Raw genomic sequence first — 144,179 nt, 5'->3', positions numbered from 1 at the left:
ATGAACAAGTGGAGAATGGGTGACATGAGTGTTACGGGCCCAAACAGCCAAGAAAGAAAACAGTGAAAACTCCTGCTTAGAGTTCTGCCTATTGTAGACATGGTTAAAGGTCAGCTTCTCAAAATCACTGCAGAGGTTTGTCCCAGGCACAACGCTCTCAGCTGTTTCATCAGTGATCTCTCCATCATAAGTTCAACAGTGGGCACATTTACCAATAAATAGACTGTTGAAATCACAATTCCAAATACAATATGCTCGGTATTTTAGACTTGCTGGGAATAAGGTTTGTCAATGATCATTTCCATCCAGGGAATCTAATCATGTCTCCATGACTTTCAGAGGCATTTCACGGACCTGGGGATTCTGAAATATGTATTTTCATGACCAGAGGGATAAGTGAAGCAGTAGATCTGAAGCTGGACATTTCCCCACCTATATTCCCCTTATCTAGATGAGTTGAAATATCACTTGAACTTCAACATCAACATGGTCAAAGCAACTTGCTTGACCATTGTTCCACCCACCAACATACTTTCCTTCTGTCACCTGTGTACAGTGGCTGTACAATTTGCAAGGTGCTTTAAATCTGCTCCTCAAACATGCAGACTGCATGTGTAAGCAAGCAATTGTATTGTTCCATACTGATTTGGAAATCTATTTTCATGTTCACTCTTGCTAGATTAAAATCTTGGGCATCCAAAAACCAAGGAGGAGGGGGAGCCTTAGTCACATAGTGCAGTGGTTGAGGGAGGGGCTCTGCTGAGGGCATTGTGACACATTACTTGCTGTCTGCTGTTGCAGGTTTGATTTGTCCTGTGTGGACTTGTTTGGTATCAACTAAACTTTCTTTTCCCTTTAAAAGGCCTCAAATTACGTGGGAGGGACATCGGACAACCTCTGGAGAAGGGACCTAAGAAAAAATGAGAACAAAGCCTCGAAATCAGTTCGTTTTTTGAACTGGTCTCCCCTGGCTTTTTCAAAAGTCAGATTGACATTATTGCCAAGCTGAATATGGGCTGGATTATGGGCTGCCGCAGCACAGTTACTGACCCATCTGCTGCCTTTGTACTTCACCCAAAGAAAAGCTTACTGTCTGAATCCCAGGCATGGTTCTGAATGCGATTAATCTCTCAACCAGAGATGGAAGTGTGAAAACTTTATTTGTGTTAAATCTCCATTTCCCAAACTGTGCCACCTGCAGGGAGGCCAATATGATTTCCTCTCACTTTCCCTGTAAGTTTCTGTAAAAATAAAGTTTAAGACTTTGGACTTGGTGTCTGATGGTTTTGTGTGCATTGCACTGGGGATTGCTTCAGGCCTCACTTTGACTGTCGGGACCAACCTGCTGTTCCAGTAACGTGAGTCTAGTCAGGTTTGTTATCACTGACACGTACTGTACAGCCTTCATGCCTCACCTTGATGGCAGAGCTGCTCCTCGGTGTGTCAGTCAGTAGTTAATATGTCTGTGCACCACAACGGTATGCTGGTAACTCGGGGAGGAGACCCCTCTAATGGCTGGAGACGTGAATGTTTGAGGAATCGTTTGGGGTCAGCTTGGGTCAAGGGCGATCTCGCATGGAGGTTCAATGAGATCAGCACTCAACGTGGGAGTAACATCCCAACACTGAACAGGTTCTTGCACCACCCACACTCAGCTCAAGATCCAAGCTACGTTCGTCAGGGAACACCCCAGATCCCAGCACAGTATCTCATCGACCTGCACAATGTCCCAGCTCAGTGCAGTGATCCCCTGGGGTTATATTCTAACTCATTGTGCTGTGCTGATCCGAACTCTGCCTTGGGAGTGTTTCTCAACTCACTATAGCAGCCCAGCCTGTGACTGTGGATGATGGATCTCCCTGCTCTCTGAATTCAGCCTGAGCATATACAGGTTTAGGTAAACTCGACAAACTGGAATTTTTGAAATTTTTGTTAATGATGAGTAAATTCTGCAAAGAAAGTAAGTGCAATAGACACAGTTACCTAGACTAGTACAAGAAGCCACACAAGAGTGATATCTTAACAGTGTGTGGTATTTTGCAGCTTTAACTCTCAGTTGTAGCTGTAGTTTCAGCTCTCACATTTGTGGTTATCTCGCCCTTTGAACAGATTGAACAATCCCTTATCTCCTTGAGCATTGTGCAAGTCACATATGTCTTCTCTCACTGCTTCCAGAGATCCTTTATGGGTTGTGTAATCTATAGGGACAGACTACTGTTATCCTTGCTGATATCCCACCAGCAGAGAAAAGACTCCAATCCACTTACAGAGAAATTATTTAAAAAACTAGGAAGTATTATCTCAGGTTGCATTATTTGTATCTCATTTAATATCTGTTCACTTTGAACAGCAACATCCGTAAAAGAATCTCAATACCACTCCTTGCACTGTAACATTGGGAGAATAATATATATAAGTGATAGACTGTCTGAGCTTTAATTAACCTTCATTTACACTGGCTCACACGAGAAATTTGATAGTTGATTGTGTTAAATATTCGTGACTAATCCACTCGGGTGCACTTCCCTTCTGCAATTTCACTAAATGAGGCTGGCTTTTTGTCAATAAGTTCTGTATGTTATTCTGGGCTGTCCTGGAACTGACATGTTGATCTTAATAATGATTAATCTTTCTAACAGTATTTAAGATGGGATTAGGAGGCTTTGTATAGATCTCCACATGGCTGTCACTGTGTTAAATATCTTCGTTGTGATGTATTCATTTGTTAGTTTATTATGCATTGTTATTAATGTTATTCTAAGCTGTGTTAAATCTTGTTGCTGCCATTAACCAAGCCCCTGCTCTTCTGCTGGGATGTTTAGTCCTGACCACAGTACTCAGTGTCTATATGACAGCAAATGCTTGTATCTCTCCCACAGTATCTCCATCAGTCTACTTTTCACTGTAGGATATGTTTATTGCACCCAAGTGTCAGTGTAATATGTATCACACCTGCAGTGTCGGTGTCTCATCCATTGTTCCATTGAGTTACCAGTGTCGATATTATCTAACATCAGTTCAGTGTTGTCCTTTTGGAGATGGAAGGTGAATGTTCCAATCATACACTATGTGACTCCAGACATATCATTGTGGTTGACTGTTAACTGCCCTCCAAAGTAGCCCAGAAATCCCAGTTGATCTTTCAAACTTCTGGAGATATGTATCTAGACTGGGCGAACTGTCCCTCAGACTAGAGGAGCAACAGTCTAGTATACTTACAGTTCAGACAAGGTGCCAGGCTCTCTCAATCCCTGGTTGTGTCCTGTCCTAACAGCAGGACAAACCCACCAAAGGTAGCAGACTTGAGAGTCTTCATTATCGGCTCCATGAAGTTTCATGGCATCAGATCAAATGGGCAAGGGAAGTTCCTCCTGATTTCCAACTCCTGAGCTCCCTCAGCTGCTGCATGAGTGATTCTCCGTGTTAATCAACACTCGGAAGAAGCAGCAAGGACACGGAATGGACTTCGGGTGGAGAACTTCAAAGGGCTGTTGGTATCACCACTGATCAAGCTGGCTAAACTGCTAAACTAGGTCTGCAACCAGTAGTGAGGGAAGCAACTTGAAGAAACGCACCTAGCCGGTCTCAGCACTCTGCCTGTGATAGGTGCATCTGTCTCTGGCAGGACTAATAGAAGTTACCACTGCCTTGTGGAGGAAGCCCTGTCTTCACATGGTGGACGCCCTCTGACACCGCAGTCCTGCCAAAGGCGATGGACACTACAGCTCAGAAATAGTTTTCCATGAGATGCAGTGCACCATCAGCAGCAGAAGAAATCTCCACCACCATGAGTAAGTTAATGGGTGGACACTTCACTTGGTTCACTGTCATTGTCAACCCAGGAGATCAACCCTGGTTTAAAGAGGGGTACAGCAGACTGTGTGGAAGCAGTACCAGTGGACTTAAAAGTGATGAAGTGCAGCCTGGAGGAGATGCAATCAGAGCTGGGTCCATGCTAAACGGCAGGCAATAGGGAGAGCAAAGTGATTTCAGAACCAAAAGATCAGATCAATACTCTGCCATCCTGAATAGTGGTGAACAATTGAACACGGCAGGTGAGAAGGCTCCAAGGACATCCCTGTCCTCAGTGATGGTGGGACCCATGTTAGAGTAGGAAACAAGTCTGAAGCACCATAACTGTTCAGCCAGAAGTGCCAAATGGATGCCCACCTCAACTTCCTCTTGAGGTTCACACCATCACTGAAGCCAGTCTTCACCCAATGCAATTCACTCCATATGATGTCAAGAATTGGTTGAGAGCAAAGGCTCCGGGCCAGATAACATCACAGCGAGTGAAGACCTCTCCAGATCTCACACTGGTATCTATCCAAGAATATAGAAAATTGCCTGGGTATACCTTGTTCACAAAAAGCAGGACAAATCCATCCAGTTCATTGCCACCCAGTCAGTCAACAAAGTGACGTAAGTTACTCACCAGCTCAGAATGGGTCTCACTGGGTCCACTCAGCTCCAGAGTTCCGCATAGCATTGGTCCAAATGTAGACTTTAGAGCTATGACAACTCCCACTCCCTCATAATCTCCCATTTCCTCACCCTCATTTTCAGACCACTTCCCTTTCTCTCTGACACAACCATTTGGTTTGAATGATAGTTAAACTTGATTTGAATTGATTTATTATTGTTAACTTTCTTATATTAGTTTTAGAAGTCCTTGCTTCAATTCAATAAGTTTCTTTGGGATGACCAGATACTGTAACTGTGCACTATTTATCAATGTTGCCATTTTCACTTAGAACATAGAACAGTACAGCACACATTAAAGATCGGCCACTCTGTGTAAAAAAACAAACAAACACAAAAACCTGTCTCACACATCTCTGCAATTACCCTTTTTCACCTTAAATGCATGCTCTTTAGTGGGGCTCCTTGCGCTATCACCTTTCTAAATAAATCCCACATCATGGGCCTCAGCATTAAATTCATCCTTCTCTGTAACTTCTGCTTGAGATTCCCATCACCAGCCACATCTTTCCAACCCCTCCACCCCCCACCCCCCACTTTCTGCAGGGATCACTCTCTATATGACCTCCTTGTCCACTTGACCCTCTGCACCGACCCTGACACTTATCCCCGCAACTGCGCTAAATGCTCTACACCTGCTCCCTCACCACCATTTGGAGCCCAAACCATCTTCCAGTTGAGGCTGTGCTTCACCTACAAGTCTGTTAGGATCATCTATTGTATCTAGTGCTCTACATCAGTGAGACGTAACATAGATTGAGGATCCACTTTGCTAGGCAACTTCCGCTCCATCTGCCATTACAGCCTGGATCTCCCAGTGGCCACCCATTTCATTTTCACTTCACATTCCCACATGTTTGTCCACGGCCATGATGAGGCCAGACGCAGATTGGAGAAGCAACAACTCATATTCTGTCTGGTAATCTTTAACCTGACGGTGTTTGGTAACCACTTTCCTGTTTTCCTCCACCCCCACCTTTGTTTTTCCTCATTCCTGTGGCCCTCTCACTCCATCTCTTCTACTCCCCACCCTCACAACCTGTTTATCACCTCCCTCTCCTTCCACCTATCACCTCCCAGCTTCTCACTTCGTTCCTTTTCACCCCACTCACCTACCTGCTCCCTCTCACCTGTCAGCTTGCACTGCTCCCCTTCTCCATGGCTTTTAGTTCTGGTTTCTGTCCTTTTTCTTTGCAGTCCCAAAGAAGGGCCTCAGCTTGAAATGTCAACCGTATATTCCTTTCCGTAGATGCTGCCTGACCTGCTGAGCTCCTCTGGCAGCTCATTCCGTATTCACACCACCCTCTGTATGAGAAGTCGCTTCTCAAATCCCTTTTAAATCTTTTACCTCTCACCTCTGCCCTCTGGTTATTAATGCCACACCCCTGGGCACAAGACCCTGTGTGTTCATCCTATCTATACTCCGGATTTTACTCATACCTAAAAGGTCGCCCTCATACTCCTATGTTCCAAGGAATAAAGTCCCAGCTTGTCCAACCTCTCCCTATAATTCATGTCCTCAAATTCTGGCAGCGTCCTCATAAACCATCTTGGCAGTTTAGTGACACCTGTCCTACCAAGACTTCACACAACACTCCATGTGTTCTTGACAATGTCTTATACAACTGCACCCTATGATGCCCTGACTGAAGAAGGCCAGCATGTGAAATACCCTTTCTACCTGTGTTGTCACCTACAGCGAACTGTGTACTTGTTCTCCTGGGTCCCACTGTTCCATAACACTCCTCACAGCCCAGCCACTCATTGTACATGTCAACTCTTCTAAAATGCAACATTTTGTACTAATCTGAATTGATCCACTTACCCAGCTGATCAAGACCTTCCTGTAACTTTCGATAGCCTCCTTCACTGTTTACAATGCCTTCTATTTTTGTATCATCCACAAACTTATTTACGCATGTACATCCAAATTGTTTATGTGAGTAATGAACAAAGGTCCCAGCAACGACCCCCGTGGCACATCAATGACAGGCCTCCAGTCCAAGAAACAGTCTTTGACCATCTCCCTCTGCTTCCTACCAATGAGCAAATAGCAATCTCCACATGGATCTCATATCATCTGACTTTCTAAACTATAGCAGGACCTTGTCAAAAGCAATGTTAAAATTCTCACTTTATTCCTTAAATCCTGGATTGTTGAATGCTTTATTCTCATAGAACAGGCTCTTTGACGCATTGATTTTGTATTGACTGTTGCATTTACACTAATCTTATAATAATCCCACTTTGTAAAAAAATCCTACCTTTAAAAGACTAAAGTTGTCCTAACTTTGAGGTGAATGGTGAAATCCTTGGGCTGCAGTGCTGCGTCTGGAGTGTCAGAAGTGAGCCAGGTTTCCACAAAGCAAAAGTACACAGTAATCCTCGGTAATCATTTATTGGATCTCAGCCCGAGACGTCGACTGTACTTCTTCCTATAGGTGCTGCCTGGCCTGCTGCGTTCCACCAGCACTTTGTGTGTGTTGCAACTATAGGCCAGTTAACTTAACATCTGTAGTTGGGAAAAGGCTTGAAGCTGTAATTAAGGAAGAAATAGCGAAACATTTGGAAAGGAGTAGTTCCATTAGACAAACGCAGCATGGATCCAGAAAGGGCAGGTCCTGTTTGACAAACTTACTGGAGTTCTTTGAGGACATAATGTGTGCAGTGGATAGAAGGGAACAGGTGGATGTCGTAAACTTGGATTTCCAGAAGGTGTTCGATAAGGTGCCGCACAAGAGACTGATAAATAAGATACGGATGCATGGAGTCAGAGGAAGTGTATTGGCATGGATAGTGGATTGGTCAACTGATAGAAGGCAGAGAGAGATGGTATAAATGGATCTTTCTCCAGTTGGCAGTCAGTGGTGAGTGGGGTGCCGCAGGGGTTGGTGCTGGGCCCACAGCTCTTTACCATTTACATTGATGATTTGGAAGAGGAGACAGAGTGTATCATAGCAAAATTTGTTGATGACACTAAACTGAGTGGAAAAGCAAATTGTACAGAGGATGAGGAGAGTCTGCAGAAGCATATAGATAGGTTATAAGTGAGAGGGCCAAGGTTTGGCAGATGGAATACAACGTTGGTAAATGCAAGATCATCCACTTTGGAAGGAATAATAGAAGAGCAGATTATTATTTAAATAGTGAAAGACTGCAGCATGCTGTTGTGCAGAGGGACTTGAGAGTGCTTGTTCATGAATCACAAAAAATTGGCTTGCAGGTACAATAGATTATTAAGAAGGCAAATAGAATGTTGGCCTTCATTGCTAGGGGGATTGAATTCAAGAGCAGAGAGGTCATGCTGCAGCTATACAAGGTGCTGGTGAGGCCGCACCTGGCGTACTGTGTGCAGTTCTGGTCTCCATACTTGAGGAAGGATATACTGGCTTTGGAGGCAGTGCAGAGGAGGTTCACCAGGTTGATTCCAGGGATGAAGGGGTTAACCTATAAGGAGAGACTGAGTTGCCTGGGACTATACTCTATGGAGTTCAGAAGAATGAGAGGGGATCTTATAGAAACATATAAAATTTTGAAAGGGATAGATAAGATAGAAGCAGAAAAGTTGTTTGCATTGATAGGTGAGACTAGAACTAGGGGATATTGCCTCAAGATTCAGGGGAAAGATTTAGGATGGAGATTAGGAGAAACTTTTTCCCAGAGAGTGGTGAATCTGTGGAATTCTCTGCCCAAGGAAGCAGTTAAGGCTTCTTCACTAAATATATTTAAGATACTGTTAGATAGATTTTTGCATAGTAGGGGAATTAAGGGTTATAGGGAAAAGGCAGGTAGATGGAGCTGAATTTACGGACAGATCGGCCATGATCTTATTGAATGGCTGGGCAGGCTCGATGGGCTGGATGGCCTACTCCTGCTCCTATTTCTTAAGTAATCCCAGATGTCCCTTTGGTAGGCAATCTTGCTCTGAGGTCTTCAAGTTTATCTTCCGGAGACTGTACACTCACCAGCAGGATAGCCAAGAGTCGGGACTAGGGCGTCTGTGTTTCAATCGTACCTGAGTCCCCACACACTTCCCAAGCTTCCCTTTTCTTAGAGGGGAACTGCACTTGTGATCGGATGGGGTCTGCCGATTTTGAGGATCAATAGATTTTTAAACATCTCAAAATGATGTTGCTTATTGAAGTACTTATGGCTGTGACTGTGGATTTCAGCTGTAATAGTCCTAAACAGGAATATTTGATGATTCCCTTTGAAGGTGCATGCAGAGTTGCCACTTATTAATGCATCTTAAAGGCCTCTCATTAACAAGGCACTTTTGCCCACAGAACTATTACTCACTGGATGTTTTTTTTGTTTTTTGTACCATTCTCTCTAAACTCAAGAGACTGTTGTGCATGAAAATCCCAAGAGATCAGCAGTTTCTAAGATACTCAAACCACCCAATCTGGCACCAACTATTATTACACAGCCAATGTCACTTAGATCACATTTCTTCCCAAACCTAATGTTTAGCCTGTACATCAATTGAACCTCTTGACAATGTCTGCATGCTTTTATCATTGAGTTGCTACCACATGATTGTCTGATTGGATATTTCCAGTAAAGAGCTGATGCTCCTAATAAAGTGTACTTCCATAAAAGTACCACTCTCTGAGATCAAATGATGTTGCAATTTCCCTTTCTAACTGTTCTTTAAATTGATGAATCCCACACCCACCAAACAGACGTCCTTGTAATTAAGCAAACAGAAAGATGCCAGTGAGAAATTTATTCTGGCTGCTGCTGATTTTATTGTTTCTCCTGTTGATGAGGAAGAGTCACTGTTGGCAAGAGATCATCTCCACGTCACTGCCCGGGTTCAGGCACTTTGCTGAGTATATCCATGTTAACACTCCTGAAAAATAATGAACAGAGTTTTCTTGTTACAGTCCTAACATCAGAATCAGAATCACTGGCATACGTCACGAAATTTGTTGTTCTGCGGCAGCAGCACATAATCTCGCCGCTGCCTGTGAGGAGTTTGTGCATTCTACCCGTGACCGCGTGGGTCTACTCCGGCTTCTGCCCACAGTCCAAAGACAACCCGGTCAGTATGTTGATTGAGCATTGTAAATGGACTCGTGAGTAGGCTGGGATTAAATTGAGGGACTGCTGCGTGGCGTAGCCTGAAGGGCCAGAAAGGACTGTCCTGTACTATATCTCAATCAATCAACCAATAGGAGTGTATATACATGGAATTATATTAGTTGTGTAAAAAGAGAGCTAAACATTTTAAAAAGGGGTGCAATATACAGTACACGGATTCATTGTCCATTCAGAAATCAGATGGCAGAGGAGTAGAAACTGTTCCTGAAATGTTGAGTGGGTGCCTTCTGGCTCCTGTACCCACTCCTTGATGGTAGCAATGTTTTGGTGATGGGATCGACCTTCACAGATGTTGACACCCTGGAAACTGAAACTGCTCATCCTTTCCACTGCTGATCCCTTATTGAGGACTGGTGTGTTTTCCCTCGACTTCCCCTCCCTGAAGTCCACAATCAATTCCTTGGTCTTGCTGACATTGAATGTAAGGTCATTGTTGTGACACCGCTCAACCAGATGATCTATCGTAGATCCTGGGGTGCAAAGGTCATGTCCTCAGTGCCGGGGTCAGAGATCCATCGATCACCAAAACCACAGCACTAACGAACTATACTCAATGTCTGGTGTGAACTGTCCCATAGGGAGGAGGTGCAGGGATCTTCATACCTCACACCCTCACACGCATACTCACTCAAACACACATTCAAACCTACACCACACACGCACACTCACATACATACACACACTCACACACGCTCACATACATACACACACACATTCACACCAACACCCACACACTCACACGCACACTCACATACATACACTCACACACACATTCTCACCAACACCCACACACTCACACACACACTCACATACATACACTCACACACACATTCACATACATACACTCACACACACATTCTCACCAACACCCACACACTCACACACACACTCACATACATACACTCACACACACATTCTCACCAACACCCTCACACTCACATGCACACTCACATACATACACTCACACACACATTCACACCAACACCCAAACACACACTCACATACATACATACATACATTCACACACTCACACTCACACTCACACACACACACAATAATCAATTCCGGTGCCTCAGCGATGACAGGGCCTGACACTGGGCTGAATTTATGTCTAGCCCAAAGTCCGAAGGGTGACACACTACAGACTCCTCTTACGACACTTTCCTTCCCAAGTAACTGAAGGCACTCCTCAGCCAATTCAGTTCACTGCTTGCAAGATCAAGAATTGGCTGTGGGACCAGACAACATTCGAGTCACTGTACTGAAACCTGATCTTTTGCCAAGCTGCTCCAGCACAGCTCCATCACTGGCATTTACTTGACAAAGATGGTCCTGTTCACAGAAAGCAGGACATATCTAATCCGGCTATCCAGTCTCAATCAGGAGCAAAGCAATGAAGTGATTCTCCACAATCCTGTCAAGCAGCATTCACTTACCCATAACCTGCTCAGCAACAACCACCCTGAGCTGACCAGAGCCCTCTTGACCTAGACTTCATCACATCCTTGGTCCAACATGGATCTGAGAGCTGGATTAGAGATGAGGAGAGAGGGACTGCCCTCAGCATTGGACTGGTAAATCTGAAACAGTGGGCAGTGAGGGAGCACACTGCCGTGGCTGGAGTCACAGCTCACATAGAGGAAGAGAGTTGTGTAGTCAGTCACCAATCAGCCCGGTCCCAGGACATCACTGTGGCAGTTACTGGGACCAAACACCTTCAAATACTTTGTTCTATGACAAGGTCAGAGGTGATCTGGTAGTTTTTTGTGTGCTGAGGGGTTGGGGGGGGGGGGTTGATGTTGCTGTCGCTGTTCTTTTCTGCGAGTGAGGGGGTCTGGGATTGTTTTGTGTGGGGGAATCGTTGATTGTTATCGTGGCTGCTTTTCGCTGTGGGTGAGGGGGGAGGTTTGGGGTCGGTGAGATTTGTTTCTTTTCCTTTTCGTGCTGGGGTGAGAGTTGATGTCATCTCTTTCCTCAACACCATGCTCTTTCTGTATTTCGTGGCTGTCTGGAGAAGGCGAATCTCACAGTTGTATTGCACATTCATACTTTGACCATAAAATGAACCTTTGAACCTTTGAGGTGGTGAAGTTCACTGTCAGGTGAAGCAGCCCATCCTTACACAAAACATAGAACAGTACAGCAGAGAACAGGCCATTCAGCCCACAATGTTGTGCTGAGCCAGCTAAAAAGCAAATCAAAAACACCCAAACACTAATCCCTCCGACCTACACCATGTCCATCTCCCTCCATCCTCCTCACATCCATGTGCCTATCTAAAAGTCTCTTTAAAACTTCTAATCTATTTGCCTCCATCACCATACTGGGCAGCACATTTGGCACCCACCAGTCTCTGGGTAAAAAACTTACCCCTCACATTCCCCTTGAACCCACCCCCTCTCACCTTCAATGCATGCCCTCTGGTTTTAGACATTTCAACCCTGGGAAACAGATACTCCCTGTCCACTCAATCAGTGCCTCTCATAATCTTGTAAATCTCTAGCAGATCTCCCCTCAGCCTCCGGCGCTCCAGAGAAAGTAACCCAAGTTTATCCAGCCTCTCGTGGTAGCACACACCCTCTAAACCAGGCAGCATCCTGGTAAACCTCTTCTGCTCCCTCTCCAAAGCCTCAACGTCCTTCCTATAGTGAGGTGACCAGAACTGTACGCAGTACTCCAGATGTGGCCTAACCAGAGTTTCATAAAGTTGCTGATAAAGAATAGCAAGAGTTCCAGGCACTGGTCACCTCCAAGAGAGAGTGTAACCCCTCCCTTTCCATTTAGTGGTCTGGCCATCACTGAGTTCCCCACCCGGGAGTCACTGACCAGAAACAACCTGTAACATCACCCGCAGAAATAGAATTAGAGTTAACGTTTCAGGTCATCGGCCCTTTGTTAGAACCAGGAAAGAGAGAAAAGTCATTTTTGTGTATTGGCCTAATTCACTCCATCAGTAACGCACAGTGGCTGCAGAGTGTACCATCTACAAAATGTATTGCAGTTACTCATGTAGGGTAACTTTCCAAAACTATGATCTTAACTAGCAAGGAAGACAGAGCATCAGATGCAACACTGTCTGCAGGTTCCCCCCCAAGTCTAACACCGTCCTGAATCGGATCACAGGTCTACATTCTGGAACAACCCCCACCCCCCAACCACACAGTGGGAGCTCCTTCATGAATGGGCTGCAGTGGTTAAAGAGGGCAGCTCATAGCTTCTTCTCATGGACTGAACAATAAAAACAGTGATGCCCAGAGGCTGGAAATGAATTTAAGGATAAAAGTTACCAGTGTAGAGATTCAAAGCCACAGACTGGGCAAACCAAACACATTTTTTTAGTTTATTGTTTTAGTAAAAGGTTAACTGTTCTCTTTACTCATGCAATGAAATGCTCATGGTCAAAGTTACAGGTTTCTACAGCACTGAAACAGACCCTTTGGCCCAACCGAGCACCACTGGCAGTGTAGCGGTTAGCATGACCCTATCACAGCTCAGGTCACTGGAGTTCAGAGCTCAATCCCTGTGTCCTTCGTAAGAAATTTGTACGTGCTTCCCGTGGAACGCATTGGTTTTCTCCAGGGGCCTTGTGGGGGTTTCGGCATCTTGACAGCAGCCAATCAGAGACAGCCAGCGAGAGGAGAGGTGACCCACGCAGGGCGGCGAGTGTGCGTTACAATGCAGCCCTTTGTGCGTGTTCCGGCTTTTGAGCAGTGGCCAATCTGATAATCAAGAGTATATAAAAATAAGGCAGGGGCAAGCAGAGCGGCCCTTGTTGGAGCAGACAGTGTTAGAGTGGATTTGAGGCTCTTCAAGGCTTCAGCAGCTTGAGTGAAAGAAAGAGAGAATCTGTAGGTAGATTTTTAAAAATTTTGTTTCATCGTACAGTGAGAGCAGTAGGGATGCCTGGCAGGATGGTTGAATGCCCCTCATATGGGATGTGGGAAGACAGGGAGACCTCCAGCATCCCTGATGACTTCACCCACAAGAAGTGCATCCAGCTGTCAATTCTAACACTCTGCAGTAAGGAATTGGAGCTGGAACTAGCTCATTTGAACTCTGGATCATTTGGGAGGGTGAAGGGGTGAAAGATAGGTCATATAGAGAAGGGTTTTGGCCCGAGACGTTGACTGTACTTTTTTCTACAGATGCTGCCTGGCCTGCTGAGTTCCTCCAGCATTTTGTGTGTGTTGCAACGTGTAAACCACAGCGGTCGGATCTCTGGCACTGTGTCTGCATCTGTGACTCTGAAGGGAAGTGGGGAGAAGGGGCGGACTGACATGGTAGGGGATTCGTTAGTTAGGGGAATGGAAAGGAGGTTCTGTGGACAAGAACGGTTTTCCCAAAATGTATTGTGCCTCGTGAGCAACCAGAGGTCATGGTCCTTGTGGGTACCAATGACATAGGTAGGAAGAGAGACGAGGCTCTACAAAGTGAGGTCAGGGAGCTAGGTGCTAGGTTAAAGGACAGGAGCTCCAGGTTTGCAATCTCAGGATTGCTACCTGTGCCACATGCTAGTGAGGTCAGAAACAGGAAGATCATACAGTTTAAGACGTGGCTAAGGAGGGTTCAGACTTTTGGGTAATTGGGTTCTCTTCCAAGGAAGGTGGGACCTGTACAGATGGGACTGTTTGCACCTGAACTGGAGGGGGACTAATATCCTAGCGAGAAAGTTTATTAATGCTCTATGGTGGGGTTTAAACTAGAGTTGCAGAGGGGTGGGGACCAAAGTACCAGAACTGATAGTGGAGAGCTTGTGGAGACAAATGTTATTAAGATCTTGGACAAAGTCAAGAATCAAAATGTTGAGCTTAGTGTTTAATGTCCTGAGCTGTCCTAGGAAAAGCAGATGAGCTCAGGGAATGGATCAACACATGGAAATTTGATATTGTAGCCATTACTGAGGCTGGGTTGCAGGAGGGGAAGGACTGGCAGCTCAATATTCCAGTGATCCGTTGTTTTAGACATGATATACCAGAAGGGATTGAAGGGGGAGGGGTGACATTACAACTCAGGACAGACTGGAGAGCTTGTCCAGTGAGGCTTTATGGGTAGAAATGAGGAATGAAAAAGGTATAATCACATTTCTGGGATTATATTATAGACCATGCAACAGTCTGCGGGATTTAGTGCAGACTGTTGCAAGGAACATAAGGTTGTGATAGTAGGTGATTTTAACTTTCCGCATATTGACTGGGACTCCTATTCGGAGTGCAAAAGGACTAGAAAGGATAGAGTTTGTCGAATGTGCTCAGGAAAGTTTGCTTAATCAGAAAATAGAAGTCCCAACTAGAGAGAGTGTGATACTAGATCTCTGAGACAGGGCAGGTGAAAGAAGTTTGTGCAGGGGAACACTTCGATCATAGTGCCGTTAGCTTCAAGGTAATTGTGAAAAAGGATAGATCTGGTTCTTGGGTTGGGACTCTGAATTGGAGAAAGGCCAATTTTAATGTTATCAGGAAGAACCTGGCAAAAATGGATTAGGAGAGGCTGCTTTCTGGCAAAAGTGTACTTGGTAAGTGGAGGCCCAAAGTGAAATCTTGAGAGTACAAATCTTGTATGTGCCTATCAGAACAAAAGGTAACCTTGGTTTTCAGGAGATGTTGATGCCCTGGTTAAGAAAAAGGAGGTTTGATGCAGGTACAGGCAGGTAGAAACAAATGAGGTACTTGAGGAATATAAGAAATGCAAGGGAACTCTTAAAAAAGAAATCAGGAGGACGAAAAGAAGGCATGAGGCTGCTCAGCAGACAAGGTGAAGGAGAATCCTAAGGGTCTCTACAGATATGTTAAGATCAAAAGGATAACAGAGGAGGAGGTGCTTGCTGCTTTGAGACAAATTAAGGTGGACATATCCCCAGGACCTGACAAAGAGGTGCCCCGACCCCTGTGGAAGGCAAGAGCAAAAACCACAAGAGCCCTAGCAGAGATATTTAAATCCTCTGTAGGTGAGATACTGGAGGATTGGAGGATAGCTAGTGTCGCTAAGCTGTTTAAGAAAGGCTCTAAGAATAAGCCAAGAAATTATAGGCCGATGAGCCCGAGATCAGTAGTGGGAAAGTAATTGGAAAGTATTCTAAGGGACTGGATAAATGAGTATTTGGATAGACTTAGGGATAGTCAGCATAACTTTGTGCATGTCAGGTCATGTCTAACCAGTCTTACTTTTCAAGGAAGTTATCTGGAAAGTGGATGATGGCAAGGAGGTGGATGCTGTCTATATGGACAGAATTTGGCAAGGTCCTGAATGGGAGGTTGGTCGAGAAGGTTCAGTCGCTCAGCATTCAAGATGATAGTAATTTTGATTATACATTGGCTTTGTGGGAGAAGCCAGAGAGTGGTAGTAGAGGGTTGCCTCTCTGACTGGAGGCCTGTGACTACTGGAGTGCTGCAAGAATCGGTACTGGGTCCATTGCTGTTTGTCATCTGTAACAATGATCTGGATGATAATGTGGTAAACCAGATCAGCAAATTTGTGGGGAACACCAAGATTGGGGATATAGTGGACATCAAGGAATACCATCATGACCTGTAGTGGGACCTGGAAAGATGGGCTGTAAAATGGCGATGGAATTTAATGCAGACAAGAGTAAGGCTTTGCATTTTGGTAGGACCATCCAGGGTAAGTCTTACATAGTGAGGGGTAGGGCACTGAGGAGTGCAATAGAACAAAGGGATGTGGGAATACAGGCCCATAATTCATTGAAAGTGGTGGCACAGATAGAGAAAGCTTCAGGCACATTGACCTTCATAGATCTAAGTATTGAGTACAGGGGTAGGGATGTTATATTGAAGTTGTATAAGACATTGGTGAGGCTAATTTGGAGTATTGTGTGCAGTCTTGGTCACCTACATACGGGAAAGATGTAAATTAGATTAAAAGAGTACAGAGAAAATTTACAAAGATGTTGCCTGGAGTGGAGGTCCTGTGTTAGAAGGAAAGATTGAATAAGTTAGAACTTTATTCCCTAGTATGTGTAAGATTGAGGTGTGATTTGATAGAGGTATACAAAATTATGAGGGGTAGAGATAGGCTAAATGTAAGCAGGCTTTTCCCATTGGTGGTGAGTGAGACTACAGCTAGAGATCAAGGGTTAAAGGTGAAAGGTGAAATGTTTAAGGGGAGCATGAGGGGAAACTTCTTCAAACAGAAGTTGGCGAGAGTGTGGAACAAGCTGCCAGCACAAGTGTTGCATGCAAATTCAATTTCAATGTTTAAGAGAAGTTTGGATAGGTACATGGATGAGAGGGCTATGGTCCGGGTGCAGGTCAATGGGACAAATAGTTCATCACAGACTAGATGGCCCAAAGGGCCTGTTCTGTGATGTAGTTTTCTCTAACTCTATGCTCCGGTTTCCTCCCACAGTCCAAGGACGTACTGGTCAGTAGATTAACTGGTCATTGTAAATTGTCCCGTGAGTAGGATAGAGTTCTTTGGGAGTTGCTGGGTAGCACCGCTGAAAGGGCCAGAAGGGCCTGCCCTGTGCAGAACCTCAAAATAAATAAATAAATCTCGTCCATGCCAATCAAGTTGCTCGACTGAGCCGGTCTCATTCGCTTGAGTCGCTAGGACCAGCTCCTGGATCAGTTTGCTGCTTGGCAGGGAACTGAAGAGGGAGTGGTCCAATTTCTCTGTTGGTTCAGTCTTTGCACTTACCAAGGCATTCCCGAGACCAGCTGTATTTGGATAATAGATACCCGAGGGTGTTTAGGGATCAGTTCCTGTGATCAGCCATGTGACTAACCCTCGTACCAGAGGTCCAAGCCCTGACTCCCTACACTGCTTTGACAGAGTTGGTAAGTCTGCAGATGACGTCGATGCCGTTAGTGATATAAGGTGATGTTTTGTGGGGAGTTCACAAAATCACAGACGATTCTTCTGGACTTCGATCACTGCAACCCACAGCCTGTGATTTCCTTTTAAGGAATATACGTTTGAACCGTCTAAAAAGTTAAAGTTAATAACTCCAGGGATGATTGATAAGATCGAGGCCTAAGGTAGAAGGAGATGAGTTATTAATTTCAAGCTTTCTGCATATCTGCATAATCGCTGAAAGAGTTGAACTGCACGTGCATGTAACGAGAGCTGTATAACTCATCTCCTTCTACCTTAGGCCACAAACTTATCAATAACTCCTGCTGTGGACACTTCCCGGAGGTCCAAGATCCGTATGCTCCACAACCGCTGGACTAAGTGTGTAAATGTAGGAGGGGACTATGTTGAAAAATAAATGTGCTAGGTTTTCTAAAATTGACTCCTCCTACCTTGGGCCATGAACTTATCAATCACCCTTCGTACTTTGTTAATAAATATCCTTTGGCATAAAGGTTGGTGCAGTTGTGGATAGTGTAGGAGCTTGTAGTAGGATACAACAGGACAATTATAAATACTTTATTGATCCCAAAGAAAATTACAGTGTCACAGCTGCATTATAAGTACATAGATATACAAATATTAGAAGAGAAGTAAGAAAGAATCAAAAATAATTTATCTCAAACAGTCTAACGGGAGGGGGTCATCACTTCGCCGGCTATAGGTTGACTCATTATAAGCCTAATGGCCAAGGGCAAGAACGACCAGTGGAGTGCAGTCGTCTTCGTCCTAAGATGAAGAGCTGGGCTGAGAGGCGGCAAATTGAGTTCAATCTAGAAAAGTGTGAAGTGATTCACTTTGGAAGGTTGAACTTTAAGGCAGAATTCAGGGTAAATGGCAGGATTCTTGTCAGACTGGAGGGGCACAGAACCTCAGAGTTGCTGTGCAAGTTGATAGGGTAATCAAGAAAGTGTATGGCATGTTTGCCTTTGTTAGTTGGGAGACTGAGTTCAAGAGCTGTGAGGTAATGTTGCAGCTCTGTAAAACTCGGGTTAGACCACACTTGGAACATTATGTTCCATTCTGGCCTCCTCATTATAGGAGGGATGTGGAAGCTGTAGAGAACAAAGTGGTAAGGGAACATGATGTAAAGACTGTGGAGTGTTCACTTCCATCGCTCCGAACATGTGACATCTCTGCACCTACACCACACAGCGCGACATCACAGGCAAACTTCGCTGGATGATATGGATCATAATTTGTCAGTATGGTGTCTGATGTCACCATTTCCTTTGGTTTTGGAAAGCCACTTGACTCTGCTTCGTCCATTGTCATTTCTTCCTGATCTGTAGTAATGAGTTGAAGAGGTGTTGCACAGTAGCCAGGATTGGCAGGACCCTGTTATAGCAATGAACAGATCCTTAAAAGGACCATAACTGTGACATGTCCTTTGGCCTTGGGGAGCCACCACTGTTTGAATTTGCTCAACACACTTGTGTAATCCTTGTGCATCAGTAGTGTGACCGTTCACACTTGTTGAATTGTGCTCTGAGCCCATAATCTTCCAACCTTTTTATCACAGTCCTGAGATTTGGGGGATGTTTCTTGTCATCGTCATCGGTAACAATGATGTCATCCGGGTAACACTGAGTGCCTGGGCAGCCTTGCAGCTCCCGGTCCTTAGCTTTCTGCCAGAGTGCAGGTGCTGATGCTACTCCAGAAATAGCATTAAAACTCTTTGTGAGTGCTAATGGGAAGAAACACGTTGGACTCTTCTTCCATCTCCGTCGGTAGCTAGGCCAATTTAAGTCCACTTTGCTGAAGTATTTTCCTCCAGAAAGATTTGCAAAGATATCCTTTATCCTGGGCAGTGGGTTTTGATCTACTTTTAGTACTGGGTTAATAGTGCCCTTAAAATCACCACAGATCCTGACAGACCCATTCTTCTTGGTCACTGGGACCGGTGGTATTGTCCATGGGCTTTACTCAACCTTGGAAAGAATTCCTTCAGCCTACATGTGATCTAGCTCACTGGCTACTTTATCACAGATGGTATTAAAACCAGACGGACTTTGTAAAACTTGGGTGTGGCATTTTCAGTTAGCACTATTTTAACCCTTGATACCTTTCAGTCACCATTGTTACGTTTTGAGACTCCAAGACATAAAACGAATTGAAAGAAAGCAATGGGAGCCCAGGTATAAGTGTGCCAACTTCGTTGTTACTTCCCTTTTCTTTAGTGAGGTGCACACAAACAATGTGGTGGCATAATGACATACAGCATTCATGTACTTTGCACAGGTAATCTGTAATGACATATGGCATCCATGTACTTTGTACATATAACCCATAGTGAATTATGTAAACAAAGAACACTTAATCAAACAACATACTTATAATATTATTCAAATATTAATGAAATATTAAACACACAACAACTATGTTTAGCCTCTACAACTACGGTGAATGTTTGTGAGCCTAACACAAATCCTCATGAGACATTATCCATCACATCATGCCAATTTAATTAATCTTCTTCCAGCCAGAAATACAAGTCACTTTTAACTGCCCTCTGACTGGCTTGGTGGAGTTGGTACAAGGGAAGTCAACAGTGGGTAATAAATGGAGCCACATTCTCCCCCAAGTCCCATCAACTCTGACTCCTACCACTCAACTAATATTCATCTGGTGAAGACTCCTGTTGGATCCGGGATACATTATTGCAGAAAAGTATCCTGAACACAGTCTGAGATCTAATCTACTACATTACAGACAAGAACCTGTCTGCTCTCCCCAGACTATAAAAAGAACCCAGTTAAAGCCTTGAGCTACTTGTTTGTGAGCTCCTGGATTCCCCAGATGTTTCAGAGTGTTGGCTGACATGTTGTTGTCCCATCGTGGCTGTCATCAACTGGATTAGGGATCGGCTTCCTTGTCATCAGGAGCACTGTAGATCTCACGGGCAAACTTCCCTCTAATTTGTAACAACCAGTGCGCACAAAAACGTTGAGCTGTGCAATTTTTTTGCCCAGTGACAACAACATGAATTTTTAAGTGGAAGTAAACCTGAAGCTATTCTAAGGATAATAAAATATTAAGTCCAGTTTGTTCTTCACTGTTTAAAAGAAATACGGTAACCGTCAATAAGAGCTTGGATCTCCTCTCGGTTTGATCATCTTTGCTCTCGTTCACCTGCACTCTCCAAAAACATACAAGCAGGCTTGTAGTGGGTAATGAAGGACTTCCTCACCGGAGCTTTTGCAGACTATCCATATGTGATTTGCTTGCTAAATGACACTTTAAAAAGTGAAGTTTACAAATATCACTCCACTTTTTCCCGCTTGCAAATTCTCCAGCAACTTTTGCATCGTGACAATACACACAGTTAACACCAGTTTCTGCATTGTACAGAAATCTGTCTTGTAACTGCGTATTCCTGATCTCATGAGCTTTTGGTGTAGCAGTTCTACTCTTTCGTTAAGCCGTTCCGCTTTCAATGAACTCGCGGTTATTCTGTGCTTCAAGCTCTTTGCTTCTTTGGAATTTGACGTGGTGATTCAATAATTTCTTCAATAAAAACAGTATAAATATGCCAGTTCTAAAATCTACTGACAAGTCATCACAACCTCCACTTTGTCAACACCATCCACATCAGAAACCGGAAAAAGAAATGTGATTGTGTACGATCGTGAAATATACTTCACATGCCACTGAGTTAGAGGGTGACAATCTTTGGTACACAGTTTAAATTTCTTTGTGAGCTAGTGGCAAAAGATTTGTCCATGCTCATGCGCACACTTTAGAGGGAATTGCTCACAGGTCTCCTTACCACCCTCCCAATGCTGTGTGTCCAGAGTAATTGGTCATTAAACCAAGTAGTTTCTTGATCAGATATTTGCCCAACTATACCCATCACTATATTTCCAACCAGTAGGGAGATTCCAGCGTTCAAACTCCAGGCTGCAGAGTGAACTGCTTCTCTCAGAGGCTTGAATCAGTGTTTCAGTAGCCCACTCCAGACCAGGTTAATTACACCAGGATGATATTCACCGAGGTGCGTGATGTAGACAAGAACAAAACCAGTCAAATTCAACTGACCCTCACAGAACCAGTTTCACTATGCCCATTCACCAGCTGTTGTACAAGTACTCAGCAATGTCTCAATTATTCACCCTCTGATTTTTACATCATTTTTATTACCTCTTCATATTAAGTGAAAAAAAAACTGCAGATGCTGGAAATCTAAATTTAAAACCAGAAAATGCTGGAAATGCTGCGATTTGAAACCAGAGACAGTGTGAGCCTGTATTTCCATTATGTTCCACTTGTATAACTCATTACCACTCTGAGAGTCCAGTCATTCATCCGCGTATGAAAGGAATGCTTTGTCCATAACGCAAATGGTCACTATGGATACTTTCAATACAGTGTGGACCTTGATAGTGAGAATGGCATGCTGCTTGTTACAAACAAAACAATAGCTCCCTAAGCCCAAAACCTAGTTGGAAATTCAATGGCATTGTAGCAAAAATTAGTAAACCGAATGTTTATAAATTGAGGAATTACTGTTTATCTTGTTCGAAGTGCGCTCCTGACGTTGCTTATCCATATCTGTATTGTGTAAGCGCCTTCGGGCATACATTGGATGTGCACTACAGAATGCACTGGTCAGAGCTTTGCAGGTTCCACGAGCCTGGCTGTCCCATATGCTACTACAATGCTGCATCTGACATGTTTAGCACTGGAGCGGTCCCCATCGACATCCTTGTGCCTTGTACTGGATCATGAACAACTGTCAGCCTTGAGAGAAAACTTGAATTTTCCAAAACAAATTAGTACTCACACCAACTTACGTTTTGGGTTCCTGCAGGCCACAGCCAGGCATAAGTCTACATCTGGCTAGACCACATCCTCACGTTATCATTCTAAAGGTGATGACACTGGCTTCCTACGGTCACTTACAGAGGATCAAAACTCACCAGTGTTCCAGATTCACTTTTCTCTTTGTTGTTGCCATCAGGATGAAGTGTTTCCCAGGAACTGCTCATGAGGTGACATGGTGACTGGGGTTAGGTGGCTGAAAAACAAACAGGTCATTATTGATCTTGTGGGATATTACAAGATGACATGGTATTGATATTAATCTGTGAATTGGTCAAGCAGTAATCCATCCAATGGTTCAAACTTGGACATACTACTGCGTACTTGGGATAATGGGTCAGAGGGTCATTCATTGTCCTGTCACTGGATACTTGGGTCAGTTGGTCAGTCACTGTCCTGTCACTGGATACAGGGATCAGAGGGTCAGTGGAAGGCACTGTCAGAGCAGCACATGCTCCAGTGGGACAGGTATTGTCTGTCAGGAGTGTGCGTCACTGACCAAATGCTTCAGACAGCAAGCATAGGTCAGTTGCTACTGTATCAGGTGAGTCAGAGGATCAGATGCTGCCCCTGATGTGGATGGTTGGGGTGTGGAATGGGCCTGATCTTGCACTCTTAGGTTTTTGAGTTCAGTAATGGGTCAGATTCTGACCTGTCCTTTGTGGGGGGGGGGCAGGAAAAGTGTGGGGAGGATGGAGGGTGGTTGTCAGTCATCCCCAGTTGTGGGTGGGTCAGAGGTCAGACAAGGCCTTGTCAAGAGGCCGAGAGGTTTATTGGGCCAGATAGTGTCCTGTCGTTAAAATATAAAAAGACAAGGATATAAAAAGGAGCAAGTGTCAGCCATTCAGCCCATCGACCCTGAACTAGCATTCAGTGAGGACACGGCCGTTCCGATCTTGGCCTCAATTCCAATTTCCAGTCCACTCCCAATTACCTTCCTAAACACTGAAAATCTGTCTCCTCCATCCTTAGATTTATCAACGACTTCACCTGCACAGTTCTCTGAGGTGTGAAGAGTCAAAACCAGGAGAATCAAATGATTAACTGCGTGATCCCTTATCCTGAAATGAAGCATTCTCCTTCCAGGCTCTCAAGGAGAGAGCATGTGAACATTCTGCCTGTCAAGCTCCCTCAGAGCCTTCTCTGATTCACCGAGGTCGCCTCCCATTGTTCCACAGTGAGTGGGGATGGCGCAGACGTACACAGCTTGCAGTGGCTCCGGCTCCATAGTAACCTGCCGCATTGTCCATGTGGAGACCGTACATTCTCCCTGTGACTGTGGTGAGTAAGTTACTTGGCCACTGTAAATTGGCCCATTGGGCAGGTGGTTCGCAGATCCCAAGTGAAGTTGATAGGAACCACTGGAAAATGATGCTGGAGAAGTAGCAGTAGGCGTAAAATGAACACAGATAAACTTCATAAACATTTTATATCAGTCTTCACGTAGGGAACACCAGCAACTTGCCAGAAACACGAGAGTCAGGGAGCAGAAGCGAGTGTAGTTGCTATTATTAAGGAGAAGGTGCTTGGGAAACCGAAAAGTCTTAAGCTAGATGGACTACACAGCAGCATTCTGAAGGAGGTAACTGAAGAGGCATTAGTAATGATCTTTCAATAATCAATTGATTCTGGAATGGTTCCAGAGGACTGGGAAATTGTAAATATTGCTCCATTCTTTAAGAAAAGAGGGAGGCTAAAGAGGGGTTAAAGGTAGGCCAGTTAGCCTGACTTCAGTGGTTGGGAAGATGTTGGCGTCCATTATTAAGGATGAGGTCTCAGGGTACTTGTAGGCTCATGATAAAATAGGTCAAAGTTAGCATTGTTTCCTTACAGGGAAATCTTGTCTAACACATCTGTTGAAATTCTTTGAGGAAATAACAGACAGTACAGACAAAGGAGAGTCAGTGGGTGTTGCTTTCTTGAATTTTTAGAAGGCCTTTGACAGGGTGCCATACATGAGGCTGTTAAACAAAATACAAGCCCATGGCCTTACAGGAAAGATATTACTATTACTATTGATAAAAGATAGGAGACAAAGTGTGGAAATAAAGGGAACCTTTTCTGTTTGGCCGCCAGTGACTAGTGACATTTGGCAGGATTCGATGTTGGGACCTGCTTCTTTTCATGTTATATGTCAATGATTCGGATGATAGAATTGATGGCTTTGCAGCCAAGTTTGCAGACAATACAAAGATGTCCTCCGGTTGAGGTCCTAAACTGGAAAAAGGCCAAATTTGAAGAAATGAGAAAGGATCTAAAAAGCGTGGATTGGGTCAGGTTGTTCTCTGGCAAAGATGTTGTTGGTAAGTGGGAGGCCTTCAAAGGAGAAATTTTCAGAGTGCAGAGTTTGTATGTTCCTGTCAGGATTAAAGACAAAGTGAATAAGAATAAGGAGCCTTGGTTCTCCAGGGATATTGGATCTCTGATAAAGAAGAAGAAAGAGATGTATGTCGTGCATAGGAAACAGGGAGCAAATAAGGTACTTGAGGAGTATAAAAAGTGCAAAAAAATACTTAAGAAAGAAATCAGGAGGGCTAAAAGAAGATATGATGTTGCTTTGGCAATCAAGGTGAAGGATAATCCAAAGAGCTTCTACAGGTATATTAAGAGCAAGAGGATAGTAAGGGATAAAATTGGTCCTCTTGAAGGTCAGAGTGGTCGGCTATATATGGAACCAAAAGAAATGGGGGAGATCTTAAATGTTTTTTTTGTGTCTGTATTTACTAAGGAAACTGGCATGGAGTCAATGGAAATAAGGCAAACAAGTAGTGAAATCATGGAACCTATACAGATTGAAGAGGAGGAGGTGCTTGCTACCTTGAGGCAAATCAGAGTAGATAAATCCCCAGGAGCTGACAGGGTACTCCCTCGGACATTGAAGGAGACTAGTGTTGAAACTGCAGGGGCCCTGGCAGAAATATTTAAAATGTTGGTATCTACGGGTGTGGTGCCAGAGAATTGGAGGATAGCTCATGTTGTTCCATTGTTTAAAAAAGGCTCTAAAAGTAATCTGGGAAATTAAAGTTTGACGTTAGTAGTAGGTAAATTATTGGAAGGAGTACTAAGAGGTAGGATCTACAAGTATTTGGATGGACAGGGACTTATTAGGGAGAGTTAAAATGGTTTGTGCGTGGTAGGTCATGTTTAACGAATCTATGAGTTTTTCAAGGAGGTTACAATGAAAGGAAGGCAATGGATGTTGTCTACATGGACTTCAGTAAGGCCTTTGACAAGGTCCCGCATGGAAGGTTAGTTAGGAAGATTCAGTCTCTAGGTATACACGGTGAGGTAGTAAATTGGATTAGACATTGGCTCAATGGGAGAAATCAGAGTGGTAGTGGAGGATTGCTTCTCTGAGTGATGTGCCACAGAGATCAGTGCTGGGTCCATTGTTATTTGTCATCTATATCAATGATCTGGCTGATAATGTGGTAAATTGGATCAGCAAATTTTCTGATGTAGTGGACAGTGAGAAAGGTTTTCAAAGCTTGCAGAGGGATCGGGACCTGCTGGAAAAATGGGCTGAAAAATGGCAGGTGGAGTTTAATACAGACAAGTGTGAGGTATTGCACTTTGGAAGGAAAATCCAAGGTAGAACGTACAAGGTAAATGGTAGGGCACTGTGGAGTGCAGTAGAACAGAGGGATCTGGGAGTACAGATACAAAATCCCCTAAAAGTGGCGTCACAGGTAGATAGGGTAGTAAAGAGAGCTTTTGGTACATTGTCCTTTATAAGGCATTGGTGAGGATGAATTTGGAGTATCGTGTGCAGTTTTGGTCACCAAATTACAGGAAGGATATTAATAAGGTTGAAAGAGTGCAGAGAAGGTTTACAAGGATGTTGCCGGGATTTGAGAAACTGAATTACAGAGAAAGGTTGAATAGATTAGGACTTTATTCCCTGGAGTGTAGAAAAATGAGGGGAGATTTGATAGAGGTATATAAAATTATGATGGGTATAGATAGAGTGAATGCAAGCAGGCTTTTCCACTGAGGCTAGGGGAGAAAAAAAACAGAGGACATGGGTTAGGGGTGAAGGGGGAGGTTTAAAGGGAACATTAGAGGGGGGAGCTTCTTCACACAGAATGTGGTGGGAGTGTGGAATGAGCTGCCAGATGAAGTAGTAAATGTGGGCTCACTTTTAACACTTAAGACAAACTTGGACAGGTACATGGATGAGAGGTGTATGGAGGGATATGGGCCAGGTGCAGGTCAGTGGGACTAGGCAGAAAAATGGTTCGGCACAGCCAAGAAGTGCCAAAAGGCCTATTTCTATGCTGTAATGTTCTATGGTTCTATAGGAGGAGGGGAAGGTTGTTCTGAAGCAGTAAGGTGTCTGCAGAAGGAATTAGACAGATTAGGAGAATGGGCAATGAAGTGGCAGATGGAATTCAGTGTGGGAAAGTGTCTGATCATGCACTTTGGTAGAAGGTATAAATGTGTTGACTATTTTCTAAATGGGGAGAAAATTCAGAAATCAGAGGTGCAAAGGGACTTGGTATTCCTCGTACAGGATTCCCTAGAGGTTAACTTGCAGTTGAGTCGACGTGAGGAAGGCAAATGCACTGAAAGCATTCATTTCGAGCGGACTAGAAAATAAAAGTTAGGGTGTAATGCTGAGGTCTTATTGATCAGGCCACTCTTGGACTGTTGTGAATAATTTTGGCCCCCTTATCTAGGAAAGGATATGCTGGTGTTGCAGAGGGTCCAGAGGAGGTTCACAAGAATGATTCTGGGAATGAAAGGGTGAATGTAGGAGGAGCATTTGAATGTTCAGGGCCTGTACTCAGTGAAGTTCAGAATAAAGAGAGGAGATCTCATTGAAGTCTATCAAATATTGAAAGGCCAAGAGTGGACATGGAGAGGCTATTTCATATAGTGGGGAGTCTAGGACCAAAGGGTACAGCCTCAGAATAGGACAGCTCAGTAGGACAGAGGTGAGGAGGAATTTCTTTAGCCAAAGGATGGTGGATCTGTGGAATTCTTTGCCACAGACAGATATGGAGGCTGGGTCACTGGGTATACCTAAAGCTGGGATTGATAGGTTCTTGATTAGTAAGGACGTCAAAGGTTATGGGGAGAAGGCCAGAGAGTGGGGTTGAAAGGAATACGAAATAAACCAAGATGGAACGGTGAAGAAAACTCAGCGGGCTGACTGGCCTAATTCTGCTCCCATGTATTCTGGCGTTATGGACTGCAACAAAAATAAATTGGGAAGAGTGTAAGTGGGTGGTCGATGGAGGGAACCAACACTGAGGCCTATTTCTGTGGTGTATTTCTCTGTGACTCTGGGAGTATAAGTTTACTTAGTCAACCTCTCCCCAGAAAATAACCTCTCTATCCAAGGAATCATCTCAGTGCATCTTCTCTGAATGGCCTCAAGAACAAGTATATCCCTCTGTAAAATTGGAAGCCAAAGCTACGCATTGCTTGTGTCTAGTTTTGACGATGTTGTATTGTAACAAAGCCGCCTTACTTTTATAGTCCTTCCTTTGCAAAGAAGGTCAATATTTCAGTTACCTTGCAAGGAACTTCTTGAGCTTGCATGCTAACTTTATACGTTTGGTGAATAAGTTCACCCAGTTTCACTTGTTCAACAGCATTCTGAACACTTCTCCTTATAAACTACACTTTTTCTGCCCACAGTGACCACACTGGACATCAGGATGCACAGTTCACAAAACACAAACAACTCCAGACGCTGGACATCTGAAATCAAAAGTCTGAAATGTTCAGAACACCAAGTAGCATGTGTGGAGAGAGAAACAGAGTTGACACTTCATGCACCAGAACTTAGAAAAATGGATGAGTTTTAAATTGTGAAGAGGGGACAAGGCAGAGGGACCAGGGGCTTCTTGGTGACAGGATTGAGGTGAAGGCAGGTTTTGTACTTGCTTCCAGCTCATTCTTGGGAAACAACAGGTTCTGTGAACACTGGGGTCCATTGGCACATCACAAGTGCTCAGCGCCAACCTGGGCGAGGCTCGCACATCAGGTAGCTCAGCCAAGGTGAAAAGTGAACACAAGAGCAAACTTGTTCTGGGAGTCAGTGAACTGGGGAGACAATTCTCACAGTCACAGGAATGTACAGTCGATGGGGAAACATGGAAACGGTGTTCTCACAGTCACAGGAATGTACAGTCAATGGGGAGACATGGAAACGGTGTTCTCACAGTCACAGGAATGTACAGTCGATGGGGAGACATGGAAACGGTGTTCTCACAGTCGCAGGAATGTACAGTCGATGGGGAGACATGGAAACGGTGTTCTCACAGTCACAGGAATGTACAGTCGATGGGGAGACATGGAAACAGTGTTCTCACAGTCACAGGAATGTACAGTTGATGGGGAGACACAGACATGGTGTTCTCACAGTCACAGGAATGTACAGTTGATGGGGAGACACAGACATGGTGTTCTCACAGTCACAGGAATGTACAGCTCAATGCCACAATGCCCCTTAGTCCTCTCCTACTGACTACCAGGCATGCTTAACTTGCCTCGCCTACCACTGACCACAGTCCTATGAATGTCACCAGCACCTCAGCCCTCCACGTCCACAGACAGGGGCATCAAGTTGTTCCCTATATGGATGGCCATTCTGAGAAACAGCAGCAACAGGATCATTCCATTATCCAGCTGGAAGCAATCCTGGGACTCGCGCAGTGTGGGAAAGCTCAGCTCCGAGCCCACAGTGATGCCCGCCCCAGTTTACCCTCCCATGGAGACAGTGTCTGGCTCATGGCCTACTGCTCCACAACCAGGAGACTCTGTATCCCAAAGTGTGACTGCAGCCATGAGTCCCAAACTGTGCACCACGGCACCCAATGCTGTCCACTTGGGTCTCACTTCTTCATAGCACTGGAGGAGGGTAGGAACTGTCTGGACACTGAGTGTGAAGCGTACATTATACAATGGAAAGTGATCAAACAGAGGGCCGGAGAATGTGCATTCAGTAGGTTAGGAGACAATAACGCAATCAGGAAACACAGTCACTACAACTACTAGAATAGTTTCTTGGAGGGGACTTCTCATCTGTGAGCTGGCGTGGCCTCCTCTCCCAGTTACTTTGTGATGTCAAAGCTACTTCCAAGTGATATCATTGAACAATCAACTTCATGGTGTGAGATTTCACTCGGCAGTGGTCTAACCCAATGCATGGAGAGACGTTCCCACTGGGAAATGAGCCTGTTTTTTTTCTGTCCAGTCCACCTTACAGCGGCATGTGTAAGGTGGAAGGGTATGCAAGCTCCCACTGAAGAAAGGAATTCGACTAAGATCCTGGTTGTAAAAGAACAAACACATTCTGCTGATTGAGAGAAGGTAATGTTTAAAGGCTGAGCCAGGCTGTGTGAAGTGTGTTGTGGCCAATAGTGAACTTTAGCCAGACAGGATGGACGATGGTTCTGAGTCAGGTTAGGGACTAGAACACTCAGATTCAATACAACAACAGGTTAGCACAATATCAAAACCATCAACATAAACAGACAAATAATTCTTCATTATTGTATTTTTTTTAAAGAATAAGACGTGAGTGTATTTACCTGGTGACTGTTTCAGTTCTCTTCTGGCTCATCGACAAGTGCTTAAGGTTCTTCTGCTAGTTGATCAGGTGAAGTTTTCTGGGGTTTCTGCGGGTTCTGTTGGAAATGTGTCCTCCTCCTCTGCTGGTTCTGCCGAAACTGTGTCCGCCTCCTCTGCTGGTTCTGCAGGAACTGTGTCCGCCTCCTCTGCTGGTTCTGCAGGAACTGTGTCTGCCCCTTCTGCTGGTTCTGCAGGAACTGTGTCTGCCCCTTCTGCTGGTTCTGCAGGAACTGTGTCTGCCCCTTCTGCAGGCTCAGCTGAAGCCACAGCAGCTTCCTCTGCTGGTTCAGCTGTGTTGATGGGTTCTGCTGCTTCAGTGAGATCTGTGCCAGTCTGTTCTGCTGGTTGAGCTGGGGCAGTGTTAGTATCCTCTACTGGTTCTGTGGGAGCCACTTCAGGCTGCTCTGCTGGTTCAGTGGGTTCTGTCCCCTGCTGATCTCGCCCTGGAGTTGTTGCTAATTCATCTTCCTTCAGTTTCTTACAAGGACAATAGGTCAGAGTGATCATCTCACATGGACACTGCGGCTGAAACCCTGGTACCGGGGCTGTCGTGGTATCTGGGCAGAATGATGACCCAAACGCAAACCTTCCAGATGCTTGCCCACAGTGCCTTAGATCACATGTCCCGCAGTAGTTCGGGGCCTGGTCAGTTACTGCCTTCTGGTCTTCAGGGGCCCGAGCTGTTTCCGTTCCGTGGCCATTCTGAGCTTCCTCCTCTGGGCCTCCCTGGCTGACGGGCTGCGCTTCTGGGGCCTGGTCAGCTGTCGATGAAGGTCCTGTCCCGGTTCCCTGCAGGACTTCTTGCAGGGCTCGCTGTTCAGCTGGGGATGGGATGTGTGTCCCCACACACACCAGGCCGGCCCGCGCCATCGCCTTTGCCTCGTACTGAGCAAGAAGGGTTAGAAAAGCTTGGCTGCCATGAGGGAAATACTTCTCCTTCATGAAGTGGTGGTGAGGTGGATGGATGGGAGCTTTCTTGCCACAGGCTGGCTGGTGGGACGACGGACAGCCCAAGTCATGCTGGCCCAAGTTCACTGGCTTTAATTGAAGGAAACGTCCATGGCTATCCACACATACTTTAGGCCAGTGGGACTGGAACGGGATCGAAGAGCCCATCATTATTCCCGCCCAACAGTGCTCATCGATGTTCAGCAGCAAACTGACTGGCAAAGGTGCCACTGCTGTTGACACGGACCCTGTCATCTGGTTGCTTAGTAACCACTTGACATTGACAGTAGGAAAGGGGTTGTGTCTCCTAAATATTCAAGCCAGTAACGTACCTGAATTAGCAGGATGACAACAGCGAAACAACATCTCTTCACTCCAGAACCTCATTATATACCTGGGTAAGTGACCCTCACTCAGACTATTAATAGAAGCACGTCCTTGTCTAATAAAACTAGAACCAATATCATCACTCCTTTACACCAAGCTGCCTGACCCTGTTCAGTAATTCCCACATCTCCTATGTTAATTTCAGGCTCTCGGCGTCTCAGTGTTCTGCTATCTCTGCATCAGGTAATTGTAGAGAATCACCAGCAAATCTTTCTTTATGCTGTAGCCCTCTTCACCTCCTCTCCATCACTTCAGTGTCCGTCACAGTCCCTGTACTGGCTCACCTTATTGCTGGGGCTCCGAGCTAGCTTTGCCTCCTACAGACACAATGACTCACCTGGATTCCTTCTCTTTAAATTCAGCTCATTCAAAGTCTTCAGCACGCACTCTATTCTGCACGTATCAACTGACACCGACTCTCTCACCTGACACGTAACTGAGTTTAAATTTCTTCTCAGCATCGCACCCCCATCTCAATTTCAGCCTTTTCTACCTCAATCCCCTTCCAGTCTTACCTCCACCTCAGTCCTCTCTACCTCAATCCCTTCCATCTCAGTCCTCTCTACCTCAATCCCTTCCATCCCAGTCCTCCTACCTCATTTCCCTCCATTTCAGTCCTATCTCAATACTTGGAACAATTCCAGCTTGACCTCCTGTTCTCCCTCTCACACCATTGCCATTCTCAGGTGTTTATGTGTTCCGGAATTCCCATTATGGATTTTCCCCTCTTTGCCTCCTTCCAGAAACATACCCTTTTTCGCCTCAGATCATCGTCACCACCCTGCTCCCTCCTCCCACCCCCCAGATGCCTTCTTCAGTTTGCTGTCCAGTTTTCCTTGTTCATGCTCCTGACAGAAACACTGGAATTCTCTTCTCTTCTTCTCAACTTCTCAACACCCCAGAGCTGTGACTTTGTAATCAGGAAGTTTGCTTTGCAATATTCCCTCTTTCAGGAACCACTAGGATCAGAAATTGGCCATTCTTCTCTTAATTATGTATTTTAAAATGCTGTTTGTGCTATTCAATAGTGATTTAATATATATCATTCAATGCATTTACCGTGTTTGAATGCTATGCATCATTGAGTGAGGGTCCATCTGTGGTTATATGTACTATTCAGTGTATATCTGTCATAAGTGGCTTCACATCTCATTACTTTGTCATTGTGGCAGGGGGAAACCTAATTTACAGCTGGAACCTGGGGGAAAATAAATCTGACTTTGAGGAGAGGAGGTTGTTGGGGCAGAGGGACCATTGTGATGGTGATGGTGTTTGTGACACCATGTGTGATAGTGCAGCTATCAAGATATTTTAGCCCAATACAGCATTTACTGTTTAAACAGCACTGTGTAGAAGTTTCAGGGACATGTATATAGCTAGATTTAATGAATGTTTTTTTCTATGTAAATAACTTTATTTTGTAATATTTCTGAATAAAGTATTTTTAGAAAAATATGTATATAGCTAGGGTACCTAAGACTTTTGAACAGTACTGCAGTAATTTTATGTATTGCGCTGTACTGCAAAATAAATCAATTTTCATGTCATATGTGAGTGATGGTAAATCTGATTCTAATCTGGGTCTCTATTGTGGGGTAGGGGGCAGGGAGAGGGGAATCATAGTTGGGAAAAGGGGAAGGGAAAGGGGAGGGAGCAGGAAGCACCAGAGAGACATTCTGTAATGATCAATAAACCAATTGTTTGGAATAAAATGACCTTGCCTGGTGTCTCAGGGCTGGGCATGTCAGCACCCATGCCCTCTCCCTCGCCCCCACCCCTGGCACTCGTTCTCTGCCACCTGTCCAGCACCTGGCCAATTACTCCTTCCCTCTCTAGGCTCAGCCTTCCTGATCCCCAGGTTCCGGGTCTCCTGGCTGCTCCTCCTCTGGCACTGGCTGCTGTTCACCAGGCCGAGCAGCATGCAGCCAGTTTGCAATGCTCCCACCTGCCTGGTACCGTAGGGGACCACAGGACTTTGTAAACCACTGTAATCCTTCCACATTCCAGTACTTCCTCAAACTGCTAATCCTACCAAGGAAAGATCTGTTGCCATGTAGCACTTTTCAAAATGCCCCAAGCTATTTCTCAATAAATACAGTAGATTGACCAGTATACTGTAGGTAACACAGCAATGTGAATGTGATGAGTTAGTCTGTTTCAGTAATGTTGATATGGGATGCATTTTCACCCGGATGCAGGAGAACAGTACTCTTGCAGGAATAGGCCAGGTCACCTGTCATGGCTGCTGCACCATTCAATTGGACTTTGGCTGACGTGCCCTGGCCTCAGCTTCACCTACCTCCCCGTTCTCCATGACCTTCCATTCCCAGAGTCCAGCGTCTAGAAATCTGACGACCAACACCCCCCTCCCCCACCACCACCAGTGAACTGATAAACTTCAACAATTCTGTCACCACAGCTCTGGAGGAGATAATTCCAAAGACTCACAACCCTCTGAGAGAATAAATCCCCCCTTATCACCATCCTTTATGGACGACTCTGTAATTCTCTATCCTGAGGCCATGCTTGCTAGTTCTGGTTATCCCCTGGATTAAACATCTACTTGACATCCAACCTGTAAACCTCATCATAATCTTATATACTTAATAAGGACCCCTTCTAAACTCAGGTTATAAAAGCTGTCTCAACAATTTTTCCAAGAAAATGAATACTCTCATAGCAGAAACCAACCCAATAACAGACTCCACTACAGGTATATATGTTCATGAATAGGATCAAAATCTGAACACAGAACTCCTGGGTGATAACACCAGCGCCCTGAGCAGCTGCTGAATACAGTGCCATGCAAAAATCTTAGGCACAAAATATAACTAGGGAGCCTAAGACTTTTGCACAGTACCGTAGCAATTTTATGTCTTGCACCGTACTGCTGCTGCAGAAATACAAATTTCATGACAGATGTGAGTGATGATAAACCTGATTCTGATATGGGTCTCTATTGTTGACTGAGAGTGGGAAGGAGGCAGGGAGAGGGGAATCATGGTTGATATATGGGGAAAGGAGAGAGGAGGGAGTGGGAAGCACCAGAGAGACATTTTGTAATGATCAATAAACCAATTGTTTGGAATCAAGTGACCTTGCCTGGTGTCTCAGGGCTGGGTATGTCTGCACCCACACCACCAGCTGCCCTGGCAACTCCTTTCTGCCACCGGTCCCACACCCCTCCCACAGTGCTTCACCCTCACCAGATGCACCATTCTTCTCTCCTGCCAGATTTACAAAGTCACTGTCCACTCCACGCTGACAAACACAGTATTGTACAAATGTGTATATTTATGTTCCTGTGCAGTTACTGTATGCTCTACCCCATTTACTGGCATCCTCACTTTCTGTGTTGCATTCTGTACTCTCTCTCCATTCCAACAAGATTCTGCTTTTCTATTCTTCCTGCCAAAGTGAATAGCGTCACCTTTTCCCACATCTTACTCCATCTGCCATCTATTTGCTCTTTCACTTCACCTATCTACATCCTTTGGCAGACTCATGCCCCCTGCTCAGCCTGTTTTCCATCTATTTTTGTATTATCAACAATACAACCTTCAGCTGAGCCTTTAATCGACACTGAAAATAGCAGAAGTTCCAACACTTGGTCTTACCCGGTGCAGTCCAACCACATGAAGATGATCCCTATTTTCTATTTCTGCTATTAAATTACCTTCCAAACTGTGTTGACATTGGGTACCTTTCATTATTGACCTATACCAAATGCCTTTTAGAAATCCGAATATCCTGAATCTACCCTTTTCCCATGCTCACCTATTGATTACATGCTCAGAAGAGGCTCAGGGTTGAGTCACTGAGAGCAAAAACAGGTCATTTGGTCCATCGTGTCCCCATTTATACCATTTTCCAGCATCTGGCCTGTGGCCTTCTGAGTCCTGGCAACTCAAGTGTTTATCTGATGCTTCTTAAATGTTACGAGTCTCTGCTTTCATCGTTTTCTTGAGTGGTATTTTCTAGATCTTACCTCTCACTCCTTACCCTTAAAACTCTAGTTTTAGACACCTTTTACTATCAGTGCTCTCTGTTCCCCTTTGTACAGCTCTATCAAGCCATCCCTCTTCTTCTCTGTTACAAGCCCAGCCTAGCCGTCTCTCCTCACAATTGAAACACTATCCCGGAAAACGTTTTGGTGAATCTCCTCTGCACCTTCTCCAGTGCAATCACAACCTACCCATAATATGATATCCAAGTGCCCAATATATTCTAGTTTGGCCAAACCAATGTTCAACTTCGCTGCTCTTACAAGTGTCCTAGCTGTCGTCTTCACCATTCTTCTCATGCATTTGGAAATATAGTCCAGAAATCATGATCTGTGGGGTTGGGAAGGGAAGGGAAAGAAGGGGAGCAGAGATGTTGGGGAGAAATGAGAATTGCAGATCATCTGCATTCTCTGGTCTCCACAGCATCACATTCCAACAGGTCACCACACACTGCAACGTGGACAATTGCACCCTGGGTGTCAAATAGGGGTAACTTGGTCAGTGACGTTGAAGGTTCCTAATTAAGGTATACATAATTATAAAGGGCATAATTATATCAGATACTAGGAAATGTTTCCCTAGGGCAAAGGTGTCTGAAACTTGAGGGCATAAGTTTACAGTAAGATGTACACTACTTACGGGCAGAATATTTTTCTTCATGAAGAAGGTGATTGGAAGCTGGATCTTTCTGCCTGAGTGAAGGGAGGCAAGTATTCTTACAACATTTAAGTATCCAGACAAGCACTTGATGCACCAAGGTAAACAGGCAGCATGCTGGTAAATTGGATTAGTATGTGTACACAGTACTTGATGGCTGGCATGGGCGAGGTGGGCTGAGTGGCCTGTTTCATTGCTATATCTAGTTTTGGAGCTGTTGTCTGCGGAGTGCTTCTGAAATGAGTTGCTTTTGTCCCCGATCCAGGTATGGAGGCTACACCCAGACATTCCCATTCCGGTTTGGGAAGACTTACGGAAAGACTACTCATGATATCCTGCAGGATCCTAGGAAATCGAAAGCTGACCAATCAGTCCTGTCACCAATGAGTGGACCTCCAGCTGAGGGCCTTCCAGAATATGAGGAATACTGTCTGCCTGATGTGTCGGACCAGATCCATCCACAGAAACTGATTCCAGGTTACACTGGTGAGTCATCCCTGCCAGCAGAGAGATGCTCCATAATCAACAGTTTCCCCATCTTCCCAAACACCTAATGCTTATCGTCTCAGTTAATAAGCAAGGATGAACAATTAACAGTAGTGACTGACACAGAACAAAAACTGGATGCTATAACAAAAAATATGACTGTTGGTTTGACAGGCTGAGGGGGTGAAAGGGTGATCTGAAACTGGATCAGACCCCAGAGCCACTTCTCACTTTTCCTGTGTTCCCTCATCCTGTTCATACCTGCCTGTTCACATACTCCGTACAGATCTCATCTTCTCACCTGGTTCCACTTATGAGTACCAACCTCTGTCCCCACCCCTCCCTCATACCAACAATCTCTCATTTTCCCTCTCAGCCCTTCCTACGGGAGCACGATTGAGAGCATCCTGACTGGCTGCACCACTACCTGGTATGGGAACTGTACCAGGACTCTGCAGAGAGTGGTGCGGACAGCCCAATGCATCTGTAGATGTGAACTTCCCACTATTCAGGATACTTACAGAGACAGGTGTGTAAAAAGGGCCCAAGGGATCATTGGGGACCCAAGTCACCCCAACCACAAACTGTTCCAGCTGCTGCCATCCAGGAAATGGTACCGCAGCATAAAAGCCAGGACCAACAGGCTCCGGGACAGCTTCTTCCACCAGGCCATCAGACTGATTAATTCATGCTGATACAATTGTGTTTCTTTGTTGTATTGACTGTCCTGTTGTAAATACTATTTATTACAAATTACTATAAATTGCACATTGCACATTTAAATGGAGACTTAACATAAAGATTTTTACTCCTCATGTATACGAAGGATGTACATAATAAAGACAATTCAATTAAATTCCTGATTTAAGGTCAACTGGAAACATACTTGCAGTCAGTGGCCACTTTATTAGGTACACATGTACAACTGCTCATTAATGCAAATATCCAGTCAGCCAACGCCACGAGGTGAAGCAGGAGTGTCCTCTCCTGGTTAGTATTGATGCTGCAAGGTCACGTCAGTACGCAAGCCAGGGTGTATGATATGGCGAGGAAGTTGTTGCCCATGCAACAGGCTCCCCCTCTCCACACGGTTGATGAATCCAAAAGAACGGCACAGTTTGGCACCAGCAGTGCCACAGGAGTTGCCAGTCAACATTGAACTCAACATAGGACTGCCTTAGGAACTCCAGCTCAAGGTTTACTCCCAAAGCCTACCCCATGAGTGGGTATAAACACAAGGCAGCGGAGGTTTGAGATCAGAATTTTCCTTCTCCTAGATGAGCCACCAACCATGGCTGATGAGCCCCTTTTGCCCGAAGTGACTGGCTTTAAGGCACAGTAATCCACCTTTGCCCCTTCTCCTGTCAGTAGAAACGGTTCCAACAGACTTAGTAGCTAAGCCACATGTAAAGGCCAGGATCTGGGCTTGGTTGTCAGAAGCTATTTGAGACACACATCATTGGGAGCATTTAGCGGGAGCTTATCCCCACTACACCCCCTGGCTTTGACAGCTTCCAGCTCTCTCTCGTGCTGGCCTCCCTAGCTTGGACACCCTGATCAGGCAACATGGTCTGCACTGCCTGGGCCACGTCTGCCTCATGCAGGTTGGCCGCATCCCAAAAGATATTCTCTACAATGAGCTGACTTTAGTCAAGAGAACTGCTGGTCACCCACAACTGAGCTACAAGGATGACTACAAGTGGGACATGAAGGCACTGGACATCAACTTTGAGTCCTGGGAGGAACTTGTAGTCAAACACACCCTAAGTGAAGTGAGGAATAATTCCTAAAAACCGGCAAAAGTCAAATAGGCCCATAGACAGGAATGTGGAATCTCCAGTAGAGCTGAGACCACTTATAAATGCGACCTTTGTGACAGAGACTACCTCTCTTGCATTGGTCTTGTCAGCCTCAGACAGTGCTGCACCAACAATGTAGATAGCGAGGACACAACATCCATGGTCAATTTCAACCAATTGAGGGTCACTAATCAGCCTATCACATAGCAGCAACTCAATGCATAAAGCCATGCAGACATGGTCAAGAAGTTCAGTTGTTGTTCAGACCAAACATCAGAATGTGGAAGAAATGTGACCTAAGTGACTTTGACCATGTGTTAGATGGGGTGGTGTGAGTATCCCAGAAACTCCTGATCTCCTGGGATTTTCACACACAACAGTCTCTAGAGTTTACAGAGAATGGTGCAAACAACAAAAAATATCCAGTGAGTGGCAGTTCTGTGCATAAAAACACTTGTTAATGAGAGAGGTCAGAGGAAAATGGCCAGATTGGTTCAAACTGACAGGAAGGCAACAGTAACTCAAATAACCACATGTTACAACACTAGTGTGCAGAAGAGCATCTCTGAATGCACAACGTGTTGAACCTTGAAGCGGATGGGCTACAGCAACAGAAGACCACAACCGTACACTCAATGACCTCATTTTACTTGCACAGATGCTGCCTGCCCTTTGAATTCCTTTCACATTTGTTCCAGGTTATAGCATCTATAATCTCTCATGTCTGTTATGGACACATTCAACTCCACTTAGCGTATGCCAGATTACCTGTACGCTCACCAAGTACGCATTCATCTGTACACACTCACCTCCAGTAACTGTCTACTGTCGGGTCAATGAGTCCTCCATCAGTGACGGGGAAAATACTGGAGAAAATTCTCAGAGTCAGGATTTCTGTACACTTGGAAAATCAGGGACAGATTAGGAAGAGTGAACACGGCTTTGTGCAGGAGAATTCCTGATCCACTAATTTGCTTGAAATTTTTGAGGAAGAACCCGAGGAGATTAACGAAGGTTGGGTGTAGATGCTGGAAATCCAGAGTAACGCATACAGCATGCCGGAAAAACTCTGCAGGTTGTCTATATGGATTTCAGTAAGGCATTTGATAAGGCCCCACATGACAGACTGATCCACATGGCATTCAAGCATGTTAGGTCATTGAATCCAACACTTGGCTGCTGATATGAGGCAGAGGGTAGGAATGGAGGATGTTTTTCTGATTGGAAGTCTCGACCAGTGGTGCACTACAGCTCTTTGCTGTGTGTGATTCGGGTTAATCACTGGCATCTGAGTGTAGGAGATATAATTAATAACTTTACAGATGACTCAAGAATTGATAGTGTTGTGGAGAGCAAGGAAGGTTGTCTGAAGTAACAGTAGGAAACAGATCATTTGAAATGTTGAGTGGAGATTGGCAGATGAAATTTAATCCCAACAGCTGAGAGTGAAGCTGTTAGATACTTACACTTAATGGCCACTTTATTAGCTACACCTGTACACCTGCTTGTTAATGCAAATATTTAACCAGCCAATCACATAGCAGCAACTCAACGCATAAAAGCACGCAGACATGGTCATGAGGTGCGAACAAGAAAAATTATCCAGTGAGTGGCAGTTCTGTGGGTAAAATGCCTTGTTAATGAGAGAGGTCAGAGGAGAATGGCCAGACTGGTTCAAACTGACAGGTAGGCAACAGTAACTCAGATAACGAGGTATTACGACAGTGGTGTGCAGAAGAGCATCTCTGGATACACAACACATCGAACCTTGAAATGGATGGACCACAGCAGTAGAAGACTGTGAACATGCACTCAGTGGCTAGTTTATTAGATACAGGAGTTGTCTGTAGTTGTATTGGGCTTAGGTGAGATCACAGCTGAAGTATTGTGTATTGCTCCGGTCTTATTACTTTAAAAAGATTATACATGCCATAAGAGCCTGTGGGCAAGATTAGTTCCTGGTAAATTGGGTAAGATGGTTGAGGAGAGACTGACAGTCTAGGCCTTATTCTTGTAATTATTTATCTTTTGCTGCCTTTTTATTATTTTTATCCTATTTGAGCTGAGAAGAATGAGGTGAGGACTCACTAAAGCTCAGTTCTATGTAAAGCGGACAATTCCCCTGATTGAGGGTTCTGGGGACAGGAGTCACAGTCCAAGAATTAGGGGTGCACTATTTCAGGCCTGAGAAAAGGAAAATGCTTTCAGTTCGTAATCATCTGCCCCTGTAGAACTGTGGAATGCACAAAACAAGAGGTTGATTAATTTCAGTTACTATGGGCATCAGGAACATGGGAAGGTGCTGGAAAATGCCACTGAGGTAGGTCATCCACTGTCTGAAGAAATTAAATGAGCCACTCCTGCTCCTACTTCCTATCTTCTAATATTCTTCACCCTGTACCGACCCACTTGTACCACAGAAACTCACCTGGAACATGTTAGTACTTAATCACTTCAACACATTCGCACAAATACACAGACACCCACTCAAATCCATCCCCTACACACACTTTCATACCATCTGTGCACAGGCAGATTCACCATCACTGCTCACACCTCCACCTATGTATACCAGCCCTCCACCCACGCACGCCTCCCCCTCCACCCCTATACACTTCTACCTCTCGCCCAGCATAACCTCAACCCCTGTACACCTCCTCCTCCACCTCCTATAGACACTGGTACACCTCCCTCTCCACCCACATACACTCCTACTTCCCTCTCCACCCCTATACATTCCTACTTCCCCTGCCACCCCTATACACTTCTACGTCTCCCTCTATCCCAGTGCACCTCACCCGCTATTCCGGTACGCCTCCCCCTTGCTACACCTCCCTGTCTGCCCTGTGAACTTTTCTCTCAATCCCTGAACACATTTGCCTCCATCCCATATGTCATCTCTACCCCTCTGATCTCTCCTTGCACACTGTCATCCCCACTCTGCATGCAGTCTCTACACTCATTTTGAACAAACTCAGTTCCACTTACCTGTCATGCTGGTCGTCAGCTGAACATATTTACACCGAATGCATTCTTCTGAAATTCACTTTGCACTCACCCGAATTTCTACACATACACACACACACACACACACACACACACCCTGCACATTCGCTCCTCTCAAACAAATCCCCACTCACTTTGCACCCATTAACCGCGCTTACTGAGCATACAATCAGCCTGCACACAGTAGCCCCACTCCTCTCCAAGCTAAGGGTTATGTTGGTATTCCCATCCAGCAAAATTCTATCAACTTCAGTTCTGCATTTGCTTCATATTGTGGGGTGGGGAAAGGGGGGGGGGGAAGTCAGATTTCCAAGCCTCTCTGGATTCTGCTGACTGTACCCCTCTTCTAATGCCACGCCCTTTGCTGCAGCATCAAAGGTATAGCTAGTTCTCTTTGACCACTCTCACAAATTGCTTCAAAATTCTTAATTACTACAACTAGATCACTTTGACTATACTTCCAGTCTAGCCAAAGGGACCTACCCCAATAATCTAACGATGGTGAATCTGTGCAGCACTTGTTCAAAACCCCGTAAAACCAAGTCCAACGCCAAAAACCAGTGCTTTGAATGGAGTCCTGTGAAAGCCCTACACAACGTAGGTTTTAGCATTTTGTAGAAACATAGAAAACCTACAGCACAATACAGGTCCTTCGGCCCACAAAACTGGGTCGAACATGTCCTTATCTTAGAAATTACCTAGGGTTACCCATAGCCCCCTATTTTTCTGAGCTTCATATACCTGTCCAAGAGTCTCTTAAAAGACCCTATCATATCTGCCTCCACCACCTTTGCCAGCAGCCCATTCCACGCACTCACCACTCTCTGCGTGAAAAACTTTTGTACTTCTTCCTTGTAAATGGAAGGTCCGATTTCCTCATCCAAAGGATGGAGCAATGATGAACACTCAGTCTTCTCATCCCTCACCGTCTTTACTTAACAGGCTACATTCCGCAAAGGTTATTCAACTTTGGTGGGACCTACTACAGGGAGACCCTCGAGTCCGGACTGGATTTACGGAAACGCCAGATGGAATACATGCAGAAACTGAAAGAGCCTGTGCTCTTTACTCATGTGGATGGGAGGAGAAAGGTAAGCCTGCGAGGTACCAAGTCATTAAACTCATTTCAGGCTTTCTACCGAGTATACATATCAATTTTAACCAATGTTACATTGGCAGACTCTGCCATCTTTATTAGGAATGACACCTGGACATGTCTGGTCCAGTGGTATTTATACTGCCGTCATCCATCCCTCCTAATTGGTTAGTCCTCATCCAATCAGGTTTCCACTGTCCCACCTTGTTTGCAATAGAATTCCAGCTTTTACTTTGTGTAAGACCCTTGTCTTTGTTAAAATTATTTTCCTCTAGTTTTATTTCAATAGCTTCCTTCACCAGGTGAATGCGCAGCAGTGTATATCGGACAAATGGGACGCACAGTGGAAACTCACATCAAGGAGCACAGTAGGTAAATTTGTTTGGGCTACCTGGAGAAATCAGCAGTGGCAGAACATTGCATTCACAATGGCCGTAGGATTGACTTCGACAGCACAAAACTGTTGTGCTATGTCAATGGCTTTTAGAACAACCTGGTGAAGAAAGCCATTGAAATAAAACTAGAGGAAAAGAGTTTTAACAAAGTCAAAGGTCTTGCTCGAAGTAAGAACTGGAATTTGATTGTAAACAAGGTGGGAGAGTGGAAACCTGATTGGATGAGGACTAACCAATCAGGAGGGATGGAAAACAGGGTATAAATACTGTGCTAGACATGCCCAGGCATTATCCCTGAAGAAGATGGCAGAATTTTCCTCCAAAACGTCAGTTAAAATCGATACCTGTACCAGTTGGAAACCCGAGAAGAGTTTATTTGTCATATAAGCCAAGAAAGCACTAGATCTTTTTTTATTAACCAAGTTATTCCTTCCCACTTATCTGATCAGCTACATTGCTGCAGGACTAGAAACCTTTTGACCTTCATGAAACACTTGAATTCAACCCAAAGTGATGAATGTTTTAATTGTGAACATGAAAAGACCTGGTTCCATTCCAGCCAAGAATAAAAGGATCAATGGCTTCTTACTGAGAGAGTTTAAGCAAGAAGTTTACCTGCAACTGGACAGGGCATTCATTATGAGATGAACCCAAGGTATATAGAGAATGGAGAAGTGCCACATTAGTTCTTCCAAAACTGGGGCTACGGTATTCTGTTGGGGCAGAGAGATTTAGGTTTAGCAACACATTCTGTATCTAACCTGGCACAAGGGGAGTGAGATTAGAGGGTGGTGTATTCCCAAAATCTCAGCCAACAGTAAAGTACAGAGGAGAAAGTATTACGTGATGGTAAAGGATGAACAATCTGATATGAAGATATTTGCTCTGGGGCTTTCGATACATCAATATAAGAACATAAAATATAGAGTATTCACACCCACAGGCCTGTTCAACTACTTAACAAGATCATGAATTATTTTCTACATTCAAACCACTTTCCCGCTCTATCCCCAAAATCTTCATTCTTCTAATGTCTAGAAACTCATTGCATTCAATAGCTGAGCCCCACAGCCCTCCAGGTTACAGAATTCTAAACACTGGCCATCATCCAGTAAGAAGTTTCTCTTCAGCTCTTTCCTAAATGACCTACTCCTAATTGTAATACGGTGGTCCCTAGTTCTAAGCTCCTCTGCCAAGAAAGACACCTTCCTTTTATCCACCTTCTCACGCCCTTGAAGAATTTTGTACTTGATTCATACTTGATCTGTAGCGCAGAGCAGAGAGACAACAGGAAAGCAGAGTGATCAATTGCATCCACAATAACCTCTGTACAGAGGGAGTGAGTGCTGAGGCTCGCAGTCATAATGTAGATGAGATGTTATTTCTGCCTAATGAGATGATTTTCCCTTCCTTAGCTGGTCGCGGCCAATGAGAACAGGCCACTGAAACCTGTAGCTGCAAACGTGGATCCAGTAACCTGGGCCCATCTGTACAAGAACAAGCACCTTTTTGCTACCCAACCTCCTGAACTCCAGAGGAGAGCCATCTCAGGTAGGTGGCAGGGTCAATCTCAGAAAAAGTAGTTGGACGGAAAGGAGACAAGTCCACAATAATCAAAGCATATGGAGTATGTGAACAAATTATATTTCAGTTAAAACAACAAACTGATTTTCAGGCTTATGTTTTAACATAGTAAGATTGCTTTACACGCTTTCAATCCAGTCCATTCAAGTGAGCTAGAAGAGCTGACAGAAGGTTTTTCACCCAAACCATGTTTGGTGGAGTTATTTCTTAGGAAGGAAAGCAAAATGGAGAACTGTAGCCAAGTAAAAGTTAATTAGCTGATGGTGGAGATCGGGGATATCAACCATGATAACCAGGGGTGAAGATGTGGTCACTTTGAAGTAATAGTAGGTAGCTGGAGGGTGAGATTGGAGGTAAAATTTCAATAAGTGGGTTTGAGGAACATGGTGATTGGGAGGGGAGGAGCTATGGGCTGTCAGAGGGTAAATAGGCTGTGGAATGGGAGGTGGGTAGGAAGGGCACTACATGGTTGGGTAGGATTTTGTTGAATCTGATATCCCATTGAAATTTTGTTTATTTTACAGGGGTGATTGATAAGTTCATGGCCTAAGGTAGAAGGAGATGAGTTATACAGCTCTCGTTACATGCACATGCAGTTCAACTCTTTGAGTGATTATGCAGAAAGTTTGAAGTTAATAACTCATCTCTTTCTACCTTAGACCACGAACTCATCAATCACCCCTGATAAGTTACTAACTGATGAGTCCGTCTTTTTGTTTGGTGTAGGTTACACTGGATTTATCCCATCTCTGTCCAATGAATTTGCACATTCTTACCGACAACAGGTGAAGAATGCCATGGATCGGTTTCAGCGCAAGCAGGTAAAATGTAACTTTTGTACAGAGGTTAAAGATATGAAGTGGAAGCGGCTGGAGGCCACTCATCCCCTCAGATGCGTTCTCTGTGTAATAAGATGATGGCTGCTCCAACGTAATTGCAACCTTACACTCCCTTCACCACCTTGCTTAGGCCTCAACTCAAAAGCTGATTGAACACATGGTCTTTGAAACTCTGACCCTCCCTTGGCTTTAAAAAAGTAGATATTTTTTCAGCATTTCAGAAATCAATGCTTCTGACAAAGAGCAAAGAGAGTGTGGACTTGGAAGCATGGGAAGGAGATCCAGTTATTTTTAAATCTTTGCGTTCTCAAGTTAACTTGACCTAAGATGGGTAAAGATACCAATTTCTAAGTTCTGTAATCTGCAGGGGTGCCAGGATGTCACAGTTTCTAGTCCAGCCATTGAACCAGCTCTCACTTCCTGAGAATAATGGTTTTGTCAGGAGGAACTCAACCATGTCTATGAAGTCTTGAACCTCAAAAGAACAGGCTTGGAAGCTTGGTACGCTTCTGACTCTGATCAAATAGATTTCTCGGTAAGCAAACCTTCCTCACTGGAGAAGCATGTTGGCCCCAGAATCTCTCGCTCCATCTCCAGAAACGCTCAGGACAGCCTGGATACCCAGAGCTGAGACTGAACTTATGGGACCGATGTGGGAGCTTTCTGACATCAGTGGACCTCCAATCAAATGGTTCAAGCAGTAGGGACCTTCTGCCAATTCACAATGGATATAAATGACGTGCCAACAACAGGAAAGATTTGCTCTGATTCGATTCTTTTTGTTTTTTTCAGTACTTTGTAAGGAACATGCTCAGAGGTTACCGTGAAGATGATCCTCAACCTAATAGTATAATTTACATTAACAAACCAATGATTCCCAACTATGGAGGTCATGTGCCAGGTATGTTTAGTAGATGACACTCTATGTAGCCCATGTGCCCGTGTATTCGTGCTTCCTGGTTTCCCACAGATCACTTACTGATGATGTATGTAGATTTACTGAGTAACAGAAGTTTTATGGAGGAGCTGCTGTATTGTGCTGACACTTCAAGCCGAACATGGGCCGCCAGCCATGGTTGTATAAACTAGGTTTTATTCTAAGCTAACTGGCACCATTTGATGCTCTCCTCTTGCCAAACAAGTTGCAAGAAACTGAAGCACACTGCAAGAGCAGTAGGCCACTTGACCTCTGACCAACCTGTCAGCTATATAGTCCAATCGTTCCTAATCTGCCTCTTAATCACATTTACGCACTTTGAGTCCAATTCCCTTAATGCTTTGCCTAAAATTTCTCAATACCGGTTTTAATTGTCCAAAATCCCTACCCCAAAACTTCTTAGGGAAGGAGTTCCAGTTTCCCATAGTCACTTGTGTGAAAAAATCCTGAACGTTCCAGATCAAATTTTATACCTACTTCTTCTGGTCTTCCTTATCAGAGGGAGGAGTTCTCTCTATCTGACCTATCACCTCAAACTATCTGCCAATCATCAAAAATTTCTAATTCAACCACTTTTCTCAGGGAACATCCATCCTCCACTGACTAGATTTTCAACCATGCCCATGATCATCTGGGTGACGTCACAGACTGCAGATGAAATCTGCTTGAGGGCAAATATTGATAAAGCATAATTTGTTTCTAGATTTAAACCCATTTGGTCTCAGAATTCAATTGATTATTTAAACATCTGTATGAGGCTCAGAGCTGATTGTCTTAGTATGGAAACACTGGTCATATTACTTTTCCCATGAGAATGTAATAGGCCCGTGTACGCCTTCTGAAACTAACTTAGGCTAACAGAGACACTCTCAGTTCCTCTGTTAAGTTACTTGACCACAGAATCTGGCACTGCTGGGAATTTTGCAGGTACGGTAATCATGGTGATAAAGGCAGAATAGAAGTATATCCGTTTCACACACATGAACCTCAACGATCTTGCAGAGGAGATAGATCCCTGACAAGAGATCCAGAAGCCTTGAGGGGGAGAGATGAGGGAAAGGAATAAAATGACACTGGAGAAAAGATAGTTAGAGGTGTATATCTTGTGATATTTCAAGGATTGACACAAGTGTCAAAAATATTTACTGACCTCACACACCTGCTCAGCTTTAGTGGAAACACCAACAAAAGCCATCTAAAAACAACAGCACTACATGTTCACACACCAAACACTATGCCAGCCTTCACCTTTGATGCACCATCAATAACTCTGGGAGACTGGAAGTGAATGATAGGCTTTTATTAAGAGCGAAAAGGGAGCATGACCATGTTGAAGACTGAGGGAGGAGCAGTGCCCCAATTGCCTTTATACCGGGGTCTGTGGGAGGAGCCACAGGAGCAGTCAGCAGAGGGGCATGTCCAGACAGGTATACATAGTTTACCACAACCCCTAAAACAGTTTGTAATTCAACAACAGCAAGGATGCCATGCACAGATCAACACACACAAAATATAGGAGGAACTCAGCAGGTCAGGCAGCATCTGCTGAGAGGAATAAACAGCCAACTTTTCGGGCCATGGCCCGTCATTAGGACTGGAAAGGAAGGGGGAAGAATCCAGAACAAGGAGGAGGGGAGGAGGTAAGGAGTACAAGCCGACAGGTGATAGGTAAACCCAGGTGAGGGGGAAGGTGGGTGGGTGGAGGCAGAAAGGATGAGCAAGTAAAGGGCTGATAAAACAAGGAATCTGATAGGCAAGGTGAGTGGACCACAGGGGAAAGGGAAGTTCGATGGACGCCAGAGGGAGGTGATGGGCAGGTGAGGAGGAGAGAAGGTGTAAAGGGGAAGGCAGAATGAGTCATACATAGATATACGTTTCTATCTTTCTTGCAAAAAAAAAGACTATGCAGCGCAGATTGGTGAGGGCCCCATTGCGTCTACAGAAGAGATGCAGGAGATCACAGCTTCTGTCACAGTACTACCAATAAACAGTGCAGGACCAGACATAATTGAAGATGACAACATCCAACCTTCTTTCTCCTATCCTATCTCTCCTCCCACCCCAACCACATCTGCCTAATTCAGATAGACCATGTATGTGATTCCTTCTTGTTACAACGTACGACAATGAGTACCATTTGTTTTATGTCATCAAATCAGTGTTGGATCCCTTTTCATTGGCAAAGTAGGGGAAGTTCAAAATTAATTTTCTCTTAGAGAGACATAGGTTAATGAAGAACAAAAGCATTGATTTATTTCTGGAAGGAAGGACATGTCTGACTAATACCATATTTTTTTAAAGGATGTAACAAAAGGGGTTAATGAGCCTGAAGGTTCTCGGCCTGAAATGTCGATGGTACTTTTGTTCCACAGGTGCTGCCTGTCCTGCTGAGTTCCTCCAGCATTTTGTGTGCGTTGCTTGGATTTCCAGCATCTGCAGATCTCCTCTTGTTTGTAATGAGGCTAGTTGTCTTCATGTCATTTGCGTGAATTTCAGCAAGATCTTTGACAGGTCTTTAACCACGACAATCAATGAGAAATGGAAAGTTGGTTCTAGAATAAAAGTATTTATTGGCATATCTTTTGTGATAAGAAGACATAAGAGATCCAAAAGTGGTTTGATGACATTCTCCCAATGGTGTAAATGGAATCTAATGTGGCATGGTTTACACTTGTGGGGGACCAACAAGTGAAGGAATTATTTCATAAATAAGAGTCTAATGAGAACTGCAGAGGAATGAAGACACTTTGGATTGCCTGTCCACAGATACTTTAAGGTGACTGGACAGGTAGGTGAGACAAAATAGATACTGTATTATTCAAGCAATAGGTATAGGATACAAAGCAAGGCTGTGCTGGAGAAGATACTGTCTCTAGTCCTGGTCATATTATAATGTAGTTATATTGGAGGAATCCAAAGGAATTTTCTGAGGACATTTCTGGAATTGTATGGTTTTACGTGTGGGGAGAATAACTGAACTGCATAAAATTACACCATTTGTGGATAAATTGGGTGAAGAGCTATTTCTTTAGCAAGGATGTTAACAACCAGGATCATGGGTTTAGAGTGGATCATCATCATGTGCCTTGTCATATGACACGGTCTTTGATCATGATTGCTCTTGGAAATCTTTTCTACAGAAGTGGTTTGCCATTGCCTTCTTCTGCACAGTGTCTTTACAATACGGGCGTCAGTGGTCACATAACCAGGGCTTGTGATATGCACCGGCTGCTCAAATGACCATCCACTACCTGCTCCCATGGTTTCATGTGACTCTGAGCAGAGGGCCTAAGCAGGTGCTACACCTTGCCTGAGGGTGATCCACAGGCTCACGGAGGGAAGGAGCACCTTACACCTCCTTTGTTAGAGACGCAGCTCCACCCTGCCACCCAATTATAAGGTTGTTAAAAATATATTTGTCCGGAAGTGTTAGGGATCTGGAACATAGAGCTTGAAAGGATAACAAAGGTAAAGTCAGGTAAACACTTGAAGTGTTTTATTCTACAAGACTACAAGAATGAAAAGTGGAATTAAGCTAGAAAGCGCTTCTTCAGCTGTCAAGTGGCCTCTCTCAGTCATCTGCCATTGGAAAACATTGGGATCCATTACTGAAACAAAAGCAGAGCATTTAGAAATCATAAGGATATTAACTTATGAAAGGGAAACTGAGCTTGCTAGGCTTACGCCTTTGAAGGTGTAAGGTTGTTACAAAAATACATTGAATTACAAGGCAGTTAAAGAAAGGACAAGGGTTGTTCATTTATTTATTTGAGATACCGTGTGGAATAAGCCCTTCTGGGCCTTCGAGTCGTGCCACCCAGCAATCCCCAGATTTAACCCCAGCCTAATCACAGAACAATTTACAATGACCAATTCGCCTACCAACCAGCACATTTTTGGAAACCGGATCACCCGGTGGAAGCCCATGCAGTCACAGGGAGAACATACAAACTGCTTACAGGCAGCGGTGGGAATTGAACCCAGTCGCTGGTACTGTAATGCATTGTGCTAACCACTACACTACCGTTCCCTGTGTTTAGAAGAAGGTTGGACCAGCTATGATCTAAATGAAAAGGATTTACAGGTTTAAGCAGCTAACTGAGCTATTCCTGCGACAGTTTTCTGTGCTCTAGGTGCCCATGACCCAGATGTCACATTTCAAGTGTTTCATAAGCTCATTCTTTACCAACTAAATGGATGTACACCAATATTCTGTTTCTCAGTGTTTCCTTGTCTTGTGCTTTACAGGATCTAAATTCGATGTTGGATCAACATTCGGAAGGAATTCTAGGATTGCTTCTAAACAAATCCACTGTTTCTGATAAATCTCAGTATATAAATCTGTAATAGCTTATCATTGACATATGGCAAGTATTCATAACTTAAGCAGAACAAAGTTCAGAAAAGTAGGAAAGAAAGGATTGATAAAATAGGCTTGAATTTGATAAGACAGACTGGTTCTGAGCAATTCATACACAATACTTCTTGACTCGGACAGCACAAAAGGTGATACCAGCTACAGATAATTCTGACTGTGTCTAAGCCCAAGCTAATATCAATACATTTATAACGCTAATTCCAAATCTCCGATTTTTATCTCTGGGTTGGAGTCATGTGGGCAGAGGAAGGTTATTCCATCTGTACAGTGCCTACCTAGAGATTTCTACACTAAGCTGGAAGGTTTTCTTAGCTGAATATAAGACCATAAATCATAGGAGCAGAATCAAGCCATTTGGCCCATCAAGTCTGCTCCACCATTCCATCCTGGTTCATTCCCTTCAACCTACTGTCCTGCCTTGTATATTATAGGAGGGTCGACAAAAATCAACACCAGTGTAATTACTTTTAACGTAAACTTTAATGAAAAACCCAATAAATGGCGACATGGTATATATAAGAGAAAACCTCACACCCAAAACTTAATAGCGCACAACATAACACGTAACCTACACGTGAATTTAACCCTTAACAGTCTGGATGAATTCTGCCTAATGAGTCCCTACACATGCCCCCCAGAATTCACCCTTGCAGACAAAATCAAACGAGCAGCAGCCCACAAAACTCAGCTGAACCTACTCCTGTCTTCATGGGCAGGTGCTGAGGAGGAAGCGCAGTCAATGTTAAAGGGCCTGGAGGTGGGAGGCGGGCCCCTCCGCAGGGGCTGTGCCACTTCCACTGGAGAGTTCAGGTCCAAATGGGCAGGCTTGAGACGATCCACAAAAACACTATTCAGGATCCTCCAAAGTCCAGTGTAAAAAACTTATCCCCTGCTCCCAACACGTGGAACGGGCAGCTGCAGGGGACTCTGATGTCCATCATGGTGCACAAACACATTTCGCCTCTCGCAGATCCACCAACAGGTGCGACCGCGGCAGGCCATGCTGCGTCGTGGGCAATGGAGTGAAAGTTTTGGCGCTGTCCATAAAAGCTGACCTTTGCTGCGAAGCAGATAATGGTACCGTGGATGTTGGGAGAAACTCTCTCAGCACATGCAGGGGATTCCCGAGAATGAGCTCCTCAGGAGAGGAGACAAAGAAAATTCCCTGCCAGGTGGGCAGAGAAATCCTGGATGCATGGGAGTGGTATTGGTCAGGGGTCTTGGCGAATTAATGGTCTGGGTGAATTCTGCCTGATGAGGAGTTAAGGAGTTAATTAAGGAGTTCCTACAATATTTTGTATATAGAGGTACTGCATGGAATAGGCCCTACGAGCTGCACCACCCAGCAAACTCCAACAACACCGAGTTAACCCCAACTTAATCATGGGACAGTTTATCATAACCAATTAGCCTACTAACTGGTTCATCCTTGGACTGTGGGAAGAAACCGGAGCAACCAGAGGAAATCCACACATTCCATGGGGAAGGTGTACAGACTCCTTACAGAGGAGACTGGAATTGAACCCCAAGCTCCGACGCTTCACGTTGTAATAGTATTGTGCTAACCGCTATGCTACTGTGGTGACTTCTCCCTGTAACCTTTGCCACCTTTACTCACCAAGAACCTATCCAACTCTGCTTTAGAAACGCCCAAAGACTTGGACTCCACGGACATCTGTTACAATGAATTCCAGAGATCCATCACCCACTGGCCAAGGAAATTCCTCCTCATCTCTGTTCTAAAGGGACGCCCTTGTATTCTGACACTGTGCCCTCTGGTCCTAGACTGCCCCTCTCCATGCCGACCTTTCGATATTCGATAGCTTTCAATGAAACTCCAGAGTTCACTAAAAACAAACCTGCCAGACAGTGGGGAGTTGGGTGCAACAGCGAGGAAAGCTGAGGAAAAGGATAAAGGGAAAGGGAGCACGGGAGAAGTTATTAAAGTTCCCAGAATAAAAAAAACAACAGTTTGAAAAGTGTTAGGAACAACTTTAGCTATAATGGGGTCAACTTTAAGGGAGGATTCAGTGCACGTAATTCTGGGGATGTTGTATTTAAACACACACAGTTTACATAACAAGGTAAATGAGTTTATACTGGCGCAGATTGAAATTGGTGGGTACAACGTTATGGGCATCAGAGTGGCATAGCAGGAAGATGATCCTGGGAATTAAATATCCAAGGGTACATATTATTTTCAATAGGATATGTGGGCAAAGGGGGTGGGGTGGTCCTGTTGGTACTCAATGAAATTGAATCAATAGCAGGGAGCGATGCAGGATCAGAAGATGTAGAATCGTGGATAGAGTTGAGGAACCGCAAAGAGCAAAGTTGAAGTTGAGTTTATTGTCATATGCACAAGTACAGTGAAAATGTTACTTGCAGCTGCATCATATTAGCAGCATTCTTGACAAAAAAAATAAAGACATCAATTATGCACATTTTTACAAGTAAAAAACAGAACAAAACAAGATCCTTTTAGTGCAAGGGATCAGGGTGGTTATAGCGTGGTAAACTGTGATTGTGATTAGGGTAGAAAGACCATCATGGGAGTTCTGTCTAGAATTCCTAATAGTAGTCATGATGTGGAGTACCCAATACACCAAGTGGACATGACAGTGTTCGGTGATCCTGGTGTGGCCTCCTGTATATCAATGAGACCCGATGCAGATTGGGAGACCGCTTCGCCAAGCATCTACGCTCTGTCTGCCAGAAAAAGTGGGATCTTCCAGTGGCCACCCATTTTAATTCCACTTCCCATTCCCATTCCGATATGTCCACTATCGTGATGAGGCCACACTTAGGTTGGAGGAACAACTCCTTACATTCCATTTGGACAGTGTGGTGAACTACATATACCTGTCTGGACACACCCCTCTGCTGACTGCTCCAGTGGCTCCTCCCCCAGACCCCGTATAAAGGCGATTGGAGGCACTGCTACCCCCTCAGTCTCCAGGAAGTTGTGTGGTCATTTCTTGCAGCTAATAAAAGCCTGTCGTTTGCCTCCCATCTCCAAGAGTTATTGATGGTGCATCAGATAGCCTCCAACCTGATGGCATGAACATTGATTTCTCTGTCTTCCAGTAATGCTCTCACCCCCCACTTCACCATTTCCTTCTCTCACCTTATCTCCATCGCCTTTCTCTGATGCTCCACTCCCCTTTTCATTCTTCCATGGTCTTCTGTCTCTTTCGCCAATCAACTTCCCAGCTCTTTACCACATCCTGCCCCCTCCAGGTTTCACCTATCACCTGGCATTTATCCCTCCCCTTCCCCTACCTTTTAAATCTACTCCTTAGCTTTTTTCTCCAGTCCTGCTGAAGGGTTTTGGCCCAAAATGTTGACTCTACTCTTTTCCTAGATGCAACCTGGCCTGCTGAGTTTCTCCAGCATCTTGTGTGTGTGGGACTTTAATATGTGGGTAAACTGGGAGAATCAGGTGTGTAGTTGAGGCCCTCTGTTGGTTGGGGTTGACCATGGATGTGTGTTCCAGCTGTCTACATGTTATGCAAGCCAATACGCAGTTCAGGGCAGCACGGTATGGAGAGCAGACTGTTGCCCAAGTAACAGACTCCTCTCCACTCAGCTGATGAATCCAAAGCAATGCCAGAACAGGTACCGTTTTGACTCCAGTGGTATCGCAGGAGGTGCCAATCAGCGTTGAACTCAATTTAGTCTCCAGCTCCAGATATTTCCTTGGTGCTTACTCCAAATCCCTCCCTATGAGTGAGTATAGCCACAAGACAGCAGAAGTTTGAAATTGTTTTCCTTCTCCTAGATGAGCTACCAACCATGGCTGATGAGCCCCCTCTGCCCGATGCTGCTGGGTTTAAGGTGCCAATAACTCGCCTTTACCCTTTCTCCTGTCAGTAGAAAAAGTTCTGCTGAGCTCAGTAGCTAAGCCACATGTGAAGGCCAGGAGCTGGACTTGGCTGTCAGAGGCTATTGGAGATGCAGGCCATTGGGAGTATTTAATAAGTAGTGTGACCTCATCCCCACTTCTATTCCCGGCTATAACAACTGGGCTGGTTAGTAGTAGACTGCAAGAAATCTACAAGATGGCTTTTTCAAACAGCTTGTGGTAGAGCCCACTAGAGAACAGGCAATTCTGGATTTGCCTGACTTGATTAGCAAGCTCAATGAGGAGACAATAATATGACTGAATTCATTCTGCAGTTTGAGAGAGAGAAGCTGATTGCAAGGAAGAAGAACACTCGGGGGTGGGAGATGAGGCAACCATGGCTAACAAGACAAGATTAGTCAGGGACAACATAAAAACAAAAGGAGGAAATATACAATATAGCGAAGATTAGTGGGAATCCAGATGTTGGGAACAGAAGACAACTAAAAGTGCTATAGGGGAGGGTTTCTGAGGACTGGAAAATTGCAAGTGTATCACTACTGTTTCATAAGTGAGGTTAAAAGGCAGGATATTATAGCACAGGCCTGACCTTGATGGGTAAGTAAGATATTAGAGTCCATTATTAAGGATGAAATTTTAGAGTACTTGGAAGTATATATAAAATAAGATGAAATCAGTACAGCTCCATTAAGGTGAGCTGAGAAATCTGTTAGAATTATTTGAGATAACAAGCATATTAGACAAAGCAGAGCCAGTCAGTGTTACTTGAATTTTCAGGTCTTTGAAAAGGTGCTAATAAATAAGAGCAGAGCATATTGCAGGCAAGGTACCAGCATGGATAGATAGGCTGACTGGCAGAAGTCATAGAGTGGGTATAAAGGGGTCTTTTTCAGGATGGCTGCCAGTGAGCAATGGACTTCTGCAGGAAGTATTGGGACTGCAACTCTTCACTTTATGCATTAATGATCTGGATGAACCAGCTGATGGCATTGCAACCAAGTTTGCAGATGATACCAAGATTTGTGGAGTAAATGTTGTGGAGGCAGAGAGTCGGAGGAGGGTTGGGAGAGTGCACAAAGAAGTGGCAGATGGAATACACATTAGGGAAATGTGGGGTTATGTACTTGATAGTAAGAATAAAGTTCTAGACTATTTTCTACTGAAAAAGTGAAGATAGAAGACTGACTGACTGGCGAAAGGCAAAGAGTTGGATTAAAGGGGGCTGCCCAGGTTCTGTGTTGAGCCTGATTCTGTTCACGTTACATGTTAATGATCTGGATGGCAGAACTTATGGCTTTGTGGCCAAGTCTGTACACGATACAAAGATAGGTAGAGTGGAAGATAGTCAGTCTGTAGCAGAACTTGGACACCTTGGGAGAATGGGCAAAGAATTAGCAGATGGAAAAAAGCACAGGGAAATGTGTGGTTATGCACTTTGGTAGAAGGAATAAAGGCATAGACTACTTTCTAAGTGGAAAGAAAATCCAGAAATTAGAGGTGCAATGTAATCTGTAGGTAGTCCTGCACTGGGAGACCTCGTGTAGGATTACCTACGGATTAACTTCCAGATTGAGTCAGTGGTAAGGAAGCCAAATGCAATGTTTGCAATGATTTCAAGAAGAATAAAGTAGAAAAGCAAGGATTTAGTGGTAAACACAAAGAATTCTGCAGAAGCTGGAAATCCAAAACAACACACAGAAAAAACTGGATGAACTCAGCAGGTCGGGCAGCATCCATGAAAATGAACAAACAGTTGACATTTCAGACCAAGAGCCTTCTTCTTTTTCCAGTTCTTTTTCAGGACTGGAAAAAAAGGGGGAAGACACCAAGATAAAAAGATGGGTTAAGAGGAAGAAAGATAGCTAGAAGGTGATAGGTGAAGCAGGTGGGTGGGAAAATTAAAGGGTCAGAGATGAAGGAATCTGATGGGAGAGGAGAGTAGACAATAGGAGAAAGGGACAGAGGAGAGGCACCAGGGGGAGGTAATAGGCAGGTAGAGAAGAAGTAAGAGGCCAGGGTTGGGAATAGAAAAAGAGGGGAAGGTAAAGGAATTCTTTTAACTGGAAGAAGAAATCAATATTCATGTCATCAGGTTGGAGGCTACCCAGATGGATTATAAGGCAAGGCACCTTGACCTTGAAAGTGGCCTCATCATGACTCAAGAGGGGGCCATAGAATGACATGCTGGAACAGGAATGGGAATCCCGGAATTAAGATGTTGGGCTACTGGGAAATTACATTTTTGGCAGATGGAGCAGAGGTGCTCCACAAAGTGATTCCCACTCCCTCTTCTGATTTGCAACCAGTCTCAGCAATGTAGAGGAGGCTACATCAAGAGCACTGGATATAATAGAAGACTCAAGCAAATCTACAGGTGAAGTATTGCCTCATCTGGAAGGACTATTTGGGGCCCTGAATGGATGTGAGGAAGGAGGTGAATGAGCAGGTGTAGCACTTTGGCTGTCTGCAGGGGTAAATTCTGGGAGGGAAATAAGGGGGGACGGATGAATAGACAAGAGAATTGCAGAGAAAATTATCCCTGCAGAAATCTGAGAGTTGGGGGAGAATGTTGGTCAGACCACATTTGATCTGGGTCTGTACTCACTCGAATTTAGAAGAATTAAGTGGAATCTCAATGAAACCTATCGTTCGGAAAGGCCTGGATAGAGTGAACATGGAGAGATTTCTTTCCAGCAGTAGGAGAATCTAGGGCCAGAGGGCAAGACCACATAATAACTGGACATCCCTTTAAAATAGAGATGAGGAAGAATTTCTTTATCCAGATGGTGGTGAATTTGTGGAATTCATTGCTGCAAACAGCCGTTGGGTCCAAGTCATTGGGTACATTTAAAGCGAAGGTTGATCGTTTCTTGATTAGCCCGAGTATCAAACGTTACACGAAGGCAGGTGAATGAGGTTAAGGAAGAACAATAAATCAGTCCAGAAAGAATGGCAGACACGATGGGATGAATCACTTATTTGGCTCCTTTGTCTTGTAGTCTTTCAAAATGGGGAGAAAATTGAGAAGTTAAAGGTGCAAAGGGTCTTGGGATTTCTAGTTCAGGAGTGCCTTAAAGTTAATTTGCTGGTTGAGATGGTAAAAGGAGGCAAGTGCAACATTGGCATTCATTTGGAGAGGACTAGAACACAAAAATGAGAATGCAGTGCTGAGGGTTTATAGCATATTGGTCAGAATTCACTGTGAGCAATTTTGGGCCCTGTAACTGAGGAAGGTCATGATGGGCTTGGACAGAGTCCAAAGGAGGTTCACATGAATAATCCCAAGAATGAAAAGTTTAATTTATGAGGAGCATTTGAAGTCTCTCGGCCTGTACTGGACAGAGTTCAGGACAGGGGAAGATCTCATTGAAACTGCTGGATATTGCAAGGTCTGGATTGAGTGGGTATTAATAATTTTCATTGGTGAGAAAGTCCAAACTCTGACAGCAAAGCCTCAAAATAAGGTGATGTCCCTTTAAAAGAGAGATGAGGAGGAATCCCTTCAGCTGGAGGGTGACATATCTGTGGAATTCGTTGTATGGAGGTCAAGTCACTGGGCATATTTAATTGATAGGTACTTGGTTGGTAAAGGAGTTAAGGACTATATGGAAAAGGGTTATCAATGGGGTTGACAAGGATCAGCCATGATTGAATGGCCGAGTAGACTAATGGGCTGAATGGTCCATTCTGCTCCTGTACCTTATGTTCAATCCCAGGACCCTTTGCTGCATTTCCTTTCCAGCAACTCCATCTTTCCTTACATAGGGAAACCGGTCCTGTACGCGTGCTGTGGTCTCAATAGTAATTGATTATAATTACTCTGTTAGAGTAGGGTGACTGTGACTATTTGCTCCCTGAATCACATACTAACTTCATATACAAGGACATTCAGGTCTCTTGCCTTAAAACACCCTAAAATCATTCAAACTCTCACTATTTATTTTTCTTGTCAAAGATGATGCCTCCAAATTTTTCCATATTGTATTCTAGCTGCCATGACCTTGTCTATTAATCTGCCTACAAACCCCTGATGTTTCTAGAACATTACAGCACAGTACAGGCCCTTCTGCCCATGATGTGGTGCCAAACTTTTACCCTACTCTAAGATCAACCTAACCCTTCCCTCCGGCATAGCTCTCACTTTTTTCTATCATTCATGTGCCTATCTAAGAGTTTCTTAAATGTCCCTAATGTATCTGCCCCTATGCCAAGCCTGGTAGTACATTCCATGCAGTCACCACTTTCTGACATCTCCACTATACTTACCTCCAATCATCTTAAAGTTACATCCCCTTGTATTCTACTAGTTACATCCTCTGAAAACATCTCTGGCTGTTCACTTCATCTATGGCTCTCATCACCTTATAATCCTCTCCCAAGTCACCTCTCTTTCTCATTCACTCCAAAGAGAAAAACCCTAGCTCGCTGAACCTACCTGGACTAAACTTGAATCAATGAAAGATGCTCAACAATTGTGGCAGAGATTGAACACTATCACCTCTTATAAAGTTAAACTAAGCCACTTAAGTGACAACAGGGCTTCGCTTCCAGATAAGCTCAGAGCCTTCTATGCTTGCTTTGAGGGCCAAAACATGGCAGATCCATCACCAACTCCCACAGCCCCCAGTGATCCTATGGTTTTAGTCTCTGAGGCCAACATGTGGCCCAAAGGAGGTATCTGGCCAAGTACAAAAGACCTGTGTTGATCAAGTGGCTGGAATGTTCACTGACAGCTTTAACCTCACACTTTGAGAGTATGATGCACCCACCTGCTTCAAGCAGGCTTTAATTATACTGGTGCCCAAGAAGAATATGGTGACTGGCCTTAATGGCTATTGTCCAGTAGCACTTACATTCACTCTGCTGAAGTGCTTTGAGAGACTGGTGATGAAATATATCAACTCCTGCCTGAGAAGTGACTTTGATCCACTCCAATTTACCTACCGGCACAACAGGTCCATAACGGATATAATCTCATTGGCTCTTCACTCAACCCTGGAGAGCAAAGATGTATACATCATTTACCTTATCAATTACAATTCAGCATTCAATACCATCATCCCCTCAAAAGTAATCAATAAGCTCCTGGACCCTGGCCCTCAATACCTGCTTGTATTGGATCTTCGATGTCCTCACTCATTCAGTTCAGATTGGCAACAACATCTCCTCCCCGATCTCCAGCAGCACAGGCTATGTGCTTAACCCCCTGCTCAAATCGCTTTACACTTATGACTGTGTGGCTAAGCACAGATCAAATGTTTGCTGACGACGCCACTGTCATAGACCAAATCAAAGGTGGTGATGAATCAATATATAGGAGGGAGAATGAAAATCTGGCTGAGGGGCGTCATAATGACTGACCGGGCCTGAATGACTTCCGCCCAGTTGCACTCACCCCCATCATTGCAAAGTGCTTTGAGAGACTGGTTCTTCCACATCTGAAATCCTGTCTGCCCACTACCCTGGACCCCATCAATTTGCCTATCACACCAACAGGTCAACAGAGGATGCCATCTCCACGCCACTTCACTCTGCCCTGACCCACCTGGAGAGCCCCAACTCTTATGTCAGAATGCTGTTCATTGACTTTAGTTCGGCATTCAATACTGTGACCCCCTCCAAGCTGATCACCAAACTTCGCCAGTTTGTTATCAGCTCATCCCTCTGCAATTGGATCTTGGACTTTCTGACTAACAGACCCCAATCTGTTAAGTTAGACAGCCTCTCCTCCTCCACTCTCACCCTGAGAGTGCCTCAAGACTGTGTGCTGAGCCCTCTTCTGTACTCCCTTTTCACCTATGACTGCGTTCCTATATATGGTTCTAACTCCATAATCAAGTTCACAGACGACACCATAGTGGTTGGCCTGATCAGATGAGGACAACAAGACAGCCTTCTGGGACGAGGTCCAGCACCTGGCCGCATGGTGTGCTGACAACCTGGCCCTTAACACCCAGAAGACCAAGGAGATCATTGTGGACTTCAGGCATGCTAGGAGCCACACTCACATTCCCATCTACATCAACGGAGCTGTAGTGGAATGTGAATCAAACTACAAATTCCTTGGTGTCCACATTTCCGATGATCTCACCTGGTCTCTGAACTCCTCCATCCTGATCAAAAAGGTGCAACGGCACCTTTATTTCCTGTGGAGCATCAAGAAAGCTCACCTCTGTCCCAGGATACCGACGGACTTTTACCGCTGTACCATTGAGAGCATACTCACCAACTGCATCTCAGTGTGGTATGGCAATTGTCCCATATCGGACCACAAAGCTCTCCAGCGTGTGGTGAAAACTGCAGATTATTGGCACCCAATTGCCCACCATTGAGAACGTCTACCATAAACACTGCCTGGGCAGGACGAAAAGCACTATCAAGGATGCATCTCACCCTAACCATGGACTTTTTACTCCTCTCCTATCCGGTAGGCACTACAGGAGCCTCCGCTCCCACACCAGCAGGCACAGGAAGAGCTTCTTCCCTGAGGCTGTGACCATGCTGAACCTCACATCACAGTGCTAAGCAGTCCTGCACCCATATTGTACTGTCTCAGTACTTTTATATTTGTGTGCTGTATAAAGCGTAGTGTGCTGTAGTGTACTTACTTTTTATTCACAGCTATTTTGTAAATAGCACTATTTGCATTTCTAGTTAGATGCTAACTGCATTTCATGGGCTTTGTATCTGTACTCAGCACAGTGACAGTAAAATTAAATGTAATGTAATCTAATCTAATAACAACCTCTTACACAATGACAGCAAGATGAAGGAGATGATTATTCACTTCAGAAGAAGGAAACCAGAGATCTATGAGCCAATCCTCATCGTAGCATCAGAGGTGGAGAGGCTCAGCAACTGTAAATTCCTCATAGTTATTATTTCAGAGGACCTGTCCTGGGCCCGACATGTAAGTGCAATTATGGGGAAAGCACAGTCGTGCTACTACTTCCTCAGGAGCTTGCAAAGATTCAGCGTGACATCTAGAAATCTGACAAACTTCTATAGATGTGTGGTGGACAGGCTGCATAACAGCCTGGTATGGAAACCCCAATGTCTTTGAACAGAGAGTTCTACAAAAGTAGTGGATACGTCCCAGTCTATCACAGGTAAAGCCCTCCCCACTATTGAACACATCTACATGAAATGCTGTCGCAGGAAAGCAGCATCCATCACCAAGGACCCTCACCATCCTGGACATGCTTTCTTCTCGCTGCTGCCATCAGGAGCCTCAGGACTCACACCATCAGGTTCAGGAACAGTTTTTACCCCTCAACCATCAGTCTCTTGAACCATAGGGAATAATTTCACTTGCATTATAAAACCATAAGACACAGGACCAGAATCAGGCCATTTGGCCCATCAAGTCTGCTCCACCATTCAATCATGGCTGATCCTTTCCTCCTCTCCTCAAGCCCACTCCTTGGCCTTCTCTCCATAACTTTTGATGCTGTGTCCATTCAAGAACCTACCGATCTCTGTCTTAAAGACGCCCAACAACCTGGTCTCCACAGCTGCCCTAAAGAAATATCTCCGCATCTCTGTTTTAAATGGACGTCCCTCTCTCCTGAGGTTGTACCCTCTTGTTCTAGGCTCCCCCACCATGGGAAACATCCTTTCCACATCTACTCTGTCTAAGCCTTTCAACATTTGAAAGGTTTCAGTGGGATCCCCTCATCCTTCTAAATTCCAGCAAGTACAGGTTCAGAGCCATCAAACATTCTTCGGATGATAACCCTTTCATTCCTGGAATCATCCTCGTGAATCGCCTCACAATGGACATTTTACTGTCCATTGAAACATTCCCACAATCAATGGACTCACTTTAAGTGACTCTTCATCTCATGCTCTTAATATTTATTTCTTGTTTATTATTGTTGCTATTTATTTATTTTTGCGTTCGTACAATTTGTTTTCTTTTGCACACTGGTTGAACACCCAAGTTGGCATGGTCTTTCATTGATTCTGTTATGGTTATTATTCTATGGATTTATTGAGTATACCCACAAGAAAATAAATCTCACATTTGTATATGGGGACTTATGTAATTTGATATAAATTTACTTTGAACTTAAGGCATGCACTCTAATCCAGGTAGTATCCTTATAAATCTCCCCTGCACTCTGCTTAAATCCTCCATATCCTTCATATAAGGTGACCAGAACTGAAGACAATATTCCATGTGTGGTCTAACCAGGGTCATATAGAGCTGCAACATTACCTCACACAATTTGAATTCAATCCCTTCCAATTAATTGAAGTTACATATGTTTTCTTAACAACACTATCAACTTGTTTTGCAGCTATGAGGGATCTATGGACATGGATCCCAAAATCCCTCTGTTCCTCCAAACTACTAAGAACCTCCCATTACCCATATTCTGTCTTCAAATGTGACCTTCCAAAGTGAATCACTTCACATTTTTCAGGGTTGAATTCCATCTGTCATTTCTCCCCTCAGCCCAGCTCTGCATCCCGTCAATGTCCCATTGTAGCCTAAGACAACCTTCTGCATTATGCCCAACACCACTAACCTTCACATCATCTGCAGTTACCAACACACCCTTCTACACTTCTGCTCCATCTACAACCACCCTCTGCCTTCTAGGGGCAAGCCAATTCTGAACCCACTCAGCCAGGTTTCCCTGGATCACATGTCCCTGATTTTCTGAATGAGCCTATCATAGGGGACTTTATCAAATGCCTTAATAAAATCCACATACATCCACTGCTCTACCTTTTTCAATGTGCTTTGTCACAACCTCAAAGAATTTTAACAAGCTCGAGAGGCATGATCTGCCCCTTACAAAGCCATGTTGACAATCCCTAATCAGACTATGTTCCTACAAATGCTCCTAAATCTTGTCTCTAAGAATCTTCTCCAATAACTTGTCCACCACTAAATTAAGATTCACTGGTCTATAATTTCCAGGGTTATCCCTACACCCTTGCTTGAACAAAGGAATAACATTCACCTTCCTCCAAACACATAGTACTACTTCTGTGGCAAGTGAGGATGCAAATATCATAGCAAAAGGTGCAGCAATCTCCTCTCAGTTCCCGTTGTAACCTGGGGTATATCCCATCTGTCCCTGGGGACAGATCCATTAAGTACCTGTCCTACCACCTCCAAGTCCAGGCATGTTTCCTCTTCTATCCATGATCGGTCTGACCATCACTCTGGCTGTCCTCCTGTTCTTCATTTGCATGTAGAATGCCTTGGGTTTCTCCTAAATCCTACTCACCAAGGCCTTTTTTATGCCCCCTTCCAGGTCTCCTTAGCCAATTCTTAAGCTCATTCCTGGATACTTTGTAAATCTCTAGAGCCCTGTTTAATTGATTTCTAAACCTAAGTATGCTTCTTTTTTCCTTGACTAGATGATCCACATCTTGTCATACACAATTCCTTCACCCTACCATCCTTTCCATGTCTCAATGAGATGAACCTATTTGGAATCCTATGCAAGTGTTCCCAATGTCTCCACATTTTTGTTGTGCATTTTCTGGGTATATCTGTTCCCAATTTACACTCCCAAGTTCCTACCTAAAGGTATAATTTCCCTTCCCCCAATTAAATACCTTACCATATTGTCTGCTCCTATCCCACTCTAAAGGTCACGGAGTTGTGGTTACTGTATTTGACATGATCACCCACTGTAAGATCTGATACCTGGTTCATTGCCTAGTACCAGGTCCAGTATGGCCTCTCCTTTAGAAGGCACATCTACATATTGTGTCAGGAATCCTTCCTGGACACACCTAACAAATTCTGCTCCACCTAAAGCTTTTGCACTAAGGAGGTACCAATCATTATTAGGGAAGTTGAAGTCACCCATGAGAACAATCCTGTTAATTTTGCACCTTTCCAAAATTTGCTGCCCAAACTGTTCCCTTGTTGTTATTGGAGGGTGTATAGAATACTCCCAATAGTGATGCTCTCTTCCTGTTTCTTCCAACCACACTGATTCAGTAGATAATTCCTCTTTCTTCAGCTGTGATACTATCCCTGATTAACAATGTCACTCCACCTCTTTTACAACCCTCACTGTCCTTTTTGAAAATCTAAACCCTGGAACATCCAGCAATGGCCACAATATTGTAGCTCCATGTACTGATCTATGCTTTAACTTCATGACTCTTGTTCCTGATTCTTCTTGCATTCTTCAACCCATCCCACTGACCACAAATGTTCCCTGTAGCTGTCTATCTTCCCTTAGTCTCACCATATGCTGCATTTACTGTATACCAATCACCCTGTCATTCTGGTTCTCATCCCCCTGCCAAACTAGTTCAAATCTTCCCAACAGCTCTAGCAAACCTGACTGCAAGGATATTGTCCCTCTCAAGTTCAGGTTAACCCATACTTTTTGTACACGTCATACCTTCCTCAGAAGACATCTCAATGATCCACAAATCTGAAACCCTTCCCCAATTCCTCAGTCACACATTCATCTGCTTACTCATCCTATTCTTATCCTCACTGGCAAGTAGCTCTGCGTTTTCCTCCTGCCATCTATATTTCATCATTGTACAAACTTGCATTTATTACATGATCCCCTCTTCCAAAGCATTCAATAAGGATTGTCAATGATTGAGGTGTTAACATTTTTTTTGTATTCCTGACAACAGGCTAATTAATCAACAATGTTCTTTTCTCTCCTTCCTTTTTTAAGTAATGGAGTTGAATTTATTATCTTTCAAAACTAAAAGAGCTATTAGGAAATTTTAGGTGCATCTCTATAGCCACCTTCATCAGGGTGCATGCCATCAGAAGTTAGGAGTTTATTGCCTTCTAATCCCGTTTATCTCTATAATAGAATTTTTTACACTAATACTAATATATTTGAACTTATTCACTTTAGACCTGTAGTTCACAATTTCTGGGTGGTTTTCTTCATCTGCTTCCATAAAGACTTCTCTGCCATTGCCTTATCCCCAATATTACCTTGCTTCAATGAAAGACACCCGTATTAGCCTGACAATTTGCTAGTTGCATTATTTTGTGAAAATAAAAATCTACAGATGCCAGAAATATAAAAAGCAGAATTTCTCTTTCCACAGTTGCCTGACCTGCTGAATGCATCCAGTATTTTCTGTTTGCATTCCATTCCGTATCTGACATCAGTCCACCCTGCAGACGCAAGTAAAATTTCTGGTCCTGTTTCAATGCTTTTTCTTAAAATTATGCAACTTTAGGTTTGTTGATTCAGAACAAACACAATGTGCACAGGAAATTCATCAAGATGCTGCCTGGATTGAAGCATTAGTTATAAGAAACTGGACAGGCTGGGTTTGTGTTTGTGGAACAGACAATCTTGGGGGTGCTGCAAATGAAACTTGAAAGGTGGGAGATATGGAGGATGTTGAAGACAAGAGGGTATAGTTTGGGGGTGAAAATTAGTTGAATTAGAAGGGCTCAAAGGGAAGTTTCTTTTTTCACTCCAGTGCTGGGAGTCTGGATTGCACTGCCTTAAGAGGTGGTGGAGAGCTTTGAAGAGCATTTAAGAAACATCTAAACCAGTATTTACATAGCCAAGCTATGGAAGGCTGTGGACCTAATGTGGATGAATGAGATTGATGTAGATAGATACAATGGATGGCATGGGTACGATGGACAATAAGGCCTGTTCCTATGCTGCACACTTTATGCAGTGACTTTCAATGGAAATTTGTTTTCAACCATCTTATCCTAGATTTGTCTTGCTTTCTGTACTATAGCAGATTCTTATGTGCTCAAAACACCCTCCTTACATCTATGCCAAGCCTCTGTTTCAATTAAATCTCTCATTCTTCTGAACTCCAGAGAACACAGTTCCAATCTTTCTCAGATAGTATACTTGCCAGTTTGAAACTAGTCCAATAAGCATTTGTTGCAATCTTGCCATACAAGTATAATCTAAGACCAAAAGAATACCTGTGCTTTCATTTCTGTCCAATAGACAAACTGTATTAAACCATTACCCCATTTCCATTTGCTTTAATCTTGATAATCAACCTCCTCTAAGTGGCCTTAGGGAAATTCAAATACAGCACATCCATTACATTCTCAAAGATCTCCAACATTGTAGTCAAACATAACTTTCCCTTAATTAAGGTTGACTCTGCTCAGTGATGTCATTCTTATCAAGTTATTTTTACTAAATCCTTTATATACTGTATATTCCAGCATTTTACCTACCACTAACTTTAGGGTAACAGATTGGTGGTCCCCCATTTTCTCTCTTCATCCTTTCTTAAATAGTGGGGGTCACAATTGTCTCTTCCTATCCACAGGAACAATTCCAGAATCTAGATACCAGAGTATCCACCACCTCTAGAGACTACTACTTCAATATTCTGTAACATAGACCACTAAGTCCTTTGGATTTATCAGTTTCAAACTCATCAACTTCTCTACTACTATTCCCTTAGTTCTGAGAACTCCCAGCCATACCAAGTGGTGTCTGTCAGATAGTCAGTAATCCAGGTGCCAGTGGATTTGTCTATGCCCAACCTTTAGTTTCTTGTTCAAAAGTGGCTGGATTGTATTGTAGGCACTGAAGGAATTGAAAAATGTGATTCTCACAATGCCAATAGCATCATCCAGGTGGGAGTGAGTTCTCTGCAAAGGTAGATCATGGTATCATCCACTCCCACGAGGTTGGTTGGCAAACTGTAGAAAGTCCAATGAAGATCTCATCTGTGGTCCAGGGTAAGTCAGGACCGGCCTATCTAGCACCTTCATCATATGGGATGTGAGGGCAATTGGCTTGTAGTCATTAAGTTCAGATGGAGTCACCTTCTTGGGTACAGGAACCAAGAAGGAAGTCTTCCATAGTACCGGTATCTTTTCCAGACACTGATTGTAAAGGTGCTGCAAAATACCAGGCAGTTGGCTCACACAGGCCTTCAGTACCCTGGGGCTGATACCCTGCAGTTCAGCACCATTGCCTTGATGTAGTCTCTCCAACTGTTTTTCTTAACCTGACCTGCAGTCAGTCAGGCAGAGGGTGGTCGTCATGGAGGCGTAATTCTTTAAAGTTGGGGAGTTTGGAACACAAACGCTCACCAGAGGGGAGAGAGATTTTGGGGGCAGGGAGGGTGTGTGGACTGGGCAATTGGGAGAGGGGACAGCAGGAGTTCAGGACTCTAACAGGGCTACTGTCAATCTTCTTAATTTGAAGTGACTCCATGGTTGCTCTGGCACTGTGCTTTGTGTTTTCCTGCTGGAAGACAAACTTCCTCCCAGTTTAAGCTTTCTGACAGAAGCTAGCAGGTTTTTAATCCAGGATCTCTCTGTATTTCACAGCATTCATCTTCCCATCAACCCAACCAGATTTCCAATCCCTGCTGCTGAAAAGCATTCTCATTGCATGTTACCTCCACGATACTTTACAGAAAGAATGGTGTTACCTTGCTGATGTGCAGTATTGCATTTACGTCATACATTAAAAGTGTATCCTTGCCCATAAAGACTTTGCAAAGCGTCACTTATAAGATACTGTAAAGATGTGGAAGAAGGCCTTGTAGTCGGATGAAGCTAAAGTGGAAATTTCTGGCCTTAACACTAAGCAGTACAAGTGGCATAAATCTAGTACTGCATATCAGCCATGTACACCAACCCTACCATAAAGTTTGGTGGAGGTAGCATCATTCTATGGGGATACTTTTCAGCAAGAGGGACTGGTCAGGATTGATGGTGAAACAAATACACAGAGATCTTGGATAAAAACCTGCTAGCCTCTAACAGAAAGCTTAAACTGGGAAGGAAGTTTGCCTTTCAGCAAAACAATGACCCAAAGCACACTGCCAGAGCAACCATGGAGTGGCTTCATATGAAGAAAATCTATGTTTTTGAGTGGCATTAACTCAAACATCTCTAGCAAGACCTCAAGATTGCTGTCCATCTTTGTTCCCCAAATAACTTGGTACAGCTTTAGCAATTTTGCAAAGAAGAATGAGCAAATCCTGCTCCATCATGTTGAGCAAAGCTAGTAGACTTATCCAAAAAGTCTACTGGCTGTAATAGTTATGAGAAGTTGTTCAACTAATTATTGAGCAAGGGGGATGAATACTTTTGAACTAATATTTCAGTTTTTGAGTTCTTAAGTTTTCCATGCTTTACAATTAACCGTTTTTTTGAGCTCTATTGTGAAAAAAGGAGCATGTGATTCACAAATAATTCTGAGTTAAATTGATCAAAACCCCTGGTTGTGATACTCATTTATGTGAACAAAGGGATGGGACTGAATACTTTATCAAAGCACTGAATATATCCAAACATCATCTTACACGTTTTCACATTTCTTAAAAAGTTTATGAATCGTTTATAACCTTCAGAATTTGATTTTCCACCCAACCTTATGCAACACCCTGGTTTCCTTGGCGGCATAAGTCTAGGGGAGAAAACCTCCAGCCCCACTAAACTCGTAATATTAAGATGCTCTCCCAACCCAAACCAGTTTGTGTAGATGTGGTGTAATTTGCTACTGTTACAAATTAGTGCCACGAAATAACAGACAGTACATCACATACAACTAAAAGATATTTATAGATCTTAATCTGACTAAAGGGTTAGTAAAGAACAAAAACAAACCATTTTAATAAAACAATCAAATGTGTGCAAGTTGGAACTCGAAGTTTCTCCATAGTCACCGATACTCTATCATATGATACTCGGTCCCACTGTGGGTTGAATCCTACGACTTCTTCTCTCCTGCACCTTCCCTCTTCACCTCCCCTTTAACAAAATCCTCAAGCCCAACCTTAGTGTCCTTCACCAGAGAAACCTCACATTAATTTGACCATCCTGACTGGATGGCACACATTTCTCATCTCTTATCTTCAACAATAACCCAGACAAGCTGAAAAGAGAACCGACTGCTCTTACAGAACTACTAAATGAAATACATACAGCATAACAGTAAAATATGAACTAGGCATTACACTTATAAGCCTATGAGTTAATGCGACCTTTAATTTCTCTCTTGAGCAAATGATATAACTATTCCTTTGGAGGTTGTATGCCTTAAGGTTTCTTTATTGCAACTTGCATATTATCTCTTTGAATGATCACTGCATCCAAATTTAAGCTTTTCCATTTATTTTTATCATCAATCACAGCCAACTCTCCTCTCATATCTTCAAGTCTCTTTTTTAATATAAGATTTAGGACCCCTGTTTCACATTCAAACTTAATGTAAAATGTTATCATGTTATAGAAACATAGAAAACCTGCAGCATAATACAGACCCTTTGGCCGAACATGTCTTTACCTGAGTAATTACCTAGGGTTACCCATAGCCCTCTATTTTTCTGAGCTCCATATACCTGTCCAGGACTCTCTTAAAGGACTCTATCGTATCTGCCTCCCCCACTGTCGCTGGCAGCCCATTCCAAGCTCTCACCACTCACTGCATAAAAAACTTACTTCTGATATCTCCTCTGTACCTACTTCCAAACACCTTAAAACGGTGCCCTCTTGTTCTAGCCATTTCAGCCCTGGGAAAAAGCCTCTGACTATCCACATAATCAATACCTCTCATCACCTTATACACTTTTATTAGGTCACCTCTCATCCTCCGTCGCTCTAAGCATAAAAGGCTGAGTTCACTCAGCCTATTCTCATAAGGCATGCTCCTCAATCCAGGCAACATCCTTGTGAATCTCCTTTCCATATCCTTCCCTATAGCGAGGAGACCAGAACTGAGCACAGTACTCCAAGTGGGGTCTAACCAGTGTCTTATATAGCTGCAACATTACCTCTTGGCTCTTAAACTCAATCCCACAATTGATGAAGGCCAATGCACCATATGCTTTCTTAACCACAGAGTCAACCTGTGCAGCAGCCTTGTGTGTCATATGGACTCGGACCCCAAGATCCCTCTGATCCACCATACTGCCAAGAGTCTAACCATTAATACTATATTCTGTCATCATATTTGACATACTAAAATTAACCACCTCACACTTATCTGGGTTGAACTCCATCTGCCACTTCTCAGCCCAGTTCTGCATCCTATATTGATAGGATGTCCCACTGTAACCTCTGACAGCTCTCCACATTATTCACAACACCCCCAACCTTTATGTCATCAGCAAATTTACTAACCCATCCTTCCACTTCCTCATCCAGGTCACTTATAAAAATCACAAAGAGTAGGGGTCCCATATCAGATTCCTGAGGCACACCACTGCTCACCCACCTCAATGCAGAATATGTTCTGTCTACAACCACTCTTTGCCTTCTGTGGGCAAGCCAGTTCTGGATCCACAAAACAATTTCCCCTTGCATCCAATGCCTCCTTACTTTCTCAATAAGCCATGCATGGGATACCTTGTCAAATGCCTTGCTGAAATCCATGTACACTACATCTACTGCTCTGTCATCATCAATGTGTTTAGCAACATCCTCAAGAAAATTCAATCAGGCCCATAAGGCATGAAATGCCTTTCACAAAGCTATGCTGACTATTCCTAATCATGTCTCTCTAAATATTTATAAATCCTGTCTTTCAGGATCTTCTCCAACAATTTACCAAACCCTGAAGACTCACTGGTCTATAATACCCTGGGCTATCTCCACTCCATTTTTTGAATAATGGAACATCCACAACCCTCCAAAACCTCTCCTATCCCTATTGATGATGAAAACATCATCACCAGAGGCTCAGCAATCTCCTCTCTTGCCTGCCAGAGTAGCTTGGGGTACATCTCGTCTGGTCCCAGTGACTTCCCTAACTTGATGCTTTCAAAAAGCTCCTGCACATCCTCTTTAATATCTACATGCTCAAGCTTCTCTGCCCACTGTAAGTAATCCCTACAATCACCAAGATCCTTTTCCATAGTGAATACTGAAACAAAGTACTCATTAAATACCTCTGATATCTCCTCAGTTCTATACACTCTTTTCCACTGTCACATTTGATTGGTCCTATTCTTTCATGTTTTATCCTCTTGCTCTTAACGTACTTGTAGAACACCTTGGGTTTTCCTTAATCCTGTACTCCAAGGTCTTCTCATGGCCCCTTCTGGCTCTAATTTTTCTTGGGCTCCTTCCTGCTAGTCTTATAATCCTCCAAGTTCCTATCGTTACCTAGTTTTTTGGATCTTTCGTAAGTTTTTTTCTTCTTGACTGGATTTAGAACAGCCTTTGTATACCACGGTTCCTGTACTCTACTATTCTTTGTCTCATTGGAATGTACCTATGCAGAACTCCATGCAAATATCCCGAACATTTGTCATATTTCCAATTTATGCTTCCAAGTTGTTGCCTGATAGCCTTATATTTCCCCTTACTCCAATTAAACACTTTCCTACCTTGTTTGTTCCTATCCCTCTCCACTGCTATGGTAGAGAGTTGTGATCACTATCTCCAAAGTACTCTCCGAGAGATCTGACACCTGACCAGGATCATTTCCCAGTACCAGATCAAGTACTGCTTCTCCTCTTACAGGCTCAATCTACATATTGTGTAAAGAAACCTTCTTGAATACACCTAACAAACTCCACCCCATCTAAACCCCTTGCTCTATGGACATGCCAATCAATATTTGAGAAATTATATCTCCCATCACGACAACCCTGTTATTATTACACTTTTCCAGAATCACAAATTATAGTCACTCTTCCTCAAAAGTTCCTTGATTCATGCTCATTATGTAAAATAAAACTCAAAATAGGCTTTTCCCTAGTTGTTTGGACATATTGATCCAGAAAAGCATCTTCCATCATATTAAAAACTTACTGTATTACCTGTCACACATCCTAATTTCCTGATTTGTTAGCCGTTCACCTTTTCTACTTCTACATGTTCCGTCACACCAAAATAATTTCTCACTATAGTAACCTCCTCCCTTACTAACATAACTATACACCTTTCCCTTCAGGTCTTCCTTCTTAAACATTGAATGCTTTGAAATATTAAATTCCCAACTTTAGTCACCCAGTAGCAATTTTTATAAATGTAATCTGTCTCTTCAGAAAGTTACTTTCTTTTTTGTGCCCATCTCATTTTCAACACTTGTTCAATCTTTCAAACTTTTCCAAAATCTAATCATAACTGGTCTGAGTACATGAAAAAATATCCCATCCTTTACCAATCATAACTGTTACCTTTCCTTCTGATTAACCCATTTAAAAAAGATTCAATGCCATTCATCACATTCCTTAAAAGAAACAGGTAAAATGTTGCTTCTTCTGAATTTTCTCAATACTTTTTTTTCTCTCTGTAATTTACTACCTTTTATTCCTCAATCTGATTTGACTTGTCCCGTTCTTTTAAATTCTTCAGGTATTTTGTGACCTCCATCTAAATTTCAATTTCACAAACAGAAGTGGTTAGTGTAGTGGTTTGATGAGACTGTCTAAATGAAAACTATTAGTAATGTATTCAATTAAATGCAGCATGTGTTTTGGCCGAGAAAGAACTATTTCAGTAATACAGTGTGATGTTTTTTTAATGAACACCTCAAGCTCCATCCACATTGAAGAATTTACTGATGCAGAAACTCAGCTTTGTGGGGATTGAAACACTAAAACTAAATTTGGAACAATTTTATTTAAAACTTTCAAAGCATTAGTCAATAGAAAGCACAGAATATATGAAAGTACAAGAAAATGGACAAACTTTAGAAACATCTTAACATAACAAAGAAAATGTGCTGGAAGTTCGTAACACACACTTCTGCTTATGCAGCCTCTTCCTCCCCCTCCTCCTCAAATTCACCTTCATCTCCAACTGTGGCATCCTGATATTGTTGGTACTCAGATACCAGGTCATTCATGTTGCTCTCAGCCTCAGTAAACTCCATTTCATCCATACCCTCACCAGTGTACCAATGCAAGAACGCTTTCCTTCGAAACATAGCAGTAAACTGCTCAGAAATGCGCTTAAATAGCTCTTGAATGGCTGTACTGTTGCCAATAAAGGTGGCAGACATCTTGAGCCCTCTAGGTGGGATGTCACAAACAGCAGTCTTAACATTGTTGGGGATCCACTCCACAAAGTAGGTACTATTCTTATTCTGTACATTTAACATTTGTTCATCCACCTCTTTCATGGACATACGGCCACGGAAAATGGCAGCAACTGTTAGATAACGGCCATGCCGAGGGTCACAGGCAGCCATCATGTTCTTGGCATCAAACATCTGTTGGGTGAGCTCAGGTACTGAGAGGGCACGGTACTGCTGGCTACCACGGCTGGTCAAGGGAGCAAAGCCTGTCATGAAAAAATGCAGTCGGGGAAAGGGAACCATGTTTACTGCTAGTTTTCGCAAGTCAGCATTCAACTGCCCTGGGAATCGCAAACAGGTTGTCACACCACTCATGGTAGCTGACATTAAATGGTTCAAATCACCATATGTAGGAGTTGTCAGTTTAAGGGTATGGAAACAGATGTCATAAAGAGCCTCATTATCAATACAGAAGGTCTCATCAGTGTTCTCTACAAGCTGATGAACAGATAGAGTTGCATTATAAGGCTCTACGACAGTATCTGAAACTTTAGGCGATGGTACAACACTAAAGGTGTTCATGATTCTATCAGGGTATTCTTCACGGATCTTACTGATTAGAAGTGTACCCATGCCTGATCCAGTACCACCACCCAGTGAATGGGTAAGCTGAAATCCTTGGAGACAATCACAACCTTCAGCTTCCTTCCTCACCACATCCAGAACAGAGTCAATCAATTCAGCACCATCAGTGTAATGACCTTTTGCCCAATTATTACCAGCACCACTTTGACCTGAAAGAAATAAAGAAGACAATTAATTTTTACTGTTTCCATGCAATATTTTAATGCACCAATTAAAAAAAAGTGCAAGATAACCATGTGCCCAAAAATAATCTCCCTCCTGTGTAGGACAATACTTAAAGTCCCATCTACCCTGGTTCCAGGGTACTGGTGTAATAGCTCTGCTATTTAGTCTTCCAAGTAAATTCTAGTAGTTAACATTTTCACATCAGCCTCCTTATACTACTTTCTTTAACTAAAATATAAAATCTGTATAATCAAGCAAATGAATCTTGTGAAGCCAAAGGTGAAACCAAATGATGATGTATCTAAAAGACCGCAGAAATATGAAAAATAGGCAATTCTGACACTTCTGTTGTTTCAATCATTCAAGAAAATTGTAACTGAAATAACCTCTCTCAAGACAATCCTACCCTTAGAATCCTCGATTCCCTGCCTGTATCTATCTTCTTTGAATACGTGGCTATTCAATTTGGGGAGATCCGTCCTTACAGAATTCAAATAACTTCAAAAATTTGAGATATGGAATATTAACTTCATGGAATTTATGTGAAAAAAATCAACACAAAACTTATTTTTTAAAAACATGTTTTCTGACGTGTGCAGATGAAATGGATTCCTGTTATGGAAAATTACAATATGGATTACTTTCTAGGAACACTATCCTCTCATAATGAAGAGGTAACTTATATTCAAGGATTCAGCCTCTGCAACTCAGATTTAGCCATTGAGAGTATAAATTCTTATCTCATTTTTAAGAGGGCATTCTCTTACTTAAGAGACTCAGCCCTCTGATCCTAGAGTCCCTCGGGAAGAGAAACATCTAGCCAGAATTTAAGGTCAAGCCCTATATTACTATGCATATTTCAATAATACAGCGTCTCATTATTCTAACTAACACAGACCAAATATATTCAACATTTTCCCATAAGATATCAGTCTCTCCATACCCAGAGATCATCCTATTTAACCTTCTCTGAACTCTATCCAATAACAATGCATCTTGAATTAGGAGATCATAATTGTATGTAGTGTTTTGGATGTGTTCTCACTAGAGCCTTGCACAGGTACACTGTTGAGACTTTTCCCACTTGAAATAGAGGCCAATATTTCATTAGCCTTTCCATTTTTTTTTGCCTTCTTGTTTCACCTATCAATGTCATTGTAAACTATTTTCTGCTCACACTCAACTGCTCTTGTACTATCTGCAAACCTGGCTGCAATCCAATTACTTTTAACAGTTGCAGCCCCAGCACCAATACCTATTGTACCTAATGGCAGTGGGATTCTAACCTGAAAATGATCCCTTTTATTTCCACTTGATGAGTCCTATTAATGAATCAATCCTTAGTACTTCTATTACCTATGCTCTTATTTTGCAAAGTAACTTCTTACATGGTTTCTTGCTGAATACATTTTGAAAGCCCAAATATATTAAATCTACTGGTGAGGTTTAATCCATTCAGGTTGATAATTCATCAAAGCACCCTCTTAAGTTTATCTGACATCATTTACCCTTCATGAAACCAAGCTGGTTCTGCAGATTAAAGATTCAGTTGGTACCTTCTTAGGACTAAATCTAACATTTTTCCACTAACAGACATAAAATCCTGGAGGAACTCAGAAGATGAGACAGCATCTATGGAAATAAATAAAAATATCAATGTTTTGAGCTGAGACCTTTATCAGGACTGGTAAGCAAAGGGGAAGGTGCCAGAATAAGAAAGTGGGAGAGGAAGGAGGACATGCTGGGACAATTAGACTGTGGTTTCCAGCTTTTTGCCTTGTATCCTTTCTGAATAAGGATATTAATTTGCCATTGCCATATGGTGGAGCTACGATGGCACATTCTGTGGAAAAACCTTAATTTCTATCTTTAATCTTTTTTTCCCTTTTCAAGGTGATGGGATTCTGTCAGTGCCTTTAACCTGCAGCTGTACTCAAACTGTGGTTCTTTATGGCGATGGTTCCCACTCCTGGGTCTCACTGCCTAGCTGTTTCTTCAGTATCTCGAAGGTATAACCAAGATGAGTGTGCCTCCCAGTTGCTGAGGCTTTGTGGCCGTGGATGAGCAGACTCACCAACTAAAACGTCATGGGAGAAAGCAGAAAATCGTGAACAGCTGATCAGTTATTGGATGTTTCTGTACTCAGTGAATTGCTCTCTCTCTCTCAATGGTGGGGGAGTTTGCTGTCAATTCTTGAGTCACAGAACTCAGAAATGAAAAGTGATGTGACACACTTTAACATTGTAATCAGTGAGTTTTTGTTGGTCTCCCCTCTTGCTGCGTGACACCTCTCTTGTCAATTATTATGGAGGGGAAGAGCCTATGGCACATCAAATTGTTTCATTGTTAATTCTTCCAGTGTTCTTCAGCTTCATTTTCTTTCTTCCTTCCTTTTAATATACTTAACACTAAATGATGATTAGTTGTTTTAGTATTTCACTTGTTTGCTAATTTACTTTCTTTTCTTGATTATTTTTAATAGTAGGCATCTATTGCTAGATTCTGCTTAATCCCAATTTTGGGCCTACCTCTAATTTGTCACCTTTATTCTCTTTCAATTTAACCTCCTATATGTCCCCATTCCTCCCCACTGATCTCCCTCCTGGCACTTACCATTGCAAGCGGAACAAGAACTACACCTGCCCCATATCTCCTTCCTCACTACCATTTAGGGCCCCAAACAGTCCATCCAGTCCTGTCTATTGGTGAGACCTGACGCAGATTGGAAGACCACTTTGCCAAGCACCTATACTCAGTCCACCAGAAAAAGTGTGGCCACCCATTTTAATTTTACTTCCCATTCCTATATGTCAGTCCATTGTCTCCTCCACTACGGCGATGAGGTCACACTTAGTCGGAAGAACAACACTGTATTCCATCTGGGAAGCCTCCAACCTGATGGCATAAACATTGATTTTTCGAACTTCCAGTAATGCCCCCCCACCCCATATCTCCTTAAATACCTATCAGCCTCTGGTGCTTCTCCCTCTTTTCCTTTCTTCCATGGCATTTTGTCCTCTCCTATCAGACTCCCCCTTCTCCAGCCTTTCTCTCTTTCACCAGTCGACTTTCTAGCTCTTTATTTCACCTCCCCCCTCACTTTCACCCATCATCCACTACCTTGCATTTCTTACCCCTTCCCTCCTCCACCCTCTTACTCCGACTTCTCACCTTTTTTCTCCAGTCCTGCTGAAGGGTTTCAGGCTGAAACATGACTGTTTACTCTTTTCCACAGATGCTGCCTGAACTGCTGATTCCTCCAGCATTCTGGGTGTGTTGCTTGGATTTCCAGCACCTGCAGATTTTCTCTTTTGTGATTGTTAATGGTTGTCTCCCCTCATGTGCATCTTAATTCCAAAATAAAATTTCTTCATAATCCTGAAACCTATCACCTTCCAGTTCCCTACCAAAGTCCTTGAAAGTGAAAGAATTATAGTTGCCCAACTTATACAGAACTCTTTGTTTGAATCCTTCCATTTAGGTTTCTACCTCAGCTACAATACAAAATATCTCTGACTGAAGTTCTTCAAGACAATAAATTCTTCCTTGACATTCTAGGCTTATAGGCAAACCTTACATTTTCTTTCAATGTTTCACCAAATGAATAAATATACACTCACCTGACTTTAAGTTTATTGGATATCCCAGTCTAAAGAACCAGCATTTCCATCTGCATGCCAGCCCTAAGCTCTGTTGTTGTTAGGTACCATTCTTGGATATATCACAATTTTTTTTACCTGCATAGTGGCCTTCAGCAGCATCATTCAAAAATGCCATCAATTTGATGGCAGCTGCTGACGATACAGACCATTTGACACCCAGTATGGAGTACATTGGAATTTTTCTCCATAAGGAAGTGAGATTTCATCTTCAAGACCCAAGATAAACAATACTCCGATATGGCACCAACTCTCTCCCTTGCAGCTAGCTGAAACTGAAACATGCTTAAAGCATAGCGATAACTATAGGATAACTGTTTAACCTACACTTAATGCCAAAAATTGCCTGGATTACTGTCTCACATTTATTCAATGATTCTTACAATCAAGGTCACATCCAATTTATGGACCTCAAATGCATCATCCTTTATTTTCACCTCTATAAATGACCCAACTCAAACATTCCCTCAGATCCTCTGTTCAACTGTGCCTATCACCTGCAAATTTGAAACCAAATTATGGCCAGTCACCCTTACTCTTCTCTATAGACCCTGAAATGATTCTAAACTTTATTGTTCACATCTTACATTGCATCAAGTTCCAATCAGGCATCACCTAAGCCTGTTAAAATAAATGATAAAGCAACTTTTAAATTTTTAAAAATTTATTCTCCTTTCCAGCTCTTGTGTGGTCACTCCCTGCAGACCTGCACCCCCTCAAATCAGTGTTTATTTTTAATTTGCAAATTTCCAAATGTTAACTGTTTCACAGAAAATGACCACGCTTTTAGTTCCCTGAGCTTTGGAATTCTCTCTCAAAACCTGTTTCCTTTTTAATATAAAAGATGCTCCTCAAAACCTAACTTTGGACCAAGCTTTTAGTCATTTTCCATGGTATCGCTTCATGGTCTCAGCTTCAAATTGATTTCATTTCTTAATATTTCTTTAAACTACCTTAAGGTAATCGGTGACTGAACGAAACTGCTTAATGATCAGAAGTTGTTGACAAACCATTAAATAATGGAATAGTTTGGACAATCAACCTCTCAAAGTTGATTTTATCATAGAAATGGCAATCACCTTCAGATAATCACTTTTATAATATTTACTTACCAAACACAAAGTTATCTGGCCTGAAAATCTGTCCAAAGGGTCCAGATCGAACAGAGTCCATAGTACCAGGCTCCAAATCCATGAGAATGGCTCGGGGTACATATTTTCCACCTGTTCAAAAATAGAAATGTTTCTGCATTCATAATACAAAAAATATAATCAATATTTTCAATTTATACCTGTAGCTTCATTGTAGTAGACATTAATTCTTTCCAGTTGAAGATCACTATCTCCGTGGTAGGCTCCAGTAGGATCAATGCCATGCTCATCACTAATGACTTCCCAGAACTAAAAGAAAAACAGAACCATTAACATGCTTAAAATGTCATACAGAGCTAGGAATATAAGTAGGCTATTTGTATTTTTAAGCCAATCTTAAAGTCAAAAGCAACATAAGCACCAAGTGAAGCAATCACTCTACTGTCATGTGGCATTGGGTAAGAGGGCATAATCAGAGCTTCGAACAAAACTTTCAGTATCGTTCAAAACAAAATATTTCAAAATTCTACAAAAACATTATTTATATTGTTATATGGTTATATTTGGAACTTAGGGTACCATATCATGAACATATTAGTTTGCTGTAGGCTTTAAGAATGTTTTAAAGACTTATCTGACCATGAAGCACCACAATTGGAATCAAAAAGTGAAAAACCACAGCCTTCATTCATTCAATGAAAGAAATGGTAATCCACCAGAATTCAATATTGAACTGGTGTGTTGAAAATCCACAAACACTAGGCAGTTAAAGTTTAGTGCACAGTATTCCTTGGAGATTCAAGATAAATTTTCCACCCTTCACTTTACATTGTCATTTAAAAGAAGTTTTATCTTCAAACCAAAAACACTGTGTTTGGCTATATCAAAACAATAATCTGATCAAGGCATACTACCCAAAGTTCTACTTATAAATGTTTAACATTTGAAATGTTAAGCTAAGACAAGATACTGCAGAACAGTTTTCTTCTAGATTAAAATGTTGCTACCCAAATCATTATTTTTGAATAAAGCACTGGATAATAAAAAAATTCTAGAGATTTAAAATGCCAGGTGTTCCAAGATCTTGATTAACATCCTGGCATTGCCGGTATGGACAAGATAGGATGAAATAAACATGCTATTAGATTTGCAGACACAAGTGACTGAAGATGTTTCATCTGGAAGCAATAAATAAAATGCTTGAAGAACTCAACTGGTCAAAACCCGCTGATTTTTTTTTTGCAATTAGGCTCCACTGTTTCAAATTCTTCCTTTTAATCAATGTTAGCCAATCATTTATCAAATAGAGCACCACAAAAAGTACTTTAGGGCAGTTGCATATTACAATGAAATGCTACAAAAAAATTTTTAAGATTGTACTCCCTTCCCCTTTTTGGCACTTGCTTTGTCAAAGTGTACAATGAAATAAACTATATGACTACAGCTGAGGATATCTCCTTTGACAACTATGAACACGTGGAAATCTGCAGATGCTGGAAATTCAAGCAAAACACACAAAATGCTGGTGGAACACAGCAGGCCAGGCAGACTCAGTGCTGAAGAAGGGTCTTGGCCCAAAACATCGACAGTGCTTCTCCTTATAGTTGCTGCCTAGTCTGCTGTGTTCCACCAACATTTTGTATGTGTCCCTTGACAACTAGATGTTTTTTCCTTTACTAATTTCTCAGTACGTCAATATCAATATTGTATATTACCACGTTCATATACTCTAGGGAGTTGGTACTGAAGGGCCTTCTTGCTCTCATCCTTCTGGATCAGATACTACCATTGCAACAGTTTGTAAGTTTCCAGTGTTTAGATTCAGCACAAACGTGTAATAGCAATTCCATGTCAAAATGCTACGTAACTTGGGAATGATATTCTGCAGGTAGGAATGTTCAATGCACCAGCAGTCTGTGTCCTTGCTGATAGATGCCAGTTTCGATAAAAGTGATTTGAATAGGCTAGGTCATTAATTGCCACAAATTCTATTGATAGTCCAACACTCCGGCCATATTGTTAATGAATACTCAGGGGGTGGTGGGTGGATAGCAACCCAATGTAAGATTTGTCTTGCATTGAACTTCTGAATGCTTTTGGTTCTGCATTCACCTACTGAAAACAAAAGTATTCTAACCACAGTCCTAACTTCCCCCTTGTACTTTGGGTAATTGCTTTCAATATCAAGTGAGTTAGCAACAGCGAATATCCAGCCTTTAGCCACAGTATCCATGTGACCGTCCTCTTGAACTCTTAATAGTATTAAAGACCAGGACTTTAGTTATACTATTCCACAATAACATCTTTCTGCCTATAAAAAATTGTCTGAAATACATTGTTCTTGAAGAGGTTTGCCTGGTGCTACTCTGGCATACTAAATTACTACTTAACCAATCTACTCATTCATAGCAGCCATGAAATTAGCAAATTCAGCTCACTTATCAGCCCATGGATAATTGATTAGGTCTTGCAGCATATATAATTAGCAGTGTTTTGTTTATTAATAGCATGAATGCCCTAGTTTAAAATGATTGGACTACAATCATTTTCCTTTGTGTATAGTACTAAAGTGGTTTTGCAGAATCACTAACATCACAATCTTGCTTGTTATTTATAGAATTTAGATTAGTCCATATTTGGACCAAGACTTTGAGATATGAAGACAGGTGGGCTTAGACAAACTTGCCCATCAATACCAAGTTGAATTCAAAGTATTCAGAAGTCCAAGAAGCTGCTTGGCACAATTGTTGACTACAATATTGTAAGTTTGCTTCTTGATGACATTTGACTGATTAGGAAATAATTTAGTCTTCCAACACAACCACCTTGAACTCAACATCAGCAAGATGATCGTGGACTTACTCAGAAGGGGTCAGCAACATCTGAGAGGACTTATCCTGGGCCCAATCATGAAGAAGGCACTCTAGCAGTTCTACTTCATTAGGAGTTTGAGATTTGGTATGTCACCAGACTTTAGCAAATTTCTACAGCATTCCAACTGATTACATCAACACTTTGTGTGGAATCTCCAATGCAGATTCAGAAGAAGCTGCAGAGGTCTGTCAGGCTATCAGCTCTATCAGGCACAACCCTCCCCACCACTGAGGGCATTTTCAAAAGGCAGTGCCTCAAGAAGGCATCATGAAATACCCTCAACATCCAGAATATGCCCCTTTCTCATTACTACCACCAGGATGGAGGTACTGAGTTAAAGACCTAAACTCAACATATGAGTAATAGCGTTTCCCTCTGCCATTACATTACTAAACTATCCACAAGTACTACCCCACTATTCCTCATTTACAATTGTAAAATGTAATTTTATCACACTGTATTGCTGGCACATCAGTGATAATAATCCTGAATGATAAAGTCATCAAGATAGTTTTGACAAATGCTAGAACTATTACTATAAAACAAAATTCAAGTTCTGTTTTGAGTGAACTCGAGAATATATTCCACTTGTAGGGGTTGTGAACTTGGTGTCCAGGCCCCTTGCTTAATGGTATTGGTCCATGGCATAGAAAGGTTGAGTACCCCTGCACTGGACTCATGTTGACTAAACAATCTGGTTGATACGGCGTCAAAGTGCTGCACCAGGAATCAATTAGGCCCCCCCTCTCAGATATTCCTCAACCTATTGAGCTCCTTCCAGCAGCTTACTTGTCGCTCCAGATTTCAGCTCCACAGAACTTCTGTCCTCATGTTGATCACATCTACAGCTAAATAACAGATGGAACCAAAAGTTTTAATGACACCAAGTTTGGTGCAAAGTCAGCTTTTAAAAATAGTAACCGGCAACTTGCTAAAAGAAAATCTACATTACTTAGTTTTCCTATCTATGTACTGAGGCAATAGGAAGCACATTTGTGCACTGTTGGATATCTATCGAACCATGTTGTGATTTGTTTAGAGAAATACAAACATTGTAAAATACTGGAAAGGGCATTTTTATTATTGAAGTCAGGGGGGATGTGCCGTTTCAATACAGTTTATTTGTCCACCAATCAAAATTGAAAAAAAAAGGATAGCAGCTGTAAACCGCGCCTTCACGATTGCCAGAAATTATTAAACGCGTCCAGTTCGCCAGTAACACTGGCAGCGTCGATCCCGTTCATTAGATCTCCCGGTAGTTTCTGTGCACTCTCGGAGGAGATTCGGCAGACGCTGGAAATCCCAGAGGAACTACGGACAGATGTAACAGGTTTTGAGCGCGAAGAGTGTGGAGAAGCCGTGTTCCTCCGTCACTCCCGTGAGTTACAGCGGGTAAACACGCCGCCTCAGGCCTCCCGCAACGAGTGAGGGCCGTTGGCCGCACGTGGCGCCTCACGGGAGTGCGCATGCGCCCTCGGTTCAGTCCCCGTCCTCCCCCCCCCCCGAAATGTCCGCATGCGCAGACTGGAAGCGCGCGCTTTCCAACCACCGGGCGAGTGGCGTCTAACGGTCAGCGGGCCCGGTCGCAGCCTCTCACCCAGACAGACCTGCCCTCCGTCACGGAATAGCCCCATGCATACCTAGACGCCATTACCACAGGGCACCTATTCCATTCCCGATTAATCAGGGTTTGAGGGGTTATGGCGAGGAGGCAGGAGATGGGGGCTGAAGGGAAACTGGATCAGTCGTGATGAAATGACAGAGCAGACTCGACAGGCCAAATGCCCTAATTCTGCTTCCTATGGTCTTAACACCTCGGTGTCTGCAGTCTCTGCCCCAATGATGCACCACCTCATTCATCTCAGTGGGGCAACTTCCTCACTCCTACTCAACTGTACAAACCTTGGCTCCTATCTGGTTTCCACACTGTCCTGCCTGAAGATGAACGATCTCCCTCATCCTGACAAACTCTCCTTTAGCAATGCACACTCCGAACAACTGCAGCGAGCTGCCCGCGCCCAAATTTATATGCCGTTTGCGTCACCTGCAGCTATCCAACATGCTATTGGTTTGCGCCGTAGCGATCAAAGTATATACCCACCCTTCCCGGGAAAGCTGTGTCCCCATAGGACAATCCTGTTCAATCACCTATTGGTTGTTCATTAGCTCAGGCCGGGTTAGCGCTCGTGGCCCACGTGCAGGGAGAGGAAGGCGGGAAAAGGCGGAATGAGAACTGGGGGAAAGACAGGCATCCCACCTCTCCCGCAAATTATATACGATATCCCGGAAACAGATTTTTTTTAAGAGGGAGAGGTGCTAAGTAGATCTATCAGTTTTCTCTGTGGGCGGACTTTGCAGTCGATTTCAAATATGATTACTTGTTCGCTGCACTATTTGCAACAGTGACTTTTCTATTCCCAATGGCGGGTTAAAATGTAAAAGACATGTTGAGGTGAGTTTAACAGGTGTCATTTATTTATTAACATAGTTACCGTTATTTAAATTAGCTGGCTGACTTCTGAGGAGCTACTCTATTGATGTCCTACGTGATGAGGCCAAACTCCTTGTAGACTTGCTTAAAGTTGTAATAGAATGAAAAAATGACTCCATGATATAAGTACATATTTTAATGTCACATTTTCTGCATATACCTAACAGATTAGACAAAATCACTAAACAAAGTACTACAGACACCATTCACACACAAAATGCTGGTGGAACACAGCAGGCTAGGCAGCGTCTATAGGGAGAAGCGATGTCGAGACCCTTCGTCAGGACTAACCTGTGTTTGCTCTTAAAATTACATACACCCTTGGAGGTCTGCGGGGGTGCTACCTCCCTGAAATGAGTTTTTGCAGGGTGGAATGTCTGGAAAAGTAAACGTGCTGAAATTAAGAAATAAACTCTTAATTGAGAAAGTCCAGCCAAGATCGACGGAAAGGGTCAATGTGCAGTATGCCAAATCTTCAGATGGGATTCCCCCGATATCCGAAGGCAGAGCGTTCCTACGAAACTTCGCATGCCGACATTTGTCGTTAAGCGAAAAAACAATTACCATTTATTTTCATGCGAAAAAATTTTGAGCTTTCCCAGACACAAAAAGTAACCTACCAAATGGTACATAAAACTTAAAATAACACCAACATACAGTAAAAGCAGGAATTATATGATAAATACACAGCCTATATAAAGTAGAAATAATGTATGTACAGTGTAGTTTCACTGGAAGATTGAGCCGAAACCCTTTTTTCCTGGGGGGGAGTGGGGGAAGAGTGAGATATAGACGCATGCGCGCACTCCTGCCCGCGCAAGGTTTCATGGTCATGGTAGTCTTTCTCAGGGGGTAAACACAAGTGTTCTACCAGCATGTGTGTACAAGTTTAAAGTGGGCGTCTATTTCGGAAAGCGAAAGTCTTATTTCGGTTATTGAATATAGATACTCACGTAGGTGTTTCGCAAAACGAACTTTCGTAAAGCGGGGGCAAGGCCCAGGATATCTGGAATAACAGAAAAACGCTGGAGGAACTCAGCCTCTCAGGCATCATCAATGGAGGGAAATGAACAGTTGATGTTTTGGGTCGAGACCCTTCATCAGGACTGGAAAGAATGGGGATAGAAGCCAGAATAAAATGGTATGGGGCGGGAGAAGCACGAGCTAATGGGTGATAGGTGAATCCAGGGGAGAGAGGGAAGGTAGGAGGGGATGTGTAATCTGATAAAGAAGTCATGAGGGTGGGAGAGTGAAGAGAGGGGAGTAAGGGAGGTGTAGTGAACAGAGAGGAGTGGTTACCTTTTTCCACATTTCCCCATCATCATGACTGGCCTATCACCCATACCACATTCCTTCTAGTTCTCTACCTCATTTTTGTTCCATTTACTGTCCTATCTGATTTCATCTTGTTCAGTCCTTTGCCTCTTCCACCTATCATCTCCCAGGTTTTTAATGTCATTTCCACCTCCCTCCAGATTCGCACATCACCTGACAGCATGTGCTCCAGCCTCTTCACCCACCCTTTTATTCTGGCTTTTTGATGGAAAGGTCTTGGCCAGAAACATCGACTGTTCATTTCCCTTTGCAGGTATTGTATAAATTGCTGAGTTTCTGCAGCATTTTTGTGGGATGCTGAATCTCCACAATTGTGCCTTACATATTATTTCCAGCCGCACCTTTAATTCATAAGATTTTTGTTGAATTCCGTGGAGTCGTTGACTCATGGCGACCCTATAGATAGTGTAGTTGTCCAACGGGTTCTCATGGCAAGATACGGAAGCAGATTGCCAGGCCTTTCTTCCATGCAGATATTATAGGTACCCAAGTAGGGACCCAGCCGGATTTAAGCCCAGGACCATTGGCCTTGAAGTCCAGTACTGATGCCACTGCACCACCAGCTGGCCCAATTCATACATTACCTGGCTAATAAAAACAAATTTTCTACTTGTGCCAATTGTGCAGTAAAACAAAATAACCAGATTTTGGTATCTGGCAATACCACCAGATTTCAATCGTGTCACAAACAGCCACCCTCAATTCTTCAAGATACAAAGGAGTCTCAGAGTGCACACAAAACAAGCTTTATGGTTGAAATAACCCTATGTAGCATGTGGTTGCAGTTTACTTGCCTACTTATGAATCTGAGCCCACATTGTGGACAAATATTCCTGTTCTATGGATCTCTTAATTGTCATACAGTACTGTGCAAAAGTCTTAAAATATATATTAGTGGGCCTAGCATTAATTACCTGCACCTTTCAGAACCACGACCACTACCATCTAGGTGGACGAGAACAGCAGATACCTGGGAACACCACCACTTGGAAAACTCCCAACAAATCACTCACCACCCTGACTTGGAAACATATTGCCATTCTGTCATTGTGGTTGGGTCAAAATCATTGAACTCCCTCTCTAACAGATCTGTACCGCACCTCAGGGATTGCAGCGGTTCAAAAAGGCAGCTCATCATCATCTTCTCAAGGGCAACTAAGGATGGGCAATAAATGCTGGCTTAGCTGGAGATGCCCACATCCTGTAAATGAATAATTTTTTTTTAAATTGCAGACCTCATGATTCTGGCTCAATCTCTAGCAGAACTGTGAAAGAGTAGAAGGATGGAAAATTTTAGCATGGTCACGAATGTTATTTGTGAAGCACTGCCACCCAGGCTGAGGGAATAATGGTGAAAGCATGTAAATAATCAAATACCAAATCAGTAATCCGAAGGCCTAGACAATCCAGCCATCACCAAGACATCTATGCAATGTAAATTCAACGTTTTTTTAAACAACCTAGATTATTTAGTTTTTAAAAAGCTAGCATTTGCAACAGTGTAATGAAACCACTGAACCATTGTTGAAATCCATCCAGTTCAGCTGGATACTGAATTCAGACCCAGCAAATTTCTCCTAGCACTGCAGACACAGTACTCATCAAAAACAACTAGGTACTGGTGTCTAATTGGGAGAGCCAACTCACATACTTGTCAAGCAACAGGCTGATGAAACCAACCTTTTCAGCCACAGTACCAGCTTCCCTGGGTGTATTTAGTTGCTCTGCCAGAACACAATCAGAGGTGGTGGTCAAGTGATAGATAAGACAGGAGTAGGTCGGGTATTCCTCAGAAAGACTTAAGACCACTGAATTCCCTTGGCATCAGGTAAAACACAAGCCAGGATACCTCCTTCTAATGACCACCTCTCATTGTCCCTTTAGCTGGTGAATCAGCAAAACTCTTTTTGAAAAGGCAGAAGAAACAATGAGTAAAAGGGATATAAAATGTACAGGGAACCAATAATGGATCAGCAGCATTACTAGTAAATGAAGTGGCTGAGTTATGAAGGGGCTCACTGCTAGATTGGCCTGTGGCAGATAGTGAGCAAATCAACGAGTGGGAATAAAATTCTCTGGGCTTCTCCCTGTAACCTTCGACAGTCCTACTAATCAAGAAGCTGTTAACTTCTGCTTTAAATATACCCAATGACCTAACCTTCACAGTCATGTGGTAATGAATTCCACAAATTCATTATCCTCTGGCTAAAGAAATCCCTCCTCATTTCTGTTCTAAAGGGGTGTCCTTCTATTCCAGTGCTGTGCCCTCTGGTGATAGACTTCCCCATTATAGGAAACATCTGCTCCACATCCACTCTACCTAAGGTTTTCAATTTTCAATAGCTTTCAATGGGATCTTCCACCCCCCATCATTCTTCAAACTCCAGAGTGTACGGGCCTAGAGCCATCAAACACTCCTTGTATGTTAACTCTTACATTCCTAGGATCATTCTCATGAACCTCCTCTGGACCCTCTCCAATACCGGCACATCATTTCTTAGATGATGGGCTCAAAACCTGCTCACTATACTCCAAGTGCAGTCTGACCCCTTTATTACCGCTCTCTGCCTCCTGCCAGTCAGCCAATCTTCTATCTGCTAGTATTCTTTCATGTAATACTATGGGCTAGTATCTTGTTTAGCAGCCTCATGTGTGGCACCTTGTCAAAGGCCTTTGGAAAATCCAAGTAAACAACATCCACTGAATCTCCTTTTCTATCATGCCTGTTATTTCCTCAAAGGATTCCAAGGATTTGTCAGGCAAGATTTCCCCTTAAGGAAACCATGCTGACTTTGACCTATTTTATCATGTGCCTCCAAATACCCTGAAACCTTATCCTTCAAATTGGACTCCAACATTTTGCCAACCACTGAAATCCTGTCTCTTGCCTCCCTCCCTTCTTAAAGAGTGGACTGATGATTGATATTTTCCAGTCGTCCGGAACCATTCTGGAATTTTGTGATTCTTGAAAGATCACTACCAATGTTTCCACAATCTCTTCATCAACCTCTTTCAGAACCTTGGAGTGTAGATCATCCAGTCCAGTTGATTTATCTACCTTCAGATCTCTCAGATTCCCAAGCACCTTCTCCTTAGTTCCTTCAACTACAAATTTCTGCCCTCTGATGCTCTCAAAATCCTGGCACATCACTGGTGACTTGCACAGGGAAGAGTAACGCAAAGTACTTATTAAGTTAATCCACGATTTCCTCGTACCCACGATTACCTCTCCAGAATACAAGATTCTGCAGATGCTGGAAATCCAAGCAACACACACAAAATGCTGGAGGAATTCAGCATGCCAGACAGCATCTAAGGAAATGAATAAACAGTTGATGCTTTGAGCCGAGACCCTTCATCAGATGCAGCTATGGAAATTAATAAAGTCAATGGTTTACTCTGAGATACTTCTCTGTCCTAAAACATTGCCTGTTTATCCATTTCCAACAGTCTGATATCCACTCGTCTTTTACTCTCTATATATCTGAAAACAAACTTTTAGTATCCTCCTTTATATTATTGGCTATTTTACCTTCATGTTTCATCTTTTCTCTCATTGTTTTTTTAGTTGCTCATTGTATTTTAAAGGTTTCCTAATCCTCTAGCTTCCCGTTAATTTGTGCTATACTATATGCCCTCTCTTTTGGTTTTATTCTATCTTTGACTTTCCTTGTCAGATTGGATGCCTCTTTCTCCCTTTAGTATACTACTTCTTTGGGACATATCCATCCTGTCCCTTTCCGAATTGTTCTCAGTAACTCCAGCCATTGCTATTCTGTCATCATCCCTGTTAGTGTCCCTTTCCAATCAACTTTGGCCTTCTCCTCTCAAGCTTCTGTTCTCTTTACTCCACTGTAATACCGATACATCAGATTTTAGTTTCCCCCTCCAAAACTGTTCTATCATATTATGGTCACTGCCTCCTAATTTTTCCTTCACATAAGTATCCCTAATGGAATCTGGTTCATTACACACATCCAATCCAGAACTGCCTTTTCCCTAGTGGGCTCAACCACAAGCTTCACTAGAAAGCCACCTCAGAAGCATTCTAACAAACTCTTCACTTGGGATTTAGCACCAAGCTGATTTTCCCCAATCTATCTGCATATTGAAATCTCTTCTTACGTGTATTTTCTATCTTATTGTAATCTGTAGCCACCATTCCGACCACTGCCCAGAGGCCCATATATACTTCCCACTGCTCATCATTGGGGTATTGAAGATTGCCCTCAGATAACACACTGTGCACAACATGATGGGCTGAAGGGCCTGTTCCTGCGCTGTGCCATTATACAAAACACTTAAAACAAAGTTGTACTGAAATTATTTAAATTTATTCCTTTTAAAAGTAGCATTTAATATGAAAACATAGAAGTGCAGAATGACAATAGACAAAATGCACAATATACTGTATCTCTTAATTTTCTTCACCTAATTCTTCTTCCTCAGCTTCCTCTCCAGATGTGGCATCCTGATATTGCTGATACTCAGACACCAGGTCATTCATATTACTTTCAGCTTCAGTAAATTCAGTCTCTTCCATACCCTCGCCCGTGTACCAATGCAAGAACGCTTTCCTCCGGAACATGGCAGTAAACTGCTCAGAGATGCGTTTGAACAACTCCTGGATGGCTGTTGTGTTGCCAATAAAGGTGGCAGACATCTTGAGCCCTCGAGGTGGGATGTCACAAACAGCAGTCTTAACATTGTTGGGGATCCACTCCACAAAGTAGGTACTATTCTTATTCTGTACATTTAACATCTGCTCATCCACCTCCTTCATGGACATACGGCCCCGGAAAACGGCGGCCACGGTCAGGTAGCGGCCATGCCGAGGGTCACAGGCAGCCATCATGTTCTTGGCATCGAACATCTGTTGGGTCAGCTCGGGTACGGTGAGGGCACGGTACTGCTGGCTACCACGGCTGGTCAGAGGAGTAAAACCAGGCACAAAAAAATGCAGTCGGGGGAAGGGGACCATGTTCACTGCGAGTTTTCGCAAGTCAGCATTCAGCTGCCCTGGGAATCGCAGACAGGTCGTTACGCCACTCATGGTAGCTGACACAAGGTGGTTCAGGTCACCATAAGTAGGAGTTGTCAGTTTAAGGGTACGGAAACAGATGTCATAAAGAGCTTCATTATCAATACAATAAGTTTCATCAGTGTTCTCTACAAGCTGATGGACAGATAGAGTTGCATTATAAGGCTCTACTACAGTGTCTGATACTTTAGGAGAGGGTACAATACTAAAAGTGTTCATGATTCTGTCAGGGTATTCTTCACGGATCTTACTGATAAGGAGCGTGCCCATTCCAGCACCGGTACCACCACCCAGTGAGTGGGTGAGTTGAAAGCCTTGGAGGCAATCACAACTCTCAGCCTCCTTCCTCACCACATCCAGAACAGAGTCGACCAATTCAGCTCCTTCGGTGTAATGACCTTTGGCCCAGTTGTTGCCAGCACCACTCTGACCTGCAAGAAATTAGAACACATCAGAATCTTATGGCTCATAGAACCATAAGCCTGCCTTTGTTTGTTGGTAATTGTTTGCAATATTATTTTTAAAGCTGGTGATAATCTGCATGATCTCACTGCTTTTCATTCAGAAGAGCACTGGTGACACAATTGAATTTTACAAGAGTAGATGAGCATCGTCCTTCATACTGAATCAAACTTCTACTATTTTATTAATAACTACACCACAACAATCTTACAGATTTCTATGTACTTGCAGTCCAGGAGTTTTTTTTCTGAGAAACAAATTCATTTTCTGTAATTACATCTGATGGAAAAGTTGTAAATTAAAGAGAAATAAAGTAATGGTGCAGTTTTGTAACATAGATAAATGATGAGCAGAATGTAACAGCAAATGAAGTGTATAAAGGTAGAAAGTGTAGGCACAAATTGTATCAAAGTAGGGAAATCTAACAGCAGAAGTAAGAGTTGTTTGAAATCACAAAACATGCACAACACTGCTCAGTCTCTTCCTCATTGTACATGCTGGACAGTGACATTACAGGACAAGATAGATCATTGGTGAGTATTTTGTCCTTAATTTTCAGTATAAACTGTAAAAATCAAAGTTTAATTGCCATTATTTGAATACAAATACCATTTTCAAAAGATAGATGACTTGACAGATAACAACACTAAAGAATGAACTTAGAGCTATTGTGGAGACCAAGACCGGATTATCATTATTTCACATTATATTTTAAAAGAACAGGTTAAAAGAGAAAGAAGGCACAGCAGTATTGTTAAGAAAGCTATTAAAAGCTATGTTGAGATATGATATGGGGATAATGGCTGTTCATGTAGAATCAGCTTAGGTTGAAATCAGGAATATCAGGGGAAAGACATGGTTGATGTTGAGGACAGGCCCTCAGAATGTAACTTCTCTATATGGCAGAGTATAAATAGAGAAATACTTAGGGGATGTTTGAAGGGAACTACAATTAAGGAAGGTTTTAATCTACATACTGACTGGACTGTCAGTAGATGAATGGTGGCAGTTATTCAAACAGCTGGTCTATGACACTCATTAGGAATTTATCAAAATTATAGGAATTCAAAAAGAAAGAGGCAGGATCGGTGGTTAGTAACTGATAAACTGGTTTTCCCAGAGTAGTGATTCTATGGAATTCTCTGTCCAGGGAAGCAGTAGAGGCTACCTCATTAAGACACAATTCGATACATAGATTCTTGCACAGTAGGGAAATGAAGGGCTGTGGGGAAAAGGCTGGTAGGCGGAGCTGAGACCATGGCCAGATCACCCATCATCTTATTGAATGTAGGCTCGATGGACCTGATTGCTGACTCCTGCACCTATTTGTTATCTTGTTTCTTTTTCTTTTTCAGTCTTTTTATTATGTTTTTCAAAAGTAAATACATAATAATCATAGTATAAAGGGAGTGGGATTACATGGTTGGCAATTAACATAAGGGAGAAAAGCTATAAATAGCACCAATATAATTGACCTCCCAAACCCTTGATACCCTAAATAAAAAATTAAAAAGATGGAAAAAAAAACACAAATTTAAATTAAAAAAACTAAACTAAACTAAACCAAACTAAGACAAAACTAAACAAAGCTGGGCTATTCAATTATATCAAATAAAATCTTTAACATTGTTAACTCCGCTCCTCTACTCAAGCCAATGAATGAAATAAAAGAATCGGAAAAGGTCAGATTAATTCTATAAAAGGCCTCCAAGTTTCTTCAAATTTAACCAAGGAGTCAAATGTACCACTCCTAATTTTTTCTAAATTTAAACAAGATATGGTTTGGGAGAACCACTGAGATGTGGTTGGTTGATTGTTCTTGATAGCCCTATTTTACTTAATTTTTTTTTCAAACCTTCCTTGACAGATCAAGCTTTTAGCATATGGAAAAGGAAAGGTATAAAATGTTTTCGTGATCTTTTTTTTGAAGGTACTTTGATGTCTTTCGACCAATTTTCCAACAAATTTAAATTACCTAAATCTAATTTTTTCAGATATCTACAAATCAGAAATTTTTTACATAAAGTTCTACCATCTTTTCCCAATTCAACTTCAATGGATTTCTCAGATTTGACTTTTACCTTAAATCCTTGTCAGAAGGAATTAGTAGCTTTTATTTATAATATGATTATGAAGATACAACCAGAAATATCAGATAGAATTAAACAAGAATGGGAAAAAGAACTTCGATATAATATATCAACAGATAAATGGGAAAAAATTTTACAAATGGTTAATTCCTCTTCTATATGTGCTAAACATGCTTTAATACAATTTAAAATTGTACATAGAGCTCATATGTCTAAAGATAAGCTTGCTCGATTCTATTCTCATATTAACCCTCAATGTGACAGATGTCATTCAGAAGTGGCTTCATTGACCCATATGTTTTGGTCATGTCCCACTTTACATAACTATTGGAAGGACATATTTGCTACCATTTCCTCAATTTGGAATATCGATTTACAACCTCATTTTATTACTGCAATTTTTGGTATACCAAATGAGGATGGTAATCAGTTTTCCCCTTCAATCAGATGAATGATTGCTTTTGTAACATTAATGGCCAGAAGGTCTATATTACAAAACTGGAAAGAAGTAAATCCTCCTACCACGTTTCAGTGGTTTTCTCAAACTATTTCTTATCTGAGCTTGGAAAAAATTAGAAGCACTATTTTTGACTCATCAATTAAATTTGAAGAAACTTGGGGACCGTTCATTCGACATTTCCATATGAATTAATTTGGCCTTTTCCAGACCTTCTCTCTACTTATTCTTGTTCAGGTATGGAGTTCCGGAGTTTTTTGACACTATCATATACTTATAAACTGTTATTATTGCCCATGTTAGTTTAGTTTAGTGTTTTTTTTTCTCAATATATATATATTTTTATATATTTTCAAATTTTTTTTTGACGATTATTTTTGGTTTTTTTTCATATATAATTATATAGACTTGATTGATTAATGTACTTTTTTTTGTCGATGTTTAATAGGATATTGTTATCTTATTACTAATGCAATTTCAAGTCTATTGTATTCATAACCTATTCATTATTATGTTATGTTTTTTTTAAATATATATGAAACTCAATAAAAAGATTGAAAAAGAAAAAGAGATGTGGTTGGAGGATTCATCTCTTTACAGTTCAATAGAATAGATCTTCTAGCTATTAAGGTAGCAAATGCAATCATCCGCTGAGCTGCAGAGGGCAAATCAATCATTGGTAAGTCAAAAATTGCAGTAATTGGATGAGGTTGTAAATCCATATGTAGCCTCTTTGATTCATATGCTTTGGTCTTGCCTTCTTTTGGAAAAGTTTTGGAAAGGCTTTCAATGATAAAGGTAAGTTGAAAAATAGGGCATGCAAAATGGCAAGAACAAACAATAAGCCTAATCTATGTATATATAACTAGAAAGACATAGGCTACTATAAGAGTGGGAGCTCCCTACAGGAAGAGTGCTGCTTTGATAATGGAAAACAAAGACAGATATGTTGAATCAGTCTTCAAGCTCAAGTCTATGATCATGGGCATCCACATCCATTAGCTTTTTGCAGCAACAGCATAGAACATAATATGACAAACATAAATTACATAAACTTTGTAGGGAACTACAAATATCCCTAAGATATGGGATGGGCTAATTTCAAATATTATGGAGAAACATTGTAAAAATGCCTATGATAAGGGATAACGTATTAGTGAAACTCATGGGACTAAAGACAAAAAAATCACTGGAACCTCATGGCTTAAACTCAACAGTTTTAAAGGAGGTAACTCCAGAAATATTGGTGGAAATTTTCAAAACTCACTTCATTCAGGAAGGGTACAAGTAAATTAGAAAGCAGCCAATGTGACTTCCTTGTTCAGTAAGACAGAAGATGGGGAACTGTAGTTTACGATGTAATGTTGACAAGATGCTGAAGTCAATAATCAAAGAGAAAACAACTGTTCATTTAGGAAAGCTGAAGAAAATCAAATCTAATCAATAGTGTTTTATGAAAGTAAGTTATAGAACAGCACAGGCCCTTTGGGCCACGATTTTGTGCTGACTGTTATAAACCTAGTCTACAATTAATCTAAACCTTTCCACCTACACAAAAAATAATCTTCCATTTTTCTTACATCTATTGCCAAGCACTAGGTCTAGGCTTCACCTCAAGTTGGTCTGTCCACATGCTGTGTCAGGAATCCTTTCTTGAAATATCTAACAACTTCTGCCTCATCTGAACATTTTGCACGAAGGAGGTACTGAAGTCAGTGTAAGAACAAGCCTGTTGTTTTTGTACCTTTCCAAAATTTGTCTACTTATACTGCTCCTCCATGTCACAGTGGATATTGGGAGCCTGCAGAATACTGCCAATAGAGCATTTGCTCCTTCTATCCACACTGACTCAGTAGACGATCGCTCTAAGAAATCTTCTCTTTCTGCAGTTGCTTCATTATCCCTGATGAGCAATGCCATTAAACACCCCCACCAATTTCTTTTAAAACATCTAAACCTCGGAACTTTGAGCAGCTGATCCTGCCTTTGCAACAGCCAAGTTTCTGTCATTTCTACCAGATCGTTATTTCCTGCACCGATCCAAGTTCATTACCCTTATTCTTAATGGGTGACAAATTGGTTCAAATTCTTTGAAGGTTGATAGGAAATTTCCAATATAAGATGCTGGTACATCAATTGGATGAAGTGTGCTAGAATGAATTAAAAACCAATTGTTACATAGAAAGCAAAGAACTGGAATAGACAGGTCCTTTTCAGGCTGCGTGGAGTTAACTAGTGGAGAAGCCTAGGGTTTAGCTCTTGGCCCTCAGTTGTTTTCTATTTACATCAATGCTTTGGGTAAGGGTGGCAAGGTTTCATAGTTTGCTAATGATACGAGACTGGGCAGAAAGGTACGCTATGATGAGGACATTGTGATTCTGCAGGGTTATATAGATAGAGCGATTCTGCAGGCATCTGGCAAATGGAATTTAATGTTGGGAAATGGGAGGTTCTGTTCTTCAGCAAGTTAAGTTACAAATGACTGAAGCTTAGAAGGATCTAGGTGTTCCAGTACATGGACCACATAAAAAAAAGCATTTTTTTCAAAGGGGTTGGAGTTTAAGAACAGGGAGGTACTGTTACATTTGTACAGGATGTACAATAAACAGTCTCTGAACTTTTGAAAGAATGCAGTAGCATTGGAGACAGTCCAAAGGAGGTTCTCACTGGGTGAATTCCTGGAATGAGAGGGTTGTCCTATCGAGATGCATGAGCTCCTCCAGGATCAGATTTGTTGCCAGGTGCTGTTTAGTTACTATACCTTTCTGCTTAATAACCTAACAAAGACAACAAATAACAAAAATCTGTAGGGAATTGACCTTAAGTCCCAAATTTCCTGCAGTCTTTACTTAAACGGTATTAAATGGCAGAGAATTTTTACCGGATTTTTTAAAGTTCTAATTTTTAAATGAGTTAATTCCCAGTGTAATAAAAGGAAGCTTTACAGCCCATCAAACCGATGTCTGCTCCAACCAAGTCAAATAAATCTGACTCCCCACCTTTTTCTTGTAAACTACTGTCTCCCTCCAGATTTTATCACCAGCCACTTATAGTGGGACATCCAGTGGCCAACGTCAGAATTGCACCCTGCCACCAAAGCAGTGCCACTGTGTCACCTACCAAATCTCTTAAACGAGACAAACGTTAAACCAGATGCCCAACTGCCTATACATAGAAGGTCCAATGACCTTATTTAAAAAAAAGACTGTTTAATAGTCCTCAGCATCCTAGTGGGCATCCATTATGTCCATGTAAAGATAAAAGACATCAAAAGCTCATTACTTTCTGAAGATCTTGATATGCATTTACAACATAATGACACAGCTACTGCTTTAGCTCTAGTCAAAGACACAATATAAATGCAGGTCCCTCTTGCTTTGTAAGCTATACTTACCAAACACAAAGTTATCAGGTCTGAAAATCTGTCCAAAAGGTCCAGCGCGAACAGAGTCCATCGTACCAGGTTCTAAGTCCATCAGCACAGCACGTGGCACATATTTACCACCTACACCAATAGACTATATGTCAATAAATCATGAAAACATAGCTAGGTTTAGAAATTTGTTACTGGAAATTCAATCAAAACTCTTTTTGTTTGCAATTTATCATAAAGCCTAACCATTAATAGCAAATTCTTATTCATGCATTCCCTACAACAGGCAGAGTACCTCCTGAGCATTGTTGTGCAATTGTCTAAACACCCACACCATACCATTAGTGCATTGCACGGTCAGCTAGGTCTGGGTCCTGGTACTCAGAAAGTGCAAGATGAAAGTTTAAGATTCGGTTTTAAAAGAAGGAAATTAATGTCTTTTTGTTTTAAGTATCTTTGAAGGTAGTTATGAAAATAAAATTATGAAAAAGGCCCATAAAAAGTGTAACAGTTCAAATCATTTCTACCTTAAGTACCTCAGTGCTACATTATACTCAGAATTTTTACGGTACATCTAGAGTAATTCAGGACTGTTTTTGATTATGTCAATCACATCAGTCAACAGCTATGCACAGATAACCACTGCACAAACACTGTTTAGAGATACACACTACCCAAAGAACTGAGCTGTATAGACTGGAGAATGTTGACCAATTTGGTTCCCCTCAATGTGCCTGTTAACCAGTACAAAATGATTTCCACATATATTATGTAAATAAATCCTTATTCTTCCCCTAAGCTGCACAACACTTCATTTTAAGGAAGCTCAGCCAGGCATTTATCTCCGTCAGTTATCCATCTATTACAGACGGTTAGCATAACAGATATCTAGTTCTATTCAAGTGGAGATGGTTGGCTGTGCCTATTTCTGATCTTTCAGGTACAATAGCATCAGGTTATCATAGCCAGCAACTCAAGTCAAGACAGATTCAGTGATCAAAGATACCAGTAAAGGCTTTCCAGGACATCGGAGATGTCTTCCTGCTTCAAAGAACAGGGTCTCTCTTCCTGCTACAGTGATGCTGCCCTCATCTGCATCTCCTCCATTACCTAGTCATCTGCACTTACTCCATCTTCCCACTGCCTTAACAGGGATGGAGTTCCTCTAGTCCCCACTTACTATCACATGAGTTTCCACATCCAGTGCCTCATTCTCTACAGCTTCCAGCATCTTCAATGGAACCCTACTACCAAATATGTCTTTAACCTTCTCCACCCGCCCACCACTCTCAGCTGTCCACCTTTGTCCATTCCCACTAACCTCCCTCCTGGCACACATCCCTACAAGTGACAGAAATGCTACACCTGCTCATTCACCTCCTCCCTCATCTCCATTCAGGATCCCAAATTGTCCTTCCAGGTGAGCAATACTTCACCTGTGAATCTGTTGGGGTCGTCTATTGTATCTGGTGCTGCCACTCCAGCCTCCTTTACACTGGTGAGACCCTGCGCAAATTGGGGACCCACTTTGTCAATCAACCGCAAAAAGCAGAATTTCCCTGTGGCCAACCATTTTAATTCCTATCCCTATTCCTGCCAGTTATGGCACTCTCTTCTGCCACAATCAAGCCATTGTCAGGCTGGAGGAGCAACACCTCATTTTCCATCTAGGTAGCCTCCAAGCCTGATGGCATAAATATCGATTTGTCCAACTTCTGGTAATTTCTTCTTCCCCAGCCCCCCCTTCCCTCTTCTTCTATTCCCTACTCTGGCCTCCTACCTCTTCTCCTCACCCGCCAATCACCACCCCCTGGTGCTTCTCCTCCTCCCTTTCTCCCATGGTCCAAGCTCCTCTCCAATCAGATATATTCTCCAGCCCTTTGCCTCTTCCGCCCATCGCTTCCCAGCTTCTTATTTCATCCATCAACTCCACCCAACTTGGCTTTACCCATCATCAATTCCATAGATGCTGCCTGACCTGCTGAATTTATCCAGTATTTTATATGTGTTGTCTCACCTATCACCTTCTAGCTTGTCTTTCTTCTCCTTCCCCTGCCTTCTTATTCTGGAATCTTTCCCCTTCCTTTCCAGTCCTCATGAAGGGTCTTGGCCCAAAACGTCGATTGTTTATTCATTTGCGTAGATGCTGCCTGACCTGCTGAGTTCATCCAGCATTTTGTGTGTGTTGCTATCTCTCCCACATCATTTTCTAATGATCTGATATCCACTCTCGTGGAGTTGGATTTCCAGCATCTGCAGAATCTCTTGTATTTACAAAGTTTTGTAACATTAGCTGGAATTCAGTTAGTAATGGGTAAACCTCCTTAATTTTGACATTTCAGACCACCACGTTAGCCATATCAGTGTCCATGAAGGTGGTACGGACTATTGCAGATTCTTCCTTGGAGATCCTTAATCACAGATGTTGTGAGAGCAAGCAATGCTCCATGATGAACAGTGAAGTTGGAAATCTATACTCTGAAGCACAACGTAGTAAACTTCTTCACCAAAGTTATATGCACTGCAACTAATAGATGTATCAACACCTGATTCTACGCAAGCATCATTCTTCCCAGAGAAGTAGAATTCACCTGGTAATAGCCTGCTGCGATGGAGGTTGAAATGCAACATTTGTTTTGGGAATCTGATGTTGAGTGACACCTGACTCCGGAAATAGTCACTATCTGAGCACTGTCATAGCAAGAGATATCTAGGTGACAGGGGAAATGGTTCAAAAACATTCTCAAAGCCTCCTGGAAATGGCAGAACCCTTTGGACTCATGGAAATCTTTTGCCTGTGACTGCACAAAAGGAATTCAGGATGCCACCAGGAGCTAGTCCATTGTTAGGGCACAGAAGTCCAGATAAAACAGCAGAAGGTTCATACCCCTGCTTACTCAACCTTTTGTCACATGTGAGGCAGAGTTTTTGTGTCACGACACTGCCCTCATTAGTCTCCCCAGATCCACTCGAACCAAGTCATCCTCAACTCTGAGGGACCGCTCGATAAGAAATTTAGACACCAGAGCTTTCCATCCAATGAACTACACAATCTGATTCTTTGTTCAGTGTCATCATTCCCCCTCACAAGCTGCAACAGCTCCTACATAGCCCTCCAATTTTCTATCATCCATGTGCCTGTGTAAGTTTCCTAAATGCCTCTAATGTATCTGCCTCTGCTACCACCCTTCAGAGGGTTCCACACACCCACCACTCTCTGTGTAAAGAACTTACCTTTGATATCCCCCTCCATATTTTCCTCTAATCACCTTAAAATTATGTCCCCTGATATAAAGTCTCTAGCTGTCCACGTGATCAATGTATTTTATTATTTTGTACATACAGTCAAGTCACTGCTCATCCTCCTTCACTCCAGAGAGAAAAGCACTAGCTTGCTCAGCCTGTTTTCAGAAGGCATACCCTCTAGTCCAGCCAGCCAGCACCCTGGTAAATCTCCTCTACACCTTCTCTAAAGCTTCCACATCCTTCCTATAATTCAGCAACTGGAACTGAACACAATATTGCAATCTGACCAGGGTTTTATAAAGCTGCAGCATTACCTCATGCTCTTGAACTCAATCCTCCAAAATGAAGGCCATCACACCATACACCTTTATTACAACCAAATCAACTTGCACAACAACTTCGAGAGATCTCTGGACATGGACCCCAAGGTCCCTCTGTTCCTCCACACTGCCAAGGATTCTGCTGTCAACCCTGTATCCTGCCTTCAAATTCGACCTTCTGAAGTGAATCACTTTGCACTTTCTCAGGTTGAACTTCATCTGCCACTCCTCAACTCAGATCTGCATCGTTAATGTCCTGCTGCAACCCACAACAACCCACCACACTATCCACAAATACACCAACCTTTATGTCATCTGCAAACTTACTAATCCAGTTTTTCACCTCGCCATCCAAATCATTTATAAAAATCACAAAGAATAGATGTCCCTGAACAAATCCCTATGGAACACCACTGGTTACTCACCTCCAAGCAGAATGCACTTGATCTACAATTGTTCTGCCGTCTATTGGCAAGCCAATTCTGTAGCCCCACAGACAAGTTTCTCTGGATCCATAGCTCCGGACTTTATGAATGACTTTATGAATACCATGGGGAATTCTGTCAAACACCTTACTGAAGTCCACATACATTACAACCACTGCTCTACTATTATCACTGTAATTTGTCACATCCTCAAACAATTCAATCAGGCTCATGAGGCATGACCTGTCCCTCACAAAGGCATCCTGACTATCCTTAATCAGACTATACTTCTCCAAATGCTTATAAATCCTGTCCCTAAGAATCTTCTCCAATAATTTGCCCAAGACTGAAGTAAGACTCACTGGTCTATAATTCCCAGGATTACCCCTACTCCCTTTCTTCAACAAAGGGACAACATTTGCCACCCTCCAAGCATCTAATACTACTCTTGTGGTCAGTGAAGATGCAAAGATCATAGCTATAGATGTAGCAATCTCTTTCCTTTCTTCCAGTGGTAACCAAAGGTATATCCCATCTGGCCCTGGGGACTTAGTTATCCTAATGTTTTTCAAAAGTTCCTGCACATACTTTTTCTTACATGTTCCAGCATATTAGTCTGTTTTATGCTATCCTACAAACATCAAGGTCCTTCACACTGGTGAGCACTGAAGCAAAGTATTCACTGAGGACCTCGCATCTCTTCTGACTCCAGGCATGTTTCCTCCTCTACCCTTGATCAGTCCTGCCCTCACTGTAGCCATCACATACATGTTGCATGCCTTGGGCTTTCCTTATTCCTATTTATCAAGACCTTCTCATTCTCCCTAGTCCATTCTTCAACTTCTTCCTGGCTACCTTGTAACTCTCTAGAGCCCTGTCTGATCCATGTTTCCTAAACCTTAAGTAAGCTTCTTTCTTCTACTCGACTAGATGTTCCACCACGGTTCCTTAATCCTAACAGCCTGTCTCAATTGGAACAGATCTATCCAAAATCCCCTGCAAGTGCTCACTGAACAACCTCCACATTTCTGTTGCACATTTCACTGACTACATCCATTCCCGATTTACACTCCCAAGTTCCTGTCCAAAAGCATCATAATTCTCCCTCCCCCAATCAAATATTTTCCATACCGTCTGCTCCTATCCATTTCCAAGGCAATAGTAAAGTTTACAGAGTTTTGGTCACTGTCTCCAAAATGCCCTCCCACTAAGAGAGCTGACACCTGATATAGTTCATTATTCAGCACCAAATCCAGCATGGTCTCTCCTCTACATATTGAGCTGAGAATCCTTCCCGGACAAACCTAACAAAATCTGCCCCATGTAAACCTTTTACACTAAGGAGGTGTCAATCAATATTAGGGAAGTTGAATCATCTATGACATCATGTTATTTTTGCACCTCTCCAAAAATCTGCTTGCCATCTGTTCTTCAGTGTCTATTGCTTTTGAGTGTCTACAGAATGCTCCCTCTCTGTTTCTTACTTCCACCCATACTGACAATCAATAGATAATCCCTCCATGCAGTCCTTCCTTTCTGCAGCTGTGATACTGTCCCTGAGTAGTCATGGTGGGGGGGGGGGGGGGGGGGTTTCAATATGCAGGTAAACTGGGAAAATCAGGCTGGTGCTGGATCCCAAGAAAGTGAGTTTATAGAATGCCTAAGAAATGGCTTTTTAGAATACCTTGTGGTTGAGCCCACTTGGGAAAAGGCAATTCTGCATCGAGTGTGTTTTAATGAACCAGATTTGATTTGAATTTAAGGTACAGGAACCCTCACAAGGCAGAGATCATAATATGATAGCATTCACCAGCAGTTTGAGAAAAAGATAAATATCATATGTATTAGTATTATGATGGAGTAAAGGGAATTTTCAGAGGTATGAGATGAGCCAGCCAAAGTTGATTGGAAGGAGACACTAGCAGAACTGATGGCAGAACAGCAATGGCTGGAGCTTCTGAGAACAATTCAGAAGGTGCAAGATGGATACATCCTAAAGAAGAAAAAATATTCTAAAGGGAGAATGAGGCTATCATGGCAGGCAAGCGAAATCAAAGACAGCATAAAGGCAAAAGAGAGGGTACATGATATAGCAAAAATTGGTGGGAAAACTGGTAAGCTGTTAAAAACCAACAGAAGGCAACAAAAATGCACTAAGAAGAGAAAAGCTGAAATATGAAGGCAAGCTAGCCAGCAATACAGTATACCAAAAGTTTTTTCCAGATATATAAAGAGTAAAAGAGAGGTGAGTGGAATTTGTACCTCTGGAAGATGATGTAGTAAGTGGCAGACGAGCTTAATAAGTATTTTGCGTTAGTCTTCACTGTGGAAGACATGAGCAGTATACCAGATATTCAAGGGTGTGAGGGGATAGAGGTGAGTGTAGTTGCTATTACTAAGGAGAAAGTGCCAGAGAAGCTGAAGAGTCTGAAGGTAGATAAGTCACCTGGATGAGATGGACTATGCCCCAGAGCTCTTAAAGAGGTAGATGAAAAGATTGTGGAGACATTAGCAGTGTTCTTTCAAGAATCACTAGATTCTGTAATGGTTCCAGGGGACCAGAAAATTGCACTGTCACTCCACTCTTTAAGAAGGGATGGATGCCAAAGAAAGGGAATTATAGGCCAGTTAGCCTGACTTCAGTCGTTGGGAATATGTTGGAGTCCATTATTAAAGATGAGGTTTTGGAGGGGCATGATAAAGTAGGCCAAAGTCAGAATGGTTTCCTTAAGAGGAAATAATGCCTGACAAATTTGCTGGAATTCTTTGAGATAACAGGCAAAGGAGAGTCAGTAGATGTTTACTTAGATCTTAAGAAGGCCTTTACAAAGTGCTGAACCTGAGGCTGCAAAACAAAATAAAAGCCCGTGGTATTACAGGAAAGACACTTGCATGGATAGAAGATCAGCTGACTGGCAGGAGGCAGATAAATAAATAGCAATAAGTAATTTACATGAATAACAAGATAAATGAGTCCTTAAATGAGTGTAGTTATCCCCTTTTGTTCAAGAGCCAGTCTTGAACCTGGTGGTGCAAGTCCTGAGGTACCTGTCCCTTCTTTCTGATGGCAGCAGCAAGAAAAGAGCATGGACTGGATGGTGAGGATCTTTGATGATGAATGCTGCTTTTCTATGGCAACATTTTATGTAGATGTGCTCATTGATTGGGAGGGTTTCACTCATGATATACTCGGCCAAATCCACTACCTTGTGTAGGATTTTCCACTCAAAGGCATTGGCATTCCCCTACCAGGTCATAATGCAGCTAGTCAGCACACTTTCCACCACCCATCAATAGAAGTTTGCCAAGATTTTTGACGACATGTTAATGCTAAATTTCTGTAGACTCCTGAGGAAGTAGAGGCACTGTCATCCTTTCTTCGCAATTATATGATGAGTTCAGGACAGGTTCTCTGAAATAATGACATCCAGGAATTTAAAGTTACTAACCCTCTCCACCTCTGATCCTCCAATGATTACTGGCTCATGGATCTCTGGTTTCCTTCTCCTGAAGTCTACAATCAGTTCCTTGTTCTATTGACATTGACTGAGAGACTGTTGTTATTACCAAAGTCACTGAATCAGTGGCGAAGAAGGCAAATGCAATGTTAGCATTAATTTCAAGAGGACAAGAGTATAGAAGCAAGGATAACACTGAGGCTTTATAAAGCATTCGTCAAACCGCTCTTGGAAAATGGTAAGCAGTTTGGGCTGCTTTTCTAAGTAAGTATGTGCTTGTGCTTTCATTGGAGAGGGTCCAAGGAGGGTTTTGAGAGTGATCCTGAGTGTGAAAAGCATTTGATGGCTCCAGGCCTGTAATTGCTGGAGTTCAGAAGATGAGGGTTAATCTCATTGAAACCTGTCAAACATTGAAAACCTGGACAGAGTGGAAGTGGAAGTGATGTTTCCTATAGTGAGTGAGTCTGGTACCAGAGGGCGCAGCCTCAGAACAGAGGGATGTCCCCTTAGAACAGAGACAAGAACATATTTCTTTAGCTAGGGGGTGGTGAATTTGTGGAATTCCTTGCCACAGGTGGCTGTGGAGGCCAAGTCATTGGGTATATTTAAAGCAGTGGTTGATTAGAAAGAGCATCAAAGGTGCAGGTAGAAGACAGGAGAATGTGGTTGAGAGGGATAATAAATTATCCATGATGGAATGGCTGAGCAGACTCGATGGGCCAAATGGCTTAATCCTGCTTCTATGTCTTATAGTCCACTGAATCACCCATCACAACTGCACTCCTCTTCTCCCCCTTCCCTTCAGAGCTAGAGCCATGGTCAGTGTCAGGCACCTGGTTGCTGCAGCGTTCTCTCGTTTTCCCCAACACCACGCAAAGCCTGTTAATGAGGAGAACTCTGCTCTGTCCGTCTATTCTGTTTTTCCCACCCTGACATACCCCCAGCTACCTGCCTCCCATAACTAATGGTTGACTACCTGTCTGTGGGTCTTATCTGTCTCCACATTCTCTCAGAGCTGTGGCTTGTCCAGCTGCAGCTCCACTTTCCTAACGTGGTCTGTCAGGAGCTGCAGCTGGGTAGTCTGGAGGTCTCCAAGAATTCCCATGTCTGACATGACCCTGGACCCATCCTCACTACACTAGCTAGGCACTACCAGACAAAGAAAGAAAGAAACTTCCCAGAAATTTACCTTAGCCCTCACCTCTTCTCACCGAAGCACCTTTGAGCCAAAGCCTCAAACTCTCCATTCTGACACGGGCCCACTCACACAATGGTCACTTCCACAGTGACTGCTCCGCTTAAACCTGACTTCTTTTCACTGGTCCTCGACTACCCTGTGATCTGAAGCACACAGTATGTCCCGACTGGCCCTGCTAGCATTTTTTAGGACTGAGATAAGGAGACTGTCCCTCCCAGAGAGTGATGTGAACCTATATAATTCCCTACCACAGAAAGCAGTTGATGCCAAATAATTAAATAAATCCAAAAAGGAGTTGGATATTTTTCTAAGGACCAGGAAATCAAGGGAAATGCAGAGAAAGCTGGAACAGGGTATGGAATTCAGATGATCAGCCACAATCACTTTGAAGGAGTGCGGCAGAAGAGGGATCTGGGAACGCAGATACATAATTCCTTGGAAGTGTAATCACAGGTAGGTAGCGTTATAAAGAGAGCCTTTGGCATATTGGCCTTCATAAATCAAAGTATTGTGTTACAGGAGCTATGTTGAAGTTATATAAGACCACGGTGAAGCCTAATTTAGAGTATTGTGTGCAGTTCTGGTCACCTATCTAGAGGGAAGGTATCAATAAGACTACCAGTACAGAGGAAATTTACAAGGATGTTGCCAGATTTGAATACCTGAGTTATAGGAAAAGAATGAATGGGTTAGGACTAGAGTCTAGGTGAGGAGAACAAGAGCAGATCTGATAGAGGTATACAAAATTATGAGGGGTATGGATAGGGTAAATGTAAGCATACTTTTAAAATAAAGGTTGGGTGAGATTTTCTAGAGGTCATGGGTTAAGGGGAACCTGAGGGTGTGCTTCCTCACTCAGAGTTGTTGGCCTTCACCTGGTTTTATTTTCTGTGTTTAATATTATTCATTAAAGTCATCACAGCTCTCATCCTTACCCCAAAACTTCACTGAAATCCCACCCAACCTCATATGTCGTGTGGTTACACAAATTGCATGTACTGAATACTGAGGCCCCTAACTCCTGAACTGCACCCAAGTTAGAAAAATGGAGCTATGTCCTGTGCCCTAAAAGGACAATCTAACCAGACCTGTTCATAACCATTCCATAAGTGATGGAAAGAATCAACAATCAAGTAGTACCCACTATTAACCAGTAATGTGACTACCAAAGTGAATTTGAATTCAGACTAGACCCCTCACAGTCAGTACAAACATGGCTTGCCTGTAATAAAATTGTAATGTAATGTGACAACAGCTGGTTTCCAAAGATAAGGCATGAATGCCTGCCTTTGACACTGAAGAATAACTTGAGGAAGGACAACCAAAAGTTGCTGCAAAATATAAAACACAGGGTATCAAGATGGAAAGTGGAGGCATATCCTGTCTAAAAATTAAAGCTATTAACACCTGAAGATCAATTATCTCATCCAAATAATCATTGCTCATGGCCGCCTTTATATTAGTCAGTCACTAATAATTACACACAGTTCAGCACAATTTCCAATTCCCTAGATAATGAAACATGCAGAAAATAGTGGACAACCATTTAGCTTTAATTGAAGTGTGGCAAGTAACAATCACACCACTCAGGCAATAACCATTTCTAACAAGGTGTGTTCAACAACTCAAAGCTTTTTTGAATGGCACCATTCACACCTGAAGCTTCCCTCAGAGGAAGGTACCACATCCACATTTCTCTATATCCTGACAGCAGCTTACCTTCATAAAAATAAATCAATATTCTGGAACAGCAACACTGAGGAAGCTTGATATTTATCTTTCCTTAGCACCTTGTGACTACAGATGAGCTCCAGCAATGCCGAATGACTCATTAGTATAATCATGACAACACTTTACATAGGCACACCACTACAGAGATGGACTGATAAAAGCCATACTTGTGGAAATACCACCGACTCCAACACCATCACACTAAGCACGGGGGCCCCCCAGGGTTGTGTGCTCAGTCCACTGCTGTTCACTCTGCTGACCCATGACTGTGCTGCAACACACAGCTCGAACCACATTATCAAGTTCCTCGATGACACAACCATTTTGGGTCTCATCAGCAAGAACGACGAATCAGCTTACAGAGAGGAGGTGCAGCGCTAATAGACTGGTGCAGAACCACCAACCTGTCTCTGAATGTGAACAAAACAAAAGAGATGGTTGTTGACTTCAGGAGGGCACAGAGCGACCACTCCCCGCTGAACATCGACGGCTCGTCGGTAGAGATCGTTAGCAGCACCAAATTTCTTGGTGTTCACCTGGCAGAGAATCTCACCTGGTCCCTCAACACCAGCTCCGTAGCAAAGAAGGCCCAGCAGCGTCTCTACTTTCTGCGAAGGCTGAGGAAAGTCCATCTCCCACCCCTCATCCTCACCACATTCTACATGAGTTGTATTGAGAGCATCCTGAGCAGCTGCATCACTGCCTGGTTCGGAAATTGCACCATCTTGGATTGCAAGACCCTGCAGCAGATAGTGAGGTCAGCTGAGAAGATCATTGGGGTTTCTCTTCCTGCCATCACTTACATGTACACTACACACTGCATCCAGAAAGCAAGCAGCATTATGAAGGACCCCATGCACCCCTCATACAAACTCTTCTCCCTCCTGCCATCTGGGAAAAGGCTCCGAAGCATTTGGGCTCTCACGACCAGACTATGTAACAGTTTCTTCCCCCAAGCTATCAGACTCCTCAATAACCAGAGCCTGGACTGACACCTTGCCCTATGTCATGTTTATTATTTATTGTAATGCCTGCACTGTTTTGTGCACTTTATGCAGTCCTGGGTAGGTCTGTGGTCTAGTGTAGTTGTTGTGTGTTGTTGATGTTCTTTTTTCTCTGTGTTGTTTTTTATGTAGTTCAGTCAAGTTTTTGTACTGTGTCATGTAACACCATGGTCCTGAAAAGCGTTGTCTCATTTTTACTAAGTACCGTACCAGCAGTTATGGTCGAAATGACAATAAAAGTGACTTGACTTGACTTGACTCCTGCAGCATCTCCATTTGCATATGTGTCAGTATTCTTTCAAAACTACTGGATTAAAGTCTGGCAACTCACAACATAGACCTTAGGAGGTCAAGTGAGCCCATTGCTGTCTTCTCAAGAGCAACTTCAGATGGTTATAAACATCACCAAATCTCATGTCCAGAAGACAAAATTAATAAATCACATTCTTATATTGATAAAGCAAAGATTTGTACTCATAGTATATATGACTGAAGATTAAGGAATTGAATATCCCAAGTGATGTTCTGTCCGCATGGTGTGGTCTTGTCATTAACCTTCTTTTTGGTGCTGCTTGATTATACATAAAGTGGTGGCCATGAGATTTATTGTCTAGGCTAGTCCCCTTGGGCAGCTCCTCTTGCGATGGTCTATGTCAAAGACAAAAACTGCTTCAATTCCAACAAAAGGAGAGTTGCTGCAACTTTTACAGGTCTGGGGATTCCTTGCCTTCTTGCAGGAGATCTTTAAAGAATAGAATGATAATTTGAACAAACCATCTCACTCTATGTTTCTGTATGGATTCCCAGTTGGAAGTGTTTCAATCAACACAATCAAGAAACTCTAGGCATCCAGACCAATTCCATATGCTCCTCAATTCTGGGCAGTGACAAGCCAAGGATTCCTAAAAATCAATGTGAATATATCGCTATCTTTTCAAGACTGAGAATTTCCTTGATCCTGGCACCTGGAAGACTTGGAAGGGACCATTTAGGTAGTCGGGTTTTCCTGTGCTGGCTATCCTAGAATTTTTTGGGAGGTATTGTCAGAACAATGTAGGATAGTCTACAGAGTGAAAACAGTTGTGGAAGGAATGAATGAAGGCTGGTAGTTATTTGAGCAGGCTGGTTTCCTCTAAGCTTTGTGAGTGTTGTTGAAGCTACACTTATTTGGTTAAATGAAGCATTCTCCATCGCTGTCCCAACTGGTGCCCTGTAATGGAAAGGTTTTGAGTTGATAGGAAACAAGTTACTTAATGAAGGACACATAGCTGCTGATCAGATCCTGTAGCTATGAAACACAATTTGCTTCCTGAAAGGTATATTGGAAACAAATTCAAGGATATTGGTATGGGGAATGGATAGACTACAGGGTAAAAGCAAGTGGACAGAACTGACAATTGCTCATTGCAGAGAATCTTTGAGGGTCCAATGGCCACACTTCTTGTTGCAACATTTTTATGAAAGGAAGGCTAAACACCAGGAGGAATCTTTACCACCCTTTCTCAAACAGCAATAGTAACATTAATAAACATTAACAAATCTCTTGGTCTCTACACCATCATAGATATTTCTTTCATTCCTATCACCCTCTCTTCCCTGCCACAGGTGAGAATATCTTTGATTTCCAAATGTAATTTTTAATGGAACGTTAATTCTGTTTCTCTCTCCACAAATGTTGGCTAACAGGCTAAGCATTTACTGTCTTTTGGTTTTTCAAGATATCTGTAACTTGTATATTTGGTTAGGATAGAAGACTAGAAGCATAATTAAATTTGAAGGGTTTTAAACTTTACTTTTGAACCCACTTGTGAGGCAACCCATGTCTGAGACTGAAGCTGTGTAAATAGGCAATCACATTCCTGCAGGGTTAGGATATGTAGGGGTTTCAGGGGATTATCCTACATTAGCAGTCCAAGCTCTAAGGTTGCAATGATATTGGGATATGGAGCTTATGCATAAAATGGGAGAGATTCAATGAAGATTGAATCTCCATTGCTCAAAGTCTCAGCTAGGGTCAATTGATCTGGGACTATGATGCAATGAGTGGAGGCCCAAGCTCTCTAAATGTGGAGTTGGAATACAGTACAAGTAAGTAAACGTCAGGAAAATATATGTTCTCCAGTAGCAGGTGATCCTAAAGTCTGATTGTACATGTGTTTCTCATCAAACTTAACCTGTAATGGAAGCCTCCAACTGGGACTCATTGCATGTACAGAACATTACTGCCTTACATACTGATTTCAGTAGACATCACTGAGTATTCATTTCTCTACTCACCAGAGTGGCAGTGAGAAGGGGCAGGGAAGATGGCAAAACAACAGTCAAAGGAAGAAAAAATGCCCCCAAATTGTTTGTCTTCTGGTGATGTCTTCTGCACTTGTTTGAACTTGGATATGTTCTTATTGGTTTGTGCTTCCATTCAAAATACAGATAATTAAATAAATTATCAGAAGGTATTTCTGTACTTCCCGCTTTGTATTAGTTACTAAAAGCCCCCTGATTTTGGATTGTTATTGCAAGGGGAGAGACTTTAATACCTGACATCACTTTATGAATCAAATGTTAAAAATAATGTTGAATTCTGAGGGTGTTTGATCAAATGCACAAAATTCCTAAGGAGATTATCTCCCTTTGTCCTGAAGTACCAGGTTGTACCATTCTTATTGTTATTGGCAGCAGAGTTTTTTTAAAGTTCTAAACAATTCTAGAAGTGTAAAAGGTGGAATTGATCACAGAATGTGATGTAGGGAGCAATCACCATTCTTATTCATATTATATAACCTAAAATATGTAAATATGCCAATTAATACCTGTAGCCTCATTATAATAGACATTAATTCTCTCCAGCTGGAGATCACTGTCTCCATGGTAGGTTCCAGTAGGATCGATGCCATGCTCATCACTAATAACTTCCCAGAACTAAAATAAAATATAAAGTCATTGTTAACATATGTAAATGAGTAAGGCATGTTTAAGAGAACTAGATCTAGAATGTATGGAGACTATCATTAATTGGAGATAATTCATCCCTGATCCCTGAGCTTTTTACACTTCTAAGGTGGTACATTCTTAACAGAGCCCACTTGAGCTAATGAAAAAACTTGTGTATTGTTAAATTTTGAAATAAGATATACAAGTTAAATACAGGTGAGTCACACGTAAGTGAGTACACCGTTAAGTATTTGCTTATCTAACTAGAAGACTTAGACCACAACACTAGCTTCATTAAGCAAACAATTTTGAAAATGGTCAAATGTATTCTGAAAGATAAAATAGATTGAAGGGCTTTCTTTATCAAAACCAACTTCCTAAAAAACTAACAAGTAACAATGTACAACGATGTCTCAATTTTACAGTGCGGGCAAAAGCAACTGAAAAGACACTCGGTCTTCAGGAGAAAAATATCATAGTCCACTTGAATACATGGGTCAGGGAAGGATTGGTGTAAATGGGTGATTGATGATGGCACGGACACAGTGGACTGAGGGGTTTGGTTCCATGCAGACACCAACTGGAGAATCTCTTCGCTTACTCTCTACCAACCCGATCGGCTCACGAGTTATGAACTCCTTTCCTCAGTACACCCATGGAAAAAGAAATTAAAAAATGAGAACACAGGGAAATTCTTCAGTTGATGGAACCATACTTAGAAAAAAGAAATACGAATGTAGCTGTTGATCACCAATTCTATGACTGTAGATGTTCCTGATGGCAGCATCTTGAATCCAATTATTTATATCTGCTTTATCATTTGTCTTCAATCTATCGTAGTCAAAAGTAAGAGCATTGGCCATTGATTGCAGCACTTAGCCCATACCTAAATGCAACAGGACCTACATATGAGAATCAGCTTTAACTGACATATGTCATGAAATTTGCTGTTTTGTGGCAGCAGTAGAGTGTAATACATTACGTAAAATACACAGTGCCTATAAAAAGTATTCCTGCCCCCAGAAGTTTTCATGTTTTATTGTTTTATGACATTGAATCACAGTGGATTTAATTTGGCTTTTTTGACTCTTTCGTGTCAAAATGAAAACAAATCTCAACAAAATGATCTAAATTAATTACAAATATAAACACAAAATAATTGATTGCATAGGTATTCACCCTCTTTAGTGTGACACACCAAATCATCACTGGTGCAGCCAATTGGTTTTAGAAGACACATAATTAGTTAAATGGAGATCAGCTGTGTGTAGTCGAGGTGTTTCAATTGATTTTAGTAAATATACACCTGTATCTGGATGGTCCAACTACGGGCGAGTCAGTATCCTGGCAAAAACTACACCATGAAAACAAAAGAACACTCCAAGTAACACCATGGAAAGGTCATTGAAAAGCACAAGTCAGGAGATGGATACAAGAAAATTTCCAAGTCACTGAAACTCCTTGGAGTACAGTTAAGTCAATCATCAAGAAATGCAAAGAATATGATACAACTGTAAATCTCCCTAGAGCAGGACATCCTCAAAAACTGAGTGACCGTGCAAGAAGGGAACCAGTAAGGAAGGCCACCAAGAGACCTGTGACAGCTCTGGAGAAGTTACAAGCTTCAGTGGCTGAGATGGGAGAGACTGAGCACACAAAAACTGTTGCCTGGGTGTTTCACCAGTTGCAGCTTTATGGGAAAGTGGCAAAGAGAACGCCACTGTTGGAAAAAAAATCTCACATGAAATCTTAGCTAGAGTTTGCCAGAGGTATGCAGGAGACTCTGAACTCAGCTGGAAGAAGCTTCTATGGTTTGATGAAACCAAAATTGAGCTTTTTGGTCATCGCTATGTTTGGTGTAAGCCAAACATGATCAAAATCACATCATCTCTACTGTGTGAAACACGGTGGTGGCTGCATCATGCTGTGGGAATACTTCATTGTAGCAGGCCCTGGAAGGCTTGTGAAGGTAGAGGATAAATAAATGCAGTAAAATACAGGGAAATCAAATTGGAAAACCTGATGCAGTCTGCAAGAGAACTGCGACTTGGGAGATTTGTTTTCCAGCAAGACAATGACTCCAACCATAAAGTCAAAGCTAGACAGGAATAGCTTAAAAGCAACACGGTTAATGTCCTGGAGTGGTCAAATCAGAGTATAGACCTCAACCCAATTGAGAACGTGTGGGGGGACTAGAAAAGGGCTGTTCACTCATGATCCCCATGCAATCTGAGAGCTTGAGCAGTTTTGTAAAGAGGAATGGGGAAAAAATTGCAGTATAAAGATGTACAAAGCCGATAGAGACCTATCCACACAGATTCAAGCCTCTAATTGCTGCCAAAGGTGCATTTACTAATTACTGACTTGAAGAAGGTGAAAACTTATGCAATCAGTTATTTTATATTTGAAATTTGTAGTTAACTTAGATCACCTTGTAGACATCTGTTTTCACTTTGACACGAGTCTTGTTCTGTTGATCAATGTCAAAAAAGCCAAATTAAATCCACTGAGGTTCAATGTAAAACAATATAACATGAAAATTTCTAAGAGGGGTGAATATTTTTATAGGCACTATATTGTAAATTGCAATAAGAAATGTGTATTAAAATTTTTTAAACAAGTAGTGCAAAAAGAAATAGTGAGGTAGGGTTTGTGGGTTCATGGACCATTCAGAAATCCACTGACAGAGGGGAAGAAGCTAATCCTAAAATGTTGACTGTGTTTTCAGGCTCCTATACCTTCCCCCTAATGGCAGTAATGAGGAAAGGGTATGTTCTGGGTGGTAGGGTCCATAATGATGGATGCTGCCTTTTGAAGATGTCCTTGATGCTAAGAAGCTCAATGGTGTAATAGAGCCGGCTGAGCTGTAAGCTCTGCAGCTTTTATTGATCCTGTGCAGTGGCCCCTCCATATTAGACAGTGGTGCAACCAGCTCTCCACAGTACATCTGTAGAAATTTGCGAGTGACTTTGGTGACATAGAAAATCTCCTCAAACTCCTAATTGATGCTGGTGTGCCTTCTACATAATTGCATCAATATACTGAGCTCTGGCTAGATCTCCGGAGAGGCTTATACTTAGGAACTTTTCACTACTGACCCCTTGATGAGGACTCGTGTGTGTTCCTTTGACTTCCCCTGCCTGAAGTCCACAATCAGTTGCTTGGTCCTACTGACTCTGGCACAAGGTTGTTTCATCACCATGCAACCAGCTGATATAGCTTACTAATGTACACATCTACACATGAACTATTGCTGGCAGTAAATTATGTCCCCATCAAATTCAAAGACATTATCACCACCACATTCCCAAATATTGACCTAATCTAAGCATTATGGTTACTAAGGCAAGTTAGAGTTGTGATCTCTACTAATACCCAAAGTTAAACCCATCATCCACAAGGCATAAATCAAACTGAGGCATAGTCCTCACTTGCTTGGATATGTCAAGCTGAACACCATTCAGGGACAAAGCAGAATTATTGAGGATGCTGTTTCTAAAGTTAAGCTTTCAAAGGAAATAATGATCTTGAAATATAAAACATGATGGCCAGCTGAAGACCCAATGTCAATATGATGTAAGGTACCATATAGAACAGATGCTGCCATAATGTTCATCACACAGACACATACCAATCTTGAGCTGCTTTCTTCAGGACTACAGTGAATCAGCATGCACTGCACCCACCAGCAGCCTGATTCCTTGAATTTTATTCTCCAAGAAAACAATCAACTGGCTACCTTGTAATCTCATTTATCCATTACATAACATGCAAGCTAGACATCTGGCTTAACTAATATTTTCTGAAATAACTGGTCAACAAATATATATATATATCTTCCTCATTTTATCAGTCTCATTCCAATCTCTTACTCTCTTCTTTCCCTGCTTTAGTTATAGCTTCACAGCATAATAGTTACAATACTTGCAAAAAAAGAGCTTGGATGCTTAAAGACAACGGACACTTTGACCCTCTCATTGACCCTCATCTACTGTATATTACAAATATGAATCCTTTTCTTCCAATACATTGAGATGTTTCACAGTAATACAGTAAGGATTAGTAACTTATGAAAAGTTGATCTGAGGTGGATTTTACATTAATTATTCAATGCATCTATATAACATTCAAATAATTACACCCTGGGAATTTTGAGTTATTAATTGGTTAATCAACTTTGAAAGTTGTCCAATAACAAAATATATACAAATAATGACATTGAGTTCAAATCCAATTTCTGTACACAACAGTGTGGCTTCAGCTATACAGAAATGCTTAAGCTCAAGGTAAATTGGGCTTACAGTTCAAAAGGTTGCACAACAACTACATTTGCCTGGTTCAACATTGACAATGCATAACTGGAAAGACAGTTTTAAAGGGACAACAGTGAAGAAGAGCTAGGTAATTTAAACTGCAGAAATGGCCCACCTCTGCCCCATCTGCAACTTAAAACTAATTTCTTTCTCTTTCCCGGTTCGATTGAAGAGTCTTTAACCTGAAAGATTAAACTGTTTCTCTTCCCACAGATGGTGCCTAATCTGCGAGGGCTTCCTGCATTCTTTGATTTCTTTTTACTTCCTTTTACAATGGGAGAATCCAAAAATCTGTGTGGTTATATCCCACATGGGTTGAAGAAGAAGAAGAAGAATAGCCTTTAACTCGGCAGCAGAGTAATCAGGGCACTGTCTTTTGACGGTGTCTCCGTAGCAAGCTATTCTTGTTTTTACGAACCCGTGTTGCTAGCTCGACGCTTAACCCGACATGGATTTGAACTCGGGAACCTTCACTTTGGAGTCCAGCGCTAATATTATTGCACCACCAAGCGGAACCACATGGGTCAAATCTGAATCTTAATTGAAATCTTACATGTTAATCCCATAATTGTAGCTTGTGAAGAACTGGGAGAGCAGGACCCCCAGTTCAGACCTAAGTGCCTTTACAATACTCATGTAAATGTTCTTTGCACTGTCTTCTAGAATGTGGCCATTGCTGGCAAGTCTACATTTACTGTTTACCATCAGCTTGTTGTTCTTTAAAGTGATTAAATACAGTTGTTACTTCAAACAACAACTAAGAGCTAACTGTATTGTTGAGTCACAAGTGGGACTGACTGACATGTTTTCTTCTCTAATGGACATTGATAAACTAGTTAGATTTTGCTTGAATTGCAAAGCTTCACAGGTACTTCTGTGGATTCCAGTTTTATATTTACAAGTTTTTAACTGAGTGGTATCATGTGGGTGGAGCTTGCTCCAGTTTTGCATACATGCAAGTCTATGCAATGGCAATTTAAACGTGCTGTTATAGGAATCAATACAAATTACTTCTATTTTCCAATGAAATTATCTCTACATGTTGTCCACCTACTCACAGAAATCAAATCCAGAGTCATTTTCGCTATAACCCAACATTCTTCTTTTATCCATGTGCCTGCCTAAGAGTCTCATAAATGTCCCTAATGTATCTGCCTCTACCATCACTCCAAGAAGTTTGTCCTTGCATTTGACACTGTCTGTATAAAACTTACCTGGACATTACCCCCTATATTTGCCTCCGGTCACCTTGAAAGTATTAGCCATTGCCACTCTGGAAAAAAGGTGCTGGCTGTCCACTCTATGCCACAGTAGTGTAGTGGTTAGTGCAACACTACTACAGCTTGGGGTGTCGAAGTTCTGAGCTCCATTCCAGCATCCTTTGTAAGAAAGTTTGTGCGTCCTTCCTGAGTGTGTATGGGTTTCCTCCAGTTGCTCCAATTTCCTCCCACAGTCCAAAGATGTATTGGTTAATAGATTAATTGGTCATTGTAAATTGTCCTGTGGTTAGGCTAAGGTTAAATCAATGGGTTGCTGGTCAGCCCGACTTGGTAGACTGGAAGGACTGTTCTGCACTTATCTCGAAATAAACAAAAATAAATCTTATACATCTCTATCATGTCTCCTTTGAAGAAAAGCCTAGCTCCAATGCAAAAAGCCTAGCAGTATCCTGGTAAATCTCCTCTGCACCTTCTCCAAAGCCTCCACATCGTTCTTATAAAGAGGTAACTAGAACTGAACCCAATACACCTAGTGTAACCCAAGTTTAATAGAGTTACAATATTACCTGACGGGTCTTAAACTCAGTCCCCTCACTAACAAAGGCCAACACACCAGATGCCTTCTTAAACATCCCACCAGCTTGCACAGCAACTTTGAGGGATCTATGGATTCAGAGGACTTGGTGGATCTATGGTCCACCTTTTCCTGTACACTGCTGACCCCTGCTATTAACTTTGTATTCTGCAATTAAGTTTGACCTTCCAAAGTGAGTCACTTCACACTTTTCTGGATTGAACATCTGCCACATCTCAGCCCAGTTCTGCATCCTGTCAATCTTCGATTGTAAACTATGACAAATTTCTACATTATCCACAACACCCCCAACCTCTGCACCATCTGCAAACTTAATAACCTTCTCTTGCAATTCCTCATCTAAATCATTTATAAAAAAAGGACCCAGAACAGACCTTTGTGGAAGACCACTAGTCATGGACCATAGGCAGAACATGCCTTAATCTGTTACCACCCTCTACTTCCATGGGCAGGCCAATTTCCAATCAATGCAGCCAAGTTTCCCTAGATCAAATACTTCCCGATTTTCTGAATGTCTATTATACAGAACCTTGCTGAATACCTTACTGAATTAAAATCCATATATACCATATCAACTGCTCTACCTTCATCAATCTGTCTTGCACTTTCTTAAACAAGTCAATCATGACCTGCACTCACAAATCCTTGCTAAATGTCCCTAATCAGATTACTCTTCTCCAACTGCTTGTAAATCCTGTCTCTATGAATCTTCTCTAACAGTTTGCCTACCATGATGTAAAACTCACTGGTCCATGATCCCCAGACTTATCCCTATTATCTTTCTTGAAAGAAGAAATAACATTTGCCATTCTCCAGTTTTCACAAGATCATCACCAATGGCACAGCAAACACTTCCGTTTGAGGAAGCCCAATAGATTACCTAAACTGGAGATAAGTCACCTCTCACTTTGGAAACTGAATTAAATTTCTTTTCTACAGGATTAGATCACTGGCCATGAACAAACTAGCTACCTCTATGCAAAAATACATGGGGAACTTAAATGTTCTCTGAATTTTGCACTGACATCAGTTGAAGTCAATAATTCTTTCTGGAATTAAGGAAGGCACCAAGTCTCTGTCAGAGCCCAAATTTCCCACTCGGACAGGGAATTCAAACTCAGACACTGGAGCACATTGGATGGTACATGTTGATGAAGACTCAGAATTAGGCTTAATTGTCACTACACATGTTCTGGAATTTGTTGTTTTACAACACAAAAAAACATAAATTACAATAAGAAATACATTTTTAAAAATAATGTAACCTGATTACATCAAACCACAGCTCAGAGAGGGTAATACTAAAAATCTGCAACCTGGTTTCTTCAATCAGTGGCTCATTATTCAAATCAATCAGAGATATTTCAGCACCTTTTCAGTTTGCTACACTTGATCAGCTAGTGGCTAGTCCGGTTGCTGGAGTGTTGCAGTGATCACTTTTTACGGAAGGAAGTAATTAAAATCTGGGCCTACTAAATTAATGTCATGAGATGTATTCATTACCTGCATGCCCCGTTGCCACATTCATCTGGTATGTACCAGAGGCAACCAGTTACTAATCTCTAATTTTGCTTCTGACTCCATTAGGCGTTTAGTGGAAGCTTAAATATGTGGTCACGTATCTAATCACATACCTGGACAAAAGGAACTTTTTATCAATGCAAGGCTCTGAACTCCCTCAGCAGAGAAAGCAATATAAAAATTTAAGATGGGTGATTTTTTGATGGATAAAGACATAAAAATAAATAAAACAAAGTGGTTGCAGATTAATCATTACTTAACACAGAATTTAAAAGAAAATTGTCAAAAACACCCAGCAAATGAGAAGAGTTGGATGTTTCAGGTTGAAGCCTATTAGAACTGGGCAAGTAAAAAAAAAGTAGGTTTAAAGTTGCCGAGTGGGTGGAGGTGGGTGCACAGGAGAAAGGGGTAGTCCTGTGTGTAGGTAATTCCACTATTTATACACCATCTGATTATAGATTAATGAAGTCAGAAGGCAAGGAAGCATAGCAACAAGGTACAGTTGTGAAATTCAGGTCAGAGCTGTTCCTGAGGTCTGAAACATACAGCAGAGTCCCAAAAATATCCCCCAGATTGGCAGTGTCACGGGAAGGGAAGAATTGAATTAACTGAGTTGCAGACATACAAAATTACAGTAGGAATGATCAATTCTGGTGCTAACAGAAAAAGCCACATCCCTCTCAGCTTGTACCAGTCTGGCCATTCTCCTCTGATTTCTCTCATTAACAAGGCACCCACAGAACTGCCACTCATTGGATGCTTTTTAATTTTTCGCACCATAAACTCGAGAGACTGTTGTGCATGAAAATCCCAGGAAATCAGAGAGTGTCTGAGATACTCAAACCACCTCAACTGGCACCAACAATCATTCCACAGTTAAGTCACTTAGATTCCATTTTTTCCCCTGTCTGATGTTTGATCTCATCAGCAACTGAATCTCTTGACCACGTCTGCATGCTTTTATGCATTGAGTTGCTGCCACATGATGGGCCATTTAGATATTTGCATTAACGAGGTGTACGGGTGTACCTAATAAAGCGGCCTCTGAGTATATTAAATTGAGTTTAGTGGTGTTCATCTTGCGTTGTACTCTGGTTTTGGTGACACTGAAAATACTAATAATGTAGTATATTTCAAAAATTTTTTAAATGTTCAGGTTAAATTGATTACAGTGGAAATCCAAAGTAATCATTCCTTTTGACTGCTGGGTCAGCGGCTATAAGCTAATGTTATTTTAAAATATAATTTGCCACTTTATTAAAGGGCAGTTGAGTGATTGGGATCTGGAACTCATTCTCTGAAACAGAAGTGGAACCATAAACCTTCATCACCTTACAAACACTTGGAGAAGTGTGAACTATATGGCTATTCAAATGTGAATCTTAAAAACAGCTTTTTTTTGGATCAGCTTGGAAACAATGGTTCTAATGGGCTCTTCCTATGTCTTTGATGTCTATGATCATGTCATTTTAATGTCATTTAATGGAGTACAGTGGGTTCAAGTGAGTATGTTCTGTAATGAGGTGTGTTTTCATTTTTAACAGAGAGAGCCACCACACTTTTTCTTTTTTTGGTACATTAATCAAAAAGCACACATTAAAAAATATATTTTCAATATCATGCACTTTTTCTTCCTTCTAAATTCTTGAAAAGGGTCTTACAAACTTAAAAGGACATTTGAATTGAAATAATTTATGCAAGAAATCTGACAGGATGAATAAATAGTGCTTAACTTATTGTGGGCCAGGCAGCATCTATAGGAAGAAGTACAATCGACGTTTCGGGCCGAGCCGTCGACTGTACTTCTTCCTATAGATGCTGCCTGGCCTGCTGCGTTCCACCGGCATTTTGTGTGCGTTGTTTGAATTTCCAGCATCCTCAGATTTCTTTGTCTTAACTTATTGTATTTACTTTGTTACGAAGGATGAACAGCTCTGATGGGCAGAAGGGTGCAGAGTTGCCCATGCCCCCCCCGGGAGATTCGCAAACCGTTACTGTTGCTATGCTGCTAATGAGAGAGAGAGATGTGAGGGAAAAACATGCTGGAATTGGAACATCTGCTACAGATAAGAGAGAGATAAAGAAGGGGGACAGAGGCTTGTTGTTCCACCATATTATGACTTCTGAAAGACTTATGGCTTCTGAGAAGGATTGTTTACCTTATACTATTCTGTTCATTAAAATTCCTCAGTGGACAGCCGGAGTGGGCTGGTTTGATGGACAAAGCCATTCAAAACTGATTGACACCTGAGACCCCGTGAGTAGGGATAAATGTGAGGTCTGGGGAGACACCCCTCAGACACACCAGGAGACACACTAGTGAGCACTGCTTGAGTGTTGGAACCCACGAGGAGGTGTGGGGCATTGGAGACTGAACAAAGGATCGGTCAGTATAACTTACAGTGTTATAGCAGGGCCGGTGGGGACTTGTGTGTGTGTCCGCCCTTGCCTGGGTGACGAGTCCACCACAGAAGAACGGTCTAGCTGAAGGACAGAATGGCCACAACGCATTGACGGATCAAGAATGTAAAGGAAGGTTTGCCTGCCTGTAGCTGTTACTGCTCGCTCTCTCTCTCTCTCTAACAATTACAACACAACGACCAACATCTACCTCAGCACGTCTGAACTGAACTGAACTTTATATTCACATATGACAATTCATTATCCCCTAGACATCGATACAGCTTGTTTATTATTGATTATTATTATACCCACATTTTTAGGTTTATTATTACTAACGTGTATTATCTATAAATTTCCATTATTGATATTGATTTGTGCATTTTACTAATAAACACTGTTCAAAAATAGTACCACAAGACTCCAACGGATTCTTCTTTCTCTGATGGTTAGACACCCAGTTACAGGGTACGTAACAACTTATTTAACAATACAGTACAAATAGGCTCTTTTAGCCCTACAAGCAGCATCGCCTGATTTAACCCTAGCCTAATCACAGAACAATTTATAATGACTAATGAGCCTGCTTTGGACTGTGGGAGGAAACCAGAGATAACTCATGCATTCCATAGGGAGGTCATACGGATGAATTAAACTTCAAACTGCGCCGCTCCAAGATGCAATAGTGTCGTGCTAATCGCTATACTACCTTGGCCCTTGAACTGTCCCAAGATAGGTATGATTTGGTAACCTTTTCCTTTAAAAAATATGCCCATCAGTTAAACACATTGATCACCCCAGATATCAAATATACATATGGTATGCATTCAAATAAAAATTTGCAAAAGCCTGTTATGGAGACTAGTAAAAATATCACATAAAGGGCATCAGTTGCATGCAGAACAAGTTAACGAAGATTGTAAAGTTCCATATCACACTGATATCATGACTATTATACAAAAACATATTACTGTATTTTAAAACTGTTACATCATAGAAACATAGAAAACCTACAGCACAATACAGGCCCTTCAGCCCACAATGCTGTGCCAAGCATGTACTTACTTTAGAAATTACCTAAGGTTACTCTTAGCCCTTTATTTTTTTAAACTCCATGTCCCTATCCAGGAGCCTCTTAAAAGACCCTATCTTATCCGCCTCCACCATTGTTGCCGGCAGCCCATTCCATGCACTCACCACTCTCTGCATAAAAAACTTATCCCTGACATCTCCTATGTATCTACTTCCAAGCACATTAGAACTGTGCCCTCTTGTGTTAGCCATTTCAGCCCTGGGAAAAATCCTCTGACCATCCGCATAATCAATGCCCTCTCATTATCTTATACACCTCTATCATGTCACCTCTCATCCTCCTTCGCTCTAAGGAGAAAAGTTCACTGAACCTATTCTCATAAGGCATGCTCCCCAATCCAGGCAATATCCTTGTAAATCTCCTCTGCACCCTTTCTATGGCTTCCACATCCTTCCTGTAGTAAGGCGACCAGAACTGAGCACAGTACTGCAAGTGGGGTCTGACCAGTATCCTATATAGCTGTAACATTACCCCTCTGCTCTTAAGCTTAGACCCATGACTGATGAAGGCCAATACACCATATGCCTTATTAACCACAGAGTCAACCTGCGCAAGCAGCTTTGAGTGTCTTATGATCTTGTACCCCAAAATCCCTCTGATCCTCCACACTGCCAAGACCCTTACCATTAATACTATATTCTGCCATCATATTTGACCTACCAAAATGAACCACCTCACACTTATCTGGGTTGAACTCCATCTGCCACTTCTCAGCCCAGTTTTGCATCCTATCGATGTCCCGCTATAACCTGTGACAGCCCTTCACACTATCCACAACACCCCCAACCTTTGTGTCATCAGCAAATTTACAAACCCATCCCTCCACTTCCTCATCCAGGTCATTTATAACAATCATGAAGAGTAGGGGTCCCAGAACAGATCCCTGAGGCACCCCACTGTTCACCAACCTCCATGCAGAATTTACAACCATTCTTTGCCTTCTGTGGACAAGCCAGTTCTGGATCCACAAAGCAATGTCCCCTTGGATCCCATGCCTCCTCACTTTCTCATTAAGCCTTGCATAGGGTACCTCATCAAATGCCTTGCTAAAAACCATATACACTACATCTACTGCTCTACCTTCATCAGTGTGTTTAATCACGTCCTCAAAAAGTTCAATCAGGCTAGTAAGGTATAACCTGCCTTTGACAAAGCCATGCTGACTATTCCTAATCATATTATGCCTCTCCAAATGTTCATAAATCCTGCCTCTCAGGATCTTCTTCATCAAATTACCAACCACTGAGGTAAGACTCACTGGTCTGCAATTTCTTGGGCTATCTCTACTACCTTTCTTGAATAAAGGAACAACATCCGCAACCCTCCAATCCTCTGGAACCTCTCCCGTCCCCATTGATGATGCAAAGATCATCACCAGAGGCTCAGCAATTTCTTCCCTCACCTCCCGCAGTAGCCAGGGATACATCTAGTCTGGTCCCAGTGACTTATCCAACATGATGCGTTCTAAAAGCTCCAGCACATACTTTCTTAATGTCTATATGCTCAAGCTATTCAGACTATTTCAATTCAGACACGTCACTTTTTATTGTCATTTCGACCATAACTGCTGGTACAGTACACAGTAAAAACAAGACAGCATGTTTCAGGACCATGGTGTTACATGAAACAGTACAAGATCTACACTGAAATACATAAAAACAACACAGAAAAAAAATTACACTAGAGTACAAACCTACCCAAGACTGCATAAAGTGCACAAAACAGTGCAGGCATTGCAATAAATAATAAACAAGGCAATGCTTTACCTGACAGCTAACAAATGCCTGCCCCCAACATAGATCCACCTTCTACCAATTAAATTAAAAATGTTGTTTACTTATTATAAAATAGGAGGCCATTTGGCCCATCAGATCCATGCTGACCCCTGATAGAGGCAATCCCATCAGGTCTCTCTTTTTATTTTCTCTGTAGCCTTGAAACTTACTCTCCGACATACCCAGCAACTCCCTATTTTTGATTTTTCTTGCTATTTACCTACAGTAAGGGATGATTAACCACCTAGCACACACTAGGGTGAGGAAACTACAGCATTTGGCGAAAATCTACCTGTTATAGGGAGAAGTTGCAACCTCCAGACAGGCAGCATTCAAGGTCCAAATTGAACCTGGGGCCACGGGGCTGTGAGGCGGCAGCTCTATTGGACATCCAAGCTTCTCAGTGTGTATTTTCAGATTACTCAATCATATTTGGTAAATTGATCACTATAATTTTCTCTTTAGAAGATTTTAGTTGCCAATCTCCTTAGCTCTCCATTTCTTGAGGGCTGTCTTTAGTATCTAAGAGTTAGAAATAAAAATCTGTCAAAATTAGCTCTACTGTTTTAAATTATTTTAATACCACCATGGTCCCAACCCTTTGCACTATCCACCTTTTAGAAAATGGGATAACACTACTGCAGGTGGAGGACCATCAATTTCTACAGTCTTGTGGATACAGAACTAGTTTTGGCCCAAAATGTTTTCCATGATGATGTTCAGTATCAATCATCTGCTAAGAGTAATAATGTGAACAGCAACTAAGTCAGCACTTTCCCAAGGTAGTGTTGCAGTTGGCACATTCAGTTTCCAGCACAAACTATCACCAATCAAGGTTCAATTCCTGCTGCTGTCTGTAAAGAGTGTTTATGTCTTGTGACCGTATGGGTTTCCTCCAGATGCTCTGGTTTCCTCCCATATTCCAAGGACTTATGAATAGGGTTAGCAAGTTGAGCATCCTATGTTGGCGCTGAAAGTATGGCAAAACTAGCAGGCTGCCCTAGCACAATCCTTGGACTGTATTGGTCGTTGATGCAAAACAACTCTTTTTACTTTATGTTTCTATGTACATGTGACAAATAAAGCTAATCTAATATTTAATCTTTAAGGACTACCAGGATCCCTTACATCTGAGTGAACAAAAGGCAATCTGGCCTGTAAAGCCTTGTTTGTGTTTAAGCTAAGTTAATTCTAATCAATAATATAAGTAGGTTATTAGTTTCATTCAACACCAAAAGTTGAGGTTATTGCTATCCCTCTGTGATGATGGTTTCTCTGCAACTCCTGTCTGCCTGGGTTCAACAACAACATTGTTTCTGTGATTTAAATATCATCTGGGCTCAGATCAAACATGCTTGGTGCTTCTATCAAACCTTGATTGACTGAATCATCAAAGGAAGCCACTTCAATGGCATGTGCAATGTTTTCTCTGAACCAGTAAACAATCTATCTAATACACATAAAAATTAAAGCCATTTGAAAAGCTTGCTCGTTGGACTAAATTCTTCCTGCAAATAACCATGAAATCATTCAAATCCTTGGCTGACTGATAAATAATTATTTTTTACCTGCAACAGAGTGGTTTTTACTTCATAATTCATCAGTCTGGTTCTAAATAACATAGGCCCATAATTGGACAGTGAACCAAGTGGACACTTGTATTTTCTTCATTTCGTGTTAGTGAAGGCACAATGACCCAGCTGCAAAGGTACAATCCTTTACCTACTAGAGACCCAACAATCTCTAGGCCTGCTCTGCCAAAAGAATAGGAATGGTCTGCTCAACATTTCAAATTCAGTTATCCCAGAATTTAAAATTGTGTTCCAAAATCTACCATTCTTTGGGGAAAAATGCTTCTGGACCTTCCTCTTTAGTGGCTCAGCTTCTAGTGGGGAAAACCCCTTAATCTCTTATATTCAAGGCAATAAAAATCAAGTTTCTACTAATACCTAGCCCCAATATTAATTAGATTAATCTGCATTAAAGTCCTTCCAACGTGAACAGCCTGACCAAGATACAATGCAGCCCAGGTGGAATGAGCAAATTGTGTCTGAAACATAACTTCTGTATTCCAGTCCAACAGTCCATTAGCCTTCCCTTGGCCAGACAGTGCAGGTTATGATGGCTTTTAATGTCACTGGCATATGAATATCTAAATCCTTCCTCCAACACAGTTCCTAGATTCACACACAAAATGCTGGAGGAACTTAGCAGGCCAGGCAGCATCTATGGAAACGATCTTGGTCTGAAATATTGACTATTTACTCTTTTTCACAGATGCTGCCTGGCCTGCTGGGTTCCTCCAGCATTTTGTGTGTGTTGCTTTGGATTCCCAGCAGCTGCAGATTTTTTTGTGACAGTTCTTAGATTCGAAGGAAAGAAAAGAACTGAAACTGTACAACATAAAATTTCTGAGTTACACTGTTATTCAGCTAATATGTTTCCTAGAAACTAAATAATTCTGCAGACTTGATTGTAATTAGTTTCTATACATGGTGTGTTAATGTACCCTCATTTTAAAATCTTGTGACTTGACCACTTAGGTCTAGCAGAGAAGAGAATATTTCCCATCAGTGCAACCACATTGGCAGTTGTACTGGCCTAGATTTTATGGGCAGCAAAGAGGCAGCTGCAACTACACTTACAACTGACATCAGCTTTGTCCTTACAAATACATCAAACTGGCTGAGTAGTAAATCACCAAATCAGCCTCATGTTAATTTGAAAAGAGAAATTTTTAAAAAATCTGTTTATTTGTTTTCATTTTTAGAATCTTTTTATTAATACATGATCTTCTACAACTATAGAATAATACAAAACTTCAACAAATTAATATGTATACAATTAATAGAGCTGAAGAAAAAAAACTAATCGTAATATATAAAAATGAAAAAAAATCTATTTAGCAAATAGTAATACAAAATAAAGATTGGAATACATACAAAATTAAATTAAATGTGAAATCATAAATACAGACTAAAGCATTTTAAAGTCCAGTATAGCTTGAAATATGCAAGGGAATTATAATCCAAATGTGTAATATTAGAATTACAGCTAGAGAATTTACAAAGTTACATCATTAAAATTTAATTAGACCACGTGCCACAAAGTACAGCATTTGCAGGATATTTTACAGCAGTACAACTCTTTCATTGCTTACAGAACTAAAGGCTGGATAACCCTGATGCCAATGAATGCGGACAGTATCTCTGGGATTTCCCTGCTAAACTATCTACAGAAATATTAAAGTTGCCAACAGTTTCTTAGTGAACAGTGAACCCTGAGAGCTGGATACTACTACCCTTTCAAACAACTGTGTATTGTGTATTTCGCTCATGACATTCAACTTCTTAAATATAAAACCTATTCTCAATCTGCACTAAACACCATTCATGCCATTTCCAAATTCAGTCACTTTCTTCTTGCTCAGATCATCCTTCAAAACAGTCCTCTTACCATCATTCCTCAGATCTCAATCTCCAGTAGGAGAGAGCCAGAAATGATCATGATCGCTAGTTTCCTCAAATAACTTTAGTATCATCTACAAGTTCCTTTCCAGTTGAACCTCGAGGTTTAGTTCAAACACTCAAATGTTTGCACCTCTGGCACTGGTGATTTGGCATTTGCTGCACAGTTCTGGCTTCAAAACTCTTGTTCCCTTAACTCCTCTTCTATTTGTGCCAAACATGCTCTAGTACAATTTAAGGTGGCACATTGGGCTCATATGTCTAAGGACAAACTTGCTCGATTTTACTCTCACATTAATCCAATCTGTGATAGATGCCATTCTGAAGTAGCTTCTTTGACCCACATGTTTTGGTCTGGCCCTTGCTTGCAAAAATACTGAAAAGATATTTTAGGTATCATTTCAACAGTTTTGAGTATTAATTTGCAACCTCATCCTATTACTGCAATTTTTGGCTTACTGCAATTGGCGGATAATAGTTATTTATCCCCCTCAGCTCGGCGGATGATTGCATTTGTCAACTAATGGCTAGAAGATCCATTCTGCTGGACTGGAAAGAAATTAATCCCCCAACTACATTTCAATGGTTTTCCCAACTATATCTTGTCTGAGTTTAGAAAAAATCAGAAGTGTCATTTTTGACCCTTTGGTCAAATTTGAAGAAACCTGGAGACCATTTATTCAACATTTTCATATGAGTTAAACTGACCTTTCCCAAACCTTTCTCTTATCACCTTTAGTTATTTGCATAGAGTTATTGACACTACTGTGTATACCTGATATGATACAATAGCCCATGATGGTTAGGTTAGCTGTTGTTTTTTTTTGTGGGGGGGGCTTTCTACTTTTATAATACAGTACAAGTTTGGGAGGTTATTATATCTGTGTTATTAACTGTTCGTATTTGCATTCCAACCTTATTAATTATGTACTCTCAAGCTCTCTGTATTTGCTGTTTTTCTTCTTATGTTTGTTTGAAAATTAATAAAAAGATTTTTAAAAAAACTCTTGTTCCCATAGACACCCAATCTCTGCTTACTTGGGTTAAATCTCTGAAGTGTACGTGGTATATTTCTGGTTAAGTCATTCATTAGCTTGACTGCTCATCATTTTAATTGACTCTTAGTATTTGTGTATCATCCTAATGCAGAGGTCCCCAACCTTTTATATGCCATGGGCTCCTACCATTAACCAAGGGGTCTGTGGACCCCAGGTTAGGAACCCCTGGTAATTCATGGTTTTTGTTTCAAACAGCAAACTTTTTACCTCATAATATTCCATCCACAAACCATTCACAACTTTCTGAAATGTTGATTAGCCGTGCAGCCAACATTGACACCACCTTTCTAATGCTATTCCATTCAATCTTGTCTTCTTGCAATGTTCCTATCCTTTTTAAAGTATTTTCAGTATTTAAAGCAGTACAGTAATAAGCTTTCTGACATTCAGAATTCCTGATTGTTTGGTATTATGATCACTTGGTAATGCTACCCACCCTCAAAATCAGCTCACCAGAGTGCCAGTTCCCACATTCCCCATAAGCTCCCCAGGCCCCAATTCTCAGTCTCCCGTTCCATCCACGAGGCAACTTTCACACTCTTTTCCATCACCAAGATCCCAAATCCCTTCGCACTTACCTCGGTCTCAGTTCCCGTGCTTCCTTTCCACTTACTGGTGTCATGATTTCTGTGCTCATTTTCCTCTCCCTATGTTCCTGGCTCCACCACTCCTTTTAAACTTAACTGGTTCACTTGATTTTTATTTAAAAAGACAGCACAACATCTAGAATTCAAATGCCTTGGAGTAAAAATGGGGTAACATCTGAACATCTGAGTGACTGGAAAATCTGCCAACCCAAAGCCATGGTGCTAAGTGTCCTGAATTATTGTGTTTATTGTACTTATTCACACCTTGTTCTGCATTCTAAATTAAATCTTTGGAATCATCTCTTCTGATATTTTGACCACCTTTACCCACCTATTGTTCTCCAGCTACTCAAACAGAATTGGCCATTTTAGAAGTGAAATTTGAAGGAAGAATCCAAGATTAATGGCAGGATTCTTGGCAGTGTGGAGGAACAGATGGATCTTGAGGTCCACATCCACAGATCCCTCAATGTTGCCGTGCAAGTTGATGGAGTGGTTAAGAAGGCATTTGGTGTGACTGTCTTCATTTGTCAGGGGATTGAGTTCAAGAGCTACGAGGTAATGTTGCAACTCTGCAAAACTCTGGGTAGTCCACACTTGGGATATTCTGTTCAATTCCAGTTGTGTCATTATAGGAAAGCTATGAAGCTTTAGAGAGCATGCAGAGATTTATCAGGAGTCCTGAAGAAGGGTCTCAGCCCAAAACATTGACTATCTATTCATTTCCATAGATGCTGCCTGACTTGCTGAGTTCTTCCAGCATTTTGTGTGTGAAGCTTTGGATTTCCAGCATCTACAGATTTTCTCTTAAATTACCAATATACTGCCTAGACGAAAGAGCATGTCTTAGGTTGAGCAAGCTAGGGATTTTCTCTTTGGAGCAAAGGAGGATGAAAGGTGACTTGATAAAAATGTACATAATGACCAGAGGCATTGGTAGAGTGGACATCCAGTGACTTTTTCCCCAGGGTGGAAATGGCTAATATGGAGGGGGCATAATATTAAGGTGATTGAAGGAAAGTAGAGGGTGAAGTCAGAGGTAAGTTCCTTACACAGTGTAGTGGATGTGTGGAACACATTGTCAAGGGTGCTAGTAGAGGCAGATACATTAGGGACGTTAAAGAAACTCTTAGATTAGCACAGGGATGATAGAAAAATGGGGGAGAGCTATGTAGGAGGGAAGGGTTTAGTGATGTCACAGTTCTAGATGCTGCCTAGACATTCTTTGGATTAATGACACGGAAATTGCAGAATGTAGAACCAGCTGCCTTTCCTGAAGCCAATGTACAACATTCCAGTTCATCTCAAGCCTCGGTTCTTATCACTGCTCTCTTTCTCATTAATTCTTCACATGCTATTACTAGCTCTAATTTTTCTTCTGTCAGCTTTCCATTACTCCAGCCTTATCTCAAATCAATAAATGAGATCAAATAATAATCAAACAAATCAATAAATAAATGAGGACCATATAATTATCAAAGTACTATCCTCTATTACTCCAGCTCAGATGCACCCATCACCCAGCCTTTCATCTCATTACCTTTCAAAGTAAACAAATGGAACTGTACATTTAATCACCTTTTTCTAAGTTGAGTTACAATGTCATAGAGGTCAGTTTAACTGTATTCCTACATAATTAACTGTGCACAATTTAACAGTTACATTGGTAATTATCTTGGGGAATTCCACTGTGACTTTGTGAAAGATTGGCTAATACCTCAGGTACAGCCAAATATGGGTGTCAAGCACTAAAATGTATACCTGATGTTAATATCTACCAGCTTTGTGTATCTTCTCCATATCAACTGATTACACTGAAAATAAATAAATACCCTAATAACAAAATAAGGGTGGGAATTGGAGGGGATGGCAGATCAGCCTTTTTGGATAATTAGCTAGAAATTAAATAGCCCCATTATGAAGCACTATATAAAATCTTTGCATGTTCAGAATCAAAATCAGGTTTATTATGACCAGCATGTGATGTGAAACTTGTTAACTTAGCAGCTGCAGTTCAATGCAGTACACAATCTAGCAGAGCGAGAGAGAAAAATAATAAATAAAATAAAACATTATAATAAATAAACAAATCAATTATGTATATTGAATAGATTATTTTAAAATGTGCAAAAACAGAAATACTGTACATTAAAAAAGTAAGGTAGTGTCCAAAGCTTCAATGTCCATTTAGGAATTGGATGGCAGAGGGGAAGAAGCTGTTCCTGAATCACTGAGTGTGTGCCTTCAGGCTTCTGAATCCTACCTGATGGTAACAGTGAGAAATGTGCCAATGTCCAGTGAGTCCATAGAAAATGATCATTATCTTGTACAGGAGGCAGCACAGATCACCATGGCTCATCAGAACTCAAGCAGCTGCCAATAATTAGTCATATAGTAACAATGAGAGGGCTTCCAGAGTTGACCAACAGTAGCAGCACACACAGTAACTATCAGAGAAAACAGAAGCAGGAGAGGAAAGGCCGCAAGCCACACCCTTTACTTGTTTAAGAGATAAGCACATTGTGTCAGTGGGGTCATGCAGCCATTCAATGCATTTGCAGAAGGTCACAGGAATCCTAACTTCTACTACAACAACCTTATTTACTAAGATGAGTGATGCAACACCAAAACTTCTTAATGATATGTCATTCACACCAATATTCCTTCTAAATCACAAGCTGTCACCCATACAAGATGCACTGAGTTTAGAAATGTTGTTGAAAAACACTTAAATTGGAAAAGTTCAACCAATATTTAAGCTGAGGGAGGGGCAAGGAAGCATTCTTGAGCTCACTTGTAGAGGCTTATTTTGTGATACCAGTGGTATGTTGTCGGTATCAGTTCTGGGACCTTAACTGTTTGACATATTAATTAATAATTTGGGTGTGAATGCAGGAGGACTAATCAGTAAATTCACAGATGACACAAACACTGTTTTTATTATTATGAGGATAATAGTCTTAACTATAGAAAGATATTAATTAGTAACACAGACAGATCAATTGTGGATGGAATTTAATCCTGATAAGTGCAAGGTGATGCATTTTGGGAGGATTAATAAGGGCAAGACATATAATGAATGGTAGGGCTCAAGGGAATATCGAGGGACAAAGAGATCTTGGTGAAGAAGATCTAAGTATTTCTGAAAATAACAGCATAGGTAGAGATAAAGTGGCAAAAAAGAGCCTTCATCAGAAAGTGCACAGAATCGAAGAGTAGGAAGGTTATGGTAGGTTATAACACATTGATTAGGTAACAATAATTCTGGTTGCCAAGTAGAAAGCACAGAGGAGGATGATGTCTGGGATAGAGAGGCTAATTTTGAAATTTGAAAGGCTGGATTTATTTTCCTTGGAGCAGAGGAGTTCGGGGAGGGGTGAGCCTACCGATTGTGATATGCAAAATTATAGGAACAATAATATGGTAGATAGCATTGGGGGTTACAGCATCTACAGCTTCAATTACTGAGAGGCCTCTCCACCACCCCAGCTCAACCACCTGCACAGGAAAAGGAGCAGTAGAAGCTTGGTGGCAAGGGCAAGAATGAAGGTGATGGACGGCAATATTGTCCCATTGTGCTTGACTGCATTAAGCACAACATTAGATACTGGAAGCCCAAGGGAAGAATGTACCTCAGAGGAGTACCTCATGGTACACAGGAGCAACCTGCTCTAGTGGCAGGGGGCAATTGGCATTCTGGGCTAGTGATTCGCCAGACAGGCTACAGTGTCCAGGAAACTCTAATGAGGAATTTGGGAGAGGCCCACTTTTGAGAAGGCTGGTGCAAATGCATAATGACCAGAAACAGTCTACTACCAGGAGAAGCAACACTGAGCTCCAGCATTTGTTAAGGGCGGCCTAAACCCAGGACATCTGACAACGGCAAAATGAAGTGGGAGAAGAGTGATGGGATTTGAAGGGCCTTAATGATCATGAAAAACCCTCCCCAGCATTTGGGATGGAATATATCCCACATTTATATGCTGGGGACTTGTGCCACCCACCAACCAAACACACATCTATTACCCCAACATTGCTACCAACCAAATTCACCTACTGGAGCCTAGCTACTCAGTCCAACATGACAACCTTATCCAAATCTAGTCTGGAGCTTGTGAGTGAGGGCAGGGTCACAGCAAATCAGAACACTAACTCATTCCTCAAGAAGTCTGAAAATAATGAAGGATAATAGTAGAATTGCAACCTGGGAAAGGCAAATAGCGGTCTCAAGCACTCAATAATTGTCCACACACAAGGAGCAATTTACAGAGGCCAATTATCCTAACAACGTGCACAACTTTGGGGTGTAGGAGGAAACCAGAACACCCAGAGAAAATTGGAACACGGGAAATTGATGAAGTCACAGGAAGAGCATTCAAATTCCACTAGTTGCTCCTCTGTGCTGCCCAAATTTTTTTTGTGGTAACTGAGCATTCCTAGGCCTGTGAAAGTGGCTTCCAGAGACTTCTGCAGTAATTCCACTGAGAAATGTGAGGTGCCCTTTGCACAGCACTGAAATGAAGTTATGGGAAGGAACAACTGTCAAACAAGCCCAAGACCAAACCTGTGAATTTGTTTTAGTTCTACAGCACAGGACAGGACCACATCCATGCAACCATTAAGAGCCCATCTATATTAATCCCATTACCATCACTCATCATATCCATCACTCTCAGCAGAGAGTAGTGCAGACAGCTCAGTATTCAGTATTCACCATGGAAAAGGATCTTGGTGATTGTAGTGATGACTTGCAGAGAACTGAAAAGCCTGAGCATGTAGATATTAAGAAAGAGGATGTACTAGAGCTTTTGGAAAGTATCAAGTTGGATAAGTCACCGGGACTGGATGAGATGTACCCCAGGCTACTGTGGGAGACGAGGGAGGAGATTACTGAGCCTCTGGTGTCGATCTTTGCGTCATCGGCGGGAACGGGAGAGATTCCGTAGGATTGCAAGGTTGCAGATGTTGTTTCTTTATTCAAGAAAGGGAGTAGAGATAGCCCAGGAAATTATAGACCAGTGAGTCTTACCTCAGTGATTGGTAAGTTGATGGAGAAGATCCTGAGAGGCAGGATCTGTGAACATTTGGAGAGGTATAAAATAATTAGTAATAGTAAGCATGGCTTTGTCAAGGGCAGGTCGTGCCTTACGAACCTGATTGAATTTTTTGAGGATGTGACTAAACACATTGATGAAGGAAGAGCAGTAGATATAGTGTATATGGATTTCAGCAAGGCATTTGATAAGGTACCCCATGCAAGGCTTATTGGGAAAGTAAGGAGGCATGGAATCCAAGGGGACATTGCTTTGTGGATCCAGAACTGGCTTGCCCACAGAAGGCAAAGAGTGGTTGTAGACGGGTCATATTCTGCACGGAGGTCGGTGACCAGTGGTATATCTCAGGGATCTGTTCTGGGACCCTTACTCTTCTTGATTTTTATAAGTGACCTGGATGAGGAAGTAGAGGGATGGGTTAATAAATTTGGTGATGACACAAAGGTTGGAGGTGTTGTGAATAGTGTGGAGGACTATCAGAGGTTACAGCAGGACATTGATAGGATGCAAAACTGGGCTGAGAAGTGGAAGATGGAATTCAACCCAGATAAGTGTGAAGTGGTTCATTTTGGTAGGTCAAATATGATGACAGAATATAATATTAATGGTAAGACTCTTAGCAGTGTGGAGGATCAGAGGGATCTTGGTGTCTGAGTCCATAGGACACTCAAAGCAGCTGCACAGGTTGACTCTGTGGTTAAGAAGGCAAATGGTGTATTGGCCTTCATCAGTCGTGCAATTGAATTTAGGAGGTAATGTTGCAGCTATATAGGACACTGGTCAGACCCACTTGGAGTACTATGCTCAGTTCTGGTCACCTCACTACAGGAAGGATGTGGAAGCCATAAAAAGGTTGCAGGGGAGATTTACAAGGATGTTACCTGGATTGGGGAGCATGTCTTATGATAGGAGGTTGAGTGAACTCAGACTTTTCTCCTTGGTGCGATGGAAGAAGAGAGGTGACCTGATAGAGGTATATAAGATGATGAGAGGCATTGACAGTGTGGATAGTCAGAGACTTTTTCCCCAGGGCTGAAATGGTTGCCACAAGTGGACACAGATTTAAGGTGCTGGGGAGTAGGTACAGAGCAGATGTCAGGGGTAAGTTTTTTACTCAGAGAGTGGTGAGTGCGTGGAATAGGCTGCTGGCAATGGTGGTGGAGGTGGATACAATAGGATCTCTTAAGAGGCTTTTGAATAGGTCCATGGAGCTTAGAAAAGTAGAGGGCTATGGGTAAGCCCAGTAATTTCTAAGGTAGAGACATGTTCAGCACAATTTTGTGGGCTGAAGGGCCTGTATTTTGCTGTAGGTTTTCTATGTTTCTATTTACAGAGATAGGTGTGTAAAAAAGACCTGAAGGATCATTGGGGACCCAAGTCACCCCAACCACATATTGTTCCTGCTGCTACCGTAGGGAAATGGTACTGCAGCTAGGACCAACAGGCATCAGGACAGCTTCTTACACCAGGCCATCAGACTGCTTAATTCATGCTGATGCAACTGTATTTCTATGTTATATCTACTGTTCTGTTATACATCTTTATTATAAATTACCATATTTGCACATTTAGACAGCAATGTAATGGAAAGATTTTTACTCATGTATATGAAGGATGTAAATAACTCAATTTAGTCCATAGCCTGTCAAGCCTTATCAATACAAGCATCTGAAAACATTTTTGACACACATATTAGCATGGATCGCTACCAAAAGCATCTACTCAAATTTCTGGAGGTATGTGTAATCTCGAAATGTTTACCCTCTTATTCTACTCCACTTTAACATGTCCCATTACATGGGACTGAAATAATCCCAGCCCAGAAAGAAAAAGTCTGGCATAAACTCATTGGGTTGTAAGAACTTCTACATTGAAGAAAAACACTATGTGATTGAATATCTACATATCAATATGGCATATTATCGAGGATCATGGTTAATATATTGATGATCAAGTCATGCAAATAGATAACACTCAAGATCGTTTCACCGTTTGATTCAAACTTCCATTTTTTTCAAGAATTGTTTCATTAATCTCATTGGATTTCAGAACAGTTGACATTCAGAAATTTAAAAAATTCAAACATGTCACAAAGAAATATTCAAATCAATAAAAAACATTTATTATCGCTGAATTCCCTCATCCATGCTGTTGACAATGCTTGAGATCAGCTTCCCACCGTCTCTCTGTCATACAGTAAACTTAATCGCTCTGCCTAAGTATCTTAAGACTTATTTACCCATACATACACATTCTTATTTTATGTGGCTCCTTAACAAGTTGGGCGCCATTCTGGAGCTTTCAGAGACTCCAGCGCCAGGGTATATAGATGAAGGTGTTCTGGGGACAAGTGTAGGGGAACTGCATGGGATAGCTCCAAACGAACAAGCTACCCAACTGGGCAAACCAATAATTCTACCGGCCTTACTTCCTCTTTTGCAGAGGATCAGGGTCAAACATTGATTTGCTCATGCACTTGTTAAGCACCTTATGCGTAAATACAATCTGTCCTTGCACCTTTCCAGGACCTTAGCGCTCTACACAGCAGTGAGGTACTGCTTGAAGTGCTCCAGTAAAAGGCATAGGACAAACTAGTCCCACAGAGACCCTGTGGAAACGGTTTCTGAACCGTTGGTCGCTTGATTTTGGCCCAGCCGCCAGTGGGACGTCCCCTTCCATGGGATCCTTGGTGCAACACCCAGACCCAGGTGGCTGTACGCCGAGGGCAGCAACGCTTTTCTAAAAGGCTCGCCACCGGCAGTCACGGGCACGCCGGCCGGGGGGCGCGCCCAACGGCATGGCCGCCTGAAGGTGAGGAGGAGCTGAGCCGTGCACCCGCGCCCATCCCCTTCTCCCCAACTTCCCCTAATCCTAAAGCGGCGAGCTCTACAGACCTTGGCCCCGATCTGGTTGCCGCACTGGCCGGCTTGCAGATGCACGATTTCTCGCATACCGAAGCTCTCCCTACACTACTCCTGCCCGTGACAGGTCGCTCAACTGAGCTCCCAACGCCCGCAACTTTGTTGATATAATCCGCGTCATCGCTGCGCAGTTTCTATTGGACATCTCCTTCCGTCAATCACATATATTGCCTTCCCATTGGCCTGATCTAATCCCTTCGGCCTTGATTAGTTTTGAGCGGCTGTTGCCTGGTGACGGAAAGGCGCCGACCCGTCACAATTACTCCTGTCATCTCACAATGTGCTATTCGTTGTGCCACAAAGCAACTTAACCGCCTCGACGTTCAAATTGTCAAAACAAAATAATACTTTAAAAATATAATTCTTTACAGTCCCAGGATATGATCTGTAATAGTCTAGTTAAAAAGCCTACTGAACACGTAGACATGTCTGATTTGTTGGGCAGGTGTAAGGTGGCTTGATGAACCCTAAAATAGGAATACATTGTGCGTCAAGATCAGTTCTGTTCATTACAAAAAAGAAGCTTCAAACTGTTCCTTTTGCTCATGGATTTATATGAATGTAGATTAACTGAGCAAAATAGCATTGCATCAACCATTTGGTCCTCCTGGTGTTTGACCACATTTCACAAAACTACGTGGAACCCAGGGCTTTTCATCAGGCACAACGCATGATGATTGGGATACTGGGCCCATCTTGATAAAGTGCTGCATTATTGAAATTGCTACCCTTTGGGACGAAATTTTAAAGTCTTTTTTCAAATGACCCAGGGAATCCTTTCAGGAATCAGGGAACGATTCCAATGTCCAATCCTCCAAAATTCCAAAATTCCAATCCTCCAGCAGAGTGTTGGTCTGATAGTCAATACCATATATTCCATGTGGCTATACATCATAATTAACTAGAATGGAATGCTCATTTTATACTCTTGATGTAATGTACATATGCCCGGTTCAACTGCTTCTATTATCCTTCCTTCAATATATTGTTTTTTCCCTCCCTCACGTACTTATCTGCCCTGTCAAAGCCACTATGCTATTTACCACTGGTAGCAGATTCCATTTTCTAAAGGGATTACTCCCACATTCCTATTGTATTTATTGTCCCAATGAAGGAACACGGCTCAAAACATAGACTGTTTATTCCCCTTCATAGATGCTGCCTGAACTGCTGAGTTCCTACGGTAGAGCAGATTCAGGCCATTCGGCCCATCGAGCCTGCACATAGCTGATGTATTTATTGGCTATTATTTTTATATTTATGACCCCTAGATTGGGCTTCCTGAACTTGGTATGTCCCCTCAGTTAAACCTTTTCACAATAGTACTGACTATCTAGTCGCCCTTCCCAGTTCTAGAGAAAACTGTTGAGTCTTTTGAGATAGGTAGAAATTCTCCATCCTGCAACCATCCACGTGAATTGCTCTTTGCATTTTCACCTCTGTCTATATTGCAGGGCAGCGAAAGCCTGTATTAGAAACATGCTTAAAATAAAGGTGCAGCATGAAAATGACACAGTAGAGAGGACAGTCAGGAGGAGGAACGGTAATGTTCTGGAGCTTGTTAGCATTTCGGAAGAGGAGGTTGCTAAGAACATAAGACATAGAAGCAGATTTAGTCCAGTCAGCTCATTGTCATTCCATCACCCCTTTCAATTGTACTCTCCTGCTTTTGCTCTGTAACCTTGGAACAGGGGCTCAGATAAACATGTTTACCATTTTCTTAGCACTGAATAAAGTACTAGATGAATGGGGGATAGCAAGTGCTTTTTTAAAATTAAAATAGAGCAGCAGGAATAAGTCAGCTAACTACAGGTTTTCAAGTCTTACATCAGTGCTAGGGAAACTACTCGATTGAAAAAAAATCTAAGGAACATGATTTATCTTCAAGCAGAGGTTGAATGGGAATAGACGGCATGGCTAAATTTAAGTCAAAGTACACTTATTACCAAAATATGGATACTTTATACAACCTTGAGTTCTGCAAAACCCTGACTCACAAATTGGATTGAGTGTTTTGAAGAAAGAATTAAGCATATTGATGAGCAGACTGCAGTAGATGTCTACCTGTACTCCAATAAAGCTTCTGAATCTTTAGTAGGGTCCTTAGTGGTGGGTTGGTCCAAAGGTTTAGAGCTTGTGGGATTGGGAAAAAGCTGGGAAATTGGATCTAAGCTGGCTTGGTAACGAGGCAGCCTGCGAAGAGCGGTGTACCACAAGGAATAGTGCTGAGACCTTAATGACTTTGGAGACACAGTGCAGAACAGGCCCTTCCTGTCCAATGAGCCACACCACCCAGCAACCCACCTATTCAACCCTAACCTAATCACAGGACAAATTACAATGACCAATTAACCTACTAACCAGTACATCTTTTGGATGTAAATATAGGAGATACATAAGTAAATTTGTAGCTGATACACAAATTGATGGTGCTGCAAATAGTGAGGAAGGCGGATTAAGGCTATAGCAGGATACAGATCAGCTGGAAAGCTGAACAGAGCAATGGCAGATGGAACAATTCTGACAAGTACAAGGTGACGCATTAAGGCAAGGCAAGCAAAGGCAGGAAATGCACAGTAAATGGTAAAGCCCTAGAGAGTGTGATGAAGCAGAACGACCTCAGGTGTATGGAATGCTTGCCTTCATCGGCAGTGGCACAAAACATAAGAGCAGGAATGTGTTGTTACAACTTTGGGAAACATTGGTGAGACTGTGTAAAGTTCTGATAGCGGTGCGACGGATAGGAAGTGATGTGCTGGAGAGGGTGCAGAGATAGTTCACCAGTGTGCTGCCAGGATTGCAGAGAGGCTGGATGGCTGCTTTCCCCGACATGGAGGAGTGACCTGACAGACCTCTACTCATTATAAATTTGCAAGTGGGATAGAGAGGAGACAGAAAGGAAGAGTCTATTTCTCATGGTGGGGATGCCTGTGACAAGGGGGCATAGGTTTAAGATGAGAGGTAGAAGCTTTTGAATGGATCCGACATGGATCTTTTCCACAGAAGATGGTTGGAACTGGAAAATGCTGCCAGAAGAGCTGGTGGAGCAGCAGTTTGACAAAAATCCCCATGTGAATCGCCAAGCCAAAGGACCTAATACAGGTAAATTAGGCAGAACAGGCAGCAGAGACAATGATGGGCTGAAGAGCCAGCTTCTTTGTCTTAGTGACTCTAAATAGTTAACACGTTATTTTGGCATTTCTTATCCTTGATAGGACCAGGAAGGTAATGCATAGGTGCTGAGTCGGGAGGAGGTTTCAAATAATTGGCTTTGAGAAGGACTCCCTCAGAAGATTGCTATAAAGTCTGCTTTGCCAAAAAGATGGGCACCAGCTCAATTTAATATCTGAAGGCAGCCCAGAAAGAAAGATATCTAAATGTTGTTCGCACACCAATGTGAATCAGAAATGGTACAAAGTCAGAATTTGAGGCTCATTGTTTGAATGCCCTTAGCCTTTGTAACAATGCAGGTGAAATAACGTCATAAATATAAATAAAGATTCAATCCAATAGTTATTACAGAATGTGTTCATGAAATGTCCAAGGCTAGGACTTAAATAGTCCATGATACTTGATGTTTAAAAGAGACGGGGGAAGCCCTAATATTGAAGAATGCGATGAGGACAGGGGACAGGGGAGGAGAATCTCAGCTCAAAAACTCAAAGCAGAGGCAGAATGGATAGAGTTAGGAACTGGAGATATTACAAAGATATCGATATTAATTTTAAGTGACGCTGTGGAAGTTGCAGCGAGGGCTAACAGAATGGTTTTATTTTTATTTTGGGATATATAGCAGAACAGGCCCATTCAGACCTCCAAGCCACCCCACCCGGCAAGCCCTGACCATCCTGGTTTAACCCTAACCTAACCATGGGACAATTTACAGTGACTAATTAATCTACCCGGTCGGTCTTTGGACTGTGGGAGGAAACTGGAGCTCCCGGGGAAGACCCATGCATTTCACTGGGAGGCTGGGAATGAACTCTAAACTCCGATGTCCCGAACCGTAATGGCATTGAAGAAACTGCTACACTACCAAGGTGCCCAGGCAAAGGTTTGCCTACAGAACATGTGAGGTCAACCCAAGCAAGGGAGGCTTTTTTCAGAAGCATCTTTGAAGATCATAGATTCTGTTTGTACAGCAGGGACCAGAGCCTTTGGGCATACCAAGACAATGGTGCAGATGAAGGATTCTAGTGTTTACAATTTTCAATTAGTTAGTTACTTTCCTGGAGTATTATTCATTTCTAATGCGGAGATTCTATTGGCTGTTAATACCTGTAATATTATAGTGTGATTGTGGATTGAAGATGCAAATAAGGAATAAGGAACACACACAAGGTTACCAGTTAGTCACTATCCATATGCAGCTAATCAATTTCTGTATAAAAATCGCATTTCTTTGTTCAAACTTTGTAACAGTTTGGTGACAGGGCTCCTTGTCCACAAACAAATAAGGTGAGATTGAGGAATGAGTGTGAGTTTTCAGAGTCTAGTTAATCGGTGATGACAATGCATCACTCCACAACATTTCAGTCAATCATAGATTTGATGATTTCACCAGGTGAACTCACATAAGAACAAAACAGGCTGCCTTTGCCCGATTAATATTGTTGCATTTTTAAGAGATACACACAAAATTCTGGAGGAACTCAGCTGGTCAGGAAGAATCTATGGAGGGGAATAAACAAACGATGTTTCAGGCTGAGATCCTTCATCAGGACTGAAGAGGAAGGGAGAAGAAGTCAGAATAAGGAGGTGGGGGAGTTCAAGTTCATAGTTATCTGCCTGTACATACATACAACCAAATGAAACAGTGTTCCTCCACAATAGGTATATTACACATAGCACATAAAATAAAATATTACCACAAAGAAGCTCATAATTCAAAATGCACCACAGATAAACAGTCAACAACTCCCTGTCCTAGTGGCGAGACCTCAGTGATGGGAGAGTGTTCGTTAGTCTCACAGCCGCTGGGAAGAAGCTATTACCCAGTCTGGCAGTCCTAGTCCTGATGCTCCCGTACCTCCTTCCTGATGGTAGTGGGTCAAAGAGATTGTGGAATGGGTGGTGGGAAACCTCAACAATGCTTTGAATCCAGCACTCCCAGTAAATGTCACCAGTAGAGGGGAGGGAGACCACGCTGATCCCCTTGCCATTTTATTTCTATCCTCTGTTGGGTCCGATGCCTCGCAGCTTCCGTACCACACAATGATGCGGCCGGGCTCCCGAGGAATGTTGCTAGATAGGGGTACAATAGATAGGCCTTGCATGCCTCAGCCTCCTCAGAAAGTGCAGTGAGGAGGTGTTGTGGGTCCAGGGTAGATCATCCGCTATGTGCACTCCAAGGAACTTCGTGCTCTTCACTCTCTCGTGGCAAAGCCGCTGATGCGCATGGAGAGTGATATATATATATACCTGCATCATGATGAAGTCCACAGTCATCCCTTTTCCGCATTGTGACTCAGGTTGTTCTCGCACCATTTGACAACCCTCTCTGCCTCCTCTCTGTCTGCCGACTCGTCACTGTCGCCGATGAGGCCGACCAGTATTGTATCATCAGCGAGCTTGATGATGCGGTTTGAGCTGGACCTGGCAGTGCGGGCGTGAGTCAGCGTGGGACTGAGCACACAGTCCTGGCTGTGAGTGTGGGGGTCACCAGTGCTCCGTGTGATATTCCTGCCGACTAGGACTGGCTGGCCTCTTTTTGTCAAGAAGTCCAAGGTCCAGTTACAGAGCGGGAGGTGAGTCCCCACAGGGACATTTTACCCACCAGCCTCTGAGGGATGGTCGTGTTAAACACCGAGCTGAAGTCGGTGAACAGCATCCTGGTGTACGAGGCATCGTTTTCCAGCTGGGACAGGGCGGAGTTGAAGCCCAAAGCTGTGAGATCATCAGTTTGAGTGGCAGGCGAACTGGAAAGGACCCGATGTAGCTGGAAGATGGGATTTAATAGGATCCATTACTGTACCAGCTGTCATAACACTTCGTGATTGTTGGATTCAGTGCCATTGGCCACTTACTGTCGCGCTTCTGGGCACCGGAATGATGGGTTTTGCCTTGAAGCCGGCAGGGCCAGTGGATTGTTGCAAAGAGATGTTAAAGATGTCCATTAGGACTTCTGTTAGCTGGGCCACACTATCCCTCAACTCCTGACCAGGGATGCTGTCTGGCTCTCGGCTTTGTGTCAGTTTATCTTGGCTGGGAACCTCCTCCCCTCGGCTGCGACCAGGCAGAGTGCCTACTCCTCCGGGGGAGAGAAGGGGCTTTCCTCGATGTCGCATCATTCATTCCGTCCGGTCGTACATAGAACTCATTCCGCTCGCTGTTGTTGATACACAGGGTGGAGTTGTAATCTGCTACGGGTTTTACACCTCGCCACATCTTCTGTGTGAACCTGGAGCCCCAAAGGTGGCTGCGAGTTTTCTGTGAGTACCCTCGCTTTGTCCTCCTGATGGCATGGGAGAGCTTCTGGGAGTTGCCTTCCCCCCCCTGATCTGGAGGGTTGAAGAGAGCGTGAGAGTACTGATCCCTAAGTAGTGCACGAACTTCTGCAGTCAGCCATGGCTTCTGGCAGTGCAGTGTTTAACCATGGGAACCAGTCGCCGATCCTGCAGGTACATTGACGCAACGATCGTGGGTTGCCGCCTCCCTGGATCGCTGCAGCCCGTGCTTCAGAAACAGAGCAGAGGTCAGGGCCCGTCACGCTGGTAAAACATTGGCGGGACTGTTTTTAACTTGACACGATTGAAGTCGCCAGCAACAATAAAAAAAAACATTGGGGTGAGTGACTTGGAGGTAGTCGAGGGGTGGTGGGGTGGGGGGGGGGGGAAGAGAGATTAAAAAAAAGCAACAATCACAACGGCAGTGAACTCCCTCGGTAAGTAGAGGACCCGCACTTCACCATTCACAGATCTATCTGTGGTGAACAGTGAGTCTCCAATACCGAGGCGAAGACAAACACGAGGAAATCTGCAGATGTTGGAAATTCAAGTAAC

The 144,179-nt window shown here is 42.4% G+C and overlaps 3 protein-coding genes across 6 annotated transcripts in view; 1 reads left to right on the top strand and 2 right to left on the bottom strand.

Moving 5' to 3' along the window:
- edf1 (endothelial differentiation-related factor 1) overlaps window positions 1–1,269 on the top strand; it is a 19,404-nt gene extending 18,135 nt beyond the window's left edge. The window contains exon 5 of the mRNA XM_059994408.1: window positions 863–1,269. Coding sequence (XP_059850391.1) covers window positions 863–924 — 62 coding nt within the window. The 3' untranslated portion in view covers window positions 925–1,269. The remainder of the gene's footprint in view (window positions 1–862) is intronic.
- Window positions 1,270–72,768: 71,499 nt separating this feature from the next.
- On the bottom strand, window positions 72,769–83,788 carry LOC132407624 (tubulin beta-4B chain-like). Its single transcript, XM_059994407.1, has 4 exons — window positions 83,515–83,788; window positions 78,939–79,047; window positions 78,760–78,870; window positions 72,769–73,972 (listed from the first exon to the last, which is right to left on the bottom strand). The coding sequence occupies exons 1-4, from the start codon at window positions 83,569–83,571 to the stop codon at window positions 72,912–72,914; spliced, it is 1,338 nt and encodes a 445-aa protein (XP_059850390.1). The 5' UTR covers window positions 83,572–83,788; the 3' UTR covers window positions 72,769–72,911.
- A 5,968-nt stretch (window positions 83,789–89,756) lies between these two features.
- On the bottom strand, window positions 89,757–143,877 carry LOC132407620 (tubulin beta chain-like). Of its 4 annotated transcripts, none has more exons than XM_059994394.1 (4): window positions 142,600–143,877; window positions 111,054–111,162; window positions 96,883–96,993; window positions 89,757–90,910 (listed from the first exon to the last, which is right to left on the bottom strand). In XM_059994394.1, the coding sequence occupies exons 1-4, from the start codon at window positions 142,663–142,665 to the stop codon at window positions 89,856–89,858; spliced, it is 1,341 nt and encodes a 446-aa protein (XP_059850377.1). In that variant the 5' UTR covers window positions 142,666–143,877; the 3' UTR covers window positions 89,757–89,855. The 4 variants fall into 4 exon arrangements, with proteins under 4 accessions (XP_059850377.1, XP_059850378.1, XP_059850379.1 ...); XM_059994395.1 differs by lacking the exon at window positions 142,600–143,877 and adding an exon at window positions 137,152–140,594; XM_059994396.1 differs by lacking the exons at window positions 111,054–111,162; window positions 142,600–143,877 and adding an exon at window positions 137,152–140,593.
- Window positions 143,878–144,179: the final 302 nt, after the last annotated feature.

Source organism: Hypanus sabinus, chromosome 18, assembly GCF_030144855.1.
Source record: "Hypanus sabinus isolate sHypSab1 chromosome 18, sHypSab1.hap1, whole genome shotgun sequence".
Classification (NCBI taxonomy): domain Eukaryota; kingdom Metazoa; phylum Chordata; class Chondrichthyes; order Myliobatiformes; family Dasyatidae; genus Hypanus; species Hypanus sabinus.
This window is presented reverse-complemented; position numbering and strand designations above follow the sequence as displayed.

Excerpts from the sequence above, each read along its gene's own strand:
- LOC132407624 (XM_059994407.1), bottom strand. The coding sequence starts at position 83,571 with ATGAGGGAGATCGTTCATCTTCAGGCAGGACAGTGTGGAAACCAGATA. Across the intron at positions 79,048-83,514 it reads GAAACCAGATAGGAGCCAAG|TTCTGGGAAGTCATTAGTGA; the intron begins GTTTGTACAGTT and ends TTTTTCTTTTAG. Across the intron at positions 73,973-78,759 it reads GCCAGATAACTTTGTGTTTG|GTCAAAGTGGTGCTGGTAAT; the intron begins GTAAGTAAATAT and ends TATTTCTTTCAG.
- LOC132407620 (XM_059994394.1), bottom strand. The coding sequence starts at position 142,665 with ATGGTGCGAGAACAACCTGAGTCACAATGCGGAAAAGGGATGACTGTG. Across the intron at positions 96,994-111,053 it reads CTATTATAATGAGGCTACAG|GTGGTAAATATGTGCCACGT; the intron begins GTATTAATTGGC and ends CTATTGGTGTAG. Across the intron at positions 90,911-96,882 it reads ACCTGATAACTTTGTGTTTG|GTCAGAGTGGTGCTGGCAAC; the intron begins GTAAGTATAGCT and ends AATTTCTTGCAG.